Genomic DNA, 109,334 nt, shown 5'->3' on the forward strand with positions numbered 1-109,334 from the left:
AAAACTCTCTCATGTACATCACTGGCAAATAGTAGCCGCTTGATATTCCTGGAATCACCATTGACTTATAGTGAAAACCTTTGGAGCTAACGAATTTAACCCGACATGCCCCGACGTAGTTTGTCGTCATGGATGTTACTGATCTGGGAATATACTCAAGTTGTTTGAGTACGTCGCCTTATCCGTGTGAAGTGTTTGATCAGAGAACACCATTGTGCAGTGGAAACACCTGCCTCTTGAGTCTAGAAGGGGTACAGAGTTGTGTCCCTTAGATGCCCCGATCATGACTCTTGGGCTGTCAGCGCCAGACGTAAAATCCCTGGCCTCACTCGAGTAACGAATGTCTGAGACATCACAATTCACTCCTGTATTTTCTTAGCGGGACCTGACACTAGATTATAACATTGTTTATGCCCATGGTCATTCATACCAAAAGACGTTAAGTCCTAGTATTTGTTGTTTCACTGCCTGGCGCTCGGCATTAAAGGGCTAAGACAAGGATTGGTCGGCTCGAAATCAGTATACTGTATTCATTAAGTGTGGCATTGTATCTCAGCAAGTTAGCACTATAAAAGTGGCATTAGTCCAGACTAGTATACACGCACACGCACACGCACACGCACACGCACACTCAAACTAACACGTGCATGCACGTCGCTATTATTTACAGGCTTGCTGTAACAGCATCTCTGTTATGGTAGGCGAACAGCTCTGTATGTATGACCTAACATCACGTCACCTAAATGGAAGTGGAAACATATGTAGGAATTATATATAAAATTTAACATGGTTTAAGTCGGAGAAATCACTCGATCTGTCGGGACTCGTTGACTCAACTTCCAGAATCAACAAATTCTCATGATTTCTCCCTCACTTAAACCACTTCTGGCGTATATAATAGATACATTAAAACTCAGCTTCTAAAGATACATGTGCGCTGATACATTACTGATTTGTGTCATGGCGTGTTTGCTTACACATATTGTTTGTACAACGAGGATCTGTTGATTTCGGAAGAAGAATGAGCCCCGCAGGTGGGAGTTGATTCTAATCCCGATATCAACAGATGTTACGGTTGATGTATTATGTCTCTGTAATTTTGCATAATGACCTATAGTTTACTTGTTTAACACGCACGTTCAGAATATCCAGTGAAATAACCACAACAAGAATAACGCGACGTCGTCTTTTTGGAAAAAAATAGAAATAAAGCATTTGGGGAAGTCTCTATGACCAACTCACCAAATCACCCACTTGTCCATCAACCCCCTAACCAAAACCTCTCACCCGCCTGCTCGATGCCGCGAAGTTGGGTATTTTGTACCCAACCAAACTTGATAAAGTGGTAACGTTGATGTATTTAACCCCGAGTTTTTCCAGATTGTGAAACATAAGTGAGCTATGACCTTAAAATTCTAACCTCTGTATTAAGATATAGAGAACGTAGCTCCGTATTTAGAGTCCCAGTAAGGCAATACTGATAAGACGATTGATCAGTGACAGTCGATCGACCTGTGTACATTTGATAGAGTGGTTAACCGCCGAAACAGTCTAGCTAGAGTAAGCTCCCCTTGTTGTCAATGTAAACTGAGAGCAAAATATTGTTCTGTAATACGCAGGTTGTGCAATAAAACTGCTGCGTTGACATCACGTGGGAAATTGCTGACGCGGGTGTTGCTAGAAGGTATAAAAGCTGGTAGAAACGTCACCAATCTTCAGTATTGCTATCCCAAACCGAGAGAGATTGTTGTCGGGATTCCGCCCGGTAGCCGTCTTGTCGGGGTGATACTCGAGCAACATGTCGCCTACTTCGAAAATGATTATCAAAAGATACAACCGCTTACTTCGCAATTAGAATGCTTCCATGCATTCTGACAAGCACCATGTGACCTCATCACAAACCCTGGTCTGAGGCGTGACACCCCCACAGCGACCGCGCAGCCACCCCTCGGGGTGCTAGGCGGTGGGGGTGGAGCGCCGAGGGCCCCTTCTGTCACAGGACTTGTGGGTGAAGTATATACATATTCTCACCCCATACTTGTCACTGACGGGGCCGTTTTTTCAACGAGATGCGGTATATGTGTACTCGGAAATGTCGGGAGGAAATATGTACTTGTAAGTAAGTATATAGGAATTAAGGAAGAGAACTTATGGATGTCAACTTCTTTATAGGAATTAATACTATTAGTACTATTCATACTATATGTATTTTAAATGCGTATTCATATTGCAAGTAATTCCATGGCAACTTTTGTGTGTTTTTGATGCATTATTGCCCTGAAAGATGTCGCTGAGTTCGTATTGTCTACATTTGTGTGTGTTAATGAATAAATATGATTAAATTAATGAGCAGCTTGTGAAGTTATTGTTGACTTACTTATAATCCTGGCCGTAATATGGTCCCTTGATTACTATGAATACTTGTTCCCTGGACCACAACAGGTAAACGCTTCCTGTTTCCTGGAATCGAGGAACTGTTTAGTGCAGCATCGTCCCCAGACAACACTGAGAAGTGTTCCCGCTATCCACCTTGGGTTTGTTTTGTACCCGGTAGCACTACCCGATATAGATACGACGCTCATTCACCCACTGCTCTCTACCGGGGAGCGGACGGTCGGGGGTCCATCTACTGCTGCGTCGTACCAAAATAAGCTAAAATATGCTACTTGTTGTTACCCTGCATTAAGGGGATAAAACAAGGATTGGAAGGCAGTACAGTGTGTATGAGTGTGGTATTCATGTTAAGCTGCGGCATGTTATCTAAGTGTGCTAGGATATATAAAATCTGGACAATCACGCACGGTCACACATACAGACACACACACACACACACACACACACACACACACACACACACACAGGCAGACACACAGAGACACACAGACAGACACACATACATACACACAGACACAGACACACACACAGAGACACAAACACACACACACGACACAAACACACACAGACGCACCCACACACAGACGCACACACACAGACACACACACATACACACACACTTTTACCAAGGTGGAAAGGTGACACTGCTTAAAAGTGTCTTTATGAGGCGGATCTGTGCCGGATCCAGAGAGATCCAGTTTCATACAAAATGGAGAAGTAGAAACCCTACAGCCATGTGTATTGCTATAACACACAACCAGGAGAGGTTAACACGTTTTTCATTACTTGACAAAGCTGTCATTGAACCTTTTCTATGTAATGCAGGTAAAACGCGTAGAACGTCAAACGGGGGTGCACAGTCATCATCAATGCTGCATTATTGATTCGAGAATATTCATATCAACAATCGTAAATTTAATTTCCTTGTTGCATATCAGAATACCTATATGCTATCAATACCTAGCAAAGTAATTTCATTAAAATGCTTGTATTCATATTTATCCAATACATAAAAATAATCATCTTTAACGATGACGTCACTTGGAGGCTGCTAACCAGAGTACCGCACCCCAGGGGCTCATTGGATACAGGCAGAATATATTAGAATTTGAGTGGACATGTAACTATATAGAGATGGCTGATTTGCTCAGGTCATTCGCGTTTTTCATGGTATTCATGAAGCAAGTCAAAAGCATGTGTGTTGTTTAACGCCGCACACAGCAATATTCAAGCCACATTAAGGCGGCCTGTAAAATAATCGAATCTGGATCAGACACTCCAGTGATTGAGGTCATGAGCATCGATCCACGCAATTGGGATACGATGACATACATCAACCAAGTCAGCGAGCCTGACCACCCGATCCCGTCAGTCGCCTCTTTCTACAAGCATTGTCGCCTTTTACGACAAGCATGGGTTGCTGAACATCTGTGCTACCCCGGGTCTCAAAGGCATGTAATCGAGGTATTATAATTATATTCTTGGTTGGAAAAACGAAGAAATCTTATGAGTGGGAGTTCATGGGATGTATTCTGTCTGTTGTTCAGTCGGGGATATCAAGATCCTATATCAGTTCAGTTGAGTTTAGACATAACATGTCATGTAACAAATGTGTAGTGACATTCTTTTACTAGTGCTTAAAACATGGTGTTTGTCGTCGATTTATTAGCATATTAATGGTTTGATTTGTGCAGATGAATTATAAATGTCAAAACTAGAGAAGTGGTAAATATTTAAAACTTATTTAATTGTTATAAATACATATTTGGGTGATCATCTAGTTCTCTAAGATAACCGACCGCCTCCGTGGTTTAGTGCTAGAGCTTCCGTCAGGAAAGCGGAGGGTCTGGGATTCGATCCCCGGCCGCGTCATAGCAAAAGACGTTAAATTATGGTACTTGTTATTACCCTGTCTGGCACTCGGCATTAAGGGGTTAAAGCAAGGACTGGTCGGCTTGGAGTCAGTAAACTGTGTTTGAGTGGAGTATTCTTGTTAAAGTGCGACATGGTATGTCAGTGGGCTAGCACTATAAATCAGCATCAGAGATAACTAAAATGAAATACTTGGTACTTGAAAAATATCAATAAATATTCCCAACTATTTGATGGTTAATATACCACAATTCTAAAACGCAAAAATATATGAGATTCGCACGAATTATTTCGTGATTTGTAAAAGAAAACTCTCGAAGAAAGAAAGCTATGATAGAAAGATAAGACATTGTTAATGAGAACTTAATGTAGTAAATACTTTGGGATTTAATTGACCCTAATGACGTACATATAGTCTGGTGCACTAAACCTGTAAGAGATTAGTATGATACTCCCACACGATTTAATAAGTTTAATACCAACTTTACCAAAACCATTTATGTTATATCCAGCACACATATTGTACTCATCTATACGTTCTTACATTACTTAGCAAGATTGTAATTGAATACACAATGCCATTTAGAAAGTGGTCAAATGTAACAAATGTTATATTTGGGATAACACTTTCTTAGTAAAGTACTGATTCTCGTACTTTTTTTAGACTCAACCCAAAAAAGTACGAGAATCTGTACTTTACTAAGAAAGTGTTATCCAAAATATAAAATTTGTTATAAGATTGTAATTCTTCCGTTTTTACAGCTTAAACTTGAACACACTTTGAACATTGATGCTTGTTTTTGTTGTTTACCGTCGCACTAAGGAATATTCCACCTTTATGACTGCTGCTCGGAGGTAATCTAGACTTCACATGGCAAACCATTATTGATAACGTAAGCATTGATCCACGCGGTTGAGGTACGATGGTACACAATCAACCAAGTTACCGAGTCTGTTCTCTTACGACAAGCAGAGTCTCCTTTTACATGGGTTGCTGAAGACCTATTGGTATTATAAGTATCGATCCACGCGGTTGAGGTACGATGGTACCAAGTTACCGAGTCTGTTCTCTTACGACAAGCACAGGCTACATGGGAATTACGGGGTTTTGAATATCAACATGGTCTCACTATGTCGTTGCTATATGTTTAATAAGAAATACTTCTATATATCTCTGGACATGGTGGATATGATATTCCTTCATAATTTAATTGTAATTATTTCATATAAAATATGTCTGCTATATGTTAAGGCTCCTTAAAAGGAGGGGTTCAGTCATGAAATATATGAGTATAAAGAGATGCCCGCCCAAGCATTGAAAAGACAATGTCAAATTTGCTACACTTAGCTGAACATGTCTTAGAAATTCAATGTTGAAATTAATTAAATCGACGACCCACCATACATCACATGTCCAATACAGTAGACATCTCCTGGTGTCAAATTTGCTACACTTAGCTGAACATGTCTTAGAAATTCAATGTTGAAATTAATTAAATCGACGACCCACCATACATCACATGTCCAATACAGTAGACATCTCCTGGTGTCAAATTTGCTACACTTAGCTGAACATGTCTTAGAAATTCAATGTTGAAATTAATTAAATCGACGACCCACCATACATCACATATCCAATACAGTAGACATCTCCTGGTGTCAACTTTGCTACACTTAGCTGAACATGTCTTAGAAATTCAATGTTGAAATTAATTAAATCGACGACCCACCATACATCACATGTCCAATACAGTAGACATCTCCTGGTGTCAACTTTGCTACACTTAGCTTAACATGTCTTAGAAATTCAATGTTGAAATTAATTAAATCGACGACCCACCATACATTACATATCCAATACAGAAGGCACCTCCTGGTGTAAAATTTGCTACACTTAGCCGAACATGCCTCAGAAATTCATTGTGGAAATTAATGAAATCTCAAATTCACATTCGTCTAGTCAGTTTCCTTGAAGTAATTTTAATATCTTATTTAAAACTTAAAAAATTGCACATGAAAGATAAGCAGATGGGAATGATTGAGTTGGATGGCTTGACAAAATGGGTGGGACCAAAGATGTATTTTTTCACCACTGCTAGCCCACTGAGATACCATGCCACAGTTTAACATGAACACCCCACTCAGACACAGTATACTGACTCCGAGCCGACCAGTCCTTCTTTTACCCCCTGTGTACCGAGAGCCACGCAGGGTAACAACAAGTACCATCTTTTAACGCTTTTTGGAATAACGTGGCCAGGAGATGAAGTCTTCCCCCTTCCGCGTTCCGGGCAGACGCGCTTCCACCTTACTACGGAGGCGTAAGGAAATTCATACAAAAAAAAAAAGTTTTTCCATTTGATATATTTTCAGTTAGTTTCAAAGTTACTAAAACAAGTGAGTGCGATTGGTTTTAATGCTGCTTCGGGAAGTATTTCAGTTGAATCAGGCATCACTGAATGGCTTCTCACACAATTAAACCATTGATGACGTCGGTTGATTGTTGCAGCTCATTCTGAGCCAGGAATTCACTGTTCATTCTGAACGTGTATTTTAACAAGTAAAACTGACGTAACTATAGGCCTTTATAAATGCATGATTATAGAGGAATATTATGTATCAAGCATAGCATGGTTTAGGTCGGAGAAATCACTCGAATCTGCCATGGCTCGTTTATTTTATTTCCAGAATCAACAGATCCTCATTATTTGACCACTGGTTAAACCACTACCTGTGTGTCAAGGGTCTAGCGACTGCCGGTGTAAAATATAGTTACAGAAAATATGATTAAGCTTAAAAAATACATATAAGCTGGTATATTACAGATTTGTGTCATGACGAGTTCGTTTACAAATATGTTTTAAATAAATGGGCAAAAATGTCAATGCAGTTTGGGGAAGCTTCTATCACCAACTCACCACCTCACAAAATCATCTCCCCTTCCTAACACAACCTCTCACTCGCGCACTCGATGAACCTAAGTTGGGTATTACCTAGGTAAACAAAATTAACAAGTCGTAACATTGATATACACCGAGTTAACTTTCCAGATTGTGAAATACATGTTTATAGTGTTTTGGATTCTTAAACTCGATAGACAATTGACAATGTAGCTCGTATACAGTACCAGTGAACCGATAGAGATAAGATCATTGATCAATGTATGCTGATCGACCAATGTTCCTTTGATGAAGCGGTTAACCGCTGAAACAGGCTAACTAGAGTAAGCTCCCCTTGTTATCAAGTGTCGCAATACACAAGTTGTGCAATAAAACTGCTGTGTTGACATTCGTTCCTGATTAAGCAAACATGACGTGGGGAATTGCTGACGAGGGTGTTGCTAGAAGATATAAAAGCTGGTAGAAACGTCACCCATCTTCAGTATTGCTATCCCAAACCGAGAGAGATTGTTGTCGGGATTCCGCCCGGTAGCCGTCTTGTCGGGGTGATACTCGAGCAACATGTCGCCTACTTCGAAAATGATCATCAAGAGATACAACCGCTTACTTCGCCATTAGAATGCTTCCATGCATTCTGACAAGCACCATGTGACCTCATCACAAACCCTGGTCTGAGGCGTGACACCCCCACAGCGACCGCGCAGCCGCCCCTCGGGGTGCTAGGCGGTGGGGGTGGAGCGCCGAGGGCCCCTTCTGTCACAGGACTTGTGGGTGAAGTATGTACATATTCTCACCCCATACTTGTCACTGACGGGGCCGTGTTTTCAACGAGATGCGGTATATGTGTACTCGGAAAATTCTGGAGGAAATATCTACTAGTAAGAATGTAGGAATAATTACTATTCATATTAAATGTATTTCATATGCATATTATATGTGTTGTTCATATTCAAATGTATTTCATTTTCAATATGTACTGGTATGTATGTATACCAATAATGTTTCTTGTTTCACTGTGAGTCATATTCACATCATACGTATTTGATATTCATATAGTGTGAATTTCATATTCACATTAAATATTTTATATTCACATTAAATATATTTCATATCCATATAATGTCTATTCCATATCCATATTATGTCTGTTTCATATTCACATTAAATATTTTATATAGACATTAAATATATTTCATATCCATATAATGTCTATATTGTATTCATATAATGTGTATTTCATATTTATATATGCATATTATATGTGATAGATAGTATATATGGTAGCATATTATATAGAAATATGTTTATTATTTAGTTCATATGAATAAATTGAGGAAGAGAAAATAAATACCTATCAGTTGATTATGTCATGTTTGATTTTCATGTGTTAGCGATATTACGTGATTTTATTTCTTAAAAATTAATATAAATTGATTTTGCATTTACATGTTTTTTTAATCTGCTGATGGGTATCGTAGACATCTTAGCTTAGAAAAAATACATTGCAAAAACGGTAGGGGTCATGTGTTTGCAGACTCATTTCTTACCCCGGTCTTCATTGAACCAATTTATTCTTGCACAGAATTACCCAGCCACAGATAACTTTATATAAACTGTTGCTGAAATTAGTGATGGTTAACTTAACATATTTCTCCTTTTTTTCAATTTTCTGCTACATGAATACCAAAATCGGTTTACTTTCTTTTCCCTTCAGTTTATATTGCATGTCATTCCATGGTACTGAATTGGCTAACCAATAATTTTCGCGTGTGTTGCAGTAATGCGCTGGTTGATATTACGGACTTCGCATTGCTGTCTACAGTTTTTGTGCGTTATTTATTAAATAAACCCTTTGTGAAGTTGTTATTTTTACTTATTTATTAATCGGTTGATGTATGCCATTGTATCCCAATTACGTAGATCGATGCTCATGATATCAATCACTAGATTGTCGGATTATTCACAAACCGCCGTCATATAGCTGGAATATTGCGTATTGAGTGTGGCAACAAACAATCTAAACTAAACGAATTGCGTGGATCGATGCTCATGATGTCAGTCACTGGATTGTCTGGTCTAGACTCGATAATTTACAGCCATGTCATTAACTATCAAGATGACATCTTTTCATTTCAAAACGCTTGAATTACTTATTACAGGTAATCTGATACATGTACAAAAAGACAAAAATAGGGAGCGATTATTAAAATTAAGATATCGTTTCTACATTTATTGAAAATATGTTTATTGTCCCTTTATTGACAATTTATTGACAGCCTATTTTTAATCAATAACATTAAAAACATTCACGTATACCCACACCAAATTTAGGCATTACAGGGTCATAACCTGTCTACGAAATCTAGACAGTATTTGGGTCATATTAAACTCTACACCCCCGGCAGTGAGTTGTACAGGTGTCCTAGAAACGTCAACTCCGATATGTTTGGTTTCAGCAGGTTGACAGCCGATGTGAGATAGTCAGTATCAGGCTGTCGGGTGATGTACCACGCATACCGGTATATGAATGGCGCCGCTTCAAGTCTAGGTACTATCTGCTTCATGTAATCCAGTTGTTTTTGCACAGACATTGTCTTCGGACAGGAAAACTCTGTCAGCCATATTTGTTTACCGTACCGATTGTACAGAGACTCCAGATAGCGCATGTCGTTATCCGGGTCACAATTGTATGTGTGCGCAGCCAGGAAGTCAACCCGGCAGCCATTACAAGCCTTGAAAAACTCGTCCAGCCAATCGGTGGGTTCCTTGAAGCAAAGATGCCAGCCATTGCATCGGGCAGGGGCGGGGCTTACGAGCAGTTTGTCCTGCCCAAGTTTTTCGATTTCTGGCCAATGAGAAGCAGCAAGTTGAGGAGTGATATTTGATTGGTCGCGTTCATTTGGTTCGTTATATCCCAGGAGGTACATGTAGTTAAACGAGTGTAGTTAATCTGGAAACTCCAAACCATTGGAACGAACTCCCCCCTCGGAGTGCAGCCCTCGTGGATAAAGTCGATATAGTTCGTTCTCCAGTTGTACCTGCAACATAATATTATGTTAGTGGGTTCGAATCCCGGTTCGCCCCAATTATGTTTCTAGGTTTGTCAGCACCATACCTGTGCTCGTGGGTTTCACCGAAGTGGTAAACGTCTTAGACCTGCATCACTTCGGGCTTTCCTCCCACATTAAGCTGACACGCCATGATATAACTGGAATAATGTTAAAAGCGGCGTTAAACCCAACTCACTCACTCACTAATATTATGTTATGGAGGCAAGGGTTAACATGTGCAGACACTACAACAGCGGAGGGTAGGGGATGTGTGTCGCCTTATCTTACACAAACGGCTTACAGAGTGGTGGAGTAATTTAATGGTCAAGTCGTGCGCTTGTTACGAGGATAAATTCAGTTCGATTGGTGCAATGTGTGAAACATGTGCCTGGGGTACCAACACCCTTCATGAATAGTGCATAATTCAATTATGAAATGTCAACGCCAGATAATAACCAGTCTCGATTATCCACCTCAACAGATTTCATTGGAGTGAGTCAGTATGGTTTTACGCCGCTTTTAGCAATATTCCAGCAATATCACGGCGGGGGACACCAGAAATGGGCTTCACGCATAGTACCCATGTCGGGTATCGAACCCGGGTCTTCGGCGTGACGAGCAAACGCTTTAACCACTAGGCTACCCGACCGCCCCTTGATTTCTTTGGAAGGAAAAGACAAAATAGCTCACGACCAGATACCAGTCGATCAGAAACAAACAAGCCACAACGGTAGCACGACAATCGCAGGAATTGAAACTTGCCGTGAAAAGATTAAGAAAGAAGTAGAGTATTTCTGGTTCGGGAAAGTGACATCAAAATAATTTTTCAGACGAGATAAATCGCAAATATAAATTCCAATGTGTAATTTCATAAATTCATGACGCATAACACCCTGAAGACGTATCGGGACTGTAGTCTGAATAGTAAAGGTGTTGATTGTGGATCTATAAAGAACGCTGCTATCTTACCACCATGATGACTCCGTTAACGCGTACGTGTCGTTACAGAGGAACACGTGGTTGTTGACGCCGTACCCTCTCTTCGTTGATGCTGCTGCCAGTGTAAACAGAAGGAATGATACAACAATAAACATGCTTACAACGACGCGAATCCAACCAGTCGCAAGGTCAACAGATCAGATAAGTCAGGTTTAGCAGCTGATAGGAGTGCACAACAAGACTCGAGAAATCCGCACGAAATAACCAGCGGAACCTTACCCCTCGTAGATCCTAACAGGGAAGGAATTCCACCCTGTAAATCGTGTCGCTGTAAACATTGTGTGACAATAGTATGAGTATATGTAAGTATGTACAACGTACGCTCTAAACTGCATAAGTATTTCGTATCAGTTGCCTGTCCAAAATCAACAGCTTATTAATAAATATGGGGTACGATAAGGAATGTTGGTCCCATTGGGAAGTATCACATCATAAAACTTTAAATATTGTTATGAAAACTATCAGATATGTTCAAATGGACAGCTAACCAATTTTCGTTCACACACTTGCAATTTTGTAAATTACGTCATGACCAAGTATATATGAATGTTTAACTGGGTTAAAAAAATCAAATTGTATTTTTCGACAAAGTGAACGTAGATTATATTATCATATATTTGTACTATCATTATCAGTTTGTCCCATACACATTAGCTTGGGTTAAAGACCTGCTCGTGTTCGCGTAACCCTCAGATCAGCCTTTCCGACTCGTGGTATACTTGCTACTTCATGTTGTGTTCAAAATAGGCAAATATTCAATGAACACATCTGATACTTCTCATAACAAAAGGTTTTCAGATGTCACACACACACACACACACACACACAGAGAGAGAGAGAGAGAGACATAGATAGATAGATAGATAGATGTCAGGAACGCAAAAGCCATGTGTCTATTATCTATGACCCCGATCGATATTTTTTACCATCCAACTCGATGTGTAATTTTAACTACATGAAGAATATATGCACCATATTCTGTTTTATCCTGAAAACGACATGGTATATAAGTACAGTCGATAAGCAAATGAGGCCACAAGTCTGTTAATTATGATACGCTTAGTTGTATTTTCATGGGTATTTTAAAGGGCGGTGGGGAAGCCTAGTGGTAAAAGCGTTCGCTCGTCACGCCGAAGACACGGGTTCGATTCCCGACATGGGTACGATGTGTGGTATCCCCTGCTGTGATATTGCTGGAATGTTTCTGAAAGCGACGTAACAGAATACTCATGGGTTTTTTTTAAACAGAAATTAATGAGTAAGTTTAGCTTAACGTCGCATTGAACAGTATTCCAGTTAAATCACGGCGTGTTGCGATGCAAGAGGACATCCCGAAGTGATACAAGTCTAAGACGTTTACCACTTTGGTGAAATGTACACCTTTGGTGCTGACAAGCTAGAAACATAGTCAGAGCAATGGGATTGATGGGATTAATTCGTACCCATCATCATAGTTTTCTGGGATGCAATTACTTAGGCGACATAGTTACATTCTTATTATCTTGCAAATGACTTTCAGTCAGCGTCAGAGTCAGCGTCAGAGGAATCCCAAGGGGTCACAGACGGAAGACCTTTACAACGCTGGCGACACCCAGGAGCACATATATGGTGCTGGCATACCAATGGTGATAATCAGAGAGAATGTATGGAATGGCGCCCAAAGCTGCAATGACTCTTGCGGACACAATCAGGACTCTGTCCTAGTTTTCGATGGCAATGGCTATGAAAATAGCTCTCCTTCTTTATCTTGGACACAACCAGGGCAGCAGTAGGGCAGGATTGCCTGATACTATGTGAGCATGATCTACAAATTTAAAGTGATTAACGTGAACATTACTCAGTGTCGGCCACCAAGGCCATATGTCGTCGGTATATACTGCGGGAATTCTGTTATTGCTAAATTCATATTGATCTTGAAACTGAATCTTTTATTTATAGACCGCTTCCGTGGTCTAATGGTAGAGCGTCCGCCCGGAGAGCGGAAGGTCCGGGGTTCGATCCCTAGCCGCGTCATACCAAAAGACGTTAAAAGATGGTACTTGTTGTTACCCTGTCTGGCGCTCGGCATTAAGGGGCTAAAACAAGAACTGGTCGGCTCGGAGTCAGTATACTGTGTCTGGGTATTCATGTTAAACTGCGGCATGGTATCTCAGTGTGCTAGCACTATAAATCGGCATCAGTCCGGACTAGTACAAGCAGCCACACACACACACACATACACGTGCATGCACGTCGCTATATAAGTGCAATAAACGGTATCTATAAAGGTCGAGTGAGTGAGTGAGTGAGTTGGGTTTAACGCTGCTTTTATCATTATTCCAGTTATATCGCGGCATGTCAGCTTAATGTTGGAGGAAAGCCCTAAGTAATGCAAGTCTCAGACGTTTACCACTTCGGTGAAACTCACGAGCACGGGCATGGTGCTGACAAACCTAGAAACATAATCGGGGCGAACCGGGATTCGAACCCACAATCATAGGTTTCTGGCGTACCCAGGGGACGCAACTCTGCTTAGCGAATCTCAGCGCCTTAGGCCACTGGGCCGCACGTGCCATAAAGGTTGAGAATATAGGTTGAGAACGGATTCTAACCCAAAATCATTTTTATAAATTATAAATCATCCATTACTTGTGTCTTCTTCTAAGTCATCATTGTGATACAAGTCTTCAGAACATATACAAATTATAGCCGATCACAGATGGCATAATGCCAGTTTATGGAGTATGTATTTATCTGACGGCTGAAAAGTATATGGCAATATCTCGGCTGTAAATTTGCGCCAGCCGCAGATCCTACAGAACCAAACATGGAAGGGAGACCTTCATGTCTTCAGATTTCATTGAAATAGTTTACTGTATCATGTCTACGTTTTCTGTGCCAGTTTTGTATATGCACGTTCAGATATATTCATGGCAACGGTAAACGATTGATACGTGTTATTTATACGTATTAATGTATTCAAATCTATGCTGCAACTTAATCGTAGCCAATCTAGGTATATGCCATGTGACACTTCTTATTTACAAACAAAGTAATAACATAAAGATATTTAAATGTTGATTGTCGAGCATGTTATTGGCCACAAATGTTGGCCATATTTTTGTCCAACATCTATACCCTCTTCTCTACTGTGACGTCAGTATGGGTTATGGATCCCATTACCATCTATGCAAAGCTGTTATTGCCAAACCGTGGGCAGAGTTCTTACGGCCTTGGCATCCAGGATATGCAACAATTGATGACGGAGTATGGGTTTACCATTCTGTGCGACTTCCGGCCAGGCTGGCCAGGGCACATCCCGATCTAATTTGCACATAGCAGGAGTTAATAAGTTTAATCAGCTGTCGCATGTTTTATCAAGATGGGAACCTATACGACAGGAGCGGGAATAATTATGCTGTTCATCTGTGGATGCGGTACCACCCAGAGGAACACAGCCCAGCTGATGTCACGACACGGAGCACCACACTCGGCCAGGTGTTCCGCTACATCCAGTGAGAGACTGAAGCATCAAACAGGAACATTTGTACTGTATTCTCAAGGGTATATTCGTAAAAGAAAACTGACAAAATTCAAGTCCTTAACTTTCATAACATTGCGTTTAATGAGGTCGCAGGCAAGATCTCAGATATAAAAACATGTCCGAAGTTGGGTACCACAGTATTACTAGTTCCCCACAAAACGTTTTAAGTGAGAGATTGATTTATGAACATGGCACTATTTTGAGTCTGTAAGTGCACAAAGGAAAATGAGTAAAAAGGTCTGTTGCTGATTATATTAAATATATCAAGTGTTGTGTGTTTCTAGATCTCTTGGCCATGACTATTTGATGTCATTGCATTCATAAATGACAATATAATTCCCCGTCGTCAGGTAAATACATATTTAATAAATTGATATCATTTAATATTTTTCTATTACAATATATGACCAAAAAATAGAACTATTTATGAAAGAAAAATGGTTTTATATAAAGATAATTTGAAGGTCCAAACTCTTTTTCAACCTTTTATTCGGTGCACAATACATGTCATGGCTTCTTATGTTGCACACTGTGTCCTGTTCGGTTACTTGTGACGGAAGTTGTTGTAGTACTGACCAAGCGCTGTCAGTTTCGACGTGGACGAATCAAGTTGCAACAGATCGGTAGCAGTGGTCAGGAAGCCTTCATTCTTCCAGCGCGTGATGAACCATGCGTATCGGTAAACAAAGTGAGCGTTTTCCAGGCGCGGAAGGATCTGTTTCATGTAGTTCAGGATGTGTGAGTGGGACGTGTGTGGACAACCAAACTCCGTTAGCCAGACCTTCTTCTTGTATCGATTGTACATCTTCTCCAAGTATCTCATATCACGATCTGCATTACAGGAGTACGTATGCACAGCAATGAAATCAACACGGCAGCCTTGACACGCTTTAAAAAATTCATCCAACCACCGAGTGGAATTCATGTTGCAGTTACTGCCGCCATTACAACCGGAAGGAGATGGACTCACAAGAAGTTTGTTTCGAGCATGACGCTCGATTTCTGGCCAATGGCTTGCGGCTTCTTGGGGAGACACATTCGATTGGTCTTTTTGGTTCGGCTCATTAAACCCAAGGACATATTTTGACGAGGATGGTATATTCAAGTTGTTGCTGCCTGTAGAATTCCAACCCCATATCATTGGCACATATTCCTTGGATTGGTGGCACCCATGCCTCACCACTTCGTCCGGTGTAGGTTTCCAATCATACCTGAAGGTAGAGGATAAATGTCATTATTACACAATGTTTATACATTGAAGTGATTCCATGTCATTGGATGGGCTAACCAACTAATCAAGCTTCCCATATACTGAAACAAATTGGACAACGCAAACTGCCTGAGTACTGTGGCGCGATGCAAGCTTAGAGTAAGCGAATTAATAGCTCATCCCGGGGTCTGCAACAGCTCGAAGCGCTTGCGCACTCTTCCAAAATGGCGGCGCAGCTACCGCTTGGTTGTCTTGCCATGTAATAGGAGAGGCTCAATGACGAGCTGATGAAATTTATGACTACTTTGAAGATGCAGACGTAGGATGGTGCTTTGTTGCCTTTGCTCATTCCCCAGTTGATTTAGTCAAGAATATCTTGTTCCACTGTCAGATTCAGACGCCATTTTGGTTTGAGAACCAAGCGACCTCAGCCAGCGACTGTTGCGGTTGCAAGCGGCTGAAAGTTAGCGCATAGTTGTAAGGCGAATCGCTGTGTTCGCTCGTCACGCCCAAGACGCGAGTTGAAATCCCCACATGGGTACAGTGTGTGCAACCTATTTCTGGTGTGATATGGCTGGAATACTGCCAAAAGCGGGGAAAACCTCACTCACTCACTCACTCACTCACTCACTCACTCACTCAATCACTTACTCACTAACTTCACATTCACGATAAAAGGTACCAACAGCGTTCTCGTTTTAAGACTATCAATTTGTACTGTTTTGACAATATTTGCTTACAGAACGATTTAATATTGAATTCAGCGTTGATGACTTGGCGTTGATGAATTATGAAGTGTTTATTAAATATCATTAAATAAACTGTACCTACCACCAGGTGGCGTCTGACAAGGTGTTCTCGTCATTACAGTTGAAGTTGACATAGTTCATTCCAAACCCTTTCTTCGGCGTCGAACAAGCTGTTCCTAACAGTAATAAGAGCACGACACAACCCAACATCTTGCTCGGACCTGTTGAAACATGGCACATTAACTGTCTCTGTGATGACGGATTGTAACAATACGTGAAAAAAGGGGCTTGTCAATGGATGACACAATTGAGGCAGAAGGAATATTAGCGGCAAAGTTCAAGGACCTATTCAGCACTGTTCAAGAAACAATCTAATAATTCAAATGCCTATTGTAAGAAAGAACAAATAGATATATTATCAGTGGTGGCTAACGTCCCTTAGAACAGCTCTACTGCAGTGACTGTCTTTCATTTCCCGATGAACGTCAGTATGTCACATGGTGATGATTACATAATCAGTAACTACTTTATAAACGGAGGTGGAACATGCACGGGTCACGATCCCGAAATTCTTTAGATTGCACAAATTCACCAAAAACGTATAATATATAAATGTTCAGGTAATATATGTAATGTCTGGTTCACGCAGGGAATATACATAATCCATACAATTTTCATGTATTATACGTATCCCCTGATTCAACAACACTTTTCTCGACATATTCCCCGAAACTATTTCATTCATGGTTGTCTGAAGAATTATTCTCTCAAGTATCAATATAACATCGTTAATGGGTTTATCAAAAGAAAGGGTTTTTAAAAAAACATATGCACATGTTTGTAGCCTGGTTGATGGAACAATCTGTCAACACTCAGTCTGTAATCGAAACAGCGTTAGTATATGCGTGACAGTGTCCCTAACACTGAATAAGAGAAGGTTGACACAATTTTATGGATGACAACTTCTGTAAAAATGTAAAAAGCGATGTTTCGGTATCGATCCTTATACCGCTGTCAAGAATGAAGGAATGAGGGACAAAGTATAGAACAGTATTAAAGAAGTTGTTATCCATAAAATTGTGTCTGCCTTGTCACCCTTCAGCTTCTGGGTAATGCCTGTCAAACAAGTTCATGAATACGAGGACACTAACTGATGTAACAACACATTGTCATAATTGTCAACACATTCATAGTTGTTAGAAAGTACAAACAAATCATACCCGTTGTTGTGGCGATATTCAAGGTATAAAGTTGCTGACAGTATGTACTCCCTCACATTTCTAAAATGGAGGGGCGGTCGGGTAGCCTAGTGGTTAAAGCGTTCGCTCATCACGCCGAAGACCCGGTTCGATTCCCGACATTGGTACAATGTGTGAAGCCCATTTCTGGTATCCCCCGCCGTGATATTGCTGGAATATTGCTAAAAGCGGCGTAAAACCAAACTCACTCAATGGAATTTGAGGAGAATTTTCGAAAGAACCTGGACATGCACTATGATGACAGCAAAAGCGTCTTGATACCTAAAGATGTGCAGTTTGAATCCAACTGTGGTGGACAAGGTTTTACATGATGTAACTGTGTTGGTACAATGAAATGACAGACCAACGGGTGTAGATGATTCAATGTAGTTCTCGTTGCCACTCAAGCCTGTGTCAATGTGTCAATAAAAACTAAATAACAGAGATATTATTAGTCTAATTTTGATAACTTTTGATAACTTGCCTCTTCCTGCAAGGATGACATTATTACGTTTGAAATAGTTGGTACTGATGTATGCTAATTATATATGAAATCATTTGTCATTTCTTATTAATAAATTCATTAACATTATTTTATTGTTACTTGAGAGAATAATTCTTCTAACAAACAGGAATGAAGTAGTTTTAGGGAACATGTCTAAAAACATTGTTAAATCCCCTCAATATGTATACTACCTGAAATCTTTTAGGGATTATGTATATTCCCTGCGTGCATCAGACATTACATATATTCCCTAACAATGTCAGGGATTATACATAGCTCCTGATTTGACAGATCCCCTGTAACATAGCGCACTGACTAAGAGTACCTCTGTTCAGGTAATGACTGATCCAGATTCGAGCCGAGAAAGATAATACAGTAAACTACGGTTATAACGAACAGGCTTAAAACGAACTTACGGATATAACGAACTTACTTTTTTGGTCCCAACTATTTACTGTAGTTATGCTGTATATATGCTTATAACGAACTACGGTTATAGCGAACTAAAATTAGTAGTCCCTTTGAGTTCGTTATGACCGTACTTTACTGTATTTATGTCAGGACACTGAAACGTCTATTTGTAGTTACAACAGGGATAACACGACATACCAAAAGACATGTCTCAGTTCTACACTATGCTCCATTGCCCCTGGGAATACCTCGACGTTGCCACAAGCGTTGATGAACGTTAGCAGCAGTACAGCGGCCATTTTGTTACTTGTCAGTCTAAGGGAGATCACTCACAATCGAATGTTAGGGGCGTAGTCAACAACATTACAGTTCGCGTTATGTAACCATTTAATCTTCGAACAAGTATTATTAGAGGATTGTGTTTAAGTTATATATTCTATGGCGTTATTTCAGCTACCACTTCGCTCGCTGATCGACTGTCTTCATCTGATCGTCAACAAAAGCCACTTAAGTCCTTAAATATACATTAAATTATCATATTTAAAGAGGAACTTGGAATTGACGATTGTAGCAACAACCATTTAAAATGTAAAATATTCAAAATGATGGAGGTAGACAGTTTATACAATAGCGATTGCTCGCCACTCGCACAATCGGCATACATATATGATACATGTAATACGTCTCAGGTGTAGCTTGTAGACCTACTCTAAGAATGGATCCACATCCTAGCCCCTGTACCTAGCTGCGTGTGGACCTACTCTAAGAATGGATCCACAGCCTAGCCCCTTCCTAGCTGCGTGTGGACCTACTCTAAGAAAGGATCCACAGCCTAACCCCTTCCTAGCTGCGTGTGGACCTACTCTAATAATGGATCCACAGCCTAGCCTATTCCTAGCTGCGTGTGGACCTACTCTAAGAAAGGATCAGCAGCCTAGTCCCTTCCCTAGCTGCGTGTGGACCTACTCTAATAATGGATCCACAGCCTAGCCTATTCCTAGCTGCGTGTAGACCTACTCTAAGAAAGGATCAGCAGCCTAGTCCCTTCCCTAGCTGCGTGTGGACCTACTCTAATAATGGATCCACAGCCGAGTCCCTTCCTAGCTGCGTGTGGACCTACTCTAAGAATGGATCCACAGCCTAGCCCCTTCCTAGCTGCGTGTGGACCTACTCTAAGAATGGATCCACAGCCTAGCCCCTTCCTAGCTGCGTGTGGACCTACTCTAAGAATGGATCCACAGCCTAGTCCCTTCCTAGCTGCGTGTAAACCTACTCTAAGAATGGATCAGCAGCCTATCCCCTTCCTAGCCGCGTGTGGACCTACTCTAAGAAAGGATCCACAGCCTAACCCCTTCCTAGCTGCGTGTGGACCTACTCTAAGAATGGATCCACAGCCTAGCCCCTTCCTAGATGTGTGTGGACCTACTCTAAGAAAAGATCAGCAGCATAGCCCCTTCCTAGCTGAGTGTGGACCTACTCTAAGAATGAATCCACAGCCTAGTCCCTTCCCTAGCTGCGTGTAGACCTTCTCTAAGAATAGATCCACAGTCTAGCCCCTTTCCTAGCTGTGTGTAGACTTACTCTAATAATAGATCCACAGTCTAGCCCTGTACCTAGCTGCGTGTAGACCTACTCTAAGAATGGATCCACAGCCTAGTCCCTTTCCTAGCTGCGTGTAGACCTATCTAAGAATGGATCCACAGCCTAGCCCCTGTACCAAGCTGCGTGTAGACCTTCTCTAAGAAAGGATCCACAGCCTAGCCCCTTTCCTAGCTGCATGTAGACCTACTCTAAGAATGGATCCACAGTCTAGCCCCTGTACCTAGCTGCGTGTAGACCTACTCTAAGAATAGATCCACAGCCTAGTCCCTTCCCTAACTGCGTGTAGACCTACTCTAAGAATGGATCCACAGCCTAGCCTCTTCCTGGCTGCGTGTAGACCTACTCTAAGAATGGATCCACAGCCTAGCCCCTTTCCTAGCTGCGTGTGGATCTTCTCTAAGAATGGGCCACAGCCTAGCTCCTTTCCTAGCTGCGTGTGGACCTACTCTAAGGAAGGATCCACAGCCTAGCCCCTTTCCTAGCTGCGTGTGGATCTTCTCTAAGAATGGATCCACAGCCTAGTCCCTTTCCTAGCTGCGTGTAGACCTATTTAAGAAAGGATCCACAGCCTAGCCCCTTTGCTCGCTGCGTGTGGACTTACTCTAAGAATGGATCCACATCCTAGCCCCTGTACCTAGCTGCGTGTAGATCTACTCTTAGAATGGATCCACAGCCTAGCTCCTTTGCTCGCTGCGTGTAGACCTACTCTAAGAATGGATCCACCGTCTGGCCCCTGTACCTAGTTGCGTGTGGACCTTCTCTAAGAATGGATCCACTGTCTGGCCCCTGTACCTAGCTGCGTGTGGACCTTCTCTAAGAATGGATCCACCGTCTGGCCCCTGTACCTAGCTGCGTGTGGACCTACTCTAAGAATGGATCCACCGTCTGGTCCTTGTACCTAGCTGCGTGTGGACCTTCTCTAAAAACGGATCCACTGTCTCGCCCCTGTACCTACACCTGTAGCTGCGTGTTGATCTACTCTTAGAATGGATCCACAGCCTAGCTCCTTTCTTAGCTGCTAGTAGACCTACTCTAAGAATGGATCCACAGCCTAGCTCCTTTGCTCGCTGCGTGTAGACCTACTCTAAGAATGGATCCACTGTCTCGCCCCTGTACTAGCCGGATTCCCACTCCTCGTGTGCCAGTACATACTGGCCAGGTAGGCAGTTCACATTCACGGTTACACCTACCTCACAGCTGTCGTGGTTTTGTCTGAGATAATGAGCAGGGAGCTGCTTATAACTATGAAAGATTAGTTTCCCAAGGACTTGGGCCTGTATCGTTAACTACCAGGATCCCCTGTCTGACCTTTGTCTCTCTTCACTATAACCACGCCATTGGCTTTCATCAGAGAGGTACACCCCATTACTTTGGACTTTCCCCAAACACTAAACTAACACGCCCAGGTATAACTGGGCTATTATTAAAAGAGAGGTTCACAAAAGTGCCCTTCAAAATCCTTCATTAGGCCATTGGCGATATCTTGCTGTGTATTTGGCGATATCTGGTAGTTGGCATATAGTGTGGTCTTAACTAATATATTATTGGTTTCGTACTCTTTTAATTAAAATATGTACTACATGGATTATTAACTTGACTTAGTGTAACAGCCATTTGTTTTACGGATATGACTCTGTTTGGAGATTGTGTTAAAAAATGACACAATGGTTGATGTCAAACACAAGGTTGAGTGATCTAGGTTTACATGTCAGTGTAATTTATTATTGAACAATGTTGTAATTGTTTTACATAGTTTCTGTTGGCATTCAGTAGAAGTTCATAGAATAGAAAATATCATGAAAGAAATAACAATGAACCTACTCACTGTGTTGGCACTGTTTCTCTTGTAGATATTGTATCAGATTGTGAGGCTGATGAGAATTGTTATATTGTCAAGTTTGATGGCATTGCTGACTTTGCTAGACCTAGTGAGTGAGTGAGTGAGTATGGCTTTACGCAACTTTTAGCAGTATTCCAGCAATATCACGGCGGGGGACACCAGAAATGGGCTTCACACATTGTACCCATGTCGGGAATCGAACCCGGGTCTTCGGCGTGACGGGCGAACGCTTTAACCACTAGGCTACCCGACCGCCCCTGCTAGACCTAGGCTAAACAATTCTGAAGATTTAGCTGACTTAGATCTTATTTTAGGTCATTTGTCATCTGAGCAAAAGGTTCAGGTGTCAAAGTAAATTCAGGGGTTTGCCCTCTTGTTCACGGATGTATCCAGCCGTACAGATTTAGTCTGTCATGATGCAGATGTTGGTGGCGCTATCGGATGAAGCCAATCAAGCTTGAAGCCCTGAAGGAGGAAGTTCAATCAAATTAGTGAATCACGTCATTTTGACTGGAGTCCACCTTGCAGTCTTGTGCCGAAACCCCATGGTAGTTACCGATGCTGTACTGACATGAATCGGGTGAACGCTGTTTCTAAAACTGACTCTTACCCAATACCAAGAAAAGATGACTGCATCAGCAAGTTAAACCTATTGAAGGTGTATTGGCAGATTCCACTGACTGACTCCAGATGGACTTTGTCAATACAAAGAGATGCCATTTGAGCTAAAGAACGCCCCAGCCACCTTCCGGTGTCTCATCAATGAAATTACGGCCAATCGTGAAGGTGTCAGAGCCTACATTTATGATGTCATCATGGCGCGGGACGCAGACCTCAAGAGGATCAGCGCCTTCTTCGAGTCTCACAGAAGTTCCCAGACATAAAAAGGAAGTTGTGAGATTTCTCAGTATGGATGGGTTCTACCTAAAATTTTGTCAAACATTTCTCACATGTGGTCGCCGCTCTCACTAACTTGCAGGGCAAAAGGATAAGATTTGTTTGGAACAGCAATTGTCAGGCTGCTTTTGAGGAAATTTAAGTTATTCTCATGAATTCTCGTGTTCTCCAATCACCAAATGTTGAAAAAACTCTCAGATTGGCAGTAGATGCTAGAATGACTTTGGTGCTGATGCTGGAGCTGTCATGTTGCAGAGAGATGCACCAGGCTTTGATCATCCTGTTTGTTATTATTTACGAAAGTGTGACAGACATCAGATTATTCCACTATTGATAAAGAAACTCTTGCACTGTCGTTAGCATTGCAACAAAAGAAGTGTATTTGGATACTACTTTGTTTTTAATCAAGTGTACACTGATCACAGTCCACTGACCTTTCTTCGTAAAATGAAGAACAAAAATCAATGCCTAATTACCTGCGCTCCTCTTTGCAGGAATTATATTCAGACATCAAGCATATTAAAGGCAAATACAACATTATTGCTAATGCATTATCACGAGTAGATTGAGGTTGATCAGTTTTGACTGCAGATATGGTTTGTATATTTGTGACAATTTTTCACGTGTATTGTTTACTATTATTTACCGTTCTTATCAGTTTTTGTACTTTCTGCGAATGGGGAAAGTGTCACATGGCAGTGTAATGTATTGTTGAACAATGTTGTACTTGTATTACATTGTTTATGCTGAGATTCCTTAGAAACTCATAGCATTGTGTTTTAATTGGTTAGTTGTCAGGAATGTAGTGCTATCTTATGTAAGCAGTGGTGTGGAATTTACTATATTTGGATGCTTTTTTTGTAGTAAGTGTATATTTTTCTGGAGTAGTTAGGCTAATCCAGCACTGTTTGGAAGCTTCAAGTAGGTATTTAGACGATATAAGGGGGAAAGGGTGTGCCTCATCTCATCTTACATTTCCTCTCACATTACATCAAGACTAGAGGATGTGTGAAGACCACTGAAGCTTGACCACTTTTGCTGCTAGGTGAATATTATTATCACTCATTGTTTGCTATCACCACTGTTATTATATTTTACACTGCCATTGAATTTAGCATTGTCATTTTATTGTGTACTGCCATTGAAGTTGTTGTTGTTTTTTTACAATTGTTAATTGTATAACATTTGTTTGTTGTTTGATGGTTTCAGACCGAATTCTTGTAGGTAAAGATGTCTGGGTTTACTTATTGTTTCAATTAGGAATTCGACACATCACACCTAGATACGTATGTGTACCCGTGGTTCCGTATAGCTAACTCTATAACCCATGAGTGAGTGAGTTTGGTTTTACGCCGCTTTTAGCAGTATTCCAGCAATATCACGGCGGGGGACACCAGAAATGGGCTTCACACATGTCGGGAATCGAACCCGGGTCTTCGGCGTGACGAGCGAACGCTTTAACCACTAGGCTACCCGACCTCCCCCTATATCCCATGATTACCAGCTGGTTAGTGACAGAGAGTGGGAGTCAAACGGCGGTAAGCAGAAAAGCTGCATGTACTGTGTCACGTAATTAGCAACAGTTAGAATCGAGGGAGATCTCGCGGACCGAAATATGGACTATTTGGATAAGACTCATTGCTCGTCTTACCTACAGGGTAAGAAAATCTATTTCTACCTTATCTCGAAATAATTAAAAAGTATGCGCTCAGTTACAGCTGTCAGCGTCACAATTCCCACAATATTGCGTCCAAGCATTTCGACAATGCTGATCAGAACAACCCATATCCAAACCACCATGATCTACGTGCTGGCCCTTGTTGCCATACCAACGGTTGTCCTGGCAACAGATCACTGCATGTTTCTCGGGAAGCAGTATGCAAAAGACGAGCAATTCCATCCGTCCCCGTGCCAGGTGTGTCTGTGCGTGGCGCCGACTGTAGCCTGCACGACCTTTGATTGTCCACCCGTCATGTGTGTGGACAGTGTCCAGAAGAAGGGGGAATGTTGTCGCACGTGTCCCAATGGTGAGTAGCAGTGAGTTAGTGAGGGAGGGGACAGGTGTGTAGGTTTGTGTATAGCAAGCGTGATCATGAACACAGCTTTCTTTCAGAAGGTTTGGGGGTGTAATTCAAATATAAAAATGCAATATGAATGCAAATACTTGAAACAACTTGTGCTTGAGTGCAAAAACATTTGTCTAATAATTGTTATTTTTGTTGAAAATATGTCAGCCTATGATTCAGTTTAAACTTGAATGATAATATTATGTTTAAAACAAGTGCGCCCTGCACCCCTACTCCATCATATACTATGCATATATGGGTTGGCTGGTGGGTGAGTGAGTAAAAGATCTGCTTGAAGGGCGTGTTCTAACAATACAGGAGTGAGTTGTCCTAGTCAAAGATCACGAGTATAAGGTGAATGTTGTTTTGCGCCGCGCTTTTCAATATTCCATCTTTTTCTTGAGTATGGATGTGGCAATGAAACGCCAGTAGCCAATGGCAGTCAGAGCACCACAGTTAGGCAAGCCATGGCCAGAGCACCGCAGTTAGGCATGTCACAGCATGTCTGTGATAGCCTTGTGGTCAAAGTCTTCATTCGTCACGCCGAACACCCTGGTTCCATTATCCTCATATGTAGAATATGTGTAGCGTATTTGATATTGTTGGAAAATTGCTAAAATTGGCGTAAAACCATACTTACTCACTTACTCAAAGCACATTAGCGCGCCTAAAGGGATGCAACTAAGGAAGTTGGGCAATCCATGACATCTGGTTAATTGTGTACCATCGTACCCCGACTACCACCGCTCCAAACAATTGATCTGTTGACTGACCTTCTCCTCCAGGTCACAACTGCCAACTCGGCGGCCACGTCATCACGCACGGCGAGGTGTACAGGCTCGGTAACGGAACTCAGTGTCAGTGCATCATCAACCCGTACCAGTACAGCCCTAATGCCCAGGGCACCTTTACTGATGCTCTGTGCGATTAACATTTAACGCTGATAATATGATGATGGTAATAATAACAAATAGCTGTCATTGGTCATTTGTTTTGTTGATCACCTGTATGATGTATAGAACACCCCAAATGTTGGTGCATAGAACACCCCGGATGTGGGTGCCGAGAACACACGGGATCTTGATACATAGAACACCCCGGATGTTGATGCACAGTACACCCCGGATGTTGATGCATAGAACACACCGTATGTAGACACATAAAACGACCCGGATGTTGATTTATAGAACACCCTGGATGTTGATACATAGAACACCCCGGATGTTGATGCATAGAACACACCGGATGTTGATGCATAGAACACCCCGGATGTTGATTTATAGAACACACCGGATGTTGATACATAGAACACACCGGATGTTGATGCATAGAATACACCGGATGTTGATGCATAGAACACCCCGTGTATTGATACATAGAGCACACTGGATGTTGATGTATAGAACACCCCGTGTATTGATACATAGAGCACCCTGTATATTGATACACAGAGCACCCTGTATATTGATACATAGAACACCCTTTGTATTGATTCATAGAGCACCCTGTATAGTGATACACACAGCACCTTGTATATTGATACACAGAGCACCCTGGGTATTGATACATAGTACGCCCGGATGTTGATATACAGAGCACACTGGGTATTGATACATGGAACACCTCGGATGTTTATGCATAGAACCCCCTGTGTATTGATACTTAGAGCACCCTGTATATTGATACATGAAGCACCCTATATATTGATAAATAGAACACCCTGTTTATTGATACATAGAACATCTCGGATGTTGATACACAGAGCACCCTGTATATTGATACTTAGAGCACCCTGTATATTGATACACAGAGCACCCTGTATATTGATACACAGAGCACCCTTTATATTGATACATAGAGCACACTGTATATTGATACATAGAGCACCCTGTATATTGATACACAGAGCACACTGTATATTGATACATAGAGCACCCTGTATATTGATACACAGAGCACCCTGTATATTGATACACAGAGCACCCTGTATATTGATACACAGAGCACCCTGTATATTGATACACAGAGCACCCTGTATATTGATACATAGAACTCCCTGTGTATTGATACATAGAACAACCCGTATATTGACACATAGAACACCCCGTATTATGATGCATAAAACTCCCTGTATATTGATACATGGAACACCCCGTATATTAATGCATAAAACTCCCCGTTAAGTTAACATTGGGGAATCAAAACTAAGTACACGTCGTGCGCCTACTATTAAGCAGGGTAATCGTGAAAGGAGACTTGACTTTTGCTGGAATTGTTGTAATGTTAAGGGGCCTAGTTCTAGTATTTTAATTCTTATACGCTGGTATAGTTGGATATAATAACATCTGGAACCCTAATCTTCAGATGATATCACTCCGTTACTACTGAAAGACGTTAAGGACCACCCAATTCTACTATAGTAATATGAAACAACCGGTCCTCCTTAACTTATTTTCAGTAGTATAACTAAGTGCCAGATCAGAACTGACACGCCTTAAATGTCACGTGGCCATCTAACATACGTTTCATACCAACTCTCGCGACCTATATCTTGAAATCAAGATAAAGAATTTCACAGCGAAACCGTCATTCCTAAAGTTGGCCGTCCTTTCTGACCTGCTGCCCCAAGACTGGACAGATGATCGGTGTCCTCCTCCTCCTCGGTCTGGGGAGTTCGGGCCTGGCAGCCGTCATCAGCACCACCCCCCTCATCCTTACTACTATGCCAAACACATGCGAGCACCGGGGCAAATACTACAAGATGGGACAGCATTTCAGTCCAACACCATGTGAGAGGTGTTTCTGTGGACCTTCCGGTCAAGCAGTCTGCGCATACATGGACTGCGCACTTGCCTTGTGTGTTGATGCTGTGAAACAACCAGATCAGTGCTGTTCAACCTGTCCAAATGGTTCGTTAACTTACTTATCAATAACTTTCCCAAATAGAAATGTTTACCTGCATTCTGACCCTCCATCATGTCAATCTCTTTAAATCAGGTGAATCCTGCCCCTCCATCGGATGAATCCCAAGACCTATCCCAGACACATTTTAACCGGAAGCATATGAAGCACCATCTTTAACATAATGTACAGCTGCAGTTACAGCTTTCTATTCCGGCCTACCAAGGAAACCCCATAGAGAGCAACCAAACTATGGAATATGTAACAGAAAATATCTACACCAATAATAAACAAGCCACAATCCCGATAAGTTTGCCTCGTTGTGATTAAAACCCGCCACATTTTCAATGGAGACGCATGCGCACTCGGTTTGTTGCGGTCTGCTTGATTTACTGTGTTTATGCCATTGAAAAAGTGGGGAGTTTTATTCATTACGAAGCAAAGTTAAAGGGAATTGTGTCCTGTTTGTTATTTGTAATTTGTGTGAAGTGTGTACATACACTGTACACCATAACTCGGTTGCTCTTCTGGTTTCATTGGAATGCCTGTTATGTATCTTCCGAAAAGGCTTCAACTGTTATTTTAGCAATTGTATATCATGTCGTGTTGCTGCCGTAATGTGCTAGTCACTCATCTGCCTCGCATACTCTCCATGTTTTGTCTTCTAGGCTGGAACTGCAAGCACGGTGACGTCACCATCAAGATGGGCGATGTTTATCACCCTGACCCGGCGACCTCGTGTCGGTGCAACAATGGTCCATCCCACATGGGATTCGGGAACCTTGTCCTTAAGGCAGAATGCACCTCGGTGTGAATAAAAATAAATTTGTATCACTTTTAACCGTTTTCTAGAAATGAAATGAGTTTAAATCACAGTTGTTCGTCTGTCAAAGTGTGTGAGAGAGTTTTATAGGCGTTAAGGGTCATCATTCAGTCCAGCCCCATCATTGAGGTGAAAACAGAATGACGCTTGTACTATTGTCAACCCAATGGGCAAAGAACCCGGATGTTCTGCATGACGAGTCGTCATTTTATCCATCTATACTCCACCACCTCACCTTCCTTCATCGATGTGTACCCATGTAAGGAATCAAATCTGGTTAATCAGCGAAACAGAACTATTAAACCATATGGTTACCCCACCGTTCATCGTCTATCGAATTCATATAGTTTTTCCTGAATATGTCACTCCGGGGTTCGTCTGGACTGGTGTGATTCAGATACGAGAATTTAGGATATTGTAGTGCTCGCGTTTTGGCCTTCTGACCTTCTGATCTTCTGGCCTTCTGGCCTTCTGGCAAATATATCTTTATGTTTTGTAGTTCTCCTGTTGGTGTGGCCATGTTGGCTCACTCGCGACATACAGCCGGCTAAAGGCAAAGTGCACGACAGACCTGAAGCCAATTGTCCGTGAAGAACGATGGAGTCTTCGACTTCAAACTTAATATTCAATCTAACAGCCATCTCGCGTTAAGAGAAACAAGTCAACGCCAGCATTATTCTCTTTCTTTATATACACCATAATCTTATTTTTCTGGTCTCCCTGAAGATCCGGGTTAGAATTGGTCTTCAGCAACCTATGCTTGTAATAGAAGACTAAATGGGATCGGGAGGTCAGGCTCGCATATTTGGTTGATGCATGTTATTGTATCCCAATTGCGCAGATATAGACCTGTTAATATCCGGTGAAGAATAGGTCTTCAGCAACCCATGCTTGCCTTAAAAAACGACTATCGTAAGAGGCGACTAATATGGTGGCCGAGAGGGGACATCGCTTTCTCGCTCTATCGCTTTCTCGCTTTCTCGCTCTATCGCTTTATCGCTTTATCGCTCTATCGCTTTCTCGCTTTCTCGCTTTATCGCTTTCTCGCGGTTAAGCAGTATCCCCTCTTGACCACTACAGGGGCCGCATGTGATATCTGCTGCAATTGGGAGGTAATGTTGAACTTTTCTCACTATTTACTTAAAACATAATTTAACTGTACAGACGTAGGTGATTTTAAAACAATCCACCGCTTTTTGCGTAAAATGTAATTGATTTATTTATGGCCCTATTCAGTTGTATGTGACCATCACGCCGAAAGCGCGTGGCAGATCATGGCAATACGCTTTAAATAAATCAGGTTAAAATCTAAATATATACTTTTCAAAAAGAAGTTAAGAAGACTATGGTTAATTAGTCATGGCTGATTGTTTTGCAAAAATACAATCTTATAATTGTGGGTGTTCTATAACTTGTTTTCGGTAGTATATGATTTACAGTGTGTCATAATGTTGTCCGTAAATGTTCTTTTTGACATTTGATGTATGTTTAACTTGAATTGTGTTTCTTGTCTTGTGCAAATCTACAAATATATGTACTTACATATAGTAATTTGATAAACAGCGCTGTGAGTGAGTGAGTGAGAATGGTTTCACGTCGCTTTTAACAATAATCCAGTTATATCACGGGTAACACCAGAAAGGGGCTTCACACATTGTACCCATGTGGGGAATCGAACTGGGTCTTCGGCTTGACGATCGAACGCTGTAACCGCTAGGCTATCCCACCGCCCCCATCGCTGTGGCGTTACCACAGTTGATATGTGTACTTGTGTAAACTACACATATGGAGAGACATAATTAGAGTGGCCACATAGTTAAGGTTGATAACAATATGAAATGCATTACTATGATTATCTATCATTGTGATATGTTATGTATATCTTAAGTATAGTTTTGTCAAAATTATGTATGTGTGTGTGTGTGTGTGTGTGTGTGTGTTTCCGACTCATTGTCTGTGTAAAAAGGTAGTAGATAACAACATAACTCATATCAGAACGCACAATCGTTAACCATACAGTTTAAATGGATAGAGAATTGCTACATGAATATGTATATTCCTGCCTGAGCCTATACTATAATTGGATATCTAGTCTCTCCTTGCGGGAAAGTTAAACTTTATTTTACAAGCACTTTAGCATTAAATTTAATTCCCGAAGACAGTTTGATCGAAAGTCATTATAAAAAACGAGTTGTTTAAAAAAAATATTTACAACGCATTTCATTTCTATTGTCCAAGGAATGAGGTTACGGGTTAATGACGCTCTCGAAAGTCGTATATGTGACTTAAGGTAGAGACATATATCTAATTCATCTGTATTTTGTAAGGGAAACATAACTGTGTACATGTATGCATAATGTACATGCAACTTAATGAACATAATTGTGATCCCGAAATCGGACGAGCACATATTCGGCTTCAATTCCAAATCTAATTACCAAACAAAATAATTCTTTGGACGCAACAATACAAACTGGCTAATAAAACTGACATATATGATCTCCTTTTTATCAGTTTTAAGTTTGATGGAGGAATGGGGGGGGGGGGCGGGGATACTATGAAAAAAATGAAAATATGAACAGTGACTATCTGTATTCTTTGAATCTTGCTTATTTATTACACTACAAGAAAATATGCAAGCTAAACGAGAAAAAATTACGTGTGTATTTTGTAACATATTTATCTACTGCAAGATGTTTAAAAAATATAATCATAAGAGGCAAAATAGCGGTGAGAATTACAGGATCACTAAATATCAGCAAAAACCGTTTTAATGTACGGCATTATGGGAAATATCGCTTTCTCGCTCTATCGCTTTATCGCTTTCTCGCTCTATCTCTTTATCGCTTTCTCGCTCTATCGCTTTATCGCTTTCTCGCTCTATCGCCCTATCGCTTTCTCGCTTTATCGCTTTCTCGCTCTATCGCTTTCTCGCTCTATCGCTTTCTCGCTCTATCGCTTTCTCGCTCTATCGCTTTATCGCTTTCTCGCTCTATCGCTTTATCGCTTTCTCGCTCTATCGCTTTCTCGCGGTATAGCAATATTCCCTCTTGTGGGTTTTAATCATAAAAGAGAGCTGAGATTTTTCCAGTCGCATTTTAAATTATACATATGGACGGAATGTTGAAATTTTCTCAAGAGGCAAAATAGCGGTGAGAATTACAGGATCACTAAATATCAGCAAAAACCGTTTTAATGTACGGCATTATGGGAAATATCGCTTTCTCGCTCTATCGCTTTATCGCTTTCTCGCTCTATCGCTTTATCGCTTTCTCGGTCTATCGCTTTATCGCTTTCTCGCTCTATCGCCCTATCGCTTTCTCGCTCTATCGCTTTATCGCTTTCTCGCTCTATCGCTTTCTCGCTCTATCGCTTTCTCGCTCTATCGCTTTATCGCTTTATCGCTTTCTCGCTCTATCACTTTATCGCTTTATCGCTTTCTCGCTCTATCGCTTTCTCGCGGTATAGCAATATTCCCTCTTGTGGGTTTTAATCATAAAAGAGAGCTGAGATTTTTCCAGTCGCATTTTAAATTATACATATGGACGGAATGTTGAAATTTTCTCACTATCTACTGAAATATGATTTAACAGTACAGACACATGTGCTTTTATAACAATCTGCGTAAAAAAGAATTTGATTGATTTATGACCCTATTTAGCTATTGGATCCCCCGCCCCCAGGCCAAGTTGTCACAAATAATAGCAAATAACACCGCTCAATAGCGCTGAGTAGTACGTACTTCCTTAAAAGCAATAGTGTTTTCCTAAAAACAACGCTTATATCAACGCTTAATCTGTTTGCGGAGTAGATGTCATCAAAGTGGAAGTCCTCACCCAAGCAATGGTTAATACTACCGGATGTCCTTTATGTAATTTCTAGTTTTTGGATGACATATTGTTCTCAGTAACCGTAATGTGGAAATAGTTGATTGGTTTTATATTCAAGTTGGTATTTCCGCTATTCAAAGTGTTCAGTGAGGCCGTCTTATCAACAGTCATTTCTGAGACATAAATGCAAAGTATAATTACCTTATTCGAAAGTAATAAGCGCCCCGCTCTAATCAACGCCCACGGCGATATTTGCTAAAATATTGGCTAGTGAACAATCCCAATTAGCACCCCTTGCGATTGATTAATCTACACCAGACTTATTTATTCGCGTATAATACGCACTCGTGCGTTATATGCACACTTAATTATGGGCAATTGAATTCGGGAAAAATATATCTGTCGTACATAAACATTTCAGGCTGTCAGCATAAACCACGAAATTTATCTTTCAACTCAACTTTTTTTTTTCGCCAAAATATTATTCTTGAGAGCGCCCTGGGCACTTATTACGTCGAATACGGTAATTATGTCTACGCTAATTTTTGCATTAATTTTATAATTAACGTTAATTTCAAGATTTACAGCACATACTATTCAAAAGAAGTTAAAGAACACCCGATTCCTTCATATGACTATGGTTAGTCATTAGAAGAAGCAATAGGGCGAGAAAGCGATAGAGCGATAAAGCGAGAAAGCGATAGAGCGAGAAAGCGATAAAGCGAGAAAGCGATAGAGCGAGAAAGCGATAAAGCGATAGAGCGAGAAAGCGATAAAGCGAGAAAGCGATGTCCCCTATTGGCCACCATAGACTAACGGGATCAGACGGTCAGGCTCGATGACTTGGTTGATACATGTCATTGTATCCTGATTGCGTGGGTCGGTGCTCATGATGTCAATTACTGGATTGTCTGGTCCAGATTCGATTATTTACAGACCGCCGTCATATAGCTGGAATATTGCTAATTGTGGCGTTAAACAGCAAACAAACAAAGCGTTGATATATGCTCATGGACTCACTGGATTGTCTGGTCCAAATTCGATTATTAACACACCGCCTTCATATGCCTGGAACATAGCTCAGTGCGGCGTTAACGACAAACAAAACAGTGATAAAGTGGATCAATACTTAAAAGAGAACAAATAACAAGCAAGTAATTTGACTCAAATAATACTTTCTTTCAAGAATCGGTGGGGTTCGCGTCTGGGGCAGTGAGATAAAGGTAGCTACACCACGTTGACGGCCTTGACGTCAGTAGCCCTATGCAAACACAGAGCGTCGTGTCCATGCGGGCCGAACAGGTACGAGAAGTCAGTAGAACAGCTGCAAACAGTGTTGGGGTCCGGCTGGTACTTCTCCCCGGCTTTGATGATCACGTCCTTATATTTACAGTTGTTTCCTACAAGAAGTTCACGGTAAACCACGGACACATCACAAGGGACACTAAACAGTTCTACCATGACGCTGAAGAATGCTTGATACTGTTTGGCCATCATTACATTAAAATTTGGTACCTTAAAACTACAAGAAGATCACTGTAAACCACAAACACAGCAATTCTACCATGACGCTGAAGAATGCTTGATTCTGTTTGGCCATCATTACATTAAAATTTGGTACCTCAAAACTACAAGAAGATCACTGTAAACAACAAACACAGCACAAGACAGGGACACTACACAATTCTACCATGACGCTGAAGAATGCTTGATTCTGTTTGGCCATCATTACATTAATACTTGGTATCTAATTCCATTAGATACCTAAAAACTACAAGAAGATCACTGTAAACCACAAACACAGCACAAGACATGGAATCTAAACAATTCTTCCATGACGCTGAAGAATGCTTGATTCTGTTTGGCCCACATAACATTAAGATGTGGTATCTAATTCCATTAGATTCCATTAGATACCTCAAAACGCAAGCCTTTTCACGCATAGGCTTTTGGAGTGAATACATCGATCTATCGATAACCTACACATCGATGCATATAAAAATGGTTTCTGATAACCCATTAGACCTTATTCGTCTGATATCAGGTGTTTATAGAGAACACCTACTGAACAATGGTGCGTCACACGTACTGAACAATGGCGCGTCACACGAGCTGAACAATGTTGCGTCACACGTACTGAACAATACCACGTCACACCTACTAAACGATGGCGCGTCACACGAACTGAACAATGGCGCGTCACACGTACTGAACAATGCCACGTCACATGAACTGAACAATGGTGCGTCACAAGTACTGAACAATGCCACGTCACACGAACTGAACAATGGTGCGTCACAAGTACTGAACAATGGTGCGTCACACGAATTGAACAATGGTGCGTCACAAGTACTGAACAATGGTGCATCACACGTACTGAACGATGGCGCGTCACACGTACTGAACAATGGTGCGTCACACGTACTGAACAATGGCGCGTCACACTTACTGAAAAATGGTGCGTCACACGTACTGAACAATGCCACGTAACACGTACTGAACAATGGCGCGTCACACGAACTGAACAATGGTGCGTCACAAGTACTGAACAATGCCACGTCACACGTACTGAACAATGGTGCGTCACACGTACTGAACAATGGCGCGTCACACGTACTGAACAATGGCACGTCACACGAACTGAACAATGGTGCGTCGCACGTACTGAACAATGCCACGTCACACGTACTGTACAATGGCGCGTCAAAAGTACTGAACAATGCCACGTCACACCTACTAAACAATGGTGCGTCGCACGTACTGAACAATGGCATGCCACACGTACTGAACAATGGTGCGTCACACGTACTGAACAATGCCACGTCACACATACTGAACAATGGTGCGTCACACGTACTGAACAATGTCGCGTCACAAGTACTGAACAATGCCACGTCACAGGTACTGAACAATGGTGCGTCACATGTAAGGAACAATGGTGCGTCACTCACCATCTGGGCAGGTCTGGCAGCACTGGTTAGGTTTCCGCACATGGTTGACGCATATGGGAGGCGCACAGTCAATAGCCATGCACATCATCCTCCCGCCGTCAGTGCACGTGCAGGGGGAACATGGGCTGGTATTCATGTGTTCCCCAATCTTGTACGTGTTACCTTTGTATACACAGCCCGCTACATCTTCGGAAACCTCGTCAACACCATTCTCATGGCCGATTACTGCGCCCTCTATTACAAAAGGGAATAGTCCCAAAAGAAGAACACAAACGTATGACCCAAATACCATAGTCTGCAGAGATCGTGTCTTCTTCTACTCAGATTGTACGGGAGTCTCAAATATCTTCTTATCAGAATTAGATCACGTGATTTTTCACACGAACTTGAGTCATCATTTTTCATTGGATACAATATATATATATATATATATATATATATATAAAACATATATATTTAACAAATACGTTTAATGTATCAACATGACTGCTTAGGTTGCATTTAATACCCAAAACTGTCGTTTATGTCAACAGTATTACATTGTGTTTGGACATCATAAATTATTGCATCATAATAATTATTTTCCTCCAGTTAACTTATATTTTTGTTTGTTCATAACATTCATTTTTGACAATATACCTTTTATGTGTGCTTTTTGTATTTTAACACTCTCCCCATGTCCATAAACTACAAGGATGCTTTAGCTTCCGGAGTTAAATCGCTAACTGGTGCAAATATTCACCAATGGTAATAATCTATCAAACATATTTGTTTCGAGACCCTTTCCACATATATGGAGACAATAAATAACATACTGCTAGAAGAGTTAAGTGTAACTGTTTCATTGATAGTGCCCTTACCCTTTTCGCGAACAACTGGCGACAAAAATTGAAAGCATTAATTTGTGTGTCAAAATATACGTAACAGTTCAGTTAAGTGTACATATTTGACATACAACTTCCTTTCATTCAAACAAAATATTATGCTAACATAGGTGTTTAAAATGTCTCGTAAACACTTGCAATTCCTCTTCTTCTTCTCAGATAACCAGAAAATCTCTCTATAAAAAACATAGATTTTAACCAACGATTCTGCGAGAGGTTCTATTGAATACTTGTAAAGCGTTTAATACAATGATACATTCAAAACTCCATCAAATCAAAGCCTACTGCTTCCATATGCAACAAGAATACATACACTTCTAAAAAAGAAACGCAAAGCCAGATTTGTGTGTGGTAAGAAAATACATTTATACGAGGAAGGTATTGAGCCAAAATGTTGTGGAGAGAACACTTGGTGATTGTAGTCATCTCAGTTATCGGTACATAGGACAAGTTTAAGGTGAAGGTCAGCCAACATCAATAACGCGTATGTCCCCCGTTGGAACAGATATCAGCCTGATCATGACATATCCTGCCCATGGAAAAGACGAGTATGCGGATCACATCCTGGGGAATGGTTGCCCACTCGGCCTGCAACGCAAAAGCCAACTGCTGCAACGTCTGGGGTTGTGGTTGACGTCGGCGTAGCAGTCTATCCAATTCCTCCCACAGGTGCTCTATCGGGTTCAAATCCGGGGGGTCTGGAGGCCGAGGGGAGAACCTCAACGTTTTCGTTGTGTAGAAAGGATCTTGTGATCCATGCCCTGCCATGATGAGAGATCACATCATAACGCTTCCCCCACTTAACCTGTTCACTGCCTGTCCGCAGTTCTCCCCAACGTATGTGGACCCGCGCTCTTCCATCCCCTCGACGGAGGAGAAATCTTGATTATTTGCTGAATCAGATATATTTCCGTCGCAGTTGAGACCATACCCTGTGTTGACGACACCATTACAGTCGTTGTTGAATCCATATGACGCATCGAACTGGACGTCTTTCTCGTAGACCTGCTCTTAAACGGTTTCGTACGGTCTGGTCGGAGATTCTGCGCAGTCCGGGTCTTAGGGGTGCGTTTGAGGCGGCCGTGGTCGTCCTTTCACGTAGGTAACGATCTTGGCGGGGGTGGTTACTCTTGCTCATCCTGACCTTGGCCTATCACGTGTTGACCATACTTATCAATGTCGCGTCTTACATACTGCACAATGCCGCGTCACACGTACTGAACAATGCCACGTTACACGTCCTGAACAATGTCGCGTCATACGTACTAAACAAAGGTGCGTCACACGTACTGAACAATGTCGCGTCATACGTACTAAACAATGGCGCATCACTCATCATCTGGGCAGGTCTGGCAGCGCTGGGTTGACGCAAAACGGTCATGCACAATCATCATCCCACTACCAGTGCACCCACAGGGCGACATGTGATTGTCTTCATGTATTCCCCGATATTGTAGGTGTTCCTTTGTACACACAACCGGTCACATCTCCAGGAACCTCTAGCGCTAGCGGAACTTTCACACCATCATCATGACTGATCACTGCCCCCTCTATTACATAGGGAAATAGTCCAAAAGAAGGGCACAGACAGATGACCCAGATGTCATCTTCTTCCACTCAGATTGATAGCTGTGTGTCGGAGGGTATCTCAAATATTTTCTTATCGTAAATGGAACACGTGATTGTTCACACGCACTTTGGTCATCATAATTTGATCTTCACTTGATACAACACATACATATTAAAATACTATTTTGTATAAACATGATTGCTCAGGTTGCGTTTAATACCCAAAAGTCATTTTTTTAATTTCTAAATTTTGAATCAAAATCAAATTGTCCTCCAGTCATCTTATGCCTTTTTCTTTGTTCATATTATACACCTTTACCCTTGATGTGTATATTTTGTCTTTTAACACTTTCCTGATGGCGGGCTCTCATGTTCATACATTATTCTAGCATTTGCTTGACAAATATATTGGAATAGTGTTATAATAAAAAATAATGATACTGAAGCTTTCAATGAACAATAACCGGGGTAATGGAAAATAATCACCCCCAGAAAATATCATCTTTGTACTCATTACCTATAAAACATCTCTGAGTCAAGATCTTTTCCACTGGTGACATGGAGATGCCAAATAATATATGGTTTATCTAGTTTGTTTAACAATAGGGGCGGTCGGGTAGCCTAGTGGTTAAAAGCGTTCGCTCGTCACGCCGAAGACCCTGGTTCGAATCCCGACATGGGTACAATGTGTGAAGCCCATTTCTGGTGTCCCCCGCCGTGATATTGCTGGAATACTGCTAAAAGCGGCGTAAAACTATACTCACTCACTCACTCACTGTTTAACAATAATAATGCCCTTACAGCAGGTGTCACCACTGATTTTCAATGATTTATTGAGCATTATTCATAGCTATTTTTCTTTTAACTCCTAATGGAATCTGTTTCTGCGGATAATCAAATATGTTCCATATTTCAGGCGGCACGGATGGCCCAGTCGTCTCAGGCGCCGCGATTCGCTGTGCAGAGTTGCGTCCCTTGGGCACGCCAGAAACCTATGGTTGTGAGTTCGAATCCCGGTTCGGCCCGAATATATTTCTAGGTTTGTCAGCACAATACCCGTGCTTGTGGGTTTCACCGAAGTGGTAAACGTCTGAGACCTGGATTACTTTGGGTTTTCCTCCCACATGGTGACACGCCGGGATATAACGGAAATACAGCTAAAATCGGCGTTAAATCAAACTTACTCACTCTTTCCCCCTCAGACGACATGGTATGGTTAGAGGCATTGCTCTCACTTGTGGTCGTGGCTCATGTTTGTGTACGCAGCTGTAAATAATCCAGTCTGAATCAGACAATTCAGTGACTGAATGGGTGGGTGGTTGTCTGTGTCTGTGTGTGTGTGTGTGTGTGTGTGTGTGTGTGTGTGGGTGTGGGTGTCATGTACAACCCGATAGTTGGTCAATAATTGCCAAATGTAATCGTCATACAACATGTGTTATAGAATAATGCGCTCTCTCATTAGGCTTCACCTAATTTCTATTATCGGATCTTCAAAAGGTCAACTGAGTACGAAGTAAATCACCAGAGAGATCTATAGATAAGAAACACGACCATAAATGGAACGTCTCTATATTCCAGCTCACTTCTGCCGCAATGATCGGAACACTCGTGTCGTCTGCCGTCCTCCTGGCGCTTGCCGTCTACTCCGAGGCTGCATCACTTCCGGTGGTGCCAGTTGCTGTTGCAGTTGACGAATGTGTGTATCAAAATAAGACTTATAAGATTGGTGAACGGACCGACAACGCGTGCATGCCCTGCACGTGCACGCAAGGTGGCCGTATGTCTTGCTTATCTATCGACTGTTTCTTTCCTTCTATCTGCGTCGACCCTATTCGGAAGCCGGGGCACTGCTGTCAGACATGTCCAAACGGTATGTATCCCCACATATTTCTGTCCAGATACCATGTTCAACTTTATAGACTGTATGTTTGGCTGCTTCTTATACCGACCTGACGGTTTGAAATGGTGTTGATAAAGTCTTGATACTATTCTTTATAAAATTTTACATTTGCTTTTGGAGGTCTGCAAAGTTGTGATTATTATGAAATAGGTATGAAAGAGTGTTTATGCAAGTTTGATATTTGTTTTCGTAACATTGTTCAAGACAGACCTGACCTTAAATCATTCCATACGATGAAAAACATTTAGGACAAACCTTCGTTATCTGTGCTTTGTTAGCTGTCTTTTAAAGTACCATGTGTTACTGTCACTGAAGATCTATTTGAAACAACCTTATACACGAGTTCAACTTCAAACTAGTTATTTAAAAATGTTTAAAAATAAACTACGGGTATTTTTGTGACTATTTCTAAACTACGGGGCCAAAGAAAGTTTTCACCGACTTTACTTGACCAAACGCCAAAAACAAAGGCATATGTGAGATTTATGATGATTAATTTATAAACAAAAATCATTTTCCATGAATTAGAATGAAAATGCATTGTAATGCCAATATTGCATTCTCCGCAATACACAAAGAAAGAGTCAAGGGGTCCAAATTAAAAATTACACAAATCAGAGTTCATTGAAAAAGTGCATGAAGAGTCCATTGATGACACAGTAGTCAGGTAACACGTCATCAATAGCGAATGTGACCACCCTGGGCATCCATGCACGCCAACATACGCCTCCTCATTGACGTCGTCCGTCGACGAATAACGTCAACGGGAATCCTGTTCCATAAGTTCAATAGAGTCTGTTCAAGTTCCTGTCGGTTCGCTGGAGGCGGTACATGTTGTCTCAGCTGACGATCAAGATGATCCCAGAGATGTTTATTGGGGTTCATGTCTGGAGAACAAGGTGGCCAGGGCAATACGTTGACGTTAACGTTGTTCAGGTAGTCTTGAACAATTCGGGCGGTGTGAGGCCTTGTGTTGTCTTGTTGCAAAGTTAATCCTCTTGGCTGATGTTGAATAAAGGGCACCACAACAGGTCTCAACACTTCATTCCTGTATCGCTGAACATTCAGGTTTCCTCGGATGATAACCAGCCGTGTTGTAATCTGGCCTCAAATGCCACCGCAATCCATGACGCCTCCACCTCCTAACGGGTGAACTTCTCTAATGCAGTTTGGCGTCAGTCGCTCTCCCCTTCGTCGAAAAACTCGAATTCTGCCATCGTTCCTGAACAGACAGAACTGACTTTCATCTGTAAAAGCACTCTCGCCTAGTCACGTCGCTGCCACCGACGTACGGTTCGTGCCCGTTGCAGTCTGCGTTGACGGTGTAGACGGATCAAGGCCATTACACGGAAGGGTCGGTATGCTCGTATACCAGCCGTACGAAGTCGTCGAAGGACCGTTTGTCTGCTGTTGGCATGCCCTAGTGCTGATACGCCGTTGACGTCGCCGTCACACATCGTCACACGCCGTTTCCGAGGTGAATCTGCCGGATGTAGCGGTCTTCGGCCGGTGTTGTCACTCTCGGTCTTTCCGATCTTGCCCGGTCTTGAGTCTGTCCTGTCTGTTGGTAGCGGATTATCAACTTGCTGATGGTGGTCTGGGAGCAGTTGAAGGTTCTGGCTATCTGACGTTGAGTAGCCCCCATATTGGCCATACCGATCGCTCTGTCTCGTTGCGCTTGTGTAAGTCTGGGCATATTCCTTTGTGGTTTTTTTGCTTTCTGAATGCCTGCTCTGTCCAACGTCGGTATTTATGCCACAATCACGCACGTGCATTTTGACCAATGTCTCAAAATCACGTTTTGCACGTTTTCAACAATGCATGATTTGGAGAGCTGCGTTCGAAAATCTGCGTTGTGGTTGTGGTCATGTTGCATTTGGGCGAATGTTTTCTACGGGGGTTCAAACCTGTACCATCTCTTTTGCTTTTTATACAACTATTTTTAAAGTGAAAACTTTCTTTCGCCCGGTAGTTTACAAAGTGATCCCTACAATTGAAGATGGTATGTTGATTTCCAAGAACACGACTTTGTTGAGTAAAAGCAGTGCAATCAAAACACAACATTGTGCGAGTGGGTGATTAAGGGTAGTTCTCACGTTGCTATTGGTAGCAACGACTTGCAGTTGCGAATGAGTTGCATCGTCCGTACCACCAACATGTTGCAACCGTATTGGTAAGAACTTTTTGCAAGCAATCCACCAATTAAAGCACCAGAGTTACCATACGTGGTTTATGGTGTCAGTCATGTCAGAAAATATGGTGAGGTGAGGTGAAATGGGGTTTAACGTCACTTCCTAGATTGTTGCACTTTTATAGCGACGTACGCGTGTGTGTTTGTGTGGGTGGCCAGGGCAATACGTTGACGTTAACGTTGTTCAGGTAGTCTTGAACAATTCGGGCGGTGTTAGGCCTTGCGTTGTCTTGTTGCAAAGTTAATCCTCTTGGCTGATGTTGAATAAAGGGCACCACAACAGGTCTCAACACTTCATTCCTGTATCGCTGAACATTCAGGTTTCCTCGGATGATAACCAGCCGTGTTGTAATCTGGCCACAAATGCCACCGCATACCATGACGCCTCCACCTCCTAACGGGTGAACTTCTCTAATGCAGTTTGGCGCCAGTCGCTCTCCCTTTCGTCAAAAAACTCGAATTCTGCCATCGTTCCTGGCTGCTTGTACTAGTCCGGACTGATGCCGATTTAAACAAGTATGGAGTAGTGTGCGCCTTTTAAATTGTATTTTGAAAGCAAAGAGGGATGAGAGAGGAACACCTTGTATTTATTTCCCGCCCAGAATACCAACAAACATAAATGGACACACATTAAACTCGGCTCTTTCAGAATGTTTCAGCATGAAGTCTGCTTCTTTTTTTGCTTTTTTAACCTAAAGTGGACTAGATAGAATAGTAAGTAGATGACCACAGGATATGAAAATCCCTTCAACTTTTCAACAGCATAGATCTGACAAAGATCTGTATGGCTTTAACATACGAAATTGAATGGTATCACATTTACACATTCATAAAAATTGAGACTGCCTAAGCTTACGGTATTAAAATGCCTTTAGTGTAAACCCGTGAAAATCCGGGGTTGAATAGGTCTTCAGCACCCCATGCTTGCTGTAAATGGCGACTAACGGGATCGGGTGGTCAGACTCGCTGACGTGGCCATCGTATCCCAATTGCATGGATCGATGCTCATGATGTCATCACTGAATTGTCTAATGCATACTCGACTATTTACCGAACGCCGTCATATAACTGGAATATTGCAACCAGCCTGTTTCCAATAAGTCAATTTTGTCCTCCCAAAATAACTCTGATACATGTATATTGTGACAAAAAGATTCATGCACATACAAATGTTAATAGGTGTACGAAAAATAGGTTCTATGATTAAGGAAACTATGCATGTTAGAGCCTGAAGCAAGTAGATCAATAGGATTAATATTTTGGGATGATTCATTATAACTTTACATAATCAAATATTCATTCACAATCAATCCTTGAATGGTCACAGTATGAATATGTGGGTGTGGTATATGTGTTTCGTACATCTCTTGCACAAATCATCCTCTGGCAAAATCCCTCATATATATTTCCTCAGCTTGGTTGGTAATCATAGAGTCTGCTTCAATTGGATTTGTTTATTGGCAAGAACAATGACTGACGCCCCGATGCCCAAGAAACAATTTCAGCAGTTTTGCCTAAACTGGTTACATGAGCGTTTACGAAGATGACCACGGGGATTGATACTCTCAAGCTTCACTTTACATACTTGTCATGTAAAATGTGCCATAAAATAGACCCGTGAAGATTCCGGGGTAGAAAAGGTCTTCAGCAACCCATGCTTGCCGTAAAAAGTGACTATGCTTGTCGTAAAAGGCGACTAACGGGATCGGGTGGTCAGGCTCGCTGACTTGGTTGACGCATGTCATCGATCCCAATTGCGTGGATGGATGCTCATGATATTAATCACTGGATTGTCTGGTCCAGACTCGATTATTTACAGACCGGCGTCATATAGCTGGAATATTGCTGAGTGCGGCGTTAAACAACAAACCAACCAACCAAAGCCATAAAATAATGGCTGTGTTAGTACACCTAATTCAAACTATCTGATCTAGATAAGGTCACATGTTTTCGATCTATATCACAAGAGAAATTTATAGATAAGAAAGCGATATAAATGTAACGTCTCAACACTATCTCTCACTTCTCGCTCACAATGATCGGAACAGTCGTCTCGTCTGCCGTACTCCTGGCTCTTGTCGTTTACTCCGAGTCTGCATCACTTCCGGTGGTGGCAGTTGCAGTTGACAAATGTGTCCATCAAAACAAGACGTACATGGTTGGTGAAAAGACCGAGAGCGCGTGTATGCCCTGCGAGTGCACGCCTAGCGGCCGTATGGCCTGCATGGTTATTGATTGTTTCTTCGCCCCTCCATGTGTCGACCATGTGACGAAGCCGGGGCAGTGCTGTGCGACTTGTCCAAACGGTATTTAACCACTTATTTCTGTCAAGATATCGTGTTCTACTTCATAGACTGGAGGGCGGTCAGTTGGCCTAGTTGTTAAAACGTTCGCTCGTCACGCTGAAGACCCGGGTTCGATTCCCGACATTGGTACAATGTGTGAAGCCCATTTCTGGTGTCCCCCGCCGTGATGTTGTTGGAATATTGCTAGAAGCGGCGTAAAACCATACTCACTCACTCACTTATAGACAGGAAGTTATAGAATGGTTGTGTGATAAAGCTGCTACAATTAATAATGCTTTGAAATAGTGTTGACGCATAGTTTTGAAGAACGCATTTGGTCGTGATAATTATTTTCTCAAATCAAACCGTCGTGATTTGTGCTTTGTCAGCCATAATTACAGATTTCAATAATGCCAATCAAGCAGTTAGTTATAAATGTGTGTGGTATATTGCTGGAATTGATGGAATTAGTGGCGTAAAACTATATTCACTCACTCTCTATGAAGTGTTGCATTGATGTCCTCTCATACGGCTATGCCAGAACTGTAAGCAGTGCTTAGCTCTTCACTTGATGGTGAACATGGTCTTATACCTTCACAAGAATTGGCAATCATTTGGTCATATGTCATTGTGACGGCCAATACATATTGCGAAATTACGCACAGATCAGTATTATTCACCCGTATGGTACTTGTTGTTACCATGTCTGGTGCTCGGCATTAAGGGGCTGAAACAAGGACTGGTCGGCTTAGAGTCAGTATACTGTGTCTGAGTGGGGTATTCAATTCAACCTGCGTCTCTTTAGACGTCTTTTGGTTTGCCGTGGCCGGGGATCAAACCCAGACCTTCCGCTCTCCGGGCGAACGCTTTACCACTAGACGACGGAGGCGGTCTAGTCACATTCAAGAGAAATTATTGAAGAAATTATAGATAAAACTGTATTATCCCCTACACGATACACTATTACACCAGAATATGTCGGTCCCTGACAACAGTAGCGATAGATGAGTTAAGACAGTTTCGTGATAAATTCCACACCACAAGACCACAGATCCATAGTTCAAATCCATTTTCGGGAGCGGTTGCAAATATAATTAACAATTCATATTTTAATTAACATAGCATGTTAAATGAACATTGATAGTTTTTAAGAGTAGAATTCTCAGGTGTTGGCATAATCTATATAAAGTGTTGTTTAGTGTTGTGTACAAAAAACGTAAAAAACGTATGTCGAACAGTTTGAAGCCACATGTTACTTCCAGCCATTCCTCTATCTTATCTGCTTTAATATAGGTCACGTGACCAATCCTGTTCTCGTGGGTTGTTAGTCCGGCAGCAAGTTTCAGTCATGCTGTTTTTTTCTATCCATCTGCTTCCTTCCACTGTTGACTAGTGAGGCTGCTTCCATAGCAACCAATAATGACATTTGCGTCATTGGAAACAAAACGTATCATGCGGGAGAGGCCATTAGTGACAACCCCTGTAGACCATGCAGGTGCGGAGGGGGTAATGCCATCTCCTGTATGATAGTGGACTGTGCCATGCCTATGTGTGTGGATCCTACCAGAAAGGATGGCCAGTGTTGTCAGTATTGCCCCAATGGTAAGAAATATTGTCAAGGATCCGTTTCCATCTCGTGATAGGGCTGTCATCCCCACGTTCTCGGGTTTCGCCAAATGATGCATGTCATCGTATCCCAATTGCTTGGATCGATGCTCATGATGTCAATCACTGGATTGTGTGGTCCAGACCCGATTATTTACAGACCGCTCATATAGCTGGAATATTGCTGAGTGCGGCGTTAAACAACAACCAACCAACCAACCAAATGGGCAATCGTCAACGACCTGCTAGACTTTCTCACATAGTAAGCTGTGACGCCGGGAGGTAACAATATTGCTGTTTTAAGGAGTATTTTACTAAATGTAGATTCTTGTGACAGAAAATGTCAAGATCAATTTGGTTGATTACTTGAAGTTGTCATCGGACGTTCTTTTAAAACTATAAAATGCGTTATTTAAACCTCCTGAATTACATCACATTGCATTGTTTTCTCGACAAGATTCGGAACATTTAGATTTCAAACTCCGAAAAACATACCTTGTTCCTGTTCACTGTCATTTTGAATATACAGTAAACTACGGTTATAACGAACACTCTTATAACGAACTGACGGATCTAACGAATTTATTTTTTTGTCTCGGCCATTTGCTGTATATATGCTGTATGGATGCTCATAACGAACTACGGTTATAACGAACTAAAATTCGCCGTCCCTTTGAGTTCGTTTTAACCGTAGTTTACTGTGCCGTTAGATGACGCCAATGGAGACTTTAACGCCTGAACAGGGTCTTGTCATTCGACGTTTGAACAAGAACAAATACAATCTTAAACCCCTTCTACCCACCCACTTCGAAGAATGGCAGGTTACGACGATTATTGCATGGGGTTGGCCATGTGTGTAGGGCCATGTAGTCTATCCGATCTGTACTGTCTATGTCTGTGTTGCAGGAAGGAACTGCAAGTATGGCGATCACATTATCAAGGAGGGGGAAACGTACAAGCCAGACGCTAAGACCGAGTGTAAATGCAACACCCACGTATTCGGGATGGCCTCCCTGAAAGCTGTGTGTGCCACGACTGCCACCATCGCCTAATGTGCCAAAGTTCAGAAATAAATGTATGACTAACAGGTGTGGTCATTTCGGGTCCTTTGTTATTTTTCTGATGTAACCATGTTTGTTTTGTTTGTTTATTTGTTGTTTAACGCAGCGCTCAGCAATATTCCAGCTATATGACGGCAGTCTGTAAGTAATCGAGTCTGGACCAGACAATTCAGTGACTGATATCATGAGCATCGATCCTGTCAAATTGGGATCGATGACACGCATCAACCAATTCAGCGAGCCTGACCACCCGATTCCGTTAGTCGCCTCTTACGACAACCATAGTCGTCTATTACTACAAGCATGGGTTGCTGAAGACCTTTTCTCGGATCTACACTCTGACCTTCACAGATGTAAAATGTGTGACACCCATCACAGATACCCATCGTCATATGATCTGAAAGTCAAACAAAACTCACTCACTCTATTCAAAGACACGCAGAAAGAAAGAAGAAATGTAATTTTTAACAAAATCAATTCAAAACATTTCTTGTAAACAAAAAAGCAGGTCACTGTCAAGGTACTCCTTTTCTTATCTTATTTCGGGGGCGCGGGTGGCCCAGTCGTCTAAGGCGCCGCGATTCGCTGTGCAGAGTTGCGTCCCTTGGGCACGCCAGAAACCTATGATTGTGGGTTCGAATCCCGGTTCGCCCCCGATTATGTTTCTAGGTATGTCAGCACCATACCCGAAGTGGTAAACGTCTGAGACCTGCATCACTTCGGGTTTTCCTCCCACAATAAGCTGACACGCCGAGATATAACTGGAATACTGTTAAAAGCGGCGTTAAACCAAACTCACTCACTCACTCACTGATCTTATTTCGACCCACACTGGAACCCATTGAGTTCAAGACCCAACAGATACGGAGGATGGAAAACATCGACCCAACAAACAGCATGGCTTCCGTTACTTTATTGTCACCAATGCGTGCTATACATTAGGTGTGGGTGGTGTTACAGACAGCTCGGTAGGCGGGGCCGTACTGCTGGGGGACGAACTCACACCGACAGGTCACACCCCCCTCCGTGTACACCTCCCCCTCCTTCAGCACCTTGTCGCCATGTTGACAGTTTAGACCTGTAAAAAAAGCGACAAAACTTTGTTTATAATCGTAAGAAATCTCTAGTGAGGCATGTCAATTAGCAGTCTGAAAAAAACACAGAAACACGTAGATATAAACACACAAAAAGTTCACCTTCATTCTTCGTGTTTGAAACGGGGACCATTGGGCAGATATCACGGACCAGTCCTACAGTCATAATTCACTCACTCACTCACTCACCCAAATCCATCCTACCACCCACTTACTCGCTCGCTCACTCACTCACTCACTCACTCACTCACTCACTCACTCACTCAAACCCACTCACTCACTCACTCACTCACCCACCCAACTCACTCACCCGACTACTCACTCAGCAGTGGGCACTTCTATGCAGCCTACATCATTCCCTAGCATACAGCTCAGATCACTTTGAAGACATTGGGCTTGGGAGGAAGATGACTCACATGACATTTGTGTTAAACCACTCAATTCACTCACTCTCACTTTGGCCCGTGAAGATCCGGTGTAGAATAGGTCTTCAGCATTCCATGTTTGCCGTAAAAGGCGACTGTGCTTGTCGTAAGAGGCGACTAACGGGATCGGGTGGTCAGGCTCGCTGACTTGGTTGATACATGTCATCGGTCCCAACCACGTTGATCGATGCTCATGTTGTCAATCACTGGATTGTCTGGTCAAGACTCGATTATTTACAGACTGCCGTCATATAGCTGGAATATTGCTGAGTGCGGCGTTAAACAACAAACCAAACCAAACCACTCACTCTCAACCATACTCAATAACTCGCTTACAGTCTTAATACGGCAAATCTTACCATCGGGGCACTCCTGACAGCACTGGGATGACAGGTAGGTTGGGTTGACACAATGCGTCGGCGAACAGGTGATGTACACACAGTTGACCGAGCGGCCCTCGGCACAGACACAGGGCTGACATGTACTCTTCATGAACGTCTCCCCGATGGCAAAGGCCTTGCTTCCATAATAGCAGGTAGTCGCGGAGTCGAGGGTCGTCAATGGAGAGCCGATGCAGGTTGCGATAATTCCACAACAAACTACCCACGCTGCTATCTGCATGTTTCCAATGGCGTATGTAGTTTACAACAATCTTGTGTTGCAATGATCTACATAGATAACAAAGTATGAGCAATATGTTGACGTTGTCCGCACTATCAACGATTGGCTTTACAAGGATCAACTGCAATGGTTAGAAGTCCTTCACAGGTAGCCATGAAAACATCAACGCCAAGCTGAATAATAACCAGTGTCAATCATTCAAATGTCTGGTCCAGACTCGACTGTTTACAACCGCCGCTATATAGCTGGAATATTGCGGAGTGCGGCGTTAAACACCATACTAACAAACAATCTCAGGTGAAGGCGTGGACCACATATACGTATGGAAGCTGGACAGGGACATCATCTCAATGTGTTTTATGCTAACTATGGCTTCGGCAGCACATCAGACTCTGCCACGACTATTTAACAACAAGGACCATACTAATCTTATTGCTGCGGTTTAGTCGCCAAGTGACCTGTATAAAACGTGTGCCACTCATCCCAGATACCCATCATCATTTGGCCTCACCCATCATCATATGACCTCACCGTCATCATATGACCTCATCGTCATCATATTGCATCAACCATTATCATATGACCTCACCCATCATCATTTGGCCTCACCCATCATCATTTGGCCTCACCGTCATCATATGACCTCATCGTCATCATATTGCATCAACCATTATCATATGACCTCACCCATCATCATATGGCCTCACCCATCATCATATGGCCTCACCCATCACCATGTGGCCTGACATTTGCTATAGCAGCACCAGAGAGTACTCACTCACTAATATTTCGAAACATTACTTCAGTGGTACAACATCTGATCTGACGACGATGTCAGCAATAAAGCTGTCACTGTTCTCCTTTTCCGACACATTTTAGAACTTAATGACGGTGTTAAAGACCCACAAATACGGAGGATGGAAAACATCGACCCAACAAACAGCATGGCTTCCGTTACTTTATTGTCACCAATGCGTGCTATACATTAGGTGTGGGTGGTGTTACAGACAGCTCGGTAGGCGGGGCCGTACTGCTGGGGGACGAACTCACACCGACAGGTCACACACCCCTCCGTGTACACCTCCCCCTCCTTCAGCACCTTGTCGCCATGTTGACAGTTTAGACCTGTAAAATAAAGCGACAAAACTTTGTTTATAATCGTAAGAAATCTCTGGTGTAGCAAATCAATTAGCAGCCTGAAAAAAAACACAGGTACAATTCACACTAGGATTCTGCATCGGAGATTTTGGGTCACTTTAGTGTCAAATTTGTAAATGTCCCCCATGTGTTTTCTACCATACATCGTCTTGAAAGCTTTACTTAGGCCTTACTAATGGCGCAAGAGTCGTATGATTGGTTTTATTATACACACACACCAAATGGTCAATATAACGTTTTTAAGACGTCGACGTTTAAGATTTATCTTACATGTGTATAACAATGGCATGTTACCACAAACGCCTGGTACACGTCTGAATAAAACCCACAGAGCCCTTTCAATGATCATAAGAAATCTCATCTTCTCCAGACAAGGGGATTAACTGACCATAAAAGTCCAGTTTCCACCCTTGCCGATCTAGGCTGTAATTTCCAGGCTCGGTTCTAGCGAAAACCAGTAGCTAGTACGAGTTATGTCCCTTCCATGTCCCACCTATTGACCAATCAGAGTCCACCTCTCATATCACATGCACGTTGATCCAAACAAAATGGCAGCGGCCAATCAAGACGATTTGATCAATATCATTAACAATTAATAATCACTGCCTCAGAGACACCCCGTGCATATGTATTGTCGCACAACACTTGGGCACTTTGATTAAAACATAGAAAAGATTTAGAAAATATCTGCCGACGCCAGTTGACGGTTCGCATGTTGTTACGAACACGATAACGATTTCGTTGCGTGATATTGATTGGACTATGCAAAGACTCGTTACTTCGGCAAAGGTGGAAACTGGACTTTCATAGTCAGTTTACTCCCTTGCCTCGGGAAGATGAGGAAGTCTCATTCTGCCATGATGACACACGATCTACCATGTCATACATAATATCCACCTGATCCTGGGGGCACGGGTGGCCCAGTCGTCTAAGGTGCCGCGATTCGCTGTGCAGAGTTGCGTCCCTTGGAAACCTATGATTGTGGGTTCGAATCCCGGTTCGCCCCGATTATGTTTCTAGGTTTGTCAGCACCATACCCATGCTCGTGGGTTTCACCGAAGTGGTAAACGTCTGAGACCTGCATCACTTCGGGCTTTCCTCTCACATTAAGCTGACACGCCGTGATATAACTGGACTACTGTTAAAAGCGGCGTAAAACCCAACTCACTCACTCACTCACTCCACCTGATCATGCTGTAGGCTATAAATACGTGATGTGGGGACCTCGGAATCTGGAAGAGATCCATTGCAGATCCTGCACCTACTCCACAGGTATTACTTTTAATCGAGGGCAAGATGGCCGACTTGTCTACCTGTTCTTTGAATCCAAGATGACCCCAGTGCTGCTCCTTTATCGATCAGCGTTTCAAACTGCAACTGATGTATTGTTTGACTGATATCATGGAACAGTCACTCAGTCATTATTAAAATCCCTCACTCACAACTCGCAACTCAATCACTCAGTAACAGTGGGTAGAGGTGGCCCAGCCGTCTAAGGCGCCACAATTCGCTGTTTAGAGAGTTTGGTACCCTGGACACGCAAGAAACGTCTGATTTTGGATTTGAATCCCTGTTCGCCCCAATTATGTTTCCCGGTTTGTCAGCACCATACCCGTGCTCGTGGGTTTCCCCAAAGTGGTAAACGTCTGAGACCTGCATCAATTTGGGTTTTCCTCCCACATCAAGCTGACACGCCGCGATATGACTGGAATGCTATTGAAAGTAGGTTTGAACCCAACTCAATCACTCACTAACACCGATCTTACCATCGGGGCACTCCTGACAGCACTGGGATGACAGGTAGGCTGGGTTGACACAATGTGTCGGCGAACAGTTGATGTACACACAGCTGATTGAGCGACCTTCAACACACACGCAAGGCTGACACGCGCTCTTCAAGAAAGTCTCCCCGATGGCGATGGCCTTGGTTGCGTAATGGCAGGTAGTCGCGGGGTCCAGGGTCGTCAATGGAGAGCCGAGGCAGGTTGTAATAATACCACAACAAACTACCCATGTTACTATCTGCATGTTTCCAATGTCGTGTGTAGTTTACAAAAACATTGTGTTGCAATGGTCTACATAGATAACAAAATATGAAACATGTGTTGACGCTTTGAATGATATACATGAGAATAATGGAAGCTATTTTGATATAAGTGTGGTTGTTGGATTTCTTAGATATTTGAATAGGCGCAGATTCATTCTTAGGCACAACTGACGACGCGGCCAAGTTGCTGGTAAAGTTACAAGCTATACTTAGCAGCCATTTTATCCAAACTATTCCCGATCGCGGTTTTACAAGAATCAACTGCAATCGTTAGAAGTACTTAAAAGAGAGCCAAGAAAACATCTACAACAATCACTTTGGTGAACCCCGTGAAGATCCGGTCTTCAGTTACCAATGCGTGTCGTAAGAGGTGACTAACGGGATCAGGTGGTCATACTCGCTGACTTGGTTGATACATGTCAACGTAGTCCAATTGCGCAGATCGATGCTCATGATGTCAATCATTGAATTGTCTGATCCAGACTGGAATATTTATAACCGACAGCGGTGAATTTCAACAGATACTTTATTGTCACCAATGCGTGCTATACATTAGGTGTGGGTGGTGTTACAGACAGCTCGGTAGGCGGGGCCGTACTGCTGGGGGACGAACTCACACCGACAGGTCACACCCCCCTCCGTGTACACCTCCCCCTCCTTCAGCACCTTGTCGCCATGTTGACAGTTTAGACCTGGAACAAGCATGATTCTCTCAGCACCTGGGAGGTGAACATTTCGCGAAACTTTCGTCTCATTTTGCAATTCAACGGAACAGACACACTTAGAATGGATATTTAGCAAATACAAAGGACGTATTTAGGTAATACTGTCCTAACTACATCAATTATTAAGCTTGTGAATGTTTACGCGTTATCTAGATTGAATTTGGATAACAATGACATTTTATAAACATTAGGTAATGTCATCGCAATGTGCAAAGTTGACGTGCCGGGATCCCCTGATTGTGGATTGAAGCTGACCCCAATGAAATGTTTCTCGTGCATCAGCGCGCCCTTTATAATCCTGTGTCTGCCATGTGTATTGCAAATACAACAAATTCTAATTTCCCGCGCCATATGATGCTGACACTGCAGCGGAAATAAATGCAGCATCTTCCCGAGGCAAGAGAGTTTACTGACTTTAAAAGTCCTGTTTCCACCCTTACCGAACTGGGCTGGAATTTCTGTGCTCGATCGTAGCGCCATCAGTTGCTGTTAGGAGTTATGTCCCTTCTATGCCTCTCCTATGGACCAATCAGATTCCACCTCTCGTGTCACTTGCATTTGCTTCAAACAAAATGGCGGCGCCCAGTCAGGACGATCTGATCGACAATCTAGATCTATATTGTGATAAAACGGTTCTTACTTCACGTAGTGCATCAAATCACGTGAGCACCTTAATTAAAAACATGAAAAGAATTGGAAAAGATCTGTTGACAACGAGTTGGCGGTGCACATGCTTTGCAAATCCTGCAATCGACCGAACTCTGCATGACAGTTTACGAACCGGATTTCCATTTCGTTTGGACAATGGACAATGCATAGATTCGTTAGTACAGCTAAAAGTCCATTATACCAGCCTAGTTCGGCAAGGGTGGAAACTGGACTTTTATAGTCGGTTAACTCTCTCGCCTTGGGAAGATGTAACTGCAGTTGTCCGCGTCGGGTCGAATCCTGCGCTGATGTGAGCAAGCCGAGAAGGCGTTGCCAACTGTGAATCGAGAGTCCCGACGACAGGTCTGCCTGGACCAGAGGTTGGAACAAGTTCCAACGTGTCAGCGGAAGGAGGAGGAGGACTCGACGTAAGTCGAATAGACCCCCGATGAACTGAAGGGCCTGGGAGGGAATCAACGCCGACGTCTTTTAAGGCGATTTGCCAACCGAGTTGCTGAATAACCCGGAGAGTAAATCCGATCTGGTTGTGAAGCAACCGAGACGAGGGGTCGCTCGTCAGGCAGTCGTCTGTGTGCGAACTGACGAGGATCCCCCGCTGGTGTAGGAACGTCCCTAGGGGCTTGGTGACACGAGTGAAAGGCCACGAGGCCGTAGATTATCCGTGCTTGACAAGTGGTGTTGTATTAAACAGCCGAGTCCCATTGTTTCCCATTTGTGGCTTTTGGTATTCTTAGTGGGGATTTAGTACAAGATGCTCTTCCTCGTCACATTGTTTCCAATACAAAATATACAACTGTCCAATCTCCAACCTCACGTTTCAGAAAAATGTTCCAGGAAAACATTCACTTATGGAAGTTGGGCAAGGGGCAAGAAACATAACTCATTTTACATTGGCGTTGAACACCACTCACTCACTCACTCATTCACCCATCCACACCCAATAACTTGCTTATTGTCTTAACGCAACTCTTACCATCAGGGCACTCCCTACAGCACTGGGATGAGGAGTAGGTTGAGTTGACACAATGTGTCGGCGCACAACTGATGTACACACAGTTGACAGAGGGGCCATAATTCTCTTCAGCACAAACACAGGGCTGGCACTCGTTCTTCATGAAAGTCTCCCCAATGGCGAAGGCCTTGTTGCCATACTGGCAGCTACCCCGGGGGTCGGGGGTCGTCAATGGAGAGCCGAAGCAGGTTGCGATAATTCCCAAACTAGCTGCCCACGTTGCTATCTGCATGTCGTCCATGTCTACAAATTTGTGTTGTGATAGTCTACATAGATAATGGAGAATACAAACTGTGAAGTCAAATCAGTGCATTGTCTTGAATACCCTATGGCTGTATGTGTTGAAGTAGTAGGTATCCGTACTCCCTGTGACTGTATGTGTTGAAGTAGTAGGTATCCGTACTCCCTGTGACTGTATGTGTTGAATTAGAAGGTATCTGTATTCCCTGTGACTGTAGATGTTGAAGTAGAAGGTACCCGTACTCCCTGTGACTGTTTGTGTTGAAATAGCAGGTACCCGTACTCCCTGTGACTGTAGATGTTGAAGTAGTAGATACCCGTACTCCTTGTGACTGTAGGTGTTGAAGTAGCAAGTACCCGTACTCCCTGTCACTGTATGTGTTGAAGTAGTAGGTGCCCGTATTCCCTGTGACTGTAGATGTTGAAGTAGTAGGTACCCGTACTCCCTGTGACTGTATGTGTTGAAGTAGAAGGTATCCGTACTCCCTGTGACTGTTTGTGTTGAAGTAGTAGGTACCCGTACTCCCTGTGACTGTATGTGTTGAAGTAGCAGGTACCCGTACTCCCTGTGACTGTAGATGTTGAAGTAGAAGGTACCCGTACTCCCTGTGACTGTAGATGTTGAAGTAGCAGGTACCCGTACTCCCTGTGACTGTATGTGTTGAAGTAGTAGGTGCCCGTACTCCCTGTGACTGTATGTGTTGAAGTAGCAGGTATCCGTACTACCTGTGACTGTATGTGTTGAAGTAGGGGGTACCCGTACTCCCTGTGACTGTATGTGTTGAAGTAGTAGGTGCCCGTACTCCCTGTGACTGTATGTGTTGAAGTAGCAGGTGCCCGTATTCCCTGTGACTGTAGGTGTTGAAGTAGCAGGTATCCGTACTCCCTGTGACTGTAGATGTTGAAGTAGCAGGTACCCGTACTCCCTGTGACTGTATGTGTTGAAGTAGTAGGTACCCGTACTACCTGTGACTGTATGTGTTGAAGTAGTAGATACCCGTACTCCCTGTGACTGTATGTGTTGAAGTAGAAGGTATCCGTACTCCCTGTGACTGTATGTGTTGAAGTAGTAGGTACCCGTACTCCCTGTGACTGTATGTGTTGAAGTAGAAGGTATCCGTACTCCCAGTGACTGTAGGTGTTGAAGTAGCAGGTATCCGTACTCCCTGTGACTGTAGGTGTTGAAGTAGTAGATACCCGTACTCCCTGTGACTGTATGTGCTGAAGTAGCAAGTACCAGTACTCCCTGTGACTGTAGATGTTGAAGTAGTAGATACCCGTACTCCCTGTGACTGTAGGTGTTGAAGTAGCAAGTACCCGTACTCCCTGTGACTGTAGATGTTGAAGTAGTAGGTACCCGTACTCCCTGTGACTGTAGGTGTTGAAGTAGCAGGTACCCGTACTCCCTTTGACTGTAGATGTTGAAGTAGAAGGTACCCGTACTCCCTGTGACTGTAGGTGTTGAAGTAGTAGGTACCCGTACTCCCTTTGACTGTAGATGTTGAAGTAGAAGGTACCCGTACTCCTTGTGACTGTAGGTGTTGAAGTAGTAGGTACCCGTACTCCCTTTGACTGTAGATGTTGAAGTAGAAGGTACCCGTACTCCTTGTGACTGTAGATGTTGAAGTAGCAGGTTCCCGTACTCCCTGTGACTGTAGGTGTTGAAGTAGTAGGTACCCGTACTCCCTGTGACTGTAGATATTGAAGTAGGAGGTACCCGTACTCCCTGTCACTGTTTGTGTTGAAGTAGTAGGTACCCGTACTCCCTGTGACTGTAGATGTTGAAGTAGCAGGTACCCGTACTTCCTGTCACTGTATGTGTTGAAGTAGGAAGTACCCGTACTCCCTGTCACTGTTTGTGTTGAAGTAGCAGGTATCCAGCCAAGAAGATCATTTTGAAGTATGTCAGGCGGCAAGGCTAATTTTATACGAATGTCACTCTAAACTGAGACCCGTGAAGATCCGGGATAGAATAGGTCTTCAGCAACCCATGCTTACCGTAAAAGGTGACTATGCTTGTCGTAAAAGGCGACTAACGGGATCGGGTGGTCAGGCTCGCTAACTTGGTTTATACATGTCATCATATCCCAATTTCGTGGATCGATGCTCATGATGTCAATCACTGGATTGTGTGGTCCAGACTCGATTATTTACAGACCGTCGTCATATTGTTGGAATATTGCTATGTGCGGGGTTAAATAACAAACAAAACAAACAAAACAAACAAAACCATATTTTTGTCAAAATTATATGTCACAAACGTGTCGATAAAGATGGTTGTATTGCAATTATTTGTTTATTCCTTCCAGGTAAACTACGTAAGAAAAAACGTAATAACACCACATATTCTGATTTTTTTAATCAGCAGGAATGTGGACTTTTTTTGCTGCTACACGCAAATGGCATCCACGGATGCCGGTGGGTACGATTTTACATCAGGGCAGCTGCAGGTGAGCCCATCAATCATAGTCTCTTGTCCGGCAGGAATCACCTGGTTACCATGGCGACAGTTAGGACCTGTTGTAAAACATATATGACAATGTTACAATATTAACATAATATCACAAAGGCACAATCTATAAAGTTAATAGCGAATATTGTTTCGGAGACAATGATGGCAAACCCAATTATAGTAAAGGATTAGAAATGATCCTCTGTTTAGTCAACGTGTATTTTGGACCAGAACAGCTTCTGAAGATAGGAGATAATCTACCGATCTTCATCGTTGTTATCAGTTACTAGACATATAGGATATGCCTATATCTTATACTGAATAATTCGACCCGTGAAGATCCGGGTTAGAAATGGTATTCATCAACCCATGCTTGTCGTAAAAGGAGATTATTCTTGTCGTAAGAGTGGACTAACGGCAGCGGGGGGTCAGACTCGCTGACTTGGTTCATGCATGTCATCGGATCCCAACTGCGTGGATCGATGCTCATGATATCAATCACTGGACTGTCTGGCCCAAGCACAATTATTTACAGTCCACCACCATATAGCTTGAATATTGCTAAGTGCGACGTTGAACAAGAAAACAACAAAATTACATGCAAAACAACTCACCGTTTGGACAAACAGTACAACACTCCCCCGCTGTCCGGAAGGGATCCACGCATGCGCTGTCCTGACACATGAGCGCGACGCACGAGATACCCAGATTGACATCGCACACACAGGGCTCACATTCGTTCTTCATGAACTTCTGACCAGGGTGGAAGAACTGAACACCGTACTGACAACCCTGGACGGGTAACCCTTCAGTCGGAGCGGCGTTCAGAAGGAGGCCAAGCAAGACGACACCAAGCCACATGTCTACACGGCAATCAGGCTGGGTTGTTTGTCGAGATGTTATTGTACAGGGTTGGACTGATAAGAGTCAGCAATGCACCTCGTAAAACTGGTTTCTTTACGTTGTTATATCAGTGTAATGGTCTTATTTGAATACTACTCAACCTTTGATAGGGACATTTCTATCTTTCCATGAGACATAAGAAGTACATGAAAGTATATTATACACGCACTTGACTATTCAAGTTCCGTTAATCCGACATTGTTGGTTGCATATGATTATGTCGGATTAACGAGTATGTCGGATAAACGAAATTAGGTAGTATAAACGTTCGTGATCGAAAATCGGACTACTACACGATAGATGACGATTCAAACACGTTGTAATAAAACAAAAGAAAAAAGGAAATATGCATGTGTGTGTGTGGCTGCTTGTACTAGTCCGGACTGATGCCGATGTATAGTGCTAGCTCACTGAGATACCATGCCGCAGTTTAACATGAATACCCCACACAGACACAGTATACTGACTCCGAGCCGACCAGTCCTTGCATTAGCCCCTTATGCCGAGCTCCAGACAGGGTAACAACAAGTACCATCTTTTAACGAACCGAACCCCTGACCTTGCGCTCTCCGGGCGGACGCTCTACCACTAGACCACGGAGGCGGTCACAGTGGGAGAGAGAATGACATACATATATGTGATTATCCTTATCAAAAGTTGAGTAGTATGTTAGATAAGGCCGTCATTACGTATAGTTGAAAGCTCAAGATAATCACATATATCTGACCCTACACATGGAATACAAACTCTACATTCACGTTATTAATACATAGATCCACAGGAACCGCAATGGATAATATATACAGCAAAACCTTGATGACATATCGTCCAGTAAATATGCAAACAAAACTATATTCAAGAAATATTCTCGATAAATTTCGAAGCTAGTAAAAATATATGAATGATATATGCAGCTCGTTTAATATTCTTCATGCACCTCTTGTGACGCCATCCTATTGTTCTCCAATCGGGTTAACTCTCATATACTGGTATGTTACAATATCCCTGGGATTATATCAAAGTTTCGGTGATATTGTAACGTCTCCGTGGTACCGGGGTGATGTAAAATAAACGACAAAATTAATGTCTTGTCTATTTTTCAAAGGATCGAACTTGAAACTAGCGCTAATAAATCACGAAACTTCTAAGGATCTCTTTTTTAAAGTACACGCACGACAGCAAGACCTAGTGTACGTCCGTTTCCTAAGGTCCATAAAAAGTGTGTTGGGAACACAATATTGTTGATAATGCAGTTTCAGATTTTTTTCGGTTATATGTCAGATAAAAAAAAACTTGCAGTGCCCCCATTCAAAGAGATAAGTTGATCTTAAAGACGCTGCATCGCACATCATCCATAGCTATTAAATAATTGCGTATAACATGTTTTTAACCACAGTTGGCCCCAGTGACAAATATAAAATGAGCCTCGCGATTCATGAAGGCCATTTAAGACCTAAACTATTGAGTGAAGCACCTCATAAATATCCTAGACCTCCTCCTCAGGTGGAAACATCTTGAAGCGTCTCTACAATGCCTTCATCACATGAGTCTGTAACACGCATCCTGTATCGCGAAATCTACTGATAGCTGATCATGTTGTTTCCTTGCTCAATACTCCATACGTGATATATGGTGGCTCATGTCCATGATTTAATAACAAGAGTGTGTAGAAAACCTTCATTTTCTTACTGTTTCATTTCCTACATCAATTCCTACATTTTCATATCACGTCCGTACTTGTTCTCCCGTTCGTATTTTGTCAAAAACCCGGAAGACGTGTCGGGCAGGCGCAGTGACTACTTCTTGATTTTAGCAGACATCTCTGTCCGAATAATCACGAACTAGGCCAATAACTGCCATATTTATGTCTTTACTCGCGTAGAAGCGAGATGTTTAAAAATTTGAAGAGTAAGATTGAGCAAAAGGTAGCTCAGTTGCCTCTACGGAATACCGTGACGGGAGTGTTGAAGGTAAATGACTGTAAACAGGCAGGAACTAGACTTGGTCTAACCGGCCTGGCAATGTGAAGGCGGAAGTGTCAGCTGTTGCTGTGGCTGTTTGTGTCGGATCTAATATGTTTGACTGATACCCTGATAATGTTACATCACGAAGTGCAGTGGTGTGTGCCCCGGAGAACCCTGCAGCAGAATCCATGTTTCAGTAGTATCATAACACTAGTATGTGCATCCGGCATCGTCCGGCCATGTTCCTCATCTGTCCTCGTCATGACAATCTCTTCTGTATTGAAATACCAGCATCCTCGCGTGTTTTATTTATTTTGAATTATGTAGGAAAAATATATTTCGTCTTCTCTATGGCACTGTACAAAGTGTCAATGAGTGAATTAAAGTAAACCTCCGAGATCAGATATATATATGCACATATTTCCCAGAAAAATTAACTCCAAAACATGACATTTGTTACCTGTATACAAATATGACATGCCTCAACAAAAGGCCCAACACAGTTTTTGTCCAAAAATAGATTCATTGGATTAGCGTCCTGATTACTTTACTCGGTTTGTCAGCACTATGCCAATCTGTGTCAAAAAAATTCGAGTTTACTAGCTCAAACCTCATGTAAGGTCTGTTTTGGTGTTATCGTTTTTGTGTTTTATCATATCTCTTTATTAGACTGGACAGAATTTTACTGAACAGGGCTTCGGACTAGTGGCTAATATTACAGACTGCCATACCCGTGCTCATGGATGTCACCAAAATGAATCACGTCTGGGACATGCATCACATCGTGCTTTCCTCTCACATAAAGCTGACACGCCATAATATAGGTTAACTGGAATACTGTTTTAAGTGTCGCTAAACCCAACTCACTCACTCATGGGATAAGACTGAGTAAGGATGGAATGAAATCTCAGTACTTGTTGCTATCATAGGACACCTAAGTTAGGAACCAGTCCTTGATGAAACAATCTCAATTGCAATTCAAGAAAAATCAGTGATTTATTAAACCTAAGAGCAAAATTTCACTGTGTGTGAATTGTCGACATAAAACTGCAAGTGCCAAGAGTTGCCAGGTTCATTAGTTCATGTTACAGGCACAAGTCTGACCTACATTGAGCATGCTGAGCAAGATGATGTCAGGTTTAAAATCATGAAGTGACCTGGTACTCGGTGCACAAATATAGCAGTATATACAGTACAGGATATAATCCTTTTTCATTCCAAGTGCAAATATGATTCTGCATATTCAGGAAGTTGATCAGGTGTAAGTAAATAAAACCATGACAAACTGAAATTGACGGTGCCTGACATTCGACATAAGCATGAGAAGGTGTGACAATGGAACATCTACAGAAACGTCCATTATTTACCCTTTGTAGTGTTCACAGTTGGCAGCATTAGAAATTGGCAGTAGTTCTGTAGTCCTTGCCAAACTGCCCAATAGTTAAGGTATCATAAGGACTAGTAGAAATTTGCCATTATTAAGGGTTTGGCTGTATGTTCGTTCATCTTTATAAGGACTAGTGGGCTAAAACTGCTAGTTTTTCCTTACTGGTTGGGGGAGGGGGATGTCCTCTCGGTTTTCTCCCATCTTGCCTATAGTATTCAAATTGAGAGAATCCCAAAATCATCCTATATCTGAAATAAAAAAAGTTATATCAGAGTTATGACAAGGGCTCCATAACCATGTTAACTGTCATACTTAATTTCAAAGACTGCTCTGTGTGTCTTTTCTGGAATGAAGATTGTTGGCCATGCTAACCATTGCTAACAGTGACATTCAGTTTCGGTAGGTTGAAGAGTATGGACCACCACCAAAAACATTCTAGTTTGTGTTTTAATGTCCTGTCCGGTATTTGCAATATCTGGGGCAAATAAGTGTTAACAGTAACCACGGTAACAAAAATAATGGACATTGTCATAAATTGTTTTCAGAGTCACTGCCCCTGAATTTGGACTGATATGTTGAACATATTCATTTTGTTATCAACTTATCAAACTATAAATACATTCTTATAAGAAGTCAAAAGGCTATGATAAAATCCTATTGCAGGGATGGAAAATAACCAAGAACATATACACCTGAATAGTGATAACATATACCCATAAATGTTTCAAATTCTACTTTCCGTTTATCATGTTAATAGGATACGGTTAACATTAACAAGTCTGGTCCAGACTTGCTGTCTATTCCATCCCTGATATTACCTTTATCTGTTCATTGTACATGTGATATGTTGTATTATCAGTTTTGTTATTGATTTTCTGTTTCATCACTGCCACCAGACAATTTCAAAATACAAATAATATGCATCACCAAGGCTTTGACAAACATGACAAACTGAATTTGAATTACCGTATTAAACATGTTTCTCTCCACACGATTGCAATGTATGGTGTGTGAGAGAGGTCATTCACAATTAGTTAGGGGAGGCCAGACAATGAATAAGGCCAGGCCAAATTAAATCTTGATTTAGAGGACTTTAGATGAATTATAATAAATCATATTTGAAATGTTGTCATGAAATAGATGTTTTATCATTTGTAAGCAAAAGTCATGAAAATACAATAAAAATGTATGTGTTTAGGGAAATCTTTTTTTCTTACATACTTGTAAAACAAATTGATAACAGTCAGCGGTAGAAATTGGCACTAGTCCTATAGTCCTTGCCAAACTGCCCAATAGTTAAGGTATCCTAAGGACTAGCAGAAATTTGCCATTTTTAAGGGTTTTGTTATATGTTATCATTATAAGGACTAGTGGACTAAAACCATCTTCCCGAGGCAAGAGAGTAAACTGACTATACAAGTCCAGTTTCCACCCTTGCCGAACTAGGCTGGTATTATGGAGTTACATTTTGTCTGGACTAACGAGTCTATGCATAGTCCAATCAAAATCGCGCATCGAAATCAAAATCCGGTTCGTAAACTGTCGTGCAGATTTCGATCGATTGCAGGATTTGCAAAGCATGTGCACCGCCAACTCGATGTCAGCAGATATTTTCCAAATCTTTTCATGTTTTTAATCAGGGTGCTCACGTGATTTGATACATTTCGCCATGTAAGACCCGTTTTATCACAATATAGATCTTGATTGTCGAGCAGATCGCCCTGACTGAGCGCCACCATTTTATGTGAAGCAAACACAAGTGATCCGAGAGGTGGAATCTGATTGGTCCATAGGAGAGGCTTAGAACATGTAGAAGGGACATAATTGGTAATAGCTACTGATGGCGCAACGATCGAGCCCAGTAATTCCAGCCGAGTTCGGCAAGGGTGGAAACTGGACTTTTAAAGTCAGTTAACTCCCTTGCCTCGGGAAGATAACTAAAACTGTTAGTTTCTACCGCTGACATCTGATCTGATTTTGATGAAAGTGAGGTAATGTAAACATGTCATAACCCTGTTTTATTTACTTAAAGGATTAATTGTTTATTGTTAAGCAAGTTTATCTCTGCACCCATTGTAATATACAGTACTAGGTGACTCGTCTTGCATCAAAACAGGGCTGTGTAGACAGAGTACGGTGATCCCAGTGTCGGATTAACAAGACCGATTCATGAGTGATTTCAGCAATTCGGAGTTGGAGTGCGAGACCATCATATTAACAGGTCTTAATAATACTGTTTTAATCGGTTCCCATCACTAGTGTCGGATTAACAAGACTTGACTGTATCTCAAAACTACAGTGAAAACAAACACACAACAATATGTTACACGTGCTAAATTTAGGGTAACACAATGTAAGACAAGTCGTCACATCTTGTACAGTGCATTCTGCAAAATGTTTGCAAAATCTACACAATTAGATAAACATATGTCATAAAATGGTTATCTTTCATTGAGAAAATATTCCATTTTTATATATTTATCCTTTGTTTACCATGGTTGTACGGCACCAGATGTCAACAAAGCCTAATTAGGAGCTAGAGATACAGTCAGTTTGATGTTTAAAGAAAAAATCATATTCCTTGCTGTAAGATATGTATGTAATTATACAGAAAAACGTGTGGAGGACATTGAAAGGCTCTCATCAGGCTAGTCTGTCTGATTTCAGAATAAGCACATTTGTACACAAACAAGAAAAGCCTGGTCATGTGATATGCAAATTAGTTTATGGCAGTGGTGTAATGCTATGCTGTCTCTGTACCGGAGTGCGGCAACATTCCACATGACGACAATCGCAGCACTGCGACTACTGGTTACAGCTGTCAGGGTCCCTACCATTAAGATCAATCATTTCCAGTGGGAGAGCATCTGCCCGGAGAGCAGAAGGTCCGGGGTTCGATTCCCAGACGCGTCATACCAAAAGACATTAAAAGACTGTACTTGTTGTTACCCTTCCTGGTGCTCAGCATTAAGGGGATAAAACATGGACTGGTTGGCTTTGAGTCTGTATAGTATGTCTGAGCTTGTACATGCTAAGTGAAATAATATTAGATGTTAGATTCTTCTTTTTTTAAGCCTGCTGTAAACCTTATTTCGCTTGCCCTCAGAATTTGTAGCTAGTCTTACATTTTCTTTCACAATGTTCAGTTTTATTCAGTTCCGAATTTTAGCAAAATATAACATTGAAAATTGGATCAGAATGATAACCCTGAAATGCTACTTGTCTTTGAGGACTGCCGGTGCGATCGGGTAGCCTAGTGGTTAAACCGTTAAAGCGCTCTCTCATCACGCCGAAGACCCATGTTCGATTCCTGACATGGGTACAATATGTGAAGCCCAATCCTGAGTATTGCTACAAGCAGCATGAAACCATACTCACTCACAATGAGGACTGCTATCATTGGATATTTACTTGCCCTCAGCTCAATGTAGTTGTCTCGGGATAGCAGACTAGCATGAATTTCGAAAGACTATGGTCTATGGAAATATTCCCTGTGCATTAAGCTGACACACTATGGTACGACTGTAACCCTATCTCTGGGATGTCAGTCTACAGCACAGATGGTGATCACATTGATTAGGATGCTGTATATGCACAGGGTGGTGTCCACACGCTGGGACGACCATGTTTTCCTACATGAGGAACATTCATACCTCCAACTATAATAAGAACAGGCAGAAAATAAAGGTATATTATTATGATTTTACTATGATGGGTATGCTTATTGTAATTAGTGAATGGGGATCGGGATTTCATGTGATTTGATTTCGGAGTCCAGATCTTACTGCTTGTGTTGATGGAGAAGTGGAGATAATTCATGTGTCTGACGGTCAGGTGTTCATTGTGTACCGCTGGAGATTTTCTGTTAAATATTGATTAGTTTTGACTAATCATTTGCTGATGATGGAGGTTCATATTCTCAACACCATTCAGGATCATTAGGTCAGACTTGATGACTCCGTTGTCTTTGTGTCGTCCTGCCGCGAGTGTTTGACTCAGGGCGCTTGCTTTCAGTCACTAGTTTGTCGGTATTTCCAGCATGCCAGGATATGGCTGGATTATTGCTGACTGCAGCATTAAGAGTGAGTGAGTATGATTTTATGCCGCTTTTATCAATATTCCAGCAATATCATGGCGGGGGACACCTGAAATGGGCTTCACACATTGTACCCATGTCGGGAATCGAACCCGGGTCTTCAGCGTGATAAGTGAACGCTTTGACCACTAGGCTATCCGACCGCCCCTGCAGCATTAAGAACATCCACTTACTTGACCTGATTTTGTTGATATGACTGCTTACGTTGTATGGTGTTTTTATTTCAGAATGATAACGAAGACACTCCAGGGAAACCACTGGCAGAGAGCACACCTCAGAAAGGCAGTGGTCAGGATAGAGGTGGGGGAGGGGATGGCCCCGCCCTGCTGGATCTGAGTGGGCAAGATGGGGCTGTAGCATCCCCACCTCAGGAGGGGGTCCCCACAGGGCAGTTGGTGGAGATCCCTCTGGAGTCTACTAACAATGACAGTCATTACGAGGTAGGAGACGAAGTTTGATTAAATTTCATTTTAGCTGTTTCTTTCATTTTGTTTTTTTGTTTTTTGAGAGGCCACAGGTCGCCCAGTCATGTAAGGTGCCGCAATTCACTATGCAGAATTGCATCCCTTGGATATGCCAGAAACCTATGATTGTGGGTATGAATCCCGGTTCACCCCAATTTTGTTTCTAGGTTTGTCAGCACCATACTGTACTTCGGGCTTTTCTCCTCACATAAAGCCAATCAGTACATATTGTAATGCTGGAGTCATGATGTGTACTGTGATCCTGAACCTGCATCAATTGCATGGCCCAACTCCACAGGGCGCACCTCCACAGGACCCAGCTCCACAGGACCCACCTCCACATGACCCACCTCCACATGACCCAGCTCCACACATGACCCAGCTCCACACATGACCCAGCTCCACATGACCCATTTCCCCATGACCCACCTCCACATGACCCAGCTCCACATGACCCAGTTCCAGATGACCAAGTTCCACATGACCCACCTCCACATGACCCACCTCCACATGACCCACCTTCACATGACCCAGTTCCACACGACCCACCTCCACATGACCCACCTCCACACATGACCCACCTCCACATGACCCACCTCCACACATGACCCACCTCCACATGACCCACCTCCACACATGACCCACCTCCACATGACCCACCTCCACATGACCCACCTCCACACATGACCCACCTCTACACATGACCCACCTCCACATGACCCACCTCCACACATAACCCACCACCACATGACCCACCTCCACACATGACCCAGTTCCACACATGACCCACCTCCACATGACCCACCTCCACACATAACCCACCTCCACATGACCCACCTCCACACATGACCCACCTCCACATGACCCACCTCCACATGACCCACCTCCACACATGACCCACCTCCACACCTGACCCACCTCCACATGACTCACCTCCACACATGACCCACCTCCACATGACCCACCTCCACACATGACCAAGTTCCACAGGACCCAGTTCCACCTGACCCAGTTCCACCTGACCCAACTCCACATGACCCACCTCCACATGACCCACCTCCACATGACCTAGTGCCACATGACCCAGCTCCACATGATCAGTGCCACATGGCCCAGCTCCACATGGCCCAGCTCCACATGACCTAGTGCCACATGACTCACCTCCACATGGCCCAGCTCCACATGACCCAGCTCAACATGACCCAGCTCTACATGACTCAGCTCTACATGACCCAGCTCTACATGACCCAGCTCCACATGGCCCAGCTCTACATGACCCAGCTCAACATGACCCAGCTCAACATGACCCAGCTCTACATGACTCAGCTCTACATGACCCAGCTCTACATGACCCAGCTCTACATGACCCAGCTCTACATGACCCAGCTCTACATGACCCAGCTCAACATGACCCAGCTCTACATGACCCAGCTCTACATGACTCAGCTCCACCTGACCCAGTTCCATATGGCTTAGCTCCACATGGCCCAACTCAACGATACAACAAAGTCATGATAGGATATGATCCGTATCACGATACATAGGTCACGATATCACAATACACATATTTTCGTCAAATCGTGTGAGAGACTTCTTACTATAAATATTTCAGGTTCAAAAGGAAAAGATAGCTGTAGTAGAGGTGCGCGGTATTACCAGCATACCGGTATACCATGGTTTTTGTTAGCTGTGGTACGTACTGGTAAACTTCCTTACTATACCGGTACTTCGGCAAATTCCGGAGTCCCTGTAGGTTACGGAAATTTCCAATGATGAATATTACGTTTCTTCATAGTTTAAGTAATATTTTTGATGTACGTGTGTTACAAACAACTAATATATAGTAAAGGACGTCAGATTTAATAAATTTCGATAGAAAGTTATGTTTTATTTAAATTTCCCGTGCAAATCCTGTCTCGAGAGTGAACTGCGTGTCTGCTTGGTAACAAAATGGCGGACTTCGAAGGCTTTTCTCTGTGTGTTCAAATACCATGGTATGTACCGTGGTAACTGAGCAGATACAGCGGTATACCATGATACTGTATTTTTCGTGGTACCCATCACTAAGCTGTAGCCACACATTCGTAGCGGCTATTATTAGTAGTGAAACTGAAACGCTAATTGCAACACATTTTGTGATATGTTGTGACAAAACTCTGAGCTTTTTAAACGAGTAGTAAGTAATTTATGTTAGCAAGTGCAACATCTTGTATCGATACAGAAAGAACCATATCATGTATCGTATCGTCGCTTGAAATCTTACAATGTGCCAGTGCAGCAATGTATCATTTCCGCCTTACAAGGGTTTGTTGCCGTCAACCAGTTTGCGTTAAAGTCGTATGACTAGTTAAGTTCACTCTAATTTTGTGATGGTAAGGTAACCAGATAGGTATTAGAAGAAGAAGAAGAAGTTAGGTATTAGGCCAGGTATGGTAAAAAAAGATTGATATGGAATTAAAACATGAATCAATACATGGTAAGCATATCTTGTATCATATTGTCAGATGGAAATTCCGGATGTATCGATAAATCAGTCTTATTGTCCACCTAGTTATGACTAAGGTGAAAGTAATATTGATGTTTTCATAATTTGCATCCAGACTGCCTCCGACTTCGGTTCCGTCCAGGGCGATGATACTCCGAGAGGCCCAAGGTCAAGGACATCGTCAATCAGCTCTGTCGCCAGTGACAGCTCCTTCTTCACTAATGTCAGCTTCTCACATCCACAATATGTTCCGTCGGACATCGAGAGTGAGATCGAGGAAACCTCTGTGAACCTTGATGCCATTAGCAAGGAGGAACTGTATACTTACGTCAAGAAGTACGAGAGACGAGTGATCAAATACAAGACCAAGTACATGGAGGTTGGTTGTGACGCTAGAGCCACAGCTTGATGAGTTGATCAGTTGTTATTGTCTGATATTGACTGTCAGAAATTAAGTTGACTCTTTCTAAATTTGATAAAATAAATTGCAAGAGATTCCATGGCATAAACCGAAAAACAGATGTGTAAATGTCCGCCTTGATCACCTGTTGATTTATAAATGTCCGTCAATGTTTCAGCTGGCAACTGTGTATAAGGAATCCATGCAGGACAGAGAGAAAGTGAAGGTACCACATCCCATTATAAAGCTGTTGTGAAGTAGCAGTAGTAGCAGCAGTAGCAGTAGCAGTAGCAGCAGTAGTAGTAGTAGTAATAGTAGTAGTAGCTGGCAACTGTGTACAAGGAATCCATGCAGGACAGAGAGAAAGTGAAGGTACCACATCCCATTATAAAGCTGTTGTGAAGTAGCAGTAGTAGCAGCAGTAGCAGTAGCAGTAGCAGCAGTAGTAGTAGTAGTAGTAGTAGTAGCTGGCAACTGTGTACAAGGAATCCATGCAGGACAGAGAGAAAGTGAAGGTACCACATCTCATTATAAAGCTGTTGTGTAGTAGCAGTAATGGCAGCAGTAGTAGTAGTAGTAGTAGTTTGGCCTGATCACTGGTTCTAATACCAGATTCACTGACTGATCCTTGCTTTGTCAGCACAATGAATATGTATGTTTGTTTCTCCATATTGTTTACTTAATACTTACTCATACTTGAAATATGGTATGGGGCCTTCATCTGTCTCACAGGAGAATGGGGTCCTCTCTAAGTATTTGTAAGAGAGTGGTCAGGTGACTTGGTTGATTCCGGATCAATGTTTGCACAGAAAACCCTGGCCACGTCTCAGGACCGAGCGTTCCGACGGATCTCGGAGCTGAAGGAGCAGATACAGCTGGACCAGCTGGCCAAACGGGACCTGGAGCAGAACTACCGACTCCTCCTGGAGGAGAAGGAGGAGTTTATCAAGGTGCTCCAGATGCAGGTATGCTCAAACACACAATACTTGCAGGTATGCTCAAACACTCAATACTTGCAGGTATGCTCAAACACACAATACTTGCAGGTAAGCTCAAACACAATACTAGCAGGTATGCTCAAACACACAATACTTGCAGGTATGCTCAAACACTCAATACTTGCAGGTATGCTCAAACACTCAATACTTGCAGGTATGCTCAAACACTCAATACTTGCAGGTATGCTCAAACACTCAATACTTGCAGGTACGCTCAAACACTCAATACTTGCAGGTATGCTCAAACACACAATACTTGCAGGTATGCTCAAACACTCAATACTTGCAGGTACGCTCAAACACACAATACTTGCAGGTATGCTCAAACACTCAATACTTGCAGGTATGCTCAAACACACAATACTTGCAGGTATGCTCAAACACACAATACTTGCAGGTATGCTCAAACACAATACTTGCAGGTACACTCAAACACTCAATACTTGCAGGTATGCTCAAACACAATACTTGCAGGTATGCTCAAACACACAATACTTGCAGGTATGCTCAAACACACAATACTTGCAGGTAAGCTCAAACACAATACTTGCAGGTACGCTCAAACACACAATACTTGCAGGTACGCTCAAACACACAATACTTGCAGGTATGCTCAAACACAATACTTGCAGGTACGCTCAAATATACAATTCTTGCAGGTACACTCAAACACAATACTTGCAGGTACGCTCAAACACACAATACATGCAGGTACGCTCAAACACACAAATCATGCAGTTACGCTCAAACACAATACTTGCAGGTATGCTCAAACTCAATACTTGCAGGTACGCTCAAACACAATACTTGCAGGTACTCTCAAACATACAATACTTGCAGGTACACTCAAACACAATACTTGCAGGTACGCTCAAACACAATACTTGCAGGTACGCTCAAACACACAATACATGCAGGTACTCTCAAACACACAAATCATGCAGTTATGCTCAAACACAATACTTGCAGGTATGCTCAAACTCAATACTTGCAGGTACGCTCAAACACAATACTTGCAGGTACTCTCAAACATACAATACTTGCAGGTACACTCAAACACAATACTTGCAGGTACGCTCAAACACAATACTTGCAGGTACGCTCAAACACACAAATCATGCAGTTACACTCAAACACAATACTTGCAGGTACTCTCAAACACAATACTTGCAGGTACGCTCAAACATACAATCCTTGCAGGGACGCTCAAACACAATACATGCAAGTACGCTCAAACACAATACTTGCAGATACGCTCAAACACAATACTTGCAGGTATGCTCAAACACACAATACTTGCAGGTACTCTCAAACACAATACTTGCAGGTACTCTCAAACACAATACTTGCAGGTACGCTCAAGCACACAATACTTGCAGCGACGCTCAAACACAATACATGCAGGTACGCTCAAACACAATACTTGAAGGTACGCTCAAACACAATACTTGCAAGTACGCTAAATTATACAATACTTGCAGGTACTCTCGAACACAATACATGCAGGTACACTCAAACAGCACATGCAGGTTTGCTGTGTCACCTGCATCTGACTCCACTCACTCACTCACTCACTCACTCACTCACTCACTCACTCACTCACTCACTCACTCACTCACTCACTCACTCACTCACTCACTCACTCACTCACTCACATGGTTATATTGTCATTTGTCTATTCAATGCATAGCAAAGCTCATTGGCAACCCTCAAACAATTCCTTATTAAATCGACCCATGTTGAAATATATGACAATTTTCGTATGTATTTTATTTTGTATTGTATCCATGTATTTCACTGATATTAGTATAAATTCATGTCAAATTTATGCTGGCTTTGCTACTGCTAAAATGTTAATAATCACTTGTTTCAAATAATTCCCTACTGCATTCAAACAAACAGAAGCATTTTCAACTATTGCAGGTGAAACTGTTGAAGGAAGGCAAGGAGATTCCACCCGAGCTGCAGGAGAAACTCTCCCCGAAGACAAGCGCAGCAGTTGTCCCCCCTGGTTCCCCAGACACACCCGGGGGAACAGATGAAGTGAGCATACTGAAGAAGAAGGTCAGTGGATTTCCCCACTAGTGACTAAGTACAGACTTTGTGGCCCCTGAAGATCCGGGGTAGCATTGGTATTCACATGATTCAGCAAACCATGTTTGTCATAAATAGCTGCCTGGCACCTGCCCATGGCTGGTAACTTTGTATCTTTTCTGTCGGGCTGCAGGAAATTTTGCTCTCCCTGCCCGACTGTCTGGCAGATAGTTTTAAGACTACTGATGTATTCAGTTTTATTATAACTCCTTGCAGATTGTGAGCTTTTTTTCAACTGAATCAAGACATGATTTGTCTCTAAGGTTTTGCTATATTTTAATATTGCTAATGCCTGAATGCAGGCAGGTAACTTTCAAGATGGGCAGGCAACACTTATAGGTCACCTGAGTTTTAAAACTATTTCAGACTTTGCTTGCCATAAGAGGTGACAAACGAGATCGGGTGGTCAGACTTGCTGGCTTGTTTCATACATGTCATTGATCCCAATTGCATAGGTCGATGCTCATGATGTCAATCCCTGGATTGTCTAGTCCAGAGTTGATTATTTACAGACCACCGTCATATGGCAGGAATATTGCTGAGTGTGTTGTAATGACAAACAAACAAACTGACTTGGTATTAGTAAATGTATTGTTCAGGATTACAGTTTACCAGGCACACAATTGATTGATGTAGCATATGTCAGAATTATTTACTTCACCCGTCAAAATACCCCCCTCTGTGGGAATCATTCATTCTTTTACAATAAGTCCTAATGGCCCTTGTAGATGAATCGCCTGGAGGGTTTGCTGACTCGGTGCAAGGAAACCATTAAATCCGGTAAGGAGAAGAACCTGGTCCTGGCCACGGAGAAGGAGGAGCTGGAGAGGAAGATGGATGACTTGCAGAGGGAGAATGAGAGAATCAAGGTCAGTGAACAGTCGCTCGTTTTGGAACTTAGTGTAGTCTTTTCTATGGCCAACCAGACACTTTGTTGCGATACAGTTCAGATGTCTGTAGTTGGGTGGCGATACAAATGATAAACTGACTCTTGAAGCTCTTGAGGTTTACTCCTGTGGATGATTTATCTAGTGCTGCTCAGAGGTGGATATTCAGTCTTAAGTCTGCAGCAAATGATAGTAAAAATTCCAGTGTCAATTCAAAATTTTCCAATTCCTCAGTATTTAAGAAAATAAAAACAGTAAAAAAATTCAATTTTGAACAGTATTACTATTATTTCCAATTTGCCTGCCAAGGGCACTTTGTGGAATCCTGTATATCCTGCTTAACAACTGTTGGCTCAACTTAACATATTTAGTAGATTTATGTCAATTAATAATACAGTGGCTTAAGACAATTTTACAATTTATGTTTAAATGTAAAGTTTTATGACATAATAAGAAAGATTATTCCACTTAATTTTTCACTTAATAATTCTATATCCTCCTAGACATATTCCCCCTTAGCAAGGCTGGTGTTGGATCCACCTTGTTTGTGACGAAACAAGGGTCAAGGTCAGTCTGGGGGTCAAGGTTAGGGATTGGTGTTGGGTCAAGGTCAGGTCAAGTTAGGTTTAGGGTTTTACAGGTTCCGAACTTGTGTCACAGTGATGAATAGCTGTTTCCCTTCCCTAGACTGGTGGAGGAGGCACGCCAGATGTGACGAAGCTGCAGGGTCAGATCAAGCAGGCGCGGAAGCTGATCCAGCAGCTGGAGACCGATCGCGAGCTGGCCATCGCAGAAGTCAAGAAGCAGGTGCATGAGGAGCTAGAGAGGAAGGACGAGGAACTCCGGGAGGTCAAGGGTCAGGCCCAGGTGTGGCAGGTCGAGAACACCAACCTGAAAGAGAAGTCTGAGAGGCTGGAGAAACAAGGTACGTCATTCAGGGATGCTGGAATGACAGTAGTAATTCATACTTTTATGCAAAACAGTTACCATGGTAATTGCATGCCTGAAATGTATCTATGGTAACGCATAAATATGGCGCAGTAGTTAATAAGTACCAGTCAACAGATATTTAAAATCATTTCGATTTTAAAAATTACTGTCTTAAAACTGTTAATCAGGAAACTAAAGTACTCATGGAAATGAAAAAAAACTGTTTTTTCAACCTCAGATCTTAAATTATTGCAGTTAATATACAAAATATGTAAATATTCAAACAACTAAATTAGTACTAATTTGGCCGTGGCACAAATACAGCGTATCAAATGTTTTTATGCCTTTTTACATGTAAAAGTGTGTAAAAATGTGAATAAAACAGACTATTGTGAAACAGGGCATAACCAGGTGTAAGTAGATCAAGGTGACCTATGACACCTTGACGACAGGTGAGAACAGGTGCATAATGCCTATAGTCTGTTTCTGCTATGTCAATTTGGACTTAGTTTTATTTTTGAATGTTGAAAGTGCCGACAAATTACCTCCTGTAAAGTACATTTTGTATTGTTCACTGAGATCAAACTAGCAATTCCAGTCTAGTACTTTTCGAGTTGTTTTGTTATTTCGTATTTACAGCTACGTAACACTTTGAGTCGATTTTCAAATTGAGAAAAACAGTTTTTTTCCATTTCCGTGAGTACTTTAGTGCATCACCATGGCATGTTGGGAGCTGTGTTATGTGATGCACGTCATTGTATCCTGCATATGCACTGACCCTGATGTTACAGTAATCCCCAGTACAGTACAACACGGATATAACAAACCCGGATATAGCGAACAAACGGATACAACGAACTGTAAAAAAATCCCTTAATTATCTCCCATGTAATATCATATAAAATTTACGTATATAAAGAACTCTCTACAGCGAACTAACGGATTCAGCGAACTGATATCTGATCACCGACGAGCCAATCTATCACTAATTACTGACTTGTATAGCGAACTGAGAAATCTCACTCAGTTTCAAGTGTCACTGACAATTGGCTGTACGCAATCAGTGGCAAATCAACCCAATGGCGGCAAATCAATTCAATCAGCGGTGACTGATCAACCTTGTTAAATTTGCATTGTGTTAATCTTACCTGTACATGTAATCTTGTCTGTAAAACAAACATTAAACATATACATTTTACAAGATTGTGTCCAAGTGTCAGTTCACTTGCATATGCTATCATGGCGTGTAACGTGTATTGTGTTTTGTCTTATCCAAGATGGCGGACTTTTCCGAGCGAAAACGTGTATAACGAACAACGGAAATCACTAACTGATTTCTCTGGTCCCTTGTGGTACGATATATCCTTGTTCTACTGTAATTGCAATTTCTTGCAAGAGAGGGCCATCCATGCATTAATTCCTAGTTTACAGTACGTTAATCCTGAACTCTACTGCAGTGCAAGAACAGCTGGACAAATCAAGGGAGATAATCCGGCGGATGAAGGAGGAGAAGGCGCACCTGAAGACGGAGATGCAAGAGAGACTGGAGGCCTCAGAGCAGAGTCTGGAGGAGGAGAAGGAGACGTTGGTCCAGGAGCTGTCCCGGGGAAAGTCTGCCGCCATCTCGCTCATGCAGGTACATCTCACACTGAATGTCTCATAGGTTGGACTGGCTCCCCAGTGACAGCAAAACCACATTATCGGTGGTTCATACCAAGCTCGGGGGCACGGGTGGCCCAGTCGTCTAAGGTGCCGCAATTCGCTGTGCAGAGTTGCGTCCCTTGGGCACGCCAGAAACCTATGATTGTGGGTTTGAATCCCGGTTTGCCCCGATTATGTTTCTAGGTTTGTCAGCACCATACCCGTCCTCGTGGGTTTCACTTCGGGCTTTCCTCCCACATTAAGCTGACACGCCGTGATATGACTGTAATACTGTTAAAAGCGGCGTTAAACACAACTCACTCACTCACTCATACCAAGCTCCTCACAGTGATAGCAGAGCCCTCTATACTATCGCTGCATATTGTGTATTTATGATTAAATAAAGACATATTTATTCGTAAGAATTGATTCAATATGTTTTGATGTTTATACTTCCAGAGACACAAAAAATATTGAACAGTATCATGTCCATGTATTATAATGCCATAGGTCATGTTCTCTTCATAAGGTGCTGTCAATGGCCAGAGACTTTTATGCAATACTCTCATCAATTATTATGTAATCTGTTAACTGTTACTTTCCGTTTGATAATGATAATTGTCATACCTCTATGTCAGAATGATGAGATCTGATTGGTCCACGAAATCTTGATGAAATACAATGTATCCCACCTTGGAGGGGAATAAATTTCCTACTCTGGGTACATGGGGAGTCATGTATCCTGCCTTGGAGGGAAATGAATTTCCTACTCTGGGTACATGGGGAGTCATGTATCCCACCTTGGAGTGGAATAAATGTCCTACTCAGGGTACATGGGGAGTCATGTATCCCACCTTGGAGGGGAATGAATGTCCTACTCAGGGTACATGGGGAGTCATGTATCCCGCCTTGGAGGGGTATGAATGTCCTACTCAGGGTACATGAGGATTTATGTATGCCACCTTGGAGTGGAATAATTATTATTTCCTACTCAGGGTACATGGGGAGTCATGTATCTCACCTTGGAGGGGAATAAATTTCCTACTCAGGGTACATGGGGAGTCATGTATCTCACCTTGGAGGGGAATAAATTTCCTACTCAAGGTACATGGGAAGTCATGTATCCTACCTTGGAGGGGAATAAATTTCCTACTCAGGGTACATGGGGAGTCATGTATCTCACCTTGGAGGGGAATAAATTTCCTACTCAGGGTACATGGGGAGTCATGTATCTCACCTTGGAGGGGAATAAATTTCCTACTCAAGGTACATGGGAAGTCATGTATCCTACCTTGGAGGGGAATAAATTTCCTACTCAGGGTACATGGGGAGTCATGTATCTCACCTTGGAGGGGAATAAATTTCCTCCATCAGGGTATTTTGGATACAGTTTTTATTTAATATTCTTATCAGAAACAAAAAAAAAAGAAATAGCCATGTAAGCCATGAATGTTGTCTGTTGTAGCAAGAGACGGAGAAGGTGATGCACGAGAAGATCGAGGCCAGTGTGGGAGAGAGAGACGGCATCTGGCAACTCAAGATGGCTGACCAAGAGAAGGCCCACCAGGAGGTGCTGGAGGCCAAGGTCAGTGTGGGCTGATCGTGTTGCGATATATTCAACTAGACTACTTGCACAAAGGGGGCATGGTCCATGGTACTGCAAATAAGCCTTTTAGTGGTTCCTTTAATCTGAGGATTGTTATTTGAAGTCTTTGATTGACCAATCAGAACATGGTAGGATTTAGGAGATATATTTACTATGTTATTGGGGGAGCGGTCGGGTAGCTAGTGGTTAAATTGTTCGTTCGTCATGGCAAAGACCCGGGTTCAAATCCCCAAATGGGTGCAATGTGTGAAACCAAAAGTAATTTCTTGAGCCTATTCTAAAGATTCTTCCTGTAGTTTGGTGAGGTGAAATAGGGTTTAACGTTTCCAAGATTATTGCACTTATTAACGAGGTGCATGCAAGTGTGTGTGTGTGGCTGCTTGTACTAGTCCGGACTGATGCCGATTTATAGTGCTAGCTCACTGAGAAACCATGCTGCAGTTTAACATGAATACCCCACTCAGACACGGTATACTGACTCTGAGCCGACCAGTCCTTGTTTTATCCCCTTAATGCTGAGCACCAGACAAGGTAACAACAAGTACGTCTTTTGGTATGACGCGGCCAGGGTTCGAACATTATTATTATAATTCTACTCACCTCTGTCTGTGGTTCCCAATTCCCCATGCTGGATGTTTGATGTGACTAAACTGATGGCTGCAGGAAATAGTGTTGTTGGTGTTGCAGGAGAGGGAGAAGGAGCTAGCGGTGACACAGCTGCAGGAGGAGTTACGGCGGAGGCTGGATGAGAAGGAGGAGGAGATGCGCCTGGCAGTGGAGGAGCGAGAGCTGCAGAAGATGGCCTCCGTCTCCGAGATTGACACTCAGAAAGACCAGCTGCACCTCCAGATCGACAGACTTAACTCAGTGAGTGTAATAGTCAATGTGGTCAGTGTTTGACTGAACTCAGTGAGTGTATGACTCAACATGACCAGTGTTTGACTTAACTCAGTGAGTGTATGACTCAACTTGATAAGTGTTTGACTTAACTCGGTGAGCATGTGGCCCAACTTGGTGAGTGTTTGACTTAACTTGGTGAGTGTTTGACTTAACTTAGTGAGTGTTTGACTTAACTTGATATGTGTTTGACTTAACCCGGTGAGCGTGTGGCTCAACTTGGTCAGTGTTTGACATGAGTCAATGTTCGAGTTGATTCAGTAAATGTTTGACTCAACTTGTGTTTTAGTGTTTTACTTTGCTGTGTGAGTTTCAAACTCAACTTGGTCAGCGTTTAACTTTAACTCAGTCTTTGACTTTATTCAGTGATTGTTTGACTTGACTTGGTCAGTGTTTTACTCAACTGTGAGTGTTTTCTAATTGGTATGAATGTATGAATCGACTTGGTGACTGTTACTTATTACCGTGAATGTTTTTCACAACATGGCAAGTCTATAACTTGACTCAGTCATTGTTTGAAACGACTTGGTGAGTGCCACTTAAACTTGGGAGTGTTTGACTGTCCTCTGTGAGTGTTTGACTTGACTCATTGAGTGTCTGATTTGTTTGACTCAGTGGGTGAGTCTGTGAGTGTGACCCAACTCGGCCAGATTTTGAATTGACTCAAAGGATGTATGCTAGGGCTGGGACGATATCGATACAACAACTGTGCGATCCGATACGTATCACGATAACTTGTTCACAATCCGATACGTATCACGATACTTGTACGTGCTCTTATCTGTGTAAGCCATCTTTTTCATAGACAGGATAGTCAAATAACTGGCACACTGATGATTTACAGTTGGCAGTGTCAAGTATGACGCATCAGATTTACTTTTTCACTACTAATTTTCACTACTAATTAGTGTTAAGTGTAACAGCCATTAAAGTAAAACATTTCAGGTATGAATCAATATTTTGTACCTAGTGTGCGACTATTGGGAAGTAACATATCACGATTCACCGATGCATCGGTGCACCACTAATGGTGGCAATAGATTGGTGTAACTTTATTAGTTCTATAGTTTCTGAAACATACTGACTGTAAATGACCTTACCTTCTTGCCACTCGTCCAAGAGTTTCCTCATGCAGTGGCAGTAATCCCATGTCTCTGTGTAGGAGAAGATCGAGCTGGAGAACCAGGTGAGCAAGCTCCAGGATGACATGGCAACCGCTGCAGCCAACTTCACCCAGCAGATGGAGGAGATGACGAGCAAACATAATCAGGTACTGCAGTCACACACCTGTCAGGTAAAGTCACACAATTCTAATGGGTAAAGTCACACATCTATCTGGTAATGGCACACAATCCTATCCGATAAAGTCATACAGTTTTATTGAGTAAAGTCACACAGTTCTATCGGATAAGGTCACACAATTATATCAGGTGAATTGACACACCTTTGTCAATAATCAGTAACCATAATGTCAGACTCCATATGACCTCACCTCAATCTTCATGTCCTTGCAGGCCCTGGCAGGCTCGAATACAGAGCTGGAGTCTTACTACCAGGCCCAGCTGCAGGCCGTGAAGGGGCAGCAGCAACAACTGCTCCAAGACAAGAAGACCGAGCTGGAGTCGCTCGAGCAAGACCTGAAGGAGGTCAAGGCCGCCATGGAGGAGAAGGAGTGTGAGCTGGAGGGTCGGACCGGCGACTACGAGAAACAGATCGCCAAGCTGCAGACTGACCTTGCAGAGAAGGAGGAGGAGAATGTGAAAGTTAAGAAAGAACTGGAGAATGTCCGACTTGAGTTTGAGGACGTAAGGACATCATTGACACAACAGATATCCAATTTGCAATCCACGGTTGATGGCTTGGAGTTGTGTAAGAAGGAGCTTGAAGAGAGCAGTGTGAAGTTAAAGGATGAGTTTGATTCTTTTAGGACAGAGAGTGAGAATCATGTGGAGGAGCTGACATCACAGAGAGAGAAGCTTGAAATTCAGCAAGCTCAGTTGGTGGAAAAGTGTCAGCAGATGAGTTCAGACCAAGTTGACTTTTCAAAATCTTTAGATGAGAAGGCATCTTTGGCTGAAACAGAGAAAGCAGACTTGTTGAATCAGATCGAGAGTAAAAATCAGGAACTTGCAAGTTTGCTACATCAAATAGAGGCACTGCAGAATGAGAAAGGACAGGTGGTTGAAGATTTCAAGCAGAAACTGGATGCATCCGAGTCAGAAAAGCAGCAGACATCTGACGCTGTTACAGCTTCTCTGTCTCAGCTGCAAACAGTGGAGAATCGGGTTCGGGAGTTGGAGGAGGAGGTGGCGACGAAGGGGGAACAGTTGAAACAGCTAGAAGCTGACAAGGAGTTGATCCTTCTGGAACGAAGTGACATCGAGGCTCGAGGTTCCGAGAAGGATGTGTACATCGGGCAGCTGAAGGAGACGGTGAAGTCCCTGGAGGAATGCCAAGCTGATATCGAGAGGGAGAAATCAAACATGGAAGAAAAACTGACGTCACTAGAGTCTGTTTTGGATGAACTGGGTAAAGCGAAAACTGAGCTGACAGAAAAGTTGGAGGAGAGTAAACAGACGTTTAGTCAACAGGCTTTGCAGGAGAAGGAAACCTTAGAGGAAAGGATTGCTGCACTAGAGAAGGATCTCAGTGAATATGTCCAGAAGTCAGTAGACTATGAGAAAACATTAAGTTCAAAGGATGATGAGATTCTAGCACTGAGAACAGTCATTGATGACAACACAGGATTTATTAAATCTTTAGAAGGGAAGCAAGAACAAACAGAACAGATTCTTCTCAAGAAGGATGAAGAAATAAAGGCTGTGGAAGGAAAGCTTGCTCAGACTGCAGAGAAGTTCAGTCAGCTGAGATCTGAGGCGAAGGGGAAGATCAAGGAGTTGAAGGAGACAGCGGAACAGACGAAACAGAAACATCAGGAGGAGAACGCCCAGAAGCAGAAGGACTGGGAGGAGAAGGTGAACATGATGAACATCGACAAGACAAACATGGAGAAGCAGTACACCAACCAGATCCAGTCCTTGGAACAGAGGCTGACTGCGGAAAAAGAGAACATGCAGAAGCTGGAGGACGGCTTCCGGAAACAGTTCGAGGAGAAACAGGCCAAGTTCAAGGAGACCATGGGTAAGATCAAGGAGAGGTTTGAGGAGAAGCTGAAGGAGAAGGATGGGGAAGTTGAGGCCAAGATCCAGGAGCTCACCCAGCAGAAGGAACTCGGGATGGAAGACGTTACCAAGAGTCTTGAGGTCATGCGTGAACAGCAGCTCCGGGACCAAGCAGAGCGACACCAAGCTGCAATTCAGGAAGTAGTAGAGGAGTGGAAGTGGAAACTTCAAAATGTTCAGGATGAATTTGATACAAAATTTCAAAGGAATTCAGAGGAGAATGAGCAGAAGAAAAGTGAAATTGAATCCATACATTCCTCCAAACTGACAGAAATGTCACAGTCATTTGAGGCACAGGTGAAGTCCCTTCAAGAAGAGATTGAGAGGTATAGGACAGAACTTGCTGATCTCAAATCAGACAGAGATGAAAAGATGCAAGAGTTGGTGGAGTTAAGGCAACAATTGAGTGAGCAGGATACCAAGATTAGCGATCTCGTGTCAGCTCTGGAGACAGAGAAACAGTCAAGCCAAAGTGTGTGTGAATCAACTGTGAGTGAATATTCAGGGAAGGTTGGTCAGATGGAATCTGTGATTAGTGAACTCAATGAGAAACTATCTGAGGTTCAGGAAAAACATACACAGGAACTTCAAGAGAAGGATGTGCAGCTACAAGACCACCAAGGGCGGTTAACACAGCTCCAGACAGAGAACTCTTCAATGGAGGAGATGCTTAAAGCTCTGAATGAAACTGCGCAGAGTAAAGATGACCAAATACAGTCTTTGAGCGAAGAATGTGAATCTCTGAAGTCTGGGCAGACTCAAGTTCAGGAAGTTAAAGTACAGTTATCAGAATTAGAGAATAATTTTAAGAACTTGCAACAGGACAAGGCATCACAGGAATCAGCAGGCGAACTTCTGAAGGAGGAACATACAAGGATCGTGCAAGGTTATGAAAGTCGGATTTCTGAAATGGTTGCAAATGATGGTGAACTACAAACAAGATTAAAAGAACTCAATGGCAAAGTGTCTAGTACAGAGGAGAGGTTGCAAGAATGTATTCAGAGTTATGAGAGTCAGCTTGAGGAGTATCGCGGAAAGTTAGAGCGACAGGAAGTTGCTGTTAAAGAGGAGGTAACTCTTCTGAAGCAACAGTTGCATGATGCACAGAACAATGCACAGTTGACTTCAGCAGAGTTGCAGACATCTCTGCAGCAAAAAGTGCAGGAGAATGAAGAGAGGTTTGTTGATCAGGCAGCTAAACATCGAGAGGAGATGGAAAAGGTGGAGACATCATGGCAGGATAAGATGAAGGAGATTAAGCAGAAATATGTGACAAAACTCAAGGAGATTCAGGGAGGAAACAAGGAAAAGATTGTTGAGCTGGAGGACAAGTTGAAGAAAGAGGTCCATAGTAAGGAAGAAGTATCTTCCGAGTTGTCTCATGCAAACACACGTCTGCTGCAACTTCAGGAAGCTGGAGGGACTTCTAGGGATACCATTGTTGATCTGGAACAAAAACTGGATGAAATGACAAGGACTTTGAATGATAAGGAAAATGACCTTGAAACAGTGAGGCAGAGTTTATTGTCGACAGAGAACCGGGTTCAGGAACTGGAGTCTGAGAAGGATCAACTGAGCCAAGAAATCTCCCAGGTTACTTCATCTCTGCAGGTAAAAGATGAAGAGATGATGAAACTAAGGAGAGACTTGGAGGAGAAAGAGAACCTTGTGAAAGAAATAGAACAAAGTCAACAGTCTTCCAGTGAGGAACTAAGTCAAACAGTTCTGGAAAAGCAGAAATGTATTTCAGAGAAAGAATTAGTGATACAGACTCTTGAAGATTCTCTGAAGCAGGGTGAGGCCAGGGTGGCCGACCTTGAGGCAGAGAATCAGCAGCTGAAGCAAAGTGTGTCAGACTTGGAACAGAAATGTTCTGAGTTGATTTCCACATTAGAGACTTTACGACAGAGTGAACAAGCCACAGGGGAGGCTGAGGCTAAGTTGAATGAAAGTTTGTTGGAGCGAGAACGATTAAAAGAAGAGAGTGACAAGCAGATGAAGGAATTGACAGACAAACACAGTGAAGAAATCAAACAGTTCAGCTCAAGACAAGACACAGAAAATAATACCAAAGTTTCAGAATACAAGAAAAAAGCTGAAGCTTACTTGGCTCAGATGAAAAAGCAGATGATTGATGAGAGGGAAGAATTAGCGGCCAGAGCTAAAGAAAAAATATCGTCTTTACAAACTGTGATTGAAAATTTGAAAATAAGTCTTGATGAAGAAAAGTCTGAGAAACAAAAGGCTTCAAAAGAGTTTACACAGCAGACGGAACAATTAGAATCCTCCCATCTCAAAGTAGTGCAAGAAAAAGATAAGGAAATTGAAGAAACTATTCAAAAACTTGAAATGTCAGATAAAATGAAAAGTGATTTGATGACAAATATTGAACAGTTAAACACTGAAAATAACACACTGAGTGACAAAATGTCTGCAACTTTGAAAGAAAAGGGTGAAATGAAAACTGAACTTGAAGGTCAAATCAAAAAGTTGGAATCACAAATCAAGAAACTGGAAAAGAAGTTACAGCTGTTAAGAAAAGAGAAAGAGGAAGAGATTGATTCAATGACAAAGTTACATGAACATGAGATGGAGAAGATGGAAAAGGATAAAGTTGAAGATCGAAGGTCTACTGAGGAAGATCATGCTGTGAAGATCAAACAGCTGGTTAGAGAGTTCAACACCAAGTTAGCTGAAAAAGAGAATCTATTTGAAGAAACATTGAATGAAGCTGTCAGTAAGTTTGTACATGTTGGTAGATCTCAAGGTTCATACTTTTGGAGTTTTTTCACACCTCTTTTTCACAAGATTCAAAAAAGCTTCTCTGGCAACATGAAATGCATGATATGTAAAACACTGCTCCAAGCTGCATTTGGCCATCTTCCCGAGACAAAGGAGTTAACTGACTTTTAAAAGTCCAGTTTCCACCCTTGCCGAACTCGGCTGGTATTATGGAGTTATATTTTTGCTGGACTAACGAGTCTATGCATAGGCCAATCAAAATCCAGTTCGTAAACTGTCATGCAGATTTCGGCCAACTCGTTGTCAACAGATATTTTCCTAATATTTTCATGTTTTTAATCAAGGTGCTCACGTGATTTGATGCACTTCACGATTTAAGAACCGTTTTATCACAAAATAGATCTTGATTATCGATCAGATCGTCTTGATTGGGTGCCGCCATTTTGTTTGAAGCAAATTCAAGTGATACGAGAGATGGAATCTGATTGGTCCATAGGTGAGGCATAGAAGGGACATACATAACTCGTAATAGCCACTGGTGGCGCTATGATCGAGCCCAGTAATTCAAGCCTAGTTCGGCAAGGGTGGAAACTGGACTTTTGTTGTCAGTTAGCTCACTTGCCTCATGAAGATGCATTAGACTCCAGTTGTAGGTAACAGACACTAAATGGGAAGAAATTCACTCCTTCTTTGGTATCCAAAGGAATCTTTGAAAATTCTGCTTTTGTGTTTATTATTTATGGCTGCATAACTTGAGTCCTATCTTGAAAGTGAGTCCTATTTGTCTTCATTATTCATAACGTTTGTGGCCATAGCAAGACCAACACCAAGGATCTTAATCCTACCCTGGATGTGAATCCTACCCAGGATCTAAGTCCTATCTTGGATGTGAGTCACACCTTGGATCCGAGTCCTACCTTGGATGTGAGTCCTACCAAGGATCTTGTCCTTTCTTGGATGTGAGTCACACCTTGGATCTAAGTCCTATCTTGGATGTGAGTCACACCTTGGATCTGAGTCCTACCTTGGATGTGAGTCACACCTTGGATCTGAGTCCTATCTTGGATGTGAGTCACACCTTGGATCTAAGTCCTATCTTGGATGTGAGCCACACCTTGGATCTGAGTCCTATCTTGGATGTGAGTCACACCTTGGATCTGAGTCCTACCTTGGATGTGAGTCACACCTTGGATCTGAGTCCTATCTTGGATGTGAGTCACACCTTGGATCTAAGTCCTATCTTGGATGTGAGTCACACCTTGGATCTAAGTCCTATCTAGAGAGGTGAGTCCTACCCAGGACCTAAGTCCTATCTTGGATGTGAGTCCTAACCAGGATCTAAAACCTTTCTTAGATGTGAGTCACACCTTGGATCTAAGTCCTATCTTGGATGTGAGTCACACCTTGGATCTGAGTCCTACCTTGGATGTGAGTCACACCTTGGATCTGAGTCCTATCTTGGATGTGAGTCACACCTTGGATCTAAGTCCTATCTTGGATGTGAGTCACACCTTGGATCTTAGTCCTCTCTTGGATGGGAGTCACACCTTGGATCTAAGTCCTATCTTGGATGTGAGTCCTACCCAGGACCTAAGTCCTATCTTGGATGTGAGTCCTAACCAGGGTCTAAGTCCTTTCTTGGATGTGAGTCACACCTTGGATCTAAGTCCTATCTTGGATGTGAGTCACATCTTGGATCTAAGTCCTACCTTGGATGTGAGTCACACCTTGAATCTAAGTCCTATCTTGGATGTGAGTCCTAACCAGGACCTAAGTCCTATCTTGGATGTGAGTCACACCTTGGATCTAAGTCCTATCTTGGACGTGAGTCACACCTTGGATCTAAGTCCTATCTTGGATGTGAGTCACACCTTGGATCTGAGTCCTACCTTGGATGTGAGTCCTACCAAGGATCTTAGTCCTTCCTTGTATGTGAGTCACACCTTGGATCTAAGTCCTATCTTGGATGTGAGTCCTACCAAGGATCTTAGTCCTTTCTTGGATGTGAGTCACACCTTGGATCTAAGTCCTGTCTTGGAGGTGAGTCACACCTTGGATCTGAGTCTTACCATGAACAAGAGTCCTATCATATTTACTTGTCCAACTAGTAATAACATTTTTGAACACACCCTACACATAGCCTACAAATATACATACCTCAAGTTTCCTTTAGCATGAGACCAACTGACGCGAGCTAACAAAGAAGTGCAAATGTGTATCATTCCTACCTATTAGGCCAAATGCCAGTGTATTGCGTCACTAGCAGTGAGAGGGTGAGGTGTGTTTCAGACAAGAGTCACAGGGGAGAGCAGCAGATCGTCCACGAGCATCACGAGCAGGTGGAGGAGCTGTACAAGGATCTACATGAGGCTCAGGAGAGATCGGAGCAGATGCAGCAGGATCATGAGGAGGCTCTGCAGGTACTGTGCTCAGTTGGGTCACCATTGGTCAGGGTGTCACTGTCAGTGTCGCATCTTAACCATCACCGTTGGTCAGGGTGTCACTGTCAGTGTCGCATCTTGACCATCACCGTTGGTCAGGGTGTCACTGTCAGTGTCGCATCTTAACCATCACCGTTGGTCAGGGTGTCACTGTCAGTGTCGCATCTTAACCATCACCGTTGGTCAGGGTGTCACTGTCAGTGTCGCATCTTAACCATCACCGTTGGTCAGGGTGTCACTGTCAGTGTCGCATCTTAACCATCACCGTTGGTCAGGGTGTCACTGTCAGTGTCGCATCTTAACCATCACCGTTGGTCAGGGTGTCACTGTCAGTGTCGCATCTTGACCATCACATTGTGGCAATTTTGCTGGACCTTGTCAGTATGTAAATCTGAGGACAAGGATCAGTATGAGAGCTTTTAATATTTACCTCAATTCCTAATGTGCAGCGACATTCCTTTGATGAAGTCATACAGTGCTTTGGCATTACTCAACAAGGTTACAATGTAGTGACGTCATAGTTTAAAGATTGTGTGTGGTGCTACTCTCTTTAACTTTTGCCGTCTGTGATGCTGTGTTGTGAAACTACTTGCCGTGAAGATCTGGAGTAGAATAGATCTTCAGCAACCCATGCTTGCCATAAAAGGTGATTGTGCTTGTCGTAAGAGGCGACTAAAGGGATCAGGTGGTCAGGCTTGCTGACATGGTTGATGCATGTTATCGTATCCCAAAAGGATCGATGCTCATGATATCTGTCACTTGATTGTCTGGTCTAGATTCAATTATTTACAGACCACTGTCATAGCTGGAATATTGCTAACTGTGACGTTAAACATCAAACAAACAAATGTTAAACTACTTCTGATATATATGACAGTTCGAGTTGCTGAGAAACAACAAAGTCATACCAGCAGACATCCTTAAATCTTTTATGATTATACTTCAGATATAACCTCTCTATCTTCAACCATCTTTTGCAAAACTCTCAATGCTGCCCTTGGCCTATTACTTTTTTCATTGAAGCATTTTTAAAGCAGAGCACCATGCTCGAGAAGATTAACATCATTTTCGGTTTCTGAGACACCTCTAAAGGCATGAAAGTTTGTGAAGTATTGTTGTGTCTTCAGACTGTGAACCTGCAATTTGTCTCTGTAGGAACGTGAAAGACAGATGACTGAGCAGTTGACTACCCTTCAGTCAGAGTTATCTGCCCTAAAGCAACAACACCAGGTGGAGCTGTCTGAAATGGAAGAGAGGCTAAGAAAGTCACATGATAAGACTCTTCAAGACCGTGAAACATTCCATAAAGAGGAAGTCTCAGCTTTGACCCGAGAATGGAACCACGAGAGAAAGGTAGGGGAGGTGACTCTTGTACGAGTTACAATACACCCACTTATATGTTCTCTCTCCCTTTCCTTGCTGCTAGGACCTCCAAAACATTTCCTTGTGATGTGAGAGTGGAATTTTGTCTTTTGGCAAGCTAGATCCCAAGCAAGATGGCGAGCTAGATGGCGAGCTAGATCCCAGCGACATCATGGCTCCCACTTGATGTAACACGCATTGCCTGAATGTAGGTTGTCGTAGATTGTGTTCTAGGAAACAATTTTATGTTGTACGTAAGTTGTCTTGTTGATGGATGAATCCTTACGTAGATATTTCTGAAACATCAACCTGTGACGATTTGTTGCCATTTGTATGAAAATAGCAGTAAATTTTGATTTTACTATCAAAATATGATATCTCATATCAAAACCTTCAGCTCATAATAATCTGAATTATTGTGAAAACTTAAGATTTTTCCAATCAGGAATCAGATTTTACACTGTTTCAGAGTTTAAGGGTTGTCAATTCTAGATGTTGGATATGTTTGATTATATCAGTGAAAGGAGGTTGTGTTAAACCTTTGGCATCTTATATGCTTAGAGTTAGTGGTAGGTCAATACACCAATGCATCGGTGGATCACGATTTCTAGCTTCTCGATACAAGTTTAGATCAAAGTTGCACACTAAGTTAAAAATATCGATTCTGACCTTGAATGTTTGCTTTAATTACTGTTCCACTAAACACTAATCAGTAGTGCAAGTAAATAGTGAAAACATAAATATTTTCATTTGTTGTGCCATACTTGACACTGCCAACTGTAAATCATCACTGTGCCAGGTATTTGGCCATCCTGTCTATGAAAAATATAAGTTACACGCCACAGATAAGAGCACATGCAAGTATCGTGATACGTATTGGATCGTGAGTAAGGTATCGTGATACGTATCAGATCTCACAGTTGGTGTATCGTCCCAGCCCTGTTCTGAGTATCTAGAAGCTTGTAATGCTATACTGTTTTCCCACAGTGAGTGTGGCAGTGTTCATGTTCGAGTAGAAGCAGTGTGTGTAGGTGCTGTTGTATACACTATGTTGTAGTGCACAGATTGGAATAATATTACAACCAGAAGTTGGTTTCCATTTGAAGAAGTGAAAAAAAAAATAATGTAATGATCCACTCATTGTCTCAATCAACACTGACCGCCTCTGTTGTCTAGCGTCATACCATACGCTAAAAGATGGTACTTGTTTTTACCCTGCGGAGCGCTCAGCATGAAGGGTCTAAAACAAGGACTGGTTGGCTCCGAGTCAGTATACTGTGTCTGAGTCTGGTATGGTTTCTCAGTGGGCTAGCACTATAAAATCGGCATTATTTTGGACTAGTACAAGCATCCACACACATGCGTTCATACACATCGCTATTAGAGTGCAGTAATCTTGGACGCAACGTTAAACCCCATTTCACATCACCTCACCTCACCTTAAGGGGATTCCAGGTAAGAATATAGGTCCTCCCAAATCAATACTTGTCATAAGAGCCACCAAAATGGATCGATTGTCACACACAGTGACTTGGTTGATTGCATTTCATTGATGCTCATAATATCAATCACTGGATTGTCGGGTTGATAGTCTGGTCCTGACTCGATTATTACAGCTGTCATATAGCTGGAATATTGCTGAGTGCCGGGTTATTCAACAAACAAACTTTATTCAACACAGTGGGGTGATCAACATGTCATGATCCCCCACAATGTCATGATCAAGATCATCCATCATCCTGTTGCTCCGAGTTAGTACACCCCATCAAGCAGAGAACAATGTATTCATTTGCTGTAGAAGTTAGAACAAGCTGCATTGTATCACACTCTTATCAAAATCAGCATCATATAGCTCTCGTTTCATTTCTGTATATGCATGACAGCAGTTGCAAGCAAATTTCGCCCAATCCTGTCATCACTATCAACCTTTATCCAATTATTTATGTCTATGGAAATCTCATTGACTAAATCATAAATCTAATGAAGTTTATTACAGCTCAAAACCTTCCATCAATCAAAGAACAAACTTTCATGAAATTGTAAATGCAGTTTATTGCAGTCTCACCTATAATTTTTTAATCTGCTACCTTGAACTTCTATTTTGGAATCAGTTAAAAGTGTTGAAACAGATCAGATGTTTTTGGTCTCAATTAAGTGGATATTGGTATTATTGGATGCTTAAAACATCTCGGTGAGCAGGGCCCAGTATCTTCAGCCTGGAGTCGTCCAGTACAAGTCTCGGTTACATGAAGGGCGTTGGAGTAGTCTCATGGTTAAAGCTATGGGGACAATGTGTGGAGCCCATTTCTGGGGTCCCCCGCCATGATATTGCTGGAATAATGCTAAAAGCGGCGTAAAACCACACACGAACAATCGAAGGAACGAGGAATAAAACAATGAGTTAATGCATGACTCAACTCTGGATTCTCACCAGCCCGAATCTAACAGAATGTTTTATATTAACTGTGATTGTTTGTCAGGATGATTTCTGTGGCAGTGTAGTAAGTCTCATGCCCTGGAGAATGTTTTGTGCTCCGATATTTGTTTTGTTGTTGTCCTATTACTAGCGTTGTGTTTGTTGCTTTCTAGTCTGACCGTCAACTCGCACCGTTCGATCCCATGGCACAACCACAGGTACTTTATTTTATAATTTATACATCAATTTATTTACCATCTCATTGTTTTGTTTTCATCATTTTATTCAGCAAATGTCCGTTCATCATTCATTTCTGCCTGTTGAACTTGTTGACAATATTGCTTAGCCAGATGAACATGTTTACGAGGTGAGACTTTTTTTTTTCATTTGGTTTACAAATTACTGACCAAAAATGAATGAGAGGTTGGGTTGATATATACTGAAAAGCACTTTCTTTGTTTTATACTGTCTAATTTTAATGTTCAAATTCAATACACAAAAAATGTGTGTACATGTAGCGGGGCGTGGAGTCATCTCACAGATGACATCCTTACCTTGTCAGCTTGCTGACACGGTTAACCTCTTCGGTCATGTGGACAAGGCGTCTGACCTCTGATCAGAAGGTCCATGGTTTGAATCCCATCACGGGACTCAGAAATGTTATGGCTGCTACATACGGTATCGATGGCATCGTGTTATAGGTTAAAGGAAGAGACAAGTCTAACAATGAACACATTGCAGCAGGGCCCACTTGCACAAAGCGATCTTTAGCGCTAAGATCATCTTAACTCCTATAACTTCTTTGATAGGCATTTAGAAGTTGGAGTACTAAGTAAGGATAAGAAATTTATGGATGAACAACTTCTTTATTACAATTAAGAGCGACGTTTCGGTGTAGGTTAAACATTGCCTCCTACGTGAATATATACTTCCTTACTGCACTCTGTAAATCATTTGCTTGATAACGGTGTTAGAACCTACACCAAAACGTCGATCTTAAATGTAATAAAGAATTTGTTCATCCATAAATTTCTTATCCTTACTTAACTCCTATACATTAACATAGGCTTAAGATAGTCTTAGCGCTAAGATTGTTTTTTGCAAGTGGGCCCTGATATCCGATAACTATTTAAGACCAAAACATTTAATCTGAAATTTTATATGTACAGTGGAATCTGTTCCATTTGGACCGGTGAAAAGCTCTGGTTTACACAGTGTCAGGTTTACAAAGTGTACAAAGATTTGGACTGAAGACAAAACAAAATGCAAAGATCATTCATCTTTATTCATAGGCACATTGTACATGAAATATTGACATGGGCTGGCATTAAATACACATTAAAACATTCCATACTTGCAAAAGTCATTGAAAACGGACTGCAAATGTTTCTGAAGATTGTTTTTTAAAGTTATGTCCTCAGTCACAGTTTCGAGGTGAGGTACCGGTAAGTGGTTCACTTACGAGCTGTGTTTACCGTTACTTATTGACATGCTCAAAACACTGAGTTAATCAAATTAAAATGAGTTTCTCATTAACAGGAGAGTAAATTTAAATTATCTTAGTGGGCAACAAAGTATTAAGATCCGTGGGATTACATGCAGGAATAGCATTGTTCTTTTAGCTCACAATGACTCAGCTTACTTCATACTGAGAGGGGGGCACGGGTGGCCCAATCGTCTAAGCTGCTGCGATTCGCTGTGCAGAGTTGTGCCCCTTGGGCATGTCAGAAACCTACGATTGTGGGTTCGAATCCCGGTTCGCCCCGATTATGTTTCTAGGTTTGTCAGCACCATACCCGTGCTCGTGGGTTTCACCGAAATGGTAAACGTCTGAGACCTGCATCACTTCGGGCTTTCCTCCCACATTAAGCTGACACGCCGCGATATAACTGGAATACTGTTAAAAGCGGAGTTAAACTCAACTCACTCACTCACTCATGCTCAGAGAACATCCAATCTGGTCCTGTCAGATTTAGACAACTTCTTTTCAATAGTAAATTGTTGGTAGGAACGTAATTTTAGTCCAAAGTCTGCAGTGTAAAGAGTCTGAATGAGAGAGTTGTAGGTCAGTTTGAGTAATGATATTTTATTAAGGAACTTGAGAGGACCAGAGAAAAAGACCGATTTGAACCAGAGAAAGAGTCCGATTTGGACAAATTCCACTGTACTTTTTTTCCCAACTGACGAAGATTTTCACTAAAAATATAATCTGTAAACCAGGAAATGAAAAATGTCTTTTGTACATGGATCTGTTTGACATGACTAAACATGCTTGAGAGTGACTTTCTAAATATTCTGGTTGTTTTTACCTGTGATTAATTTAGTATGACAGTGAGACCACTAACCACTTAGCATGAGTCATCCAAATACTTACTGAATATGACATTTCTCAAAAGTGTAATCAATATTTCAAGTGTTTTTGACGAGTTGCATGTGTTCATGTCGTCATGTTTGCTCCTGGCTGGTTTCTCCACACCCTGTCCTCCATGCATCAGTATCATGTACAATAGAAGCTCATCCAGCAGGAGATCCTCGACTGTCCCCCGACATATATAGGCCAGGCGGTGATGATACCGTGGACCATGGACATTGCTTCCTGGTGGCACATGGATGTTACGGGCATCAGTGGCCAGGGATCCGTCCCAACTGATGGATGTGTGGCTTTCCCATTGGGGACCGACCATTTAAGATTTGGGGGAGTTGGGGCTGGGATTTTATATTGATATCAGATATTTCTTTCCACTACAGCTACAAAACCAGGTTTTTGTTATTTTTGTTATCAAGTGTTTCAACTGTCTTAAGAGTTTAAAAAAATTCAAGAATTTTCAGGGGCATTTTTTCAACTGTCTGAAAAATTAAAAAAAACGAAGAATTTTCGGGGGCAATTTTTTTTTTGGAGGGGGGGGGGGGGGGGGGGGGGGGGGGGAGACGGGGATAAATCCCAGGACACCTCACCACCCCTCAGTCCGCAGCATGCCATGACATGGTTGAATGGGTGTACCGTAGTTGTGAAGTGACCTGTAGAATATCTCTATCTTGGTTTCAAATAGTGCCTAACGCTTATTCATTTGGGCGACCATTCTGTCCAAAAAATACATCACTTGAAATAGTAAGCAATAATAGTCAAATGTTACAAATAAGTATTAAATATTTCCAATAGAGATAAAAATAGAAAACAAATAGATGCCATATAAAAGAAAAAAACAATGTGTACTAAGGAACGTCTCTGCACACCAAACACTTTAGTTTCTTTATTAGACCATGTGCCTTCACTGACCATGGAGGGCGGCACGGTAGGCCCATTTGTTAAAGGCACTGCAATTCGCTGTGGAGAGTTGCGTTCCTTGGGCACGCCAGAAACCTATGATTGTGGGTTCCTATCCCGATTCAACTCTTTTTTATATCTGGGTTTATCAGCACCATTCCCGTGCTCATGGGTTTCGCCAAAGTGGTAAACGTCTAAGACCTGCATCACTTCTGGCTTTCCTCCCACATCAAGCTGACACACTGTGATAAGCAGCATTAAACCCAAATTTATTTACTCACTCCTGACCATAGACAACTATTGGTAGATTTATGGAGGTAATGAGTTTCACATTTTAGGCTGTTTTCTGTCAGTATGAATTTCATTGAAAAGCACTTTAGCATGTTTCATCAAGTCAGCATGCTAATTAGAAGATAAACATACTGTGTTTCAATGTAGAGCTGGGTTACCTGTAGGTTATCCATGGTAAATTGAATTTGGAACAGAACACATAGCTGTTTCAATCAGAGGGGGTTTATTGTGATTTGACATTTCTGATTGACCAATCAAAATCAAATATTTTCCAAATTCATAGCAGAATAAGTCTTATGCTTGCCTCCTTTACCTCCATGGCTCTTTTCACAGCTTGCTTCTCTACTTCAGCTTTTTAACTATAATTGCATGTTATATTTTCATTAAAAAATTTCATATACTAATTTCTTCAGAATTCACAGTCATGATTAGACATGTTTGAAGCTGTGATGGTTACAGTATGATCTTGTCTGCATGGTAAGACTGCAGTTTAAGTCGGAGTGAAATAATTGTGAAATCCACAAATATAGACTAACTGTACTGGCTGCAAATCTCATTTACATTTTACATAGTCGGTGGGGTAGCCAAGTGGTTAAAACATTCACTTGTCAAACGGTAAACTCGGGTTCCATACCCACATGGGTACGTGTGAAGCCCATTCCTGGTGTCCCCACCCCCTTGATATTGCTGAAATATTGCTGAAAATTGCTGAAAGCAGCGTAAAACCATACCGACCCGCTACATTTTACATGTTTACAGTTTATGCTTTTGTTTTCCCTGTATATCACATTGTCTGTTATTAAAAAGTGCAAATAATTTTTCTTTACCAATCAAACAAGTGAAATTAACGTTATGTTATACATTATAACAACAACAATTGGGGCCGAGTTGTTTCCATGTTCTTTAGATCCACCTCAGTGCAGGATAGTTGTTTACATGTTCTATAGATCAACTGTGTTCATTTTGTTTTATTAGTCTGGCTCAAACATATCTAAAAGCTTTGTTAAGATCATCTCACTCATTCATAGTGCTAAGTGTTGCTTACTGGGTTATGGGAAGAACCGTAAAGACAGAACAAAATCTTGTTTTCGGCAATACAGTGGTCCCTCGCTACAACGCTAACAATGGGGTCCAAATAATTAGTGGGCGTTAAAGACGATGAGCTGTTTAACCGAGGCCGAGGCGGGGGAGTGCGCTCGGCCAATCTCACGATCTTCGCCTTGTCTCGCACATTGCAATGATACAAGTTGTTTACCGTTCATAGTGTAAAAATATATATCCATTATGTTTTCGCCGTTTGTTATTATTCACAAGCCTTAACTGTGGTAGTAACAGACGCTATGAGTGAAGAGCCAATCACAATTCATTTTTTATTGATTTATTTATTATATTATTAATTGGTTTGATGCGGTTACTTGATCCGAATCAATAGGAATGACCGCCGTGTTGTGACAGCAACTACATGTGAGTTGACATGTCGCCTCAAATTGGATTGCCCTCTAATTAAGAATATAAACTTTGCTTGTGGTTCTCTTTTATTGCATGCATGCGCTTCTAAGATCAAAGGATGTATAGTGTGAAAAGTTAACTAGTAGAACAATCGTATTTCCGGGACTTGCCGCGGATGTTTTCAAACAGAATATTAGAACTCCATTCAGCGAAAAATGGTTGATTATGCAATGAGAAGCGTTATGTGCAAATGAACAACGAACAACAAGACAATCATGTCTGTGTAAAACACTCAGTATTAAAAGTATACATAAATTTTGGGAGCCATGCGTTACCGCGCGTAGTAACCGAGGTAGCGCTTTATCGAAGAGCACAATAGCGAGGGATCACTGTATAACATGTGGTCTAAGTATTTAGACATACACAAGGAAAATTCTGTCTTGTATGACATCAAACCAGATACACTCATGAGCTCCACATATATATTTGAAATATCTCAGAATTAATTCACTGGCCTGGACAGAAAAATAATAGAGATATCGTCTGATGTTATGACAATCCTGTCACTTGTTCATCAGTTGTGTGGATTTGCTTCAAAATGTTATGACTTAGAGATGCAAGATTCATGTTATCAATGACCTTGACCTCCAGGAACTGGTGCAGCAGAACCAGTTGGCCCTGACGGCGATCCAGAGCGGCTCCTCCAGTGGTGACCTTCTACGTCAACAGATCATCCTGCTCAACAAGCAAGTGGAGGATCTGAGAGAGAAACACAAGTAAGGAGGATGAGCGGGTTGGGCCTGTCGAGGCCTTGTGGGGACTGGGATTAAATAGACTCTTCCAATTTGTAGAAACTGTCACATCACGAAACTTCTCGAATGACATTGTCTGTCCCGATGTTTGTTTACAAACAACAAAGGGAGGCAACTCTAGTTTATTGAATCACTTACAGTAGGACACTAGACATGTAGGCACAATTCATATGCTGCCACTGACCTTCACTACCTACAATGATATCTGCTGTCACATAACACTGTGTGTATGTTGCAGACTGGAACTGGCGGAGCTGGCAGCCCAAGCGGAGATGAGTCAGCTCCACAAGCCACTGGTGGCACCGCCCAAGATCAAGTCTCTGGATATCACCGATCCCAACCTCCCAGCCGAGGTGGAGAACCTGGAGCTCTATAATGAAGACCTGCAGGTAGGTCTCACTGGGGATGGGGACATAGGTACCTGCAGGTAGGTCTCACTGGGGATGGGGAGAGGGGTAACTGCAGGTAGGTCTCACTGGGGAGGGGGACAGGGGTAGCTTCAGGTAGGTCTCACAGGGGATGGGGACAAAGGTTCCTGTAGGAAGGTCTTACTGGGTAGGGGGACTTGGACACTTGCAGGTAGGTCTCACTGGGGATGGGGACATAGGTACCTGCTAGTAGGTCTTACTGGGGAGGGGGACAAGGGCACCTGCTGGTAGGTCTCACTAGGGATGGGGACAAGAGCACCTGCTGGTAGGTCTCACTGGGGTTGGGGACAGTGGTACCTGCAGGTAGGTCTCACTGGGGAGGGGAACAATGGCACCTGCAGGTAGGTCGGTCTTACTGGGAATGATAACAGGGGCACCTGCAGGTAGGTCTCACCGGGAAGGGGGACAATGGCGCCTGCAGGTAGGTCTTACTGGGAATGGGAACAGGGGCACCTGCAGGTAGGTCTCACTGGGAAGGGGGAACAATGGCACCTGCAGGTAGGTCTCACTGGGAAGGGGGACAATGGCACCTGCAGGTAGGTCTCACTGGGAAGGGGGAACAATGGCACCTGCAGGTAGGTCTTACTGGGAATGGGAACAGGGGCACCTGCAGGTAGGTCTCACTGGGGAGGGGGACAATGGCGCCTGCAGGTAGGTCGCTCTTACTGGGAATGATAACAGGGGCACCTGCAGGTAGGTCTCACCAGGGAGGGGGACAATGGCACCTGCAGGTAGGTCTCACCAGGGAGGGGGACAATGGCTCCTGCAAGTCTTGTAGGGAGTGGGGAGGAAGAGCACAGACCCAAGCAGAGGTAAAGGCTAGCGACTGGTTCTGATCTGCATGTATTGTGTGATGTTGCAGGCCCAGGTCTCCCATCTCAACAATGAGCTGTCCCACACTCGGCTGAGGGAGAAGGAGCTCCACCAGAGAGTAAGTCATGCGACCCCCTGGTCTACACAGAAATACTCATCACCTCGGTACCTCAATACTCCCCTACCTTGCATCCACAAGACTCCAAGGCGTCTCAGCCATTCATTAACAAGATAGTATATGTGAAAACGTCATGACACATACAATCAGATAGCAATACATAAACAGTTATAGATTTCAATAACCTTCACTCATACAAGTTAAGTTTACTGGCAGTAAGGAATGTCCGTCATGGGCTTGTCTTTATTGAATGACCTGTAATTCCAGATTGACATCCTGGAACATCGGCTCCAGAACCCCCACGGTGACGACACCCCTCCCCTCAGCCCTGCAGGGTCCTACTCCTCCGACGGACCCCTGCTGCGGGAACCTACTGAATTTGAGGTAGCTATGGTAACAAATGTGTTCAGCCAATAGAATGGAGATAATAGCCCTGGCACCCAGGCTGTACAGCAAACATTGTAATTCAGGACAGTAACAGTCCGTGTGAAATGTCAGGATTAATAACGAGAATCATCAAGGAGTAATTTTGATTTCTATAAATATTTAAGCATTCCTGGCTGTCATCATCCGGAAGGCTGTGTTTCAGACTCATGGCATCTGGACCATTCTTTTGGAATCAGATCTTTTACTCCAATGTGTTACCTCTCTCAATGAAAATCTGACTACACATACATAGAAGGTTGAGTTAGGTGGAAACTGCAAACTTGGGTTCTTGAGCCAATCACATGTCAGCTTTCTAAGACAATTTGGCCTCATTTTGTCTACCGCTTTAAATCAGAAAATTTGATCTTTGCAAACAAAGACCACCACAAAACACAAATATACTCTTCATGGTATACTCTTTCATAGGGGTAGATGACATAGTACTCACGAACAACATGGATCCATGACAATATAATAGCATGGCTTTATTGTCTTTGCATTTGGAACTTCTTGAGCAGCTTCATTTTCAAGTGACAGAAATAATATATGCTTGCCTGAAAGATTTGCTCACCCCTACCGAGAATTTAGAAGCCTTGACTCTGATAAGTTCATGAGAAAGTTCACATAGCATGGCCTCCTGTAGAGGTGTCAGATAATTGGGAAGGTATCGTATTGTAGTCAAAGATCTCATCTTCGGAGATTGGGTATCTGGACTGAGGTTTTTCTCTGTATTTTTACCATTTCAAATTGTTCTCCTAGAATGTTATGCATGTAAAACCGTTCTGCTTTTCTTCCAGTATTTGAGAAACATCCTCTATGAATACATGATGGGGAAGGAAACAAAGGTAGGTCTACAGTGAGGAGATGTTCTCATACTCCATCATAGAAGCAACTATATTGAGAACACATGTGACTTCTGGGTTGGAATTGATCGTCAGCAACCTATGCTAGTCATAACAGGCGACATGATGGATCGGGGGTCAAGCTTCTTGACCTTGTTGATGGTGTGTCAACGTACCTGACAACATGGATCGGGGGGCCAAGCTTCTTGACCTTGTTGATGGGGTGTCAACGTACCCTGACATCATGACATATCAACATACCCCGACTACATGGATCCGGGGGTCAAGCTTCTTGACCTTGTTGATGACGTGTCAATGTACCCCGACAACATGGATCCAGGGGTCAAGCTTCTTGACCTTGTTGATGGGGTGTCAACGTACCCTGACAACATGGATCGGGGGGCCAAGCTTCTTGACCTTGTTGATGGGGTGTCAACGTACCCTGACATCATGACATATCAACATACCCCGACTACATGGATCCGGGGGTCAAGCTTCTTGACCTTGTTGATGACGTGTCAACGTACCCCGACAACATGGATCCAGGGGTCAAGCTTCTTGACCTTGTTGATGGCGTGTCAATGTACTCCGACAACATGGATCATTACTCTACATTGAAGAGACTTCTTTATGTACAGGCCACTGTCATATAGCTGGAATATTGCTGAGTGCGGCGTTAACCAAGAAGCACACCTCATAGCAACAATGATTATGTGTCAGTATTTGATGTATGAAATTGGAAATCTTTGAAAGCTGCAAACTGACAGACTTGATCTCCAGTCCCTGGACATGAGACTTGGAATATTATTTAAAGATGTATATCTAGACATAGCTAGACTAGTTATGCATGCAGACACTGATGTCCTGCTCGGAGGCGTATCACTGCTATCAGTATCCATTGTGTTTTGTGTTCCAGACCCTTGCCAAAGTTATTGCTACGGTTGTGAAATTCTCTGATGAACAAACTCATAATATTATTGCAAGAAATGAAGGCAAACTGACTGTAAGTATTACACCCGATCCCTGCATATGTATACTAACACTAGTACCCGTGAAGATCCAGGGTAGAATAGGTCTTCAGCAGCCAATGCTGGCCGTAAAAGGCGACTATGCTTGACTCAATTTTTTACAGATTACTGTTATATAGCTGCATTATTGCTGAGTGCAGGATTCAACGACAAACAATCACAAGTTAAAACTAAATAAACTATCCACAGTTAAACAAGATTCATGAAAATGTAGAAATAGAGTAGAATAGGTCTTCAGCAACCCAGGCTTGCTGTAAAAGGTTACAGTCGGGATCATAAGAGGCAACTAACAGGATTGGTTGGTCAGGCTTGCTGACTTGGTTGATGCATGTCATCGTATCCCATTTACGTGGATCGATGCTCATGATGTCAATCACTGGATTGTCTGGTCCAGACTCGATTATATACAGACCGCCTTCATATAGTTGGAATATCGCTAAGTGCGGCGTTAAACAACAAACAAACAAACCAGGCAGCCATGACAGCTGGAACAGTGCTGACTGCCACAGAAAACAACAAACAATATTAGGAGACGGCAAAGAAGAATTTGTATTTGACTAAACAAATGAAAATATGACGCTTATGTTCTGAGCAAAGAATTTATTTTATTTGAGCCTGTGTGTATTAATGGCTGTATATCGGCTGTGAGCTTGGCTGGTTGTGTTTGCCTGTATCTGCTCCTGCTAACACTAACTACCCCCACTTTGACTCCACAGACTTAACACAGACAAGCTGGTGGTGATGTTGGTTGGTTTCTGTTTTCGATGTTTGAATTTTCTCATTTCTTCATATAACTGAAATGCTTCACAAAATCATATAATTCTAGCTAATGACAGTCACGCTGTTATTAACTGTATCAAAGTTTTGGAAATCATCAAATCAGTGGTTCCTTCTTCAAACACATACACTTGCTTGTACCTAATGTTTTGAAGAAGTTTTTATTGAAGTTCAGACATATGAATGCTTTTACTCTGAAGGATTATATTGAAGAAAGTATGACCAACCTGTAATGCCGAGATAGTAACTGACAGTTTTAGTCCTCTCGTCCTTATAATGATAACATAGCAAAACCCTTAAAAAGGGCAAATTACCAATAGTCCTTATGATACCTTAACTATTGGGCAATTTGGCAGGGACCACAGGACTAGTGCCAATTTCTAACGCTGTAATGACATTTTATTTTTATAAAAGACAAAAATTAAATTTGTTTCCATTCATCAGCACAAATGTTGTCAAAAAATCATTGTTTGGATTTTGTTATCCCAAGAACTTGTAAGTGAGCCAAATAAGGCTGAAACATGCAGTGTAAAACCTCTCTTCCTCCATGTGCTTGAAGTACCATGGAGGATACAGTTGTGATCGTCACCAGGAAGGTTGGATGTCCATTTTGTGATTCTAGTCTGACTTATATGTGTTTGTGAAGCATTCAAGTTCTGGGGTTCATTCTCCCTTGTTGGGCGGAGGTTGTTGTGAGTGTCGTGGCCTGGTTCACAAACTGCTGACTCATGGGTTGTGCAAGTACCACAAGGATGTCTACATGCTGAACAAAACAACTTAGGGATCATGAATATTTGGGGGGATATTTTTTATGAAGTTGTCTGCACAGTCTTCACTGCAAAAAATATCCCCAAAAATGTTCAAGACCCTAACTTTTTTTGGTTCAGTAAAGGATTCTGCCCTTTGCAGGCAACGTGGAAAACTTGTATTTGACCTTGTATTCTATCACTGCGTTCAGCGCAGTGTTGTAAAACTAGGTACTGAGGCCTCTGTTTGTTCATTACTCCTGTTGTCTGTTAAAATTCAAGTCAGCAATGCAAAGCGATAACATCGATAATAACATTATTAAGGATAAAAGAAAGAATAGTCTTGGTTCTCAGGCACTGCCCGCATCATCATCCGCTGCACGTTTTGTTTTTATTTCCATTTTCCCCACAAATACAAAAATCCTAATACCCCGGTACTTAAGACAGTGAGATCCAATATAGAACAGAGTTACTTCCCTTTACATTTGCACTGCTTTATGCACATCTCGTGTTCTGGTCATGGCGGCAATAGGAGTTTGTGTGCTTGTTTATATAGGTGGGCCCTTTCACAGATTGACTGTACACAAATGTTTATTTGGTTACCGGGACATACTCTAGTTTTAACAAGCCAAAAACAAAAATGGCTTGCATGCACTATAATTTCTGGAGTCATTGCCTGAGAACCAATTTTTTTTCTTTCTTTTTTAAGCCATGAATTGGGAAATTTTGATTCCAATTTTGGGAATTTGTACTGGCATTTCCTGAAGACTTCGGAGCAGGTCTAGACAAACCCCTGTACCATCAAACATTAATTAGGGCTGAGCCTGCTAGCCAGTGTCTAATGTTAAGGGTCAGTAGAATAACAGGTTGTACTCAGTACCAGCAGGCTCTAGGGATGGAATGTTCTTTCCTTTTTTCAAGTAAACCAGGGCTACACAGAAAGACCTTTTTTGGATTATATGTGCCAAGAAGTACATTTGTTCCTCCATCTATCTAGATTATCAGTTCTAATTTAGAATGTTTGCCCTTTCCTTTTCTTTGAGATTGATTACATCCTTTTCTACGTCTGAATCCCCAGTTTGTTTCTCCTGATGCATGTTTTCCGTTTGCTTTTTGCATTGCTCTATTTTTTTACGTATGACAATAAAATATGACACTAAAGTGGCATTGTCTATACTGTCGTACCCTGTTGGGACAGGTTGACAGGCCCCCATAGGCCTGAGGTGTAACTAGACTTGGGATAGGGCGGCCAGGCTCTGTAACCTGGGTGACTGACTGCATGCCATCACACCCCAGTGGCTACGGTCATTGCTGTACTATCGACGACTGGTTTTATTTCCGTTATATGGCTGCTTCATTGCTGACACAGACTCACTCACTCTACTGTCAGGTGGCCAGATGCCATATCTAGTGCCATGGTGTCAGGTGAAATATCGTCATGCAATGGTGAACATCTAGATCCTAGGGGAAATTTTGTCATGCAATGGTGAACGTCTAGGGGAAATATTGTCATGCAATGGTGAACATCTAGATCCTGGGGGAAATATGTTATGCAATGGTGAACATCTAGATCCTAGGAGAAAATATTGTCATGCAATGGAGAACATCTAGATCCTAGGGGAAATATCGTCATGCAATGGTGAACATCTAGGGGAAATATTGTCATGCAATGGAGAACATCTAGATCCTAGGGGAAATATTGTCATGCAATGGTGCACATCTAGATCCTAGGGGAAATATTGTCATGCAATGGTGAACATCTAGATCCTAGGGGAAATATCGTCATGCAATGGTGAACATCTAGATCCTAGGGGAGATTTTGTCATGCAATGGTGAACATCTAGATCCTAAGGGAAATTTTGTCATGCAATGGTGAACATCTAGGGGAAATATTGTCATGCAATGGTGAACATCTAGATCCTAGGGGAAATATCGTCATGCAATAGTGAACATCTAGATCCTAGGGGAAATTTTGTCATGCAATGGTGAACATCTAGGGGAAATATTGTCATGCAATGGTGAACATCTAGATCCTAGGGGAAATATCGTCATGCAATGGTGAACATCTAGATCCTAAGGGACATTTTGTCATGCAATGGTGAACATCTAGGGGAAATATTGTCATGCAATGGGGAACATCTAGATCCTGGGGGAAATATGGTCATGCAATGGTGAACATCTAGATCCTAGGGGAAATTTTGTCATGCAATGGTGAACGTCTAAGGGAAATATTGTCATGCAATGGTTAACATCTAGATCCTAGGGGAAATATCGTCATGCAATGGTGAACATCTAGATCCTAAGGGACATTTTGTCATGCAATGGTGAACATCTAGGGGAAATATTGTCATGCAATGGTGAACATCTAGATCCTGGGGGAAATATGGTCATGCAATGGTGAACATCTAGATCCTAGGGGAATTTTGTCATGCAATGGTGAACGTCTAAGGGAAATATCGTCATGCAATGGTGAACATCTAGATTCTAGGGGAAATATCGTCATGCAACGGTGAACGGTGGTGGTGTTGAACTGACATAGCGACTTATCTTATTTGTTTTGACATAGTTGAACTGTCTGTATAATCTCAATCACAATAGAGATGTATTGAACTTCAGTTGTTCTCAGCGCCAGCTAGGCAGTACTGACTTCAGTTATAGCATAGAAATCATTGATGTTTCTTCAATCAAAGTTGATTCAACTAGTGTCTGTTTAAGCCATCCTGAAACAATATTTGTCACATGCACAAATAGTGATTGATTTGACCCACGTTATGAAAGGTAGAATACTATTCTCTCCACAACATGTTCTGTAGTTGTGTTGTATGAAAGGTAAAACTAAGTACTATTGTCTTCACTACATGTTCTGTAATGTATGTTGTATGAAAGGGAAAACTGAGTACTATCGTCTTCACAACATGTTCTGTAATGTATATTGTAGCACTATTTTCTATAATTGTTCTTGTTATTTATTCAATTATGAAAGAATTAAAAAAATAAGAGCTGTGGCAATTTTGCCATCTTGTTATCGCATGTCAAATTTTCTCTGTAAAGAGCCTGTTAATTGTGGAACTAGATGGCAGGACTAATGCAGTAGTAAGCACTTGTTTCTAAAACCTCTTTATTTTTGACAGATTAATACATAAATTTAAAATGGTCACTGTTAACATAATTTGTATAGATTTCCTTGAATTCTTAAGTTATGTTTTATATCTGATTATGAAGTAATCAGAATCATTTTTGTGGAATCAACCTTTAGAAAAATATTTTGTGTTCAGAGTGGTGAATATGTTGCCTTACAAAATATAAAATTCAGTATATATGTTTTCAGTAACTTCACTCCTATACTACATATTACTGTCAGCAATCCCACATGCATCACTTCCGTGCTCTTTGTCATGTTGGTTTCAGAAGTTAGATATACACCAGTTACATGATGTGGTGTTATCAACCTGTGAAATTGGCCACGAGCTTAGAGCTTGACAGATGAACTTTATTAGAATGAAAGAATCAGGTGATCCTAACCATTTTTTGAGTGACATGAACAATGTTTGATGTTTGCCTTCTGTGTTTCAGTCGTGGCTGTCTCCGTGAGGTCATCCGAGTTCCTTGTATCGTGACAGGCAGCGCTCCTCATCCCAAATCTGTGATATACGCATCGTATGCATGGAGAACCACCTCAGTACCAGGCTACCTGCAGTACCAATACTGTAACCAGCCAGATCAGTGATGTCTCTGAGTGACTGTGATGCTGTGTTGTCGTCTGCTCAGATTGATGGCATCTATGATTGTCTGTGTTGGGCGTCTGTGATGGTGTGTTGTCGTCTGCTGTCGCCTGGCCAGATTGATTGCATCTATGATTGTCTGTGTTGGGCGTCTGTGATGGTGTGTTGTCGTCTGCTGTCACCTGGCCAGATTGATTGCATCTATGATTGTCTGTGTTGGGCGTCTGTGATGGTGTGTTGTCGTCTGCTGTCGCCTGGCCAGATTGATTGCATCTATGATTGTCTGTGTTGGGCGCCTGTGATGGTGTGTTGTCGTCTACTGTCGCCTGGTCGGATTGATGGCATCTATGATTGTCTGTGTTGGGCGTCTGTGATGGTGTGTTGTCGTCTGCTGTTGACTGACCGGATTGATGGCATCTGTGATTGTCTGTGTTGGTTGTATGTGACGGTCATCTGCTGTAAAATAGCACATCAGATGACATCTGTGATTGTCTGTGTTAATCATCAGCCAGTGTGATGACGTGTGTTGATCATCTGTGATTGACTGTGTTGATCAAGGGCTGTGTAGAATTGACAATTAATGACTTGTTAATCACCAGACATTTAGGTGTTCACAGTCATGTTACTGTGACCGTTCGGACATACAAATATGTAAGCATTACAACTGGACTTCTGGCTGGACTCTTCGGGCTTGGTCAGCTCAACTGGACTGACCACCCAGGTCAACTCTCTGCTTAAACATCTCCAAAACAACAGCCATGATCAAAGTGAAACAAGGGGAGGTAATCCCAACACCACAAAGAAGTTCAGAGCTACATCTTGAGTAATTTACTGTTGATCTGGTGTGTTTGTATAAAGTTATTTAGAAAACTTTTTTATAGGAAAAGGGGTTAATTCAATCTTTATTTAGCACCATATAAGAATTTCATGTTGCAAATATTTCTTTACAGTTGAATCCAAGCAAGGTAGATTGTGTGGATTTTCATGACAAACAGTTTTTGTGCACTTACTTGTTTTGGCTTAAGATTCTTTTTGAAACTTCATTTCTGGTATAACTGTTCACTATTATCTCTGTAACCATGGTGATAGTGCTTTCAAGAATTCCTTGCCAAAAATTAGCAATCAAAATTCTCCAACCAGTTGTAGCTACATTTTACCATTGCTTACATGTACCGTATTCACCGTATTAAGAACCCTGCTGCAATTATTCCCCTGAGCAAATTCTAGACCATTCTGTAAGTAATTTTTATAAGTGCCCCTACTAAGATCGATTACATTGCAGTCTATAATTTCTTGTTGTGTCATACAGATTTAGTTACGGAAAAGATCAGTGTAAAAGTGGTATATAATTACCAAGCAATTATTATCAAAATTGTTTTAGCTTCTCCAATGTTTGAACCAGGTTTGTTCACTCCGATCATTGACAACAACTTTAACTCTGTGTATGGTTTTAATAAGTGTCCCATTTTTCCCATTTTTCTAAGCACAAGGGTGCTTATTACGGTGAATATGGTAACTTGATTTGTTTTATATGTAATTAGATGTCATGTACAGGGTACTGGAGTCATATATATGTGTAGTATATTCAGAGATGTACATACATAAATGATAGCTGGTGTTGATGTCAGTAAACAATGACACCCTCATGCATGACGGATACCACTATGAATTGGGATGAGTACAGATTAGCTTTAAGTGTTGTTTGTTTTAAACATTTTATTTGTTTCTGTATGCTTTTTTTTAAGGGAAATAGATTCAAATGTAATTTGAACGTAGACCCATATTTATAAAAATAATAATGTTTTAGCTAACCTGTATCCAAACATAGCATTGTAGAGATGATTTTGGACTTAAACCTGTTTTGTGCTGTGTTTGGAGATGCTAAGCTGATTTTCTTGATCAAATAAAAAAATGGTTGTGAAGTTTTAGAAACCTATGACGATAGCATGATTAATGCTACAAATGACAGTATCATATATGATTCAGAGAAATTCCTACAAGCCATCTATCAGTTGTCATAGTTACCATGGAGACACCGTCCCCTGAGAATACTGCTTCTCTCTGACACCAACTTGCCAAAGTAGGGTTTTTTTTGTCATGAAATCACTTCACACCTCATCAATATTTTAAGAAGTAAAATTTCTCTCCCTTCTTATTCTATTCATTGTGCTAAATAAGGTATATTTTTCACAATTCTCCCTAAAACAGTCATCTTAGCTGCTGATCACTGGATGTAGACAGTGTACCGGCCATTAGCACCACGCTGGTCATCTGGTGGTGTTCTATATATTGACATCATCTGGTGGTGTTCTATATATTGACATCATCTGGTGGTGGTCTATATATTGACATCATCTGGTGGTGTTCTATATATTGACATCATCTGGTGGTGTTCTATATATTGACATCATCTGGTGGTGTTCTATATATTGACATCATCTGGTGGTGTTCTATATATTGACATCATCTGGTGGTGTTCTATATATTGACATCATCTGGTGGTGTTCTATATATTGACATCATCTGGTGGTGGTCTATATATTGACATCATCTGGTGGTGTTCTATATATTGACATCATCTGGTGGTGTTCTATATATTGACATCATCTGGTGGTGTTCTATATATTGACATCATCTGGTGGTGGTCTATATATTGACATCATCTGGTGGTGTTCTATATATTGACATCATCTGGTGGTGTTCTATATATTGACATCATCTGGTGGTGTTCTATATATTGATATCATCTGGTGGTGTTCTATATATTGACCGACTGGGGATGAAGTATTTCTTTGTATCTGTTCTCCTCGCAGTATGGCTGCAGTGCTTGTTACCAAATGTTCTGCACAGTGCAATATGGTGTTTTTTTTCTGTTCAATATTATCTTTCTCTCTTATGAATCATGATTATTATTAATAGTTATACATGTTAATCATTATTTTTATATTGCTGACCAAATATGTGAATGATAGCTGAAGGGAATGACTATTTGAATATCTTGCCAATTGATTTGTTTAAACTAATAGATTAGTTTATTTGGTAGTCATGTAGTTTTGTGTAGGTCAAGAGGAATGACATATGCTTTACATGTGTGTTGCATTGTGCTTATTGCATTGTATTTATTCAAAATATCAAACATAGCAATAAGAACACACAAATGGCCAATAAAACTGAATGATATTTCTTGAATGAAAGCTCTACACCCGGAATTTATTACTTTGCATTTCACCTAACAGTGTTTTATTTCATAGGAAAAGCATTTCAAAGAATGATCCTGATAGTTTACTGTTTATAAATGTATCATGTTACAGTTGCCATGACAACATAATTATGAGATCTTCATCTTTTCTTGTTTCACTTATATCTGCCTTACTGCACATAATTTACTATAATGGTGGTTCATCAGTTAATTCCACGTAACCTGCAAGATAGCTCCACTGTGACATCATCTGACTATAATGCAATGCTTCATTCCACTAAAATACAGTGAAACCTCGTTATTCCAGACCCTACCAGTTCGGAAACCTCGACTTTCAGACGATCGTCAAGGGAACATCAATCTGTATATATATCAACATTACTTAGATTCCTTAATCTGGATAATTTCGCTAAGAAAGGTACTGGATTAACGAGGTTTGACTGTACAATGAATGTAAAACTGGACATATTGGATATATCCACTGTATGTTTTCAGTATGTCTACTCACACTGATTTTCCTATCGCACATCAAATATTATTCACAATTCAAACAATTTGCATATGGTCAAGACGTTAAATTCTAAAACCTTCAAAAAACTCATCCAAGTCATGTGATGCCTAGATCTTAACGTCACATGTACTTGGTGACAGTTGATATTAACAGAGCATTTAGAAGATTCATACCATAGTCCAATACTCATTTCCACTGCTTGGGTCAAAATGGAGACACCATTGTATATCTGTGTATCAAAGATTAATTGGTTGCAAAACTATCAAAGACACCCGTATCTTTTGCTTGTAATACAAAACTCAAAAGAAGTTAA

At 42.1% G+C, this 109,334-nt stretch overlaps 10 protein-coding genes across 12 annotated transcripts; 4 read left to right on the forward strand and 6 right to left on the reverse strand.

The window, feature by feature from the left end:
* Nucleotides 1–9,539: 9,539 nt before the first annotated feature.
* On the reverse strand, nt 9,540–10,093 carry LOC139465147 (uncharacterized). Its single transcript, XM_071246838.1, has one exon. It carries the CDS (start codon nt 10,091–10,093, stop codon nt 9,557–9,559), a length of 537 nt encoding a protein of 178 aa, XP_071102939.1. The 3' UTR covers nt 9,540–9,556.
* A 5,119-nt stretch (nt 10,094–15,212) lies between these two features.
* Nucleotides 15,213–19,555, reverse strand: LOC139464302 (uncharacterized). Its single transcript, XM_071245823.1, has 3 exons — nt 19,525–19,555; nt 16,780–16,918; nt 15,213–15,949 (listed from the first exon to the last, which is right to left on the reverse strand). Exons 2-3 carry the CDS (start codon nt 16,905–16,907, stop codon nt 15,283–15,285), a joined length of 795 nt encoding a protein of 264 aa, XP_071101924.1. The 5' UTR covers nt 16,908–16,918; nt 19,525–19,555; the 3' UTR covers nt 15,213–15,282.
* A 5,375-nt stretch (nt 19,556–24,930) lies between these two features.
* On the forward strand, nt 24,931–26,236 carry LOC139464303 (von Willebrand factor C domain-containing protein 2-like). Its single transcript, XM_071245824.1, has 2 exons — nt 24,931–25,217; nt 26,042–26,236. Exons 1-2 carry the CDS (start codon nt 24,956–24,958, stop codon nt 26,185–26,187), a joined length of 408 nt encoding a protein of 135 aa, XP_071101925.1. The 5' UTR covers nt 24,931–24,955; the 3' UTR covers nt 26,188–26,236.
* A 1,571-nt stretch (nt 26,237–27,807) lies between these two features.
* Nucleotides 27,808–28,998, forward strand: LOC139464304 (von Willebrand factor C domain-containing protein 2-like). The gene is made up of 2 exons (XM_071245825.1): nt 27,808–28,165; nt 28,826–28,998. Exons 1-2 carry the CDS (start codon nt 27,895–27,897, stop codon nt 28,969–28,971), a joined length of 417 nt encoding a protein of 138 aa, XP_071101926.1. The 5' UTR covers nt 27,808–27,894; the 3' UTR covers nt 28,972–28,998.
* A 4,967-nt stretch (nt 28,999–33,965) lies between these two features.
* On the reverse strand, nt 33,966–36,112 carry LOC139464305 (von Willebrand factor C domain-containing protein 2-like). The gene is made up of 2 exons (XM_071245826.1): nt 35,762–36,112; nt 33,966–34,210 (listed from the first exon to the last, which is right to left on the reverse strand). Exons 1-2 carry the CDS (start codon nt 36,051–36,053, stop codon nt 34,038–34,040), a joined length of 465 nt encoding a protein of 154 aa, XP_071101927.1. The 5' UTR covers nt 36,054–36,112; the 3' UTR covers nt 33,966–34,037.
* Nucleotides 36,113–44,316: 8,204 nt separating this feature from the next.
* Nucleotides 44,317–47,284, forward strand: LOC139464306 (chordin-like protein 1). The gene is made up of 2 exons (XM_071245827.1): nt 44,317–44,611; nt 47,102–47,284. The coding sequence occupies exons 1-2, from the start codon at nt 44,341–44,343 to the stop codon at nt 47,245–47,247; spliced, it is 417 nt and encodes a 138-aa protein (XP_071101928.1). The 5' UTR covers nt 44,317–44,340; the 3' UTR covers nt 47,248–47,284.
* An 869-nt stretch (nt 47,285–48,153) lies between these two features.
* On the reverse strand, nt 48,154–49,433 carry LOC139464307 (thrombospondin-2-like). The gene is made up of 2 exons (XM_071245828.1): nt 49,135–49,433; nt 48,154–48,334 (listed from the first exon to the last, which is right to left on the reverse strand). The coding sequence occupies exons 1-2, from the start codon at nt 49,394–49,396 to the stop codon at nt 48,195–48,197; spliced, it is 402 nt and encodes a 133-aa protein (XP_071101929.1). The 5' UTR covers nt 49,397–49,433; the 3' UTR covers nt 48,154–48,194.
* A 3,696-nt stretch (nt 49,434–53,129) lies between these two features.
* On the reverse strand, nt 53,130–55,248 carry LOC139464309 (thrombospondin-2-like). Its single transcript, XM_071245829.1, has 2 exons — nt 54,969–55,248; nt 53,130–53,293 (listed from the first exon to the last, which is right to left on the reverse strand). Exons 1-2 carry the CDS (start codon nt 55,246–55,248, stop codon nt 53,154–53,156), a joined length of 420 nt encoding a protein of 139 aa, XP_071101930.1. The 3' UTR covers nt 53,130–53,153.
* Nucleotides 55,249–57,524: 2,276 nt separating this feature from the next.
* LOC139464310 (von Willebrand factor C domain-containing protein 2-like) lies at nt 57,525–58,636 on the reverse strand. Its single transcript, XM_071245830.1, has 2 exons — nt 58,314–58,636; nt 57,525–57,764 (listed from the first exon to the last, which is right to left on the reverse strand). The coding sequence occupies exons 1-2, from the start codon at nt 58,558–58,560 to the stop codon at nt 57,637–57,639; spliced, it is 375 nt and encodes a 124-aa protein (XP_071101931.1). The 5' UTR covers nt 58,561–58,636; the 3' UTR covers nt 57,525–57,636.
* Nucleotides 58,637–60,396: 1,760 nt separating this feature from the next.
* LOC139464868 (golgin subfamily A member 4-like) lies at nt 60,397–107,819 on the forward strand. 3 transcript variants are annotated; one of them, XM_071246426.1, is made up of 24 exons: nt 60,397–60,572; nt 66,277–66,489; nt 69,114–69,377; nt 69,577–69,624; nt 70,208–70,363; nt 72,320–72,460; nt 73,219–73,359; nt 74,065–74,302; nt 75,765–75,943; nt 77,414–77,533; nt 78,242–78,421; nt 79,614–79,721; nt 79,966–84,370; nt 86,665–86,795; nt 87,972–88,169; nt 90,768–90,812; nt 96,251–96,375; nt 96,650–96,800; nt 97,702–97,770; nt 98,038–98,154; nt 98,994–99,041; nt 99,955–100,041; nt 100,783–100,813; nt 105,163–107,819. In XM_071246426.1, the coding sequence occupies exons 1-23, from the start codon at nt 60,492–60,494 to the stop codon at nt 100,786–100,788; spliced, it is 7,251 nt and encodes a 2,416-aa protein (XP_071102527.1). In that variant the 5' UTR covers nt 60,397–60,491; the 3' UTR covers nt 100,789–100,813; nt 105,163–107,819. The 3 variants fall into 3 exon arrangements, with proteins under 3 accessions (XP_071102527.1, XP_071102526.1, XP_071102528.1); XM_071246425.1 differs by lacking the exon at nt 100,783–100,813; XM_071246427.1 differs by lacking the exons at nt 60,397–60,572; nt 66,277–66,489; nt 69,114–69,377; nt 69,577–69,624; nt 100,783–100,813 and adding an exon at nt 69,855–69,913.
* The last annotated feature ends 1,515 nt before the right edge of the window (nt 107,820–109,334 follow it).

This window comes from Haliotis cracherodii, unplaced genomic scaffold, assembly GCF_022045235.1.
Source record: "Haliotis cracherodii isolate W230 unplaced genomic scaffold, xgHalCrac1.p SCAF_17, whole genome shotgun sequence".
Lineage (NCBI taxonomy): Eukaryota > Metazoa > Mollusca > Gastropoda > Lepetellida > Haliotidae > Haliotis > Haliotis cracherodii.

Excerpts from the sequence above, each read along its gene's own strand:
- LOC139465147 (XM_071246838.1), bottom strand. The coding sequence starts at position 10,093 with ATGTACCTCCTGGGATATAACGAACCAAATGAACGCGACCAATCAAAT.
- LOC139464302 (XM_071245823.1), bottom strand. The coding sequence starts at position 16,907 with ATGTTGGGTTGTGTCGTGCTCTTATTACTGTTAGGAACAGCTTGTTCG. Across the intron at positions 15,950-16,779 it reads TTGTCAGACGCCACCTGGTG|GTATGATTGGAAACCTACAC; the intron begins GTAGGTACAGTT and ends CTCTACCTTCAG.
- LOC139464303 (XM_071245824.1), top strand. The coding sequence starts at position 24,956 with ATGCTGATCAGAACAACCCATATCCAAACCACCATGATCTACGTGCTG. Across the intron at positions 25,218-26,041 it reads TTGTCGCACGTGTCCCAATG|GTCACAACTGCCAACTCGGC; the intron begins GTGAGTAGCAGT and ends CTTCTCCTCCAG.
- LOC139464304 (XM_071245825.1), top strand. The coding sequence starts at position 27,895 with ATGATCGGTGTCCTCCTCCTCCTCGGTCTGGGGAGTTCGGGCCTGGCA. Across the intron at positions 28,166-28,825 it reads CTGTTCAACCTGTCCAAATG|GCTGGAACTGCAAGCACGGT; the intron begins GTTCGTTAACTT and ends TTTGTCTTCTAG.
- LOC139464305 (XM_071245826.1), bottom strand. The coding sequence starts at position 36,053 with ATGGTATTTGGGTCATACGTTTGTGTTCTTCTTTTGGGACTATTCCCT. Across the intron at positions 34,211-35,761 it reads CTGCCAGACCTGCCCAGATG|GAAACAACTGTAAATATAAG; the intron begins GTGAGTGACGCA and ends AACTTCTTGTAG.
- LOC139464306 (XM_071245827.1), top strand. The coding sequence starts at position 44,341 with ATGATCGGAACAGTCGTCTCGTCTGCCGTACTCCTGGCTCTTGTCGTT. Across the intron at positions 44,612-47,101 it reads CTGTGCGACTTGTCCAAACG|GAAGGAACTGCAAGTATGGC; the intron begins GTATTTAACCAC and ends TCTGTGTTGCAG.
- LOC139464307 (XM_071245828.1), bottom strand. The coding sequence starts at position 49,396 with ATGCAGATAGCAGCGTGGGTAGTTTGTTGTGGAATTATCGCAACCTGC. Across the intron at positions 48,335-49,134 it reads CTGTCAGGAGTGCCCCGATG|GTCTAAACTGTCAACATGGC; the intron begins GTAAGATTTGCC and ends CTTTTTTTACAG.
- LOC139464309 (XM_071245829.1), bottom strand. The coding sequence starts at position 55,248 with ATGGACGACATGCAGATAGCAACGTGGGCAGCTAGTTTGGGAATTATC. Across the intron at positions 53,294-54,968 it reads CTGTAGGGAGTGCCCTGATG|GTCTAAACTGTCAACATGGC; the intron begins GTAAGAGTTGCG and ends TGCTTGTTCCAG.
- LOC139464310 (XM_071245830.1), bottom strand. The coding sequence starts at position 58,560 with ATGTGGCTTGGTGTCGTCTTGCTTGGCCTCCTTCTGAACGCCGCTCCG. Across the intron at positions 57,765-58,313 it reads TTGTACTGTTTGTCCAAACG|GTCCTAACTGTCGCCATGGT; the intron begins GTGAGTTGTTTT and ends GTTTTACAACAG.
- LOC139464868 (XM_071246425.1), top strand. The coding sequence starts at position 60,492 with ATGTTTAAAAATTTGAAGAGTAAGATTGAGCAAAAGGTAGCTCAGTTG. Across the intron at positions 66,490-69,113 it reads ACAATGACAGTCATTACGAG|ACTGCCTCCGACTTCGGTTC; the intron begins GTAGGAGACGAA and ends ATTTGCATCCAG. Across the intron at positions 77,534-78,241 it reads AGGAGGTGCTGGAGGCCAAG|GAGAGGGAGAAGGAGCTAGC; the intron begins GTCAGTGTGGGC and ends TTGGTGTTGCAG.